The sequence below is a fragment of the Daktulosphaira vitifoliae genome, unplaced genomic scaffold (assembly GCF_025091365.1).
Source record: "Daktulosphaira vitifoliae isolate Bord-2020 unplaced genomic scaffold, ASM2509136v1 Scaffold_3, whole genome shotgun sequence".
Taxonomy (NCBI): Eukaryota; Metazoa; Arthropoda; class Insecta; order Hemiptera; family Phylloxeridae; genus Daktulosphaira; species Daktulosphaira vitifoliae.
In genome coordinates, this window is record NW_026099574.1 from 28,198,914 (window position 1) to 28,343,092 (window position 144,179).

A 144,179-nucleotide genomic window follows, 5' to 3' on the forward strand; every position below is an offset into this window, starting at 1 on the left:
ACGAACATGTACAGTTCATAAATTCATTTAGCAATACCATCAATCAATAATAATGATTATTTGATGATTGTCATTGTTATTAGTAAAATTTAGCCGATAACTAATCGTTAAGAAAAAAACTGAATAATAAATATATTTTCAATTTAAAACTTTACACGCATTAGAAATATAAAAGAATCGTTTGATACCTTCCGTCTGTGAATAACATGTTTATGATTAATGGAAAAAATAATCAAAGAAATATATTTATTGAAAGAATAAGTAAATGTGAGTAACTTTTAATAAGTATATCTGTAAGCTTAAATTAACGAACTCCTAATTTCATTATTACTTTGAAAATTTTGAAAACAAATTTTTCTTTTCGAAAAAGGAACTTTGACTATGCTATTTTATTAAGTAAAATAACTATAAAATTTTCATTGTTTAAAAAGTTTTATAAAGAAAAAAAGTTTATAAAGATGCTACTATGTTCAATTTGAAAACTATGGAGCTACAAATGACAGAGTGATTAGTAAAAATATACTTTTTAAATGCTAAGAATGGTTGATTTTACTGAAGGATAGATCAATTTCAGTTGGACAATAACATATACATTGCAATACCATCAAAAACTTTAATTCATTTTAGTAACATACACGCAAGTGTCATATTTTTATTTATTATTAAAAATAACTACAAAGATCATAAATAAGAAATATTTACTGGGTAATTAAAATTAATTAATAATCATAAATATAAAAACTTTAGATGTTAGATGAAAATTTTCGAAAAACAGGATAAAAGTATTTATGGTAAGTATTAAAAAAATATGTAAGAGTATTGAAAAAATGAAAATAAAACAAAATAATCCTGTTTGCAATTGGTTTTATATACGATTTATAACTTAAAAAAAAAAATAAAAAGAAGAATTATAACCACTAATCATTGTTATATATATAATTAGAATAAATGTTTATTTTGCCGAACTGTAATAATGTGTGAGACATAGTGAGCAGGCTTGAAAGAATGATTGACATTTCACCATCAAAATTAAGGTTTCAAAATATCAGACTTAAGATTATAAATAATCAATATGCTCAAAATCTATCGTAGAGAATAGCCAATTATAAAATAAACTTTTAATTCAGTCGGAAATAAATGTTTCTGTAAATAAACTGTAGTATAAGATGGATTACAATATATCAGGTATTATAATTTCATTCATTAACTATGATTTTTTAAAATAAATATTTAAAAATTCATTTGTACATTTAAAATCATCAAAATATTACTATAATTATATGAGGTAAGAAAATTTAATATATATTAGGCAGGTAAGTAAAATTTTTAATAACTATGAACTGCTGAAAACATTTAATTTGATTAATTGAATTTCAATCCAATAAAAAACACGTTCGATGTGTCGCTCTTAAATAAACTAATGAATTTATAAGAATAAATTATACATAAAATTGTTTATACTTTTCAACGAAACGATGATAAATGAGAGAAAAAACGAACATAGAGAAGAATACATCTAGGGATAGTTTTATTTGGTTTTTAAGTAAGTGTTCTAAAAATATACAATGTTGATATTCTCAGAATTGGCCTTTCAAAGAACATAATAAGTAAAGTTCTGTATTGTAAGAAAGTAAAATTTCTCGACTAAAACGACGATATTTTCAAACGATAGAGCTTGTTCAAGGTAAGAAAACACTTAAAAATAAATAAATATCGGTAAAATGTTAAGGTTACAATATTTTTTATTATTTTAACAATTTTTCAAAGTAAATCATTTAGCCAATGGACAGAATGAATTACTTAGGGTAAGTTATTTGATTAAAACTTATTTTAAGGAGAAGGGATAATTTATTTAGAATTTAAGGGAGGAATACATATTAACTTTACAAGAATTTTAACAGACCAAAGAAATTATCGCAATGGGATTTTACAGCATACACAATAGACCACCAATTATTTTTTATTATCAGAAATTGATCTTTATATCATAAAACTGCTAATAATTGTTAAAATTAATGAAAATTTTTTTCTTGGAATCTACAAAATTATGGTAAGTAATTTTTCGAATATTAATAACTATTTTATAAGAGATGCGCAAGGAAAAATAATTTTTTAAATGGATTGTGAAATTAAATATGAATAAAATTTGAAAATCTTCAGAAAAAAATAACTTTAATTTTGGGTTATACGGAAATATATTGCATCCAAAACTCTTTGAAAATTGATGATGTTGAAAACTCGTTTCATTCTGAGAATTGTGATTCTACTTAATTTACAAGGTACATCATATTTAAATAATTTCTATTTAGGGTAACAGTGACACAAAATGACAATTGTTTAACCAAATATGATTATGCACGTGCCATATTAACTGTGTAATTTATGGAATTCCAACGTCCACCATGAACGATGACTATTTAGTAACATAAAGAATATTTATATTTCATAAGAAATTTTGATCTACAATAATTTTGTTAAGATTAAAACTGACTGTACTTTTAGGTTTTTAGTAGACACGTTCTTATAAAATTCCTCGGTTCAATAAATTAAAAATTTAGTACTACAATTTCGAAGAAATGTATAATTGACCACTATCTATAAAGTAATATTAGCCATAAAAGTTTATCTGAGTTCAAATTTAAAGTAAGTTTTCATATAACTAATTAAAAGACTTTTAAAAAAAGTCTAAAAGATAAGCCAGTATCTTACAAAAGTTTTTGGAAGACAATAAGAGCCAACCTCCACGTGGTGTCTTCTGGATAACGCTAATAGGCTCTTTTAAAATAATTCATCAATTAAACTTGTATATTTGACTAATTTTTATAGACTTTTATTATGTGAATCAAATATACATTGCAAGTATCGTGGAATACGATTATTAATAATACTCCATGTGTTCCATTTAATACAAGAAATTGTGTACATGGTATATGGTTACTCCACAAAAATATTCAACAGCAATATTGAACAATAATCATGGAGATATGTGATGTTGATAATCATAATTTTATATTTTAAAATTTTACTAAATAATTTAATAATAAATATATTTTCTTATCAAAATATGAAATGAATACGGAATATACAGAGTGTTCAGTAAATAAGGAAACGAATTTCTATTGTACTCATTGTTTGTAACAATTCAACTGTTTCCTAACTTACTGAACACCTTGTATAGGTGTTCTTTAAGTATGAAAACGGGTTTCTATTGTTCTCATTGTTTTTAGCAATTTACTTGTTTCCTTACTTACCTGTAAATGTTTTAATCAATAAATTTATGCCCGAGTATTGAAAATGTCGCAAATAAGTATAGAATAGAAATGTAAATTAACTTATAAAATAACCCCAAATGGTTATTATAAAGGGTATTTTATTTACACAATGGTAAAATAAATACATTGTGTTACACGCGCATCAACTACCGCGTAAATATTATTATGATGGACAGTGACGAATGACGGTCAGGGCACGTGACTCGTAAATAACACAGCTGTTAAGACATCATAATATTGTACTTTCATGGGCTCTGTGGATTTATTACCAATGATTTATTCACTCCTATACAATTTCCATTTGATATCCAACCGTTACTGGATTTAGATTAATCTAGAAGCCATGATCTTAACATCAACAATAAGAAATTATCCGATCAATTTCTAATTCCCAGTATTTTCAAATTATCTAAAAATAGACAGATAGGCATGCATAAATTTAGGAAATAACTGGTATTTGCAACAACCGTATTGCTCAGGTACAGAATACATCATTTGTGAACACGTTTTGCTGGATTCATATACAAAACCAACACCAGATGCACCCTAATGGTAACCCAATAAAATGTTATAAACGTTACGTAGAAGTGATAGTCTCTAAAAGGTATGAAATAAATAAAATACAAAATAAAAGTGGAGAGAAGGATACCTGACGTGTCGACTGCACCCCTACTGTCGCATCCGAAGGGAAGTGTATCGGTGAATCAATTTGATCTACGCTAAAAGGTGCGCACATAAATTTTACTTATTGGTTTCCCACAATGGTCTACGCACGTCCCTCGGCGTAACCGTATTCATATATATCGGTATAAAAAAATTGCATACATATACAAACGAGCCTCATCACACGTGCATTGTTAGCAATTGACGAACTGGATGAGCGTTTCAATAGCCTCCGGCACATACATGTCATTTAGCGCCGTGTCGAATAATAAACAGTGCATTACATTTTCGACGTGCGGAGACAATAAAAACAAAAATAAAAAACTAAATGAAATATCGCATAAGAACGGCGTCTCGGATGACCTTAATATGTGTAGTTTTGAAAACCTCCATATTATAATAAATGAAATATTCTTCTGAATTCAAACAATAAATTATTGTGTTCGGGTTTGACTTATGAATTTTATTCTATGGTTTCAAGAGAATATTCTAAACTGTCGGTTGATAAAGTCTCATAAAATAAATAAATATATTATAGTTCACGGGGGCACAAACATAAAATAACTTCGTTAATATTGACCTATACGCAATAAAGAAAATGTATGTCATAACTTTTACAGGGTGTCCAATAATTTTCATATACGTTGACATGGGATATATTATATTAACTTGTTAAATGTTACATTACATACCATTTATTGTTCAACTGAACGGACAGAAAACTAGTAATATTAGCTTTCTATACATAATGTAATAGTGTATTAACATACTAAAAAACTATAAGTTAAAGTTATTAAACTTTGTTTTTTTCTAAGAGCATTATGGTTTTGTCTTAATAATACAAAAATCAAACAAATTAAGCAATTTTTACGCAGACATTTCATAGTAGTAACAATATTCAAGAAGATTGCTCAAATCGTAAACATGTATAATTTTTGAAGTGTTTCTCATAAAATTAATAATAACATTCAACAGATATTGTCACAGGAACTAAATATTACCTGAAACTATACCGGTTTGTTTTTAGATAAAACGTGCGCTATGGTCTCCAATATACATAGATTAATGTGCAATAGAGTTTCGAAGATAAGGGAGGGATCAAAACTCCATATTACCAACAAATTATATATATATATATACATATATAAAGTGTTCAATAAGTAAGGAACAGGTAAGTTGTTACAAACAATGAGTACAATAGAAACCCGGCTCCTTACTTACTAAACATTCTGTATATAATTACAATAAAATTTGGAGAAAGTATAACATCTAAATAGTTAATAAATATGGAAGTTATAATATTTATTCAAAATAGGTATAAATGAATCAAAAACTCGAGCTTTCTAACGTCAAAGTTTTTATAAAAAGTTGCATAAACACCTTACAACAATCGTGCATGACCTATAAAGTCAATAACTCGTGAATAGTTATTGTAACAAAATGGTCAGTCTTAATCAAATAACATGTTAATAGACAGCAGGTGTTCAGTAAACGTCGTGAGCGAAAGCTTACCAATTGCAATTCTAAAATACATTAAACAGAATACAATGATTAATAAATGTCTATTACGTGTATTATTGAACATGTTAAGCGAGTTGTACTTTTTTTCATAATAGGTATAAAGTAATTATTTATCGTATTTTTTTTTTAAAGGTTTCTTTTTACACGATTCTTTGTAATAAGATAATCAAGGAGACTCGGAGTGCTTAGCCAAAATAGATAAAAATTATTTATTAACAAATAATTATTATTAAAATTTTTACTTTAAAATATTATGTAACCACATTTGAATGCATAACGACCAAATTTATCAATATTAAGTGTTTCAAATCCTGAACATAAATTATTATCTAATAGATTATTTAATTTATTTAAATTACGTTTATATTCAATTTTAAAATGATCACAATTAGTGGCATGAATATACCAATGCACACGATGGTTACGAATACCATCGATGTGTTGTCATTATATTGTGATTTAAGCATTTTATTTAATTCAACGCAACGTTTTTATCCAGTTTTGATGGTTATCCAAACTCATCGTGTCCTATATTACTTTAATACATTATCTGTGATACACCTTTAAAATTTTGCCCATATGAACGTTCAATGTAATTTCATATTTCTGTTAACCCACTTCTGTTTCACAAATTCTGAAACAAAAAACACTTTTCCTGATTCTTTTTACTGTTATTTATAAATATTAACATTTATTCATTTTGAAACTCAATTTGTATTACAGGAAAACAAATTTATAATAATATTTGAAGTCAATTATTAATGTTTTATGAATTATTTTTCTGTAGATCCAAAATCTCATGGTGATCATCAACAAGAACAACAAAAAACATGACTTCAGCTGTCAGCTGTAACACTACTACCTTTAATGTAATTAAAATATGATCTCTTAGAATGCTATAAATTATACAGACATTTTTAATTGGATTTATAATTTGAGTATATAGCCAGAGGCGATCATACATAATTCCTTAAACTCTCTTATAACTGTTGAAATTAAAATAATCACTCAACATTTAAGTTCCAACGTTTTATCATTACTTAAATTATTTAGACCAAAAGTGATTTATGTAGTCACAGCGTTAATTATATAACTCAATCAATAGATTGAGATTGGGCAAAAAAGAAATATTTTTTTATTGAATTTGTTCTATTAATTCAAATAAAAGTATACGGGATTTAATTAAAAATTAATTAATGAATATAACGAGTATTATTTTTTTTAATACTAAAAGTACTCGTGAAAGGAAATGCAAACTTTTTTTTTTTAATTGTTTACATTTATATTAAGTCTAATGTATAATAATTGTTTCAAATATACTAAACATCAACACGTTTTGAATTATTTTAACACTTGTAAATTACAACTAGATAGCACTGTTACATGTAAAACATAAATATTCAATAAATTGGGATTAACCTTATTTAGAAAATAGACTATCGAATAGTTTAAAAAAATATTCCAATAGGCTACCGATTGGTTTTAAAAAATATTCGATTAGTTCTATCTAAAATTTTTATTAAGTACACTTAATTATAATAAGAAGATAATTAACGACTACTTAAAATAAATTATTATACAATTAATAATAGTAAAAATTAGTGATCGGCATTAAAATAAGGTTTAAATTTTGTACTTTTTAAATTGAAGATAGTATTTATTATCAAATTAAAAATTTTTCGGCGTTTCTTTAAATATTTCTAAATTTGCATAACTCATTTAGTTTAGGTTAGAGGTATTTTAAGTAATTTTCTATTCTAGTAAATCATTTTTCTACATTGATGAAAAAAAAAATGTACTGAAGAAAACCAGTTTTCCAGAATTAAATAAATCTTATTTGTGTTCATATTGTATAAAAATAATGAATGTAAAAATATCACGTGGTAAATAACATAAAAATGGTCAAAAAATTATATATTAGCTGTTAAATTAAATAAAATTTAATAATTTTTATTAGTTTTTATGAGACAAAATTTTTATTAAGCAATACAATCATAGAAATTAAAAAAATAAATTTTTCTTTATATTATTGTCAAGATTAGATAAACCTTGTTTTAAGTTAATTTGAATGGTACAGTTAGAAAATTATATTTGGTTAGAGAAATATTCCTACCAATACTATAGTAATTAAAAAAACATGTATTGTTTTGAACAGTACATTCTTGAAACTTAATTTTTGTATCAATGTTAAGTAATTATTGAAAGCCATTATTTCGAATATGGAGATATTTAATAAAAATAATTATTCGCAAGTAGTACGTCGTTAGTATGTATTACACTCAATTAAATAGCGTATTTGAAATGTTATTTAGAAAAAACACAGTTATTATGAGAATTATTTCTTAACGTATTTCATGTAAAATTGAAACGATTAGGTACTTATTTACTCGCATATCTAATTGGATATTCATTATCTTTACAATATAGAAAGACGCTTTTCTTTGTACTGCGAGTGTCAATCGCCCGTTGATAGCTAACATCCGATACAAGTACTGTATATCGAAATGATGTTTAGCATAAAAATACTACGGGAGCCACATTAACAGACTACGTTGTACACAATTTAAGTCTTAAGCTATTGATAAGAGATTCAATCGAGCGCGTAATGACCGTTGTGGTGTAGAAAAACACGATAAGTAAATTTTCAAGTTAGTTTTCATATCTATTTTATTATAACGTTCTAAATCGTGTAACTTATGCAGTTTAAGTACAGCTAACCGTAAGCTCACTGGCGTCGTTTGGCGTTCATTACAATAACTCGTATAGATAACGCGTTATAATACATAAAGCTAAGCAGAGTGGTTTGTGTGTATATGTTGTCGTTTTTTCTTTATTATTTTTATTAGCCGCCGTCCAGTGAGGAATAGTTATGTGTGTTGGTGTGCTGCGTTTGATTTGTTTATGACGAACAAGTCGACCGGGTCTGATCCGAAGATAAATATACCTGTACACAACATAAAATGTACAGTTGATAATATTATAAATTTTGAGTCTGAGCCAGCCGGCGAAACCAGTCAAGAGCTTGGTTTTTTTTTCTCGTTTTGTACTATACACACATAACATGCTGTCACCAATATGACTGACAACACAACAGCTCGTCTTCTGTGACTACGAATCTAAATAAGTTTCCAGACTATGGTATATTAACGTGATCCAGCGGTTATCACTAAAAATGCGTTGAACTGAAAAATCACATTCAATTGATTTCCTATTTTTATATTCGTTCATTATTGATTTTATTTCACATGGAAAATGATAACAATGTTCACTTTCAGCGATTTGATTATTTTGTAGCTGCTTTTGATTACAAGTTCGTGTTGTCGCGTTAGTCGTCATTGTTTAGTCTACAGTTATTAACATTTGGATCTTGTGTATACAACGAAAATACAACCCAGATATCGATTATGAATCTGAGAGGATTTAGTTAACAGGTCAGTCGGCCATCATCGGTACATCGAGTTATACATTTTTTCTTATGACGTGTACATAAAAAAAAAAGATTTCCAACAATGGAATAGTTGAGATGTTTGCATGATGTACGGGATATTGCGATGTCTGAATTTCGATTATGATTCACGAGGGCAAAAAAAAAAGTAAACCTTACATACATAAATAAAGTGTAGAATCAAATGCGCAACTGCAGGTAGGTATCAGAGGTTACATTTGCCTTTCAACGAAAAGGGAAAACATGCTAAGACCCAAACTAGAAGTAGAAATATCATTATTGCATTATTCTTTGAATAGACTGTAGCGATGACGGACATCCTACAATAATAGTCATATCCTGGCCTATGTAATAACAAACCGGTCGATCCTCTAGGGGTTCGCATATGACGTCTACTCGACAAATCTATGATTTGTTACTGTGCAAAACGTTTCACTCGAGCAAAACCGCCTTTTTACGACACCAATGTTAAGTTTCTCGATAGTGTTGCCTCAAAAGATCTAACCTATCCGACACTCCTCTCCTTCTACCATAAGTTTTAAAGTTTATTAGATATGTCACTAAAGTCATTGAGAATCGTGTGAAAAGTCAGTAGTTTAAATAGTGTGTAAGCCAATCAACCATAATAAACTATTTATGTAAAATAAAATAATAACTGATATACATTTTTAATCAAAAGTTTTTTATTATGAAATGAGCTATAATTATTTTTAACTGAACAATTCTTTTGTTTTCCTAAACAAATTGCTTAGTAATTTATAGAAAAACTTTCTTTACAAAAATATTGATAGAACATATTTGACATAAAATATTTTTATGTGTGATAAAAATCAATCCATTTCCTATACACATTTTATTTAGACATTTATACGGTCATGGCTGACTCAAGATACTTTACCACTGCGAGCAAGCTTAAAATGTCGGCCTTAATCTAAGCCGCTCCTTCGCTTGTGAATTTCAAACATCGGTACAGTTTGGAAATAAATTGAAGTGGATTAACTCATTGTATTTTTTAAGTGAATTAAGTGACACAAATATCATTCAGTGAATCTATTAGATCACCTAGTTATTTTTATAATTATTTTTCAATATATCCTCTTATGAAATTAGACGACATTTCTTTAAAAAAAATATATTTATATTACAAGAAGAAAAGTATTTTTTTTAAACGTTTAGATAAAATTTCGCCTATGATTTACTGATGATCTAAAACATAGTTGATTTAAAAATTATTTTGATTGTTGTCACCTAATTAAAACAATTAATTCCTCCTTAAATGTTTACTCTTGGAACAGTAGAAAAATGTATTAAGTATGAGAAGACAAATGATATCACACACATGAAAAATAAATTCGCATTTATGTTAGTAAAAACGATAAAATCATAGATTAAAAGAATCTTTTAATTTTAATTAGTTAATGGATACTTTGCTGAAGGACCAAACATTTTTTTTAGATAAATTATTTATTTTTGAGGCATTTGAAAATAAATAATTGAGCGGTCGCCATGCGTTAAGCCTGTACATGTTTTTTCGTCACTTATGTCATATATAATTAACTGTTCGTAAGTATGTAGCTCTATTAGTATTTATATTTATGTATTTATTATTTTCACGACTGTGACGAATTATATTTAGTTTAATAGTATAAAAATGATCGTTTTACAACTAGATAAACATATTTGTTTATAATTTAATAGTTTGAAAATAATTTTTACCAAATAATATTGCAGTGACAAGAGGACAACTGACTACTCTAATTGAAGTTTATTTATTCATTGTTTATATGTGTTTTAACACTTATTCCAATATTTCCAACTTAAAAATTAATTGCGTGATTTAAATTTAAAAACAATATTGTTAAAAGTGATATTGTGCCACTCCCAGACACGCTGTTGTGTTTAAAAGGAAAGCAGTGGCATATGCCATTTAGTGAATGAACGTATACTATGTATAAATTCGCTAACCCTTTACTAAGTTTGTTGCTATTTTTAAAAAAACATTACTCTAGACACAAGACCATTCAGAAGGCGCAAGGTCCATAAAGACTGAACTTTTTTTTCTTATATAATAATAATTATATTATTTTAAATAGTGATTTCACTATTGAAAGTTTAACAGCTACAAATAAAATAATATTAATTAAATGTCTGCACTATTTTATAAAGATAGGATTATACATTAATAAGCTGATATCACCAAACTTTTTATTTTTAAAATAGCATTTCTTTAAGTTTTGTACCATAATATTTATTATGAAAGCTATATAAAATTGATTTCAATTATGCCCCATTCAGCTTAAAAATGAACTGACACTAATAATTATGGATAGCACAATAAACCTAGACATCAGAATAAAACAGTTATAAGAACATATATGTTCTATTAACCGTTGCACTTTGATTTCTATTTATCTATTATAGTAGTTATTGACAAAATATAATACCACCCAAGATCCTTTTAAAATTTAAAGACACGTGTACCACCTTTATAAATTGTTCTATATTATTAAACCTCAAAATTTAAAACTAGTGAAAACTATCTAAGTATTTGATTAGAAAAGTAACAATTAAATATTTTATAGTTGTTGACTTTTAACGAGCAACGCTCGGACTAAAGTCATAAATGATAAAAATAATTTTTTAATTATTTAACTATATCATTATTAATAAAATAAATAAAGTGTTTATATATATATATATATAATAAATTAAATTGTATTTATGAATCTATAGTATTTGAGAAATTTTTATTAAGATAAATAATTGTGTATGTTTGCCAAAACTAAAATTATTTATTATTCAATAATCATCTTAAATAATTATAAAAAATTATTTAATATAACTAACAATTAAACAAAACAGTCTATTGTATAACAAGTCACCTCGTTCTAAGATTAAAAATAAATATATCAAGAACATTTCATATAATGAATATAATATTTTTTTATTTTTTCTAATTTAATAGTCTCGTTAATTGAGCTGATTGAAAAATGTTTTGAATGAAAAGAATATTTGTTTCTCAAATAACTAAATATTTATTAAAAAACAAATATATTTAAATTTCTATCAACTTAAATATTCGTTTATAAATATAAATATGTATATTAATATAATGTATTTATCGAATACAGACAAAATTCATGAAACCATACTTTATAAACGTAGTACCTGACAAGTGTCACATATTACTTAAAAGTAAAATACCAAATAAGAATAAAATGAATGTATATTTAAAAAATCATTGCTGCTTATAAAATATTGGCAATTTATCTCACCTGTATAATTCTCAAATATAATATTTTATTTTACAACTAATAAACAACTATAATAATACATAAATTATTTATAGTAGTAGTAGTAGTCGGTAAACATGTTCTTTTTTAACTATTAAACGATTTTATTGCCCCAATAAAATATTTTACGGACTTACAATTACATTGGTTATGTTTTAACATAACTGCATATATTGAAGATACTTAGTTTTACCTCATAGAGATAATTAGATTAAGACTTATTTATAAATAAGTCTTAATTAAATAATTATAATTACATTTTAATATTATAATAAATAATTAAAAATATTCTTGACAACTTTTTTAAATTTTTATAAATTTTATTTTGCCCATATTTTATATTTTTTAACATAATAGGAGCCAGAAACATCTTATCAGTTTATAATTTATATAATAATAACCTTATTTTATTTCAAACAATCAATCTCATATTTTCTCTATAGGTGTTTAATTTTTAAAGAAAAATGTGCAATTAAAAAAATTAGTTAAGCACAGAAATATGTTTAAAATCAAAAATTCAAAAGCCATAGTGATTATTCAGCTGAAAAAAAAATTGGATTCTTCAAACAGGAACGATGAAACGTTCAGCTGTATTTAATATCCTTGATAAGATATTATAAAATCAAAACGCCCTTCTTGCACATACCATGTTGCCTTATCGCTCTGTCGCCTTAATTGTAATATCAAAACAGATCATTTTCTTAATCATTGCAGACATACTTCCACGAATCGTAGTAAAATTGAACCTATTATTACAGAAATAATATTAATTTAAATACCGTAGACATTTTCTATTCTATTATTTTTAGTTATCGACAAATGTAAGTTCAAATGAACAATTTTATAACTTGTCGAAAAAAAAATTGAGTCTCCAACACCAAAGCATAGATAAAATGTAATCTATGATTTTCTATATATTCTAAATATATGTGTATTAATACTTGTGTGTATTTAATATATATAACTAAAATCCAGATGGTTTTCAATACTATTAAATAAAACAACACTTATATTTTCTCTAAATGTTTTATAAAATTATCAATAATTTTTTAATTTTATTTGAGTAAAATCAATTTTAATAGCATAGTTATACTTGCCCAAGATACTTTGACAATCGCTGCTAGAGTAATAATAATTACTACTAAAGTTTACACGTATTAATTGCTATGAAATGCAATCCTATTATATATAATGACACTGAAAAATTTTCTTTGGGTGAATGTGTTGTTTTAAAATAAAATTAAAATAATAAACATAAATTTCATAAATAATGCACTTTGTTTATGAATAAATTTTAATATTCTGGTAATGAATGACTTCTATATTTTTTGTGTTTCATGTACTAGTTTGTTTATCATTGTTACAAATTATTTTTTTGCTTTAATTAAACTAATATTATTTATTTATACTAATAAATTTAATAATGAAAGTATCTAAGGTACCCAAAAATGTTAAATATCATATAATACTCAAATTTTATTGATATGTTAAACTTTGGTGTAAATACGATTAGGAAGATGATTTTGAATGTATTCAAACATTTTCATATGATTTCCTAAATATAACGACTGTATGAAATAATTTTTTTATCAAATTTTGTATTCATTAATGCGTTGTATATGTAATTGCTCCTACAAATTTGTACTATCTTGGTCAATCAAATATTTATTAATTTAGAAATAAATTTTATGTTTTTAAAAAATATATTAAATAAAGCACTAACTGAAGAGATTTTTCAATGGTGAGAGAGAAGAGAGAATTTTTACACAAAAAATAGTAAAAAAAACGTGGTTATTTTATTTTTTATTGAGTCAATCTCAATATTTGCTAAATTCAATTAAGCATTAAAAGTTATCACTATAGTAGATGGTTTTGGTTAAAAAACGTTAAGCATGAATTCATGAAAAATATTGATACAGATCAGACACACATTTAAAGTTTAACTTGGTAAATGTCTTAATCATTACATGAGATTTAATTTATTAATTGTACTTTTTCTAAAAATCATTGAAAAAGTACGAATGATTGTTTTTTCATTAAAATCGATGAAATTACAGTGTAATAGGCAACGTATCGAATAGAAAAACTACACTGTATATAAAAACAATGAAAGTTGAATCAAGAAAAGCTAAATTATTTATGCTACAAATTCTTAAACCAATGACAACACTTGAGTATTTTTATACATGATTGTGTTATTGTACTTAGTTGCCCATTAATAATCATTGCTGTGTTGGCGGCGGATTGTATGTTTAGCTGTTGACAATAATACTTTATGTAGATTCTCAGTTCTTCATATTATACGTTATGCCTGTATCATATTTACAGCGTTGATGGTGATTATTTTTCTGCAATACACAAGCACAACCGATACACATGGACGAATGGTAAAAAACTGTGGACTGCTCGAGTGTATATACTTGTATGTGTGTAAAATATTATAAACGTCATTTTATTGAATGTGTACTGCTCGTGTAAACTGTCCCAAGCGTTAACTTGTCAAATGTCTCGACGACGTTTTATATGATTTTAACGAAAAAATTTCACGTGTTAATGTTCACCAAGTGCTATATGTGAATGATATTCTATACTCGTGTGTGTATTGTAATAGAAGGGTATAAGTGTCGTCGAGACCGGTTCAATGACACTCCATTGCCATACATTATAATATACGCCGTCAGAATTAAAGTCTGGCGTACGCGTAGGGAGATATATCAACTTGGAACACGTTAAATTTTATTGATCCGGTCCATATTTAACGATATACACGGGCACCTCCTCCTGTTTACGAAATTTCCCTATCGTCATTATTTTCTGTCTATATCTGCTCGTTTGGTCGTATTGTCTGTCTGCATCGAGGTACGATAAACACTCAAGAAAGTCCAAAGGGTGCGATTAGATAAACTATTCAAAACCGTTTCCAGGTTGTAGCTGAAAAAAAAAATTGGATTTTCTTAACCGCGTGCAAACGATATGCACGAAAAATGAGTATTTTTAATGAATTACACGCTTTGTATAGTTAAATTTGACAGTTAATCAGCTTAAATATTGAATGCGATGCATTTCTATAAATAATATTATCATATTTATTTAATTAAGTAAGCTATATTATATTTGTTGAAACAAATTTTGTATAAAACTAAGTTAAACAATAAAAATAAATACCCGTCGTCAAAGATTAGCAACCTAAGATTTAAATTCTTATAATAACATTTCAATTCTAAGGTACTATCCTTTTACGAATAATATTTGAAATGCAAAGTCTAGTGCACGAGTGTATTATTTGTCAACACTCATAGAGATTTAAATCCGCTGTTGATCAAACTCCAATTCCGAGGCAGACAGTTTATGGTCCCTGTCGGTAATTTCGCTGCAGCAGTACACATAATTATTTAAGTAAATTATGCGCAGTATTCGTTTTAAACATGAGGTCTATGTAAGAATAACTATGTAGTGGCCGCAGTTTTGGCACTGAGTCATAGAGATAACTGAAATTGAAACGTCTTGTTGTATAAAGTGCTTTGTTTGCGTGTGTACATAAGTATATATTTATGTCAGTGTGATAGGAAAAAGGAGCAAGGGCCGGTTCGATGTTTTTCGTGAATTGCCGTCGTATTCGGATTAATAGTCTCTGAAAACATAACTAAGACGTCCTTTAAAGTTCTCGTGGATGGCGAGGAAAAACGGTTACAAATGTCATGAATAGATTTCAAAGCTGGGAAAACTCAAGTTTACTTATTGCCAACCGTTTAACAACTTAGCGCACAGAGTTACCCGAACTAATGCGACCGAAGTGACTTTTTACTTTTCAAATTTAATACTCTTAGATCATCGTTGTTTTTGTATTAAATAAAAATAATTTTTGTGTTCAAAATATGCTTGAATGTCAAATGTTTTTTTTTTAATCATATGGATACTTGGTCGTATAAAGTCATGAAATAAAAGGTTTTCGTACGACTTATATTTTATTTGAAAAAATATTACAAACTATAACAATTTATTTATTTTTGTATTCTAATTATTTTTTTTCTCTATAATGTTTAAAATTATGAAAAAATTAATGTCAACAATTACTCTGAAACAAAACTCACGAGGAACTTTAAGTAGCCTTAACCTCAACGTATAAATTAATGACTTATTTGTTTTTACATGTTATTCGAAAAATAAATAATTAACACATCACGAGTAATGTGTAAAATAATATTTTGACACATTTTTTAGTCTATTTATGGTCAGATATCATATTTAAATCCAGTCTATGGCAGTGCTCATGTTGACCGGTTGATCAAAAAGCAAGTTCAGACGAAAATGAAAGGTGGCATTTGTAAATGACTCTTTTTATCCAAAATTATGACGCGATGACCTTAAAAAATGTCTCTAATTAACTGAAACCGGTCAATTGAAAATGTCCATATTTCCACATTTTGCACAAAGGCGACTGAATAGGTCGATGTTGTCTTGCTTGGGATGTACGTATGTAAATTATATTAAAATTAGAGTTTTGTAGTTGAAAGAATTAGAGTAACTAACTATCGTGATGAAAAAAAACTCGTAATTATTAAACTATGTACAAACAAAAGGTATTTTTATACTTGTACTTTGCTTTGTATTACAGTGTTGTAGGATACTCGTCACCCCAGATGAATTTCTTTTGCATTAGACAATAAAAGCTCGAACCGTTGCAAGTCCGGAACTGTAGTTACGACTGTAGATCGTAGATATGAAATGTTTAAGTCGTCCTATGCTTAATGTGCCATTCAGAACAAGTTGGTATATAGAAAATTATTTCGGTCCCAAACACACTTTATCGGCGTGTCCATCGTTTGAACTCATACGCGGGGCGGAGGATTTATAGTTCTTTTGTTTGGCGTAATGTTCGAGATATTTTTTCACAAAATCGATCGTAACTCAGGTACCCCTTTAGCATCGTTGTGTAATTTCAATGCCGATATTTTTGTTGCCCCGGCGCATCGCTACAACAACAGCAATAATACTACTCTTCAGACTCTGCCCGGGACTCCCTTCAAACGAGGGCGTCGTCGTTCGAATTTATTGCCATATCCGTTAAAAGGTGTTGTTATACCAGGCGGCCGAATTGATAGCCATAGACGTGGACGGACAAAAACAACTATTTAATAACATAAAATGGCTGTTTAGTACAATGCACGTTGGGCGGCGGTTGGTAATGATAATTTTAATTATACCTTGCGGTACCGCTATGTCTACAGTCCGTCCTACAGTGGTCAGTGTTTATAGAGTGACGAACATCGGTAAATCACGAAGGCGTACCGCCGAATTGTCGACTGCCTGTAGGTTGATAAACAGCGAACTCGCACGTGCTCATGCAGCTCTTAATGTATTTCTACCATTTTGCCGAGCTTAAATCAAATTAGTTTATTGCAAGTTCAAAGGCTACAAACTATTAAAAGATATTCGGTTATTTGCCTGTCTATGTAATGCAAGCCAAGCATTTTGGACATTGTGTTAAGAGGCGGCGACACATATCAAACCACTCTATTTACCATATCAAACATTTGACTGCCTGGTATTTGCTTTTGAAATTATTATTACACTTATTATTGATGAAAGCCACTCAAAGTTTCCAGGCTCACTTTTTACCTGATACATCCTGAACACTGTCACGTTGCCAGGCTGTCTATGTAAATGTATTTTAAATCTCTTTGGTTGTCACGAATTTGGAACCGACAATGGCTTGAGGATTTCCCCAACAGTGTGATTTAATACCCATACTTATTTAATTGCGTTTTTTTTCTGCGTTGATCCGATGATATAAAACGGGAAACTAATAAATTATATACAGAGGTTGTATTTAACAAACGAATCGTACATTTAATCATTTTAGAAGCATCGCGATGTTAATGATGACTGAGCAAATAAATGTATATAAATAAACGTTTGTCTGACAGTCACTTCGTAGTTAAATTTCATCAATTCGAACGGCAAATTTGGATTACAAACTAATCATTGAATAACTTGAATACCTCAAACGAATTATAAATGACCACTCGTTGGTCAAAATAACTAATTGGTAACGAATAAATAAAAAAAATTAAATGTATTAACAAATATTAACTAATTTTTTCAATGTACTGGTAAATTTTTAAGTCTAGTAAGGATTAGTTACAAATCGGTATTTTTTAATTTACTATTTTTATCTAGGGATTGAGTTTCATTTTTATTTCAATAATCAAGTCTTTTCATATATTTTACTTCATGTAAAAACATTTTAGAATCATTCTAGAAAAAAAAAAAAAGTCATTTTTCAAAATTGACTAAATAATACCTAGTTTTATTATTAAAAAACTAAAACTAATATCACTATTTTACTTTTATTCATAAATTTGTATACATCTGTGAAGAGATGGACAATACATGAAATTCTTAGTTGGGTTAGGAATATTTTTACTGAAAATATGTCAAATCAGTACTGTTATTATATTTATAAGTACATGCATAATTTTTTATGTGTCCAATATGTCTTTATACGTTTGGGTCACTTAATTTTTAAGCTCTCGTTGCATTACTGCTATGAATCGACTACGGCATAATAGCAGTTTACAAATCTATATTTACCAACTTTAATTTTTTAGAGCTAAGTCTGATGACAGATGTTTTATTGAAGTTATAACACTCGGAGCCTACCTACGCGCATCGCATTAATCACATGTTTCTGAAATATTAATTTATGTTTAATTTAAAAAAATCCACATATTCAATATTTTTTTAACGTTAGTGTGTGCAGGTAATAATTATCTGTCTGTTGATACTTCACAAAAAGAACCTGTTTGAATTGTTTGCTCGCCGTTTTTTTTACAATAAAACGTTGTGGCTGTATCGACCTTGTAATACTAGAACGAAAACTTACAATGGTTAGTAGGTATTATAAAAGGGTTCTCGAAATTAGAAATAAAACCCTGGGGAGCTGCTTGTTCATTTTACGGACGTGGAGTTTAAGTTTCGACAAAACGTCTTGCACCGCAACGACTGCCGTTCAGTCCGGTGCTTTCTGAAGCCTCTCACTCTCATCCCCTCCCGCCACTACTCGTTCATCTTAAAAGATATATCTGTCTCAAAGTCGTCGTCGTTGCTAACGCAAAAAGGGTTTTTGTCGAGCGGATGACGAGATAAAATCGCATTTGGCGGGCGATAAATCTGTATTATTCGTCCGTTGCGGATCGGCCAATCTCGCGGTAGTGTTGTGTGTACACTGTGCAGGCAAACGAGTTAATCCGCGGGACGCTTTGAAGTGTCCGACGTCTGGAATCCGCAAAACTTCACCCGAGCCATATCACCTCGTCCCCAGAAAAGTTGACCCCAATAAATAATTCTCCGGGTGACGTGCCTCCACCGTAAAAGTCTACCGCACAAGGTAGCCACGTCATTACGATTATTATATTATGATACACTTATACTGACCGTCCTCTATCTGCACAAGTTAAACGCCGCCGTGTCCCACGTCTTCCCCCCGACATTTTCGGGCAGATAACACCGCGCGTATACGATACACGTCAGGGCACGCCGCCGCCGTCTATGATAAATGGTTCGACGGGTACAACCGCGTTTTCATTACCAGACTTTGTCATGCAAATCCCAACGCTAGTCGTTCCCTCTGGCCATGTCTTGTGTATTCACCGCGACTGTCCGCAGCAGACAATTGTAATTTTCACGCGCCACCTTATAACCTTTTACTCACAAATTATTATTTAAAGACACTCGGTGTGTATGTGTAACAGTGTTTCCCTTCCGACGATAGTCGTGTAACATTTCTGAGTGTATATGTTTGTGAGCATCATTATATTTGGGGGGGGGGGAAACCGTTATACCTAAGTGAGCGACGGCGCGGGATAACCTGTGGCGATCATTCATTAAATACTCATACGCCGCCGTTACGATTAATATTATTGTTGTTGGTAAAAAATTACCATTCGCACAATACTGCGACGCGACTCGTTTGATGAATAATATTATTTTTATTGTAATCCGACGGTTTATTATAGTTTAATTATAACGCACGGGGAGTTACCGCTTCTCGAGTGGTCGGTGCGCCCAAAGGGATGACTCCGTTTTTTGTTCTTCTCAGACATAAATCCATCGTGTAATCTTTTCCTCGTGGCACATAATAAGTACATCGTGTGGAACGGCATCGCGCCACCACACCCCTCGTCGAAATTAGTTAGCCGTCTTTACTCACGAGTCGCCAACTGGTATTTCTGAGCATCGTTTTGTTTTTGATAAATACAATTAAAAAACGTAGACAACGAATTCTCATCGTAGACCGACTGTACTCGATTCTGTACTGGCCTCTATTTTATAAATGTCTCCGCCAACCGGTTCTCTTTAGATTTGTATTGTTTTCAACTCGGCTTTCCACAGTCCTTTGATGCAGTGACTTGGTCGGGCGAAACGCTATAACTGTCAACGGTAATATTTTATTTTCATCTCAACGACACTCAAACAAACATGAGTAGATTGATAACTATCTACACACATTACTGTCAAAAACTGAAAAATTATCAAACAATATCGAAGATTGTTAATCAATATTTTTGGGGGGTAATTCTAGCGGTGTATATAAAGTAAATATCCAGGGGTTCTAAAATCGTGTAAACCTAATCTACCTCGAGGGCTCCAAACCCACACTCTAAAATTCACCATTTATAACTGAATTAATAGTTATGGTTGATCGATGGCATAATATTGAAATATTTTAATACGATTTTATTTGCTTCTGAAGTAGTATAATGTTCAACGTAATGTAAGAATAAAAAATATTGATACAGAAAAAAAAGAATAGTAATTTTTTATGAATTTAAGTGCTTTGTTGAAACTTTAGGTATTAAAATCAGGAAGGTACTAGAGTCAGAAAGTTCTAAAATCTAATTTTAGGTTGTGAACCAACCCCTAGCAACCCCAGTAGTTGCGTCACTTTTTAAAAAATGTTACATACTATATCTGTTCCGTCGCTTTTCTCGAATATTTCTGTTTTAACTACTCAATAGAAATTTCTCACACAATATAAACATTAAATTAGAGTATCAGCTTTGTACCATCAAAAATTGTTATTCGTGTTACTGGAGATTCAATTAGTAATTTTGTTTCATGTAAATGCTTGTCAAAATATTATTACATAATTTATTTTTTAGATATTTTTTTATTTAGTTTACTGTGACCCATTAGACAGAGTATCTGAGATCTCACTGATAAGTCTTGTAACTTTTTATCCAAAATTCATTTCGTAGAAATAATTTTTTTAAATAATCATTATCTTCTTAGACTACGTTTAAAACGTATTTTTCATTATTAATCACTAATTAGGAAAAATACATTTTTTTTTAAATTTAAAGAAAGCAATTTTAGTCTTTTTTTTATAAAAAGCTTCCATGGATCGATAGCAATTTTAGAATAAGTACTCATAGAGTTATAAGCATTAATGCATACAGGCAGTGTGCATGTATACCAGGTGATGTAAAATTACCTTTTTCATTATTTAGAGTCATATTATATATATATAATACGCATTTTATAAAAAAATATCAGGACATTTTTAATTGAATAACAACTAGATCGATAATTTGAGAAACAACAATAAGTCAAAAAATATTATTTTACAAAAAATTATTTTAAAATCTAGTGCAAACAGAATAATATAATAAATTCGATTTATTAATTCTTTACATTTTATTAATAATAATAAATCACAAATTACATGCTCCCCAATCGACTGCAATATTTGTTTTCAAAATGTATTGGAAAATGTTACAAAGTTTAAGTTTGTTGAAATTATTTTGACTGTTATAGTCAAAATAATTTAGTGTATGTGTTATACATACACTTTAAAAAATCTTGGCTACTTCATCGACTCAAATTAATTACACAATTAAATCACCAACCTTAATGGTACCAAACTCACTTTTGCTCATTTTTCTAAAAAGATGAAAAACTGTCTTGAATATGATAAATTTTCTGCAATAAATTGAAGTTTTTAAACGTTATATTTGAATTTTGAGTGGTCGGATTTGACTCCATTTTGCAGTAAATTATGTATTTACAACTTTCTAACAAAAAATTATAAAAATATATGTATCCCTTTCGTTAGCAATTTAATTAATGAAGTCAGTAAAGTAAGCAAAGGTTGGTTTTACAATAATTAAACAAAAAATACACACTTGCCTTCTTTATACATTTGAAAATTTTTAAATAGTAAAATATAAATTATAAGCACAATACATATCTAAATGTTTTATCAATTAATAACTCATGAAATTAAAAATAATATATTAATGATTTTGTTTGATATTACGTTAGATACGCTTTTTAATTTGTTTGTGTAAATTTTATTTTCCTGTTATCTTAATATTAGATTGTTTTTTTATAAAATACTATTTTATCGTTTTGTGTAGTAAAATATTATTAGCTATAAAGCTAATAAAAGTTATAAGCGTTGTCAGTTAGATCTGAGACTCGCTGTATTTTAGAAGTGAATACCTAATAACTTTGAATCATCGAGAACTTGACTCTTGGCGTGTAAGTTCTACGTGTACACGACACCAGTTAAATAATTTAATATTCAACTACTTCTTACGCTCATATGTCATTGATACTGTACAGCTCCGTAAGTTCTGTACTACATCTCGTTAGGTTACTAGGTATTGACCATTTCTTATCCACGTGGTCACAAACAAGTAGTCGATTTGTTACTGTATAAGATTGGTTATTTAAAATTTTGTGCAAATAATCGTTTGCATCAATTACATTATCATTAGCACTGATTGTTTAACGTATCTACAAAAGATGTTGTTTTATTTTGTCTGTGCCAACAACAATGTGTGTGTGTGTGTAGGACGAACGCGGATTTTTCAAATAACGTTCATTAACCGGATGTGCGAAGATTAGTTATACTCGGTAAGAATTATTGGATTATCGGTTGCGTGATTGAACACAAGTGTTCTGGATTTGCCGGTAATTAACGTATAGAGGAACTGACAAAACAACGGCGCGTATGACAGATAGACGGTAATAGGTTTGTTCGGTGCCCGTCTGTCAAAATAGTTTCCAAACTCTGCGCCCGCGGATTAAACTCGCACTTACACGCAGTGCACTCTTCGCGAGTGAGCGTTTCTTCCCTCTGTTTATTACATGTCTACATAAACGCATTTGTAACGGTGGTGTGTGTAAGTACACAGCGCTGTTGTGTAGAAACGACACAGGAGCCATAGATGACGACTACTAGAAGCCAAAAGAAAACTGATATATATATTATTATGTACGCCGCGAGGATGAGGCGAGTAGGCTATTCCGATGAAATATCATTTTTCTTTCTCTTCGGCGGCGGCGGTGCTCGAAACGATTGATCGGCCTTTGGAATTATAGCTAATCATTCTTTCTTTTCGAGTTTTTATTACAAGGGGACGAAACAAATGTCATTCATCTTTCAACTTAATCCATTATATACGTCGCTGGCTAGCACCAGTAGAATCTTTATGGCCAAAACACAGACCAATTTTTTCTATTAGTTTATATATTATTGAATAACTCAGCATCGACGTTATCTTACACTCCTCCACAACGATACATATCGTTGCGGAAATCCTATAAACTTTTACAAAGTATTAACCGACAGTCTATTCTTCTCTTTTTTTTTTGTTTACTACAAAACGGACATTGTCCGAGACGTTTACTAGTAGGGTACTGTTCAAGAAACTCATAGTATAAAACTTATTCTCCGGTACGTGGCAAAAAAATATTCAAATTTTTATTTAGCATGTGTAGCACATGTTAGATAGTATTTTTAGTAATTTAAAAAATCGTTGAGTTTGTAACTTTTTGCGTCACTATTTAAAAATACCCCAGGCAAAAAAAAGTAGGTAAACACTGCGAGCTCTAACGTCGACGTTTATAGAAAATTTTGACAAATACAAGTATTCCCTAAATTCTTAACACGGCTAAATTTTTTCAAATGTTTTCTGACTTAATTTTTTTCTATGAATATGGTAGTTAACATTTTTGTTACAACCAAAAATTATAGCATTAAAAAAAATTTCAAGTGCTGCTAAGCGCAAAGTTAAAAATCAAAATACTAGAAGTTGATGTATTTAAAATATTTGTATCTTAAAATTGCTTTTGTTATTACGTTTTTTATAATTGAAAATCTTTTACTTTTGTTGAACTATTTCAAACGATTTAAATTATTTTTATTGACCTATTTAAAATGATTCATGAACTTCGTCATTTATTTTCCACTAGAGCTGAAAAAGCAAAAATTAACAGACATTGATTTTTTACTGATATACAATAATAAAATTAATGTTTAAAAAAAAAAAAACAATATTATTTTATTTTACATAAATTGGTTTTTTGATGTATTCGTTGTTATTAGGAGACCAGAGTGGTAAGCAGTAGTACGCAGGTGACATATTTAAATTCAATTCACCGTTGGCGCTACTACTTAGCATTCTAATCTCTAGACGACACGTTCAAACAAGGAATCTTCATGAAAACTTCTACACCTGTAATGTAAAGAATTCTGCAAAAAAAAAAAAATTATTATTATAAAACTTTTACATGATAAAAGAAGAAAAGAAAAAGATTAGAAATCGTGAACAAGTCAATAGGCAAATTTTATGAGCTATAGTTTTTTGTTCAAGAACGAACAATTAAAAAGAGCTGTTCTTCGATTAAACTTCTTACAAACACTGCGACGGAGTAGTAAAATATCGTCAATAGAACTCACAAAAACTAAAAAAGATGATCATAGTTAGTAGTATTGTTTACAGATGTATACGTGGTAGTTTGACAAAATAATTCGTACCTAAAGCTTTTGTTTTAACAAGTGTATAAGCGTACAGCTGAAACCAATAGAAGTTTCGGTTGATTAATGTACTAGTAATATATTATAATCGATTCATTTTTATTACAGCTACACATTTGTTTAATAAATTGTCTATTGTTTTAACTTAAAAAAATCCAAATATTGAAATCCTGTTATACCTAATGAAGTAAAATGGATAACTGAACAAAATTATAAGCGATTAAAAAGTTACGACATTTTAATTAGCTATTATTAATATTATAAATTTTTATTCTACTATTATAAAATATTCACAATTAATTATTCAAACTAGAGTTGAGCAAAAAATCCGGATTGATCTGTATCCGGATTTCTAATTCATATTATTAATACGCATTAGAAAAATACCGCCATTTCGAGTAATCCGGACACGGATTGAGTCTGTCTATCCGGACACAGATTGAAAACGTTAATCCGTAACATAATAATTTTATAATACAAAGTTAATAATTAGTACTCGAATCTGTAATTAATTTATTAATATTAAATTTAGTTCATATTGTATATTTTATATAAACAAATAATTTTGACAGATTCTTTAGCAATCGTAACCAAAATTAACAGATTCAATCCGTAATTCGTATTGATAAAAAATGTGATCAGTTCTAATTCAAATTCATAATAAGGAATCAGAAAGCTACTTACTGGATGTGTTTGTTAACTATTAATATCTGCGGCGTTTCACTATTTTACTCACATTTATGAACAGTTCATCTGAACTACATTAGCATCTAAAAATGTATGTATACGTTTGTAGGTACAACGCAATATGAAAATACAAGTATTTATGTATAAAGATGCTTTTGAAACATTTTTTTCTCACGTGTTGAAATTGCATAGAGAAAAATACTTATTCGTCATAACTTTTTTAGAACGCTAATCACAGGAATAATAGAAAAAGAGGACATTTTTGAACTAGAAGATTGTCCATAAATTTTATTTTTCTCATGTTTGTACGTTTTCAACCAAACATTTTTTCCTTTCGATAATATACTTATGCAATGTTATTTATCTAATAAAAATAAATAGTGAGTATTTTTCTGTTTGTACGCCAATATACTAGAAACTTCTTTAGAATTTATAAACAAAAATTTTCAAAGAAGTCATTTCAATTATACAATAAAAGTTTAATGACACTGTGTATTGAAAACTTAAACTAAAAATATAATAATTAAACACATTTATTTATTGATTTCATCGATTTAGTTTTCTATTTCAAATTCGTCTTCAATCTTAATAGTCAAAATGACTAATTATGGTAATAGACGATGAATTCAACTGAAAAGATTACAATGATACTCGCCAAGAGAAAGGGTAAATATACTTCACACACGTTACGTTCAATATCATTTAAACTGATTTTTAATGTAAATTATAACTTAGCGTTTTATAAGTAATACTTTATTTGACTATTAATCCTTAATTATTGCATTAACATTCAAATTTATTTCTTGTATACAATATTAATATACATGGATCTAAACGGAACTTGTTTGGTGGTTTCTCCTACACGATTTGACGAAATCGTTCGGCAACAAGCTCATAAACCAATATGTAAACTAGCCTCTAGTGTATTTAGATACAGGCTGCGAATATAAATAATTAATTTTCGTTGTTAAAGCAATACGAATAAATAAGCACTGGGATTTTCAATGTTATTCAGCGCAAATGAATTTTTGCATTTAAATAAATTAATTTGTGGGTTTAGTAAGTGACTTTGACGTCATCCCTGAACAATACACGGATCCTTTGTGTTTAACGTATTGCCAATATAATCTTATGTGCAGTCATGAAATCCCGCTGAACTGACTTACTGTCTTGGTAAACTGCTATGAAACATTACATAAACATCACACACGGAAATCGAGAAATCGTTAAAAATTACTTCTCGTTGAACATTACCACCCGTGTAGGGTTTATTTTTTTTAAACAAACGTTTGTACGGCAGATTAGGAGCACCGCAGGGATTGACGGAAATTTGTGACGGCCAACGCAATGACCATTTGTGTATTGTCACGGGCAAACACAAGGGCCGTCGAGCCATCAGCCATGTCTTGAGTATTGATATTTGGGTGATAGAACGCATTCATAACACCAACTGTACTACACCTCGAACTCATCGTCAGCTGCCTACAATAGACCAGAGTTTGCAGGTTCCTTTTGTCTGCTCAAAGGGTCTTTCCGAAACGTCCGACCGACTTACAGCACCAGCACCCCGCGAACACCGAGTACTATATGCATTGCACATGATAACCGTGTACCACACAGTAGTCCTGTACGTTGGAATTTTCATGTACTCTCACATTATGAGTAGAGTACCATACACGAAGAATGGGATTTATAATCAAAACCAACTCTCTATCATTAATCATATCCTTTCTGCACGACCAGTACCAGTAACCTTATGTGTTGTCACTGTAACCTCACAATAGCAATCTCTTGACAACAACTATTAAAATACGTACACCATTTAATGTGTTGTATATTTACTTTAAACTCGAGTTAACCGAACAGTAGTTTTCCACCGATTTACTAGTGTAATTTTTACAAATTGCAGTATCGAGTGAAAGGATTAATAATTATTAGTCAGCACGCAGAGTTTAAATATTTATATGTAAAACGCAATTTGATTGCCGTATGAACAAATGGAAACTGGAAATCTTTCATTTTACTTTTTCTATTTAAAAGTAATATTTTCCGTGGCCATAGAATTGAATCGATTTTTTCGATTTCCATCTTGGTAATTTTAATATTAATAATCGAATAATTTTTTATGCGATATAATTAGAATATATTAAAAAAGACTACGTGTTAAAGTCGAAAATGCAGTGGTGTCAGTTACTCATAAATTATTGTTTTGTGAATTTTAAACACTAATGAGTATAGTAAAAAATCATTTTTATTACAATAATGATATTGTTACAATAAATAATATATTTTTATATTTAAGGTTCACTGTTTTATTTAGATTTTGGTTTGAATCTTACTTTTATGTAAAATTTGGAATGGGTCATTCGATCGTTAATTGATAACGAAAAAGTTTATAAATAAAGCTTTTGGTTAATTTCAAATATTAATATCGTCAGATGTTTTACAAAAGTAAAATTATGTGTGAATAGATTAAATACTTGTATCCTATTCAACAACTATTTTTATTATTTTACTCCCATAACAATAATATTTTCCTCTAAGACAAAATAATATTTTTATTTTTAAGACAATTACTTCATAGGTTTGTTCCAAATCATATTCAGTTTTCAATATTTTATTGAAACAAAAATCTGGAACTCTGTCATGCTTAAAGAATTTGTTGTTCCTTACCTGTTTTTTTATTCTAAAAATATAGCCGTGAGCAGCTTTTGATTACTGGTTGTTTGTACAATTGAAATGTTTTTTGAAGCGGTAAAAAAATACCCATAAATTATATTTGTCATCGATTTTGTTATTAACACGACACATGTAATTCAAAAAATAGCTTAGGATAGTGACTAATTCTTTATATTTTAACTTTAATTCTTGAAACAATTAGGTGCCATTTTTACTAACAGTTTTATAAAAAAAAAATTTTAATTAGGGCCCTTATAGAAAAATAATTTAGGGGGAGTATAATAACAAATAACGATTAAAAATTTATACTTTATTATGAATTTGATAAATTATTTAAATTATATTATCATTATATAAAGTCAATGATAGGGATAATGGTGACTATATGTCGACAGTAAAAAAAGGCGAAAATTATTCAAAATTATTATAATATACTGTAACAACATTTACGAAATTCACCTTTTCTAAAGTTTTATCATTAATAGAATTAGGACATACGGAGATAATTGTACAAACATTTCATATATATATATATATATAATATATAATATTAATATATGTAATTTCAACAGTTAATTTAAAGTATTATAGTATGTAATTTAAATAATACATTAAAAAATAGATCGTTATTAAAAAATGAAAAATCAAAATTAATAATGTACTGTGCAAAAAAATTAAAACCTGAGAAAATGTTCTGGAGGCCTGTCAAATAACTTTCATGTATAAAACATTATATAAGTCTGGTGTAGCACCAATTGACCAAAATATATGGGCAAGATACGTGCCCAACCTTTTGATTTTTAGAAAACTGTAAAAAGTTCATTTTTGTAATTATTAACACGTGTTATTTAAATGTACATTAACCTACGTCATTAATTTCAAGAATTAAAACAAAAAATTGTAAAAATATTAAGTATGGAACTTCATTTAAATTTAAATGTTTTTTAAAAGGTTGAAATAGAAACTTGACTCAAATTTTATTTTAGCTAGCCGTTAAACTGCCATTCAAGTTATAAGCGCAATTAAATTACAGAATCATAATAAAAAATTTTTATCTATTAGATTTGATACTATGTTCATTTTAATTAGAGTTATTAGCAAATTATTTTGATAATGTTACAGCACTAACTGACGTTAGAGTTCTTTGACTTATCCAAAATGTACATTAAATACATGATGTTGATCAATACGTTTTGTATCTTTAGCCTCACTAAAGCTCAAAAATTAAATCCATGATTATTTATATCCTGTTTTATCAGACCAGAAAGTCGGTATCCAATATTGAGCTGATATCACCTTATCTCAGACACGTCAAAATTATGAATGACAAACATTCATAATGACCACTTTAAATGTCAAACATTATGACTATATTTTATACTAGTAATATTTTTAATATATTAAATTGTTACTTATGGATATGTTTCTAAGAAAAATTAAGATAAAAATAGATAAAATATAATTATACTTTATTTATTTTTATTTCTTTATTTTACACGTGATAACTACTTGACAAGATACCTCATTATGTAAAAATGTGTCATTGATTAGGTGCTTTACATTCTATTCTAAATGTACTTAAAATAACAATTGACCTGTTTCCTAACTCTGATCACTCTGTATATAATGCGATAGAAAACAAAATAATTTAAATGAAAGTATGCACTCGAATTTATTAATTAAATAAAATTTACATCGTGGTAATTTTATGTACACAAATATTTTATAAAGAAAAAAATTAGTTCAGTCATGTATATTGAGAACATGTGATATTTATTATTTAAAATATTAATTATGATACAGCAGGGTATATGTAAAAAATAAATCACTTAATTTTTCGATAAAATAATAACTTTATCTTGAAATATGTTCTCAAGTTCACATCGATACTAAAAATATGCATTGTGATTTTCATTGCAAAAATATTAATTTTTTTCAAAGCTTTCAAGGAAATGTTAAGATTTTACTGTTCTAGAGTAATTATTTTTACAAAAAAAAAAGAAAAAACTTCTAAAATGTGTCTCATATTGCTGTCCGAGACGATGTACACCTTTTTCCTTCCTCTATTGACGTTTCCGAAATTAAATTTAGAAAGCCTTATTTTTTTAAACATTTTATAATTTAAAAATAATTTTTCCAACATAAAATAAATAAGTATAATTTTATAAACAACATTTAAGTGAACTTTTTAGATGAAAAAAAATCATTTGCAACATAAGAGTAACATAAGAATACCTTTTACTAAATAAGTTATTTAAAATAAAAATACACCGCAATGGCAATAAATGTTTTAATTTAAGACCACTTATTTACACATTCATAATAAGAGCATGGCCACTAAAATTAAGATATCACTTAACTGATTCGTTTACAGAATTGTTTATTATTTTTATCGAAATTAATAGCGTCGATGATTTTTTTTTATCTTCATTCGTTATCATTTCATTCGATCGCAGTCAATTAATAATCTTTTTAAACGAAATAAAACGTGCGTATTATACGCACCTTTTATTGTATATTATATACATATTGAATGTAATTTTTTAGTAATGTTGTAACATTTTTATCAAAGTTTAATTATTGACATATTGTCTGCCTATCATGACCATTTCCAGGGTTCATAGTTTCTTCGGTTCGATCCTTTTTACTCGGAGTCGCACCCTCGTCTACGCACCGCATATACATTTATACACGGCGGGTTGCCGGCTATTAAGGTGCGTAATAGTCTCTCGGCCGCGATCCGTGTAGCGCAAACACATCGATTCACTGGGATCCGCCGCCGCCGTGTGAAACTCCCAAACGAGAACGTCATGTCGGCATGTTATTTCACTGCCTAATAACACTAAACTCGTGCACACGGGTGTTGTTCTTGTTTACACGATTCACACATATACTTTGCGCGTTGCAGTGCTGAACGCCCTAGCAAAAAAACCTAGTCTAGCAATTGATCAAAACATTCGGTTCAAACGGACGAAAGGCCTTCCATCGGCAAAACCCATTGGCGGCGATCAGTGCGACTCTGCACTAGACCGTGCCAAAGGCGAAAATATCAATCGGAAGGAGATTGGTTTTCACTCTGTACGTTTGTTTCGTGATTTGACTACTTGCGTGTGTGTTTGTTTCTGTTTGTGGTAACAAATACAAGAGAGTATTCTTGGCCGATTAAGTAAGTTTAAAAGAGCGTGACGGCGAAAGCGCTCGCACTGGCCATAGCCCGTCTGAATTTAGCGTGCCCTTTTGTAATATTCAACCAAACATCCGGTCGACGACAAATCACCGGAAAACATCACCCGGAACTGTTTTTGTGGTTTTCTGTTGTTGTCCAACGCATTGGATACTTAAGCGCTACTGTAACATAATTTTGTACTTGTTTTTACTGTAAAAAATATTGTCAAGTTGTAACTATTCACGTCAAGTAAAGTACACAAATGTCTAATAAAAAATCGTCAAGTGTTTAAAACATAACGCAAAATGACTAAACATTTCATCAACTTCGCTAATATGCGCACCAATATTTCACTAAATTTTACTTTGTTTTTAGTATTAATGAGAGACTTCCATTTGTTTTTAACAACACGTGTTTTATAAATGACGAATTGCAATTTACAAAAATTTTTTTTTTTAAGTTTACTAATTTCTACTATTATTTCATTAATTGTTATTTACGATATTCAATTTTTTGTTATAAATTCATAACCTTCAACAGTATACTAAGAATAATGAAATTATTACCAAAAAATAGCACTATTTTATATGATCTAACAACACATGGTGATAAATTTTATCCAATTAATATATTCTTATGGAATTTTTACGATTTTAAGATAAGTGACTAGTTGTTCAACTAGTTGATACGAAAATTAGGTATTCTATGATAGTTGTTGGGTTTTTTATTATCGATTCAACTAAAGACTATTTTGGGTATTAGATTTATAGATAAAGTGATCTACAAAAGTTAGGAATTCATAAATACTGATTTTTTTTGCTTTCAACAGAATTAAATTTATACACTCCTAACAATACTGCTAAATGTCAACGTTCTTTTGTCAACGTTTAAAATGTGCCATGGATATTATTCTTTATAATATTGAAAATATAGAATTATTTATTTTTAAATAAGCACTTAAATATATGAATATTATATTAAAAGTAATTACCTTCGTGAACATTTTAAATGAGTTATAAATAACTCATTTTATAAAAAAAAACACTTAACTCAACCTTGATATAATTGTTTATACATTATTTACATAGTTATCAGTGGTGAATTTAGTGAAGCAGTACAGGAGGTATGCATCCTTTACTTGAACTATTTTCGCCTACTAAAAATAAAATAAAATAAAACGGTAAAATTTTCAAAAAAATTGAATTTTACTCATAAAAACATTTGTGCTCCCCTTGAAAATGTCTAAATTAGTTTTTGATAGTTATACATATATCTAATGTTACAATATATACATTTTTTTAAGTGTATTTGAACATAGTAATTAATTAAGTATTAATCTATCTTTAGGAATAATTTTTTCATACAATATTATCTACATTTACAAAAATAAATTAAATTTTAATCTATAAATTTTTAAGAAAAAAATTATTATTTAACGAAAAAATGGAGGGTAATATGTTTAATAAATCACTCTGTATATATATTTGCATATAAATATTTAATGTCAGTATTGATAAAATTTATTTACAGATAAACAATTTTTTATATTTTTGTATCAAATTGGTTGGTAAATAATTTACGAACCAATTTAAAGGTTTAACATTTTAACAATTGTTGTTAAAACGCAGGTACTATCAATTAAAATTGCTAAATGACAAGCTGATTGAAAATGTAATCTTAATCAATAATTACTGAGTATTTGTCTCAGTCTACATCGTCAAACATTTAAAAATGTTTAAACAAATAAATATTGTTTTCAGGTTACTAAATGTTTTATGCTTTATTTTAAAAATACAAATTTATCGAACCGTTACATGTAATTAATTATAACAGTGAATATTCAAGGCTATTTAAAAGAATAGGAACAGTGTCGTATTTACAGGGAGTACCACGTGGGGTGGTCCGGTCTGGTAGGGTTGACCGATTACAAAAGTAACATTCTGCATTGGATTGCTTTTTTAAGTAATTTTTTAAAAAGATGTTTATTTTTAATTCTACCATTGTTGAAGAAACATAATAACTGTTAATTAATGTCACAATTAGTCTTCGAATGACAAAATAAAGTAATTTTAATTGCAAAAAAATAAATGTTACAATTTTCTTCAACTCTGAATCAATTGTAGCATACATAAATTGTACTCTTTATATGTTAAATGAAACATTACATAATTCATCTAAGAGCATTAATTCACTCAGTCAAAGAGAAAACAAAAATGAAAAAAAAATATTTATTTTTGTTCATCAAAATGAATTTTTCCTGATTTATTGATTAACGAGACACGATAAAGTCAAACTGATAACAAGAGATGGTGACCATAACTGTGAAACATATGACACACACGACCGGTTTTTAATATTTATCACGAAACGTAATATTCAGCTTGTTACAATTAACCCGTGTCACTTCTGCCCCGGTCCCCCTACTACTGTCATCATAACAATTTTTTTTTCATAAGTTAATTTCTACTTATTGTTTATACTGCTAAGCGTAAAAGAGAACATTGTCCAGTTGGTAGGCAATAAAGTTATTCTGTAACCCTTCTACGCATTGCGGTAGAAACAATGAAACCTATTTTCCGTTAAATTGATACAATAATAATTAAAACAATATTATATTTATAATAAAAAATTGACGTCAATTATCTCATGTGGTAATAACATCTGATTTAATATTGAAGTTCAGTATTAAATCCACCATGCTTAATCATGTTCCATCCACGTTTTATAACATGGAACGTTACAATTTGTATTTTATTTCAGTAACCTAAACATTTATAGAACCCTTAATGCATATTACTGTATATCTCATTATAAAATTCCATATATTTTTTCAATATTGTGTTTATTTTTTGTGATATTTTATAACTTTGTGATTAGTTGAGTGGTTTATAAACTGAACATTCGTATATGAGCGCCACCGCCTAATGAAATTAATTCATACGATTTTATTCGAGTTTTCATTAAAGTGTGCATATCTTCTGGAACAAATATACTTTCAACTTTTAATATATTTAATATACTATTTGCACTATCATGAAATATTTTGTATTGTATAACCCATACTTGCAATATATCATTAAATTTTATTTCTGGTGCTAGTTGATTTTCAGATTGCGTTTAATGAATAACAGGGGTGGTGTGTAGTGCTAATGGTCGCTGATAACTTAAAATTGATAAAACAATTTGATAAACAGCAATTGTATTTGTTGTCATACTTTCTATTTCATGATTTAAAGAAAAATCACTTCATGTTACTTCGTTATTAAACTATCTCGAATGTAGATTTTGACCGTAAGACGGTTGGTATGACTGTAGTTAACTCCAACTCCTAAAGTTTTTCTTTCTAAGTGCAGTAATTTTCAAAAAGACGTATTTTAGTTTTACTCAACTTTTTTTTTTCATCCAATTGTCTAAAAAACAAGTATGAACATGCTAACGTTATATTTGTCAACTAATTTGAAACAATATAATTCATATGCCAATTACACGCGTTCAAATTGTATATGCCATACTAAAGTAAGTAAAACACATAACTTGTTAAATAATTAATAAAATAACTATTTTAATTGAACTATTATAAATTATGCAAGAAACAAATATTTTTGTTTCTAGCTTTAAAATACATTAATAGTTTTGTTTTATAAATTACAATCACTTGATTTTTAGACAAATAAAAACAATCTATATTATATTTTCATTTATTGTTTAAATTTACTTATTAGAATTATATAAAAATTATATGTCCAAATGTTATACATTTATATCTACATTTATAATTTAATTTATTTCTATTCCATCAATATAGGTAAAATATATTTTTAATTTTTATTTGTTAAAACTTGTACATCAATTTCACTTTTAATCCTATTAGTTACAAGAAAAGAGATTTCAAAATAAGATAATAAATCAAATTAGCCTTTTCATAACATCATACAATTCAGTTAATTTTATATTAATGAAGTACACTGGTATATTTGAAATTTAAATGAATTTTGATTACCACTGCAGTGGTAATCAAAATTCAATTTAAATGATAAAGTAATATTAGCTACAGGTATATTTTAACCATGCCTAGTAATTATTGTCACTGCTCACACCTACACCAATCAGCTGCAATAATTTCAAAATTATGATTAGTAACACATTTTTTCTTTGTGCACATTAACTCCTATTAATAAAATAATTAATAATTAATTGATTAAGAGGGGACACCTATAAAAATAATAATTACAACAATAATTAAAAATGATTGTAATTTGCTGTTGAAGATATCAGAATTCAACAATTGTTTTACCAATAATTTAAGAAAGTTAAAATTAGATCTTTTAAATAATTTTTTATAGTAAAAAATATAAAGTGAAATGAACTTTTTCAAACTTTTCATTATGTTAAGGAACTTAAAATGGCTTATTGTTGTTATTATGATTTTTTCTCTACCAGACATAGAGCAATGGATTACAAATTCATCTATAAAAATTTTCCCTGTTTTGGACAAGTACTACTAATGATATTTAGAAAATATTCCTAATAGAAACATATTAAAATTATTTTAATTTATCAAATATTTAACAAAGAATAATGGAAGGAGCCTCTTACAAGCTTCTTGATAATAATATTAACTACCAGCACTTATACATACTTATTATACATAATTTCATTTTGTATAGAAAAATTAAAATTTTTTAAGTAAGATTAATATTTAAGTTATAAAAATGTACCTTCCTATATAGTGCTAAATTTGGTTTTAACATCAAAATGAGAATGTTAAATTAAATTTTTAATTAGAACTTTAGAATTTTTAAATAGATTTTAAATAGATTTTTAAATAGAATTTTTAAATTTTAGAATTAGAATTTTTAAATAGAACAATAATTTTAATATTTGTAATATAAAAAATAACTATTATGTATCAAATAATTAAAAAATTTTTGTGAGTTCACAATATCTTCTACTGATAAATATTATTTGACATAATTGGTTCTAATTTTTCTTATAATTGATGATTTAATTTTTTTTTTTTTAATTATATTATTAATTTAAAAAAAAAATGAGTTGCAATTACCTATATTATAATTTAATTAAGAAACCTATATACTTACTTTTATACCAAAAAATTAAACACAAGAAATTATGTTGCTTAATAGTATTTAATTTGTTAAACTCAATTAGTTCAGTAATATCATTATTTTTAATTGAGTAAAATACTATTAAATGTTAACTGACTGAAAAAAAGTACATGGTTTTAGCAGACTTTTCATTAAGTTTTTACTTTTGGATCAAAAGGTTAATTTTCTGAAATATTTTGCACATATTCTATAGTTTTAAAATCCTAAACAAATATCATGACATAAGGAATAAATAATTGTTATTTTATAAATTTTCATTTAATTAGTATTTGTGATGCTACATTTATGATTGTAACTGTATATTTACACTTTGTTATTCAGTATTTTGCATAATAATGTAATTAATCATCAGTTTTTATATTGAAACATAACATTTTTTTTAGTGCATTTAAAATATCATTAGTTAAAAAATAAATATGTAAAATTGATTGAAATATCTTTTATTAAAAATATACTAATGAGTCTACAAGGTGCAGAGGTTGCTTATTTTTAAGTATAAATTATTTTAAGGACTAACAATTTTTTTTAGATAGATTATATATTTAGAAATTAAATGTTTATAATCTTAAATGTATAATATGTTAATATAGAATTAGTTATTAGCTTTTGAATTATACTTTTGCATACAAAGTGAAGTAATCTAATTGATAACTGTTATAACTTCTGATCCTATAATCATTTTGCTGAATTTTTTTTTTTAATAATTATTGTCTTCTAGAATATGATTATATCACATATTTTATTATTTATCACTAACCAAAAAAGAAACTTAAATAAAAAATTTTTTTTTGACAATTTTAAAAACAATATGTGTTATAAATATACTTTAGTAAGAACTTCATCTACCTTCATTCATTATATACATATATATTGTTTAAATACTTGGAATTCAATGGGTATTTATTTACATTGTTATTTTACTATCAAATTTTTTTGTAACAACTAAAAATTGGCTATTTTGAAATTTAAAATAAATATATATTTTTTTAATTTTATTAGTGATAAATAAAAAAATTGTAATAAACATATGATAGCAATAATTATTAAAAAAAAAAATTGTTCCCATAAAATTATTGGTTCTATAGTTATAAGAGTTGTTTATTAGACCTGGTTCACCTGTATATATTAACTTTAATTACCTTTAAAATAGTAAAGAAAAAATAAATGTAGTATAAATCTTTGAAATTCAGTACTTATTGGGTTTTTTTTTTTAAATAATTTATTAGAGATCTTTGTCATAATAATAAATTTTTTCATCATTCAACTCCTTTTATTAATTATATTATTATTAATTATATAACTAATATTGATATGTTTCTAGATAAAATATCTATCCAAATTAGTTAAAATAAATTATTATTCTATGTATCTCCTCAAGTTCACTGATTGACTTGATTTCTATATAAATTTTTGTTTTTAAATCTTGTCACACCCTTAGTATTGGTAGAATCGACATATTATCGTGTGATATGCCTTATTTAAGTTCCGTAGAAAATATCACAAAAACATAATTTTAGTAGTGGATTTTTGATTCTCATTGATTTTTAAAACTTTATTTTTAGATTTTATTAGTCTATTAAATGTACAAGAAGAAGTACCTATAAGTAGAGTGGTCTTTATTTTACCTACTCATGATACAGGAACCCCAAAATACTATATTGACGGGAATGTATTGACATATAAAGACCAGTGATAGCAGGTATGGACTGACAAGGTGAGTAAACGGCTATCAAAGTGTTTTTCCTCTAAAATTACTGAAATTAAGCTTTATATTGCCAGAAAGGTTTATTATTTATCATTAATAAAAAATAAAATAATTATCAATCATTTAATTTTTTTTCTTATTATTGATTAATAATGAAAAATATGCTTTGAACGTAGTTTAAAAAAACAATAATTATTAAAAAAAATGTTTTTAATAAAATGATAATTCGATTAAAAGTTATTAAATTTTTTATATAATTGTAACTCACTTTATTTAACTAATTAGCAAAAAGATAATGCTCTTTAAATTCATAAATTGTCTTTCCAAAATATTTCATGCTCGGGACTTTGACGGCTCTTGTAGACACATTCAAATTTACCGCTTATTACAAAATACAATTAAATGACCTGTCCTGTCGAAAAGATTCGCATAATTATGTATCAGAAAATGAGAGAATCAGCCAAATGCATACGTTGCCTACCGTCTCCATGTAGAGATGCACACCGATTACAAACACGAGGAATAATTCCTTATTAATGAGAAATTGACATTAAGTGACATATTACATCGATAGTATTAAAAACTAGATATATTTTATTAAATTCTAGTATTTTAATTAAAATTATATTTGAATATAATTATAATTTTAGAGAAAAGTAATAATTTTTCATTTGACTATAATAATGTTAAGTTAAATAAACTTAAAATTAATACATTTCTTAAAAAATATGTGATTTTTAGCAATTCCAATTTATTTTATTAATTTCCTTTTTTTTAATTATCTCGTAGCATTTTGTCACTCGATGGAGAACATCTTTATGAATTATAAAAAAATGTCATAAGCCATTATTTGTAATTCATTAGCTTTTGTATGTAGGATGGTTTAATTAATCAAATAACCTATTATACTAGCGATGTTAAAAGCATTTATTTTTTATGTCTGTAATAAGAAAAACATTTTTTTTAGTTTTTTTCAAAATTTCAAAATAGTCTTTTTTTTTTAGCACTTTTCTTATAAAAAATTTTAATGGATTGATAATAATTTTAGGTAAGTACTCATTGAGTCACAAGCATTTGAATACACAGAATAGGTATGTGCAGATAGGTCCAGCTCGTATTGGTGTATGTGCGTTACATACCCACTTTATGTATTAAAATGCTATAACGGATGAACGATCCATCGGATAAAAAAAATTGTAAGTACAACAGTGTTTGTAATTTTTTTTCTGTCGTATTAACAACTTAAAAATAGTGATTGCCATTTAAGAAAATACAAGTTAAGATTTATTATCATTAAAGAGATAAAACTATTTAACTACATATTATTGTAGTTTTTTTAACCAAATAGTTTTTATCTTTACAAAATTTAAAAACTCTGAAAAAAATGAATTGATCACTCTGTAAATTAAAATAGTCTGCTTCTTCCGGAATTTAATTGTAACGAGGGGACTATATTTCAAGATAACATCGCAGGTCATGTACTCCTTAACATTTTATCGACTGTCAAATGTGATGTTGTATGTTTAATGGTGTATAATTAAGGTGTCTATTAAATATTATATTAAATTTTTCAAAAAAGATTTTATGTTAGATTTCACTATGACTTTCGTGTAATGTTGCTCGTTTACTACTTAGTAATCCACTGAAAATTAAACTAATCAGAGCAGCTATGCTATGTAACATGCTTTGCATGGTGTGTTTATAAACACAATTTTTGATTTTCATTATCTCCTGTCAAACTATGTTATAATTTTATCTTGTATTTTAACGTTTATCAACATATTTTTATTAGAGTAATAACTGTTGTTCTGTCGAGATACTTATGTTTTGCTAATAATCTACACATTATAAGGTTAAGTTACTGCGGTTCATACTCATAAATCGTTTTCTTTACAGTTGTCAAGTAGTGTTATTTTAGAAATCTTAGTTTTCCCAGTTAGTGACATCAGTAAGAACAAGCGCTTTCTTGCTCCCTATAGTTTTTGTTTAATACGGTCTATTGATGTTGTAAAGGTGCGTTTGCCTCAGGACAGAAATTTCAATAAAATTAATAAGGTAATCTTTGCTAAAATAATTATAAAATAAGAATTTGATAAATAAACGGATTTCATATTATTTAAAGACAATAGTAATAATATTAAACCAAATATAAGTTATAGATAAATGTTTTTGTAATTCGTTTATAATTTTAATAAAACTATGTTTCTGTATCAACAATGAATAATTCTTATAATAGCAATACTCGCTATGGTGAACATTAAATAATTTAAGAAGTTTTATTGGGTTATTATAACTTTAGATTTAGATGATTATGAATAATTATACCCTATATTGGTTGCATATCACAATTTCAAAATAATATCTGCTACACATAACTAAACTTAATAATGTAGAATAATCAAATTAATTAAACGTTTACAAAAATCTTCATAAATATTCTATGTATTCTTACTTAATAAATCATTAACTTAACAAAATTAAAATATATATATATATATATATATATATGAATATATAGGTATTGTAATACTGAATAAATATAGTAACATTGTCATTTTAAAAATTCTTTGTAGTCAAAATTTATTGTTGACTTCATTACTTTGCATTAAACTTTGGTGTTTAGATATATGTGTAATTATAATTTTATTTATGGGGTTATAAGCAGGATATTTCTCGTTGATGTAAAGATATTTTTGGGTAATGTTACTAGATTCTATAAATTGTTTTTTATTTGAATTATTTTATTTTTATAAAAGAATTTAAACAGATTATAAAAAAAAGAGGAGGATAGTTTTAATGTTTTCGTTCAATATTGTATTGAGATGTCGTTCTATAAAATATTTCTTTATTTTTTAAAAGTATCTACTTATTAATGATATTTTAAAAGTTCAATTCATTTAAAATTATTTCAATAATAATCATGAATTTAAATTAAAGAAACATACAAATATTTTTGACTGAAAATAGTCATCAGAAGAAGACGGCCGAGAGAAAGAATTTTTTTATTGTAGCAATTGACTAAAATAACACCCGTTTGCTTACTGCTATATATATAGTGTTATGTTATTTTGAATTTGTGTAGCATTAAAATACAATCATTTCATTTCTTATCTTTGATTCATCTATCAAAATACGTATTCCATCAAATTATCGTTAACACATTGAAAGATGGACTCTTATTGATGAAATATTGAATTTTATAAAGTTATTTTTGATTTTTTGACACCGTATTCGTTGTTTAAATTTGTCACAACCAAAAGATTAGACTTCCTGCCTGCGTCACATTCTTAATACAAGTTTTCATTATATTTAGCTCATAGAACACTTATCAAAAATGATTTAGACATCAGTCAAAATATAAATAAAGCAGTGATGTACGTGAAAACGTATGGCCCTTAACTGCTATTTATAAAGACATATCATTTAAAGGTTAATATTTATAGTAATTTGAGAGAGTATGTTCTTAAACAAAATATATAGTAAATGACCACAATCTAAAAAGCCTTGTGAAATATTTTAAATTAAGTTTTTAATTATTTGCTTAAAAATATTTAATAAAATGTTTTTCTGTATTCGTGCTACAGATGTTAAGTTAAGCATTGCATGGAAATTTTTTTAGAAATTATATCACTAACTACAGCCTACTGTAATTTTTTTATATAATTTATAAAATAGTTACAGCTATTATAATAGCTGTAACTATTATATAATGAATATAATAGTATTCATAGTTACAACTGGAGGCTGAGAAAGGAAAAATTTTTCTCTCTTTATAAAGATTTAATAATCTCCAAAACAGTAATAAAAAAATACAGTATGATTATATGAATAATATTTTCTAGTCAAAGTAGGTAATAATATATAATTGTGAAAAAGGTATTGGCTCAATTCCGTCTTAGTTTTTTTTTATCGTGACAATTATTTTTAACAGAAAAGTGCTTTTATTCTAAACCTATGTTTTCCCTCAGTTTTCCAAGGGAACTCGTATATTTAGTTCGGACTGCTGTGAGTAATACATTTAAATATATTAAAAACATAATTAGATATACAAATTATTATTATATTTTTACAATGCATATGTGTTGACAACATTTAGGGGGATTAGCTTCTAAAAATTTAAATAGCCCCTGAATTGAAATTTTATCTCTATTGTTAAATACAGCAATAGAGTATTAGTAAGTAATAAGCTGACATATAGTAATTTGTAAGATCTCGTAATCCGTCTATGACAATTTGGTCTAGAAAAATACTATCTTGTATGTTTAACATGAATATAGGCTTACCAATGAAAATTACGAAGAACTAGTTTGTACTACTTACAAAAAATGTTTTATATTGATAATATTAAATATTCCATTACGAATATATCGATGTTTTGACCACCCCTATTTATTGTGTACAACTGGCAGGACTAGGTGAACCATCTAGTGGTTCAAATTAGGCGAATCTTTTCCGAAAATATAATTATCATAACCGATTTAACATGATTCATTTGAATAGAATGCGAGATGATTTTTACCAAACCATCCGGCCTGTCATTGAAATATACGTTTTCTATGGTTTTGCAGTGTCCCCTTGTGTTCTTGTAGTTGTATTGTTGTGGTACGCTTAGTTTTCCAAATTTATCGATTATTGTTATTATCATTTATTATTATTTTTTTAATTATCGTTCCACCGTATCCCCGCACAGTTCGTCAATAAATCTTAACGGACCAAAAATAATAATACAATCTGTATAGTTTCTCGGTCGGTGTGATTCGAGGCGTCATTCGAATGTAATAATATCTTGTGTCTATGCGTTCTCATATATACGCGTATGTGCGCTAAGGATATAGTGTGATCGTATACAATAATAACATAATACAACAATCTCGAGAGTTGCAGTAAATTATAATGAGCGGCTGTGTAGTTCTGTCGAGCAGAAATGGGAATTCGTCGTTTCGGCGGCTGTCGATGGGCGCGGCTGGCGGCGATGGTGGTGGTGCCCGTTTGATTTATAATATTCGGTGAGTTTTTGACGATTCTTGTCGGCAACGGTGGTCGTGGTGGCAAGAAGAGAGCGCACCATGTAGATTTTGAAAGAGACCCAAGGCCCGCGTAACTCAGTCAGTTTTTGACAGATTTATAACCGGACCCGGCGGGGATAGAGGACCATAAACGCCGCTCTCGTACACTCATACTCTGCACGCGCATACACATACATGTATAATACAAATGAAACGTAAGGGGGGCGTACGGCGGCAATAACACGGCAACGGGAGATAGACAGGGATGTGTGCTGAGAATGATGAGATGGGCCGAAGAAAAGACTGGCGAAACACGATGGTGACGGAGAGAGAGAAGAAAGTCATCGCCACCACCGAGGGTAACGGAATTGATTGTGGAATTGTCGGGTGGTGGCGGCGGGGTAATAAGGATTTTGGGACGAGATGTTTCTGTTCGATATCATTCTAAAGAAATACACGTATGTGTTTTTTTTTTATTACTTTTGTCTTTTCTCCGCATTTGTACCCGCGGTACACACAGGTTCGATTTTATTTTACACAGCTGTATTTATATGTTCAAGCAAAATGTTATTACTCATTAGGTAATATTTTTTTTGTAATGGGAAATATTAAATGTCAAAATATTCGTTTCCGCAGATATTGAAAATAAATAAATAAAATGCGCGTTTGATTTAACTGATGAGCATGCAAATTTAGCGATACCATTGTCTTTATATGTTAATTATATGCATTTATTTGATTTCAACTATCTATTATTATAATAGTAGTATACTACTACTATATTATTATAATATAGTAGTATAATAATACTTATTATTATAGTCCTATAATTATTTTCTTTAAACCACATTACAAATTTTATGTTGGCATAGTTTTGTTTTCAATCGGGTCAGCGACAATTTTATATGACAGTACAAAAACTTTGTATTAATTTTTGATTTTACTTGTTTCATATTTATTAATGTTAATAAAAATTATCTGGTTGTATATATTTATGTCATTAATATAACAATAATTTGTCCCTGGACATTATTAAGGTTACTACAAGTTACCATATAAAAGTGAATGTTTTGCTTTTAATTTATTAGTTTTTAATAAGTATTATTAAAATATTGATTATGTGTTGAATATTTATGTATAAAGAATGATTATTTTTCTTGTGAGAATAATTATTTGTTAACAGGCAAAATCAAATGGAATACTTCCTGAGGTGTACATAATTATATCATGAACTGCATAGGACTAGGCCGTTGATTGATGTATTCATTAACACATCTTGTCCACGAGATTACCTTGGATTTTGAAATCTTGTTTTTTACAAAATTGTTATTTTTTAATTAAATCGATCGCGCATTTGATTATAACGTGTAAATTATAAACTTGCCTAACACTTAAATGTTATTAAAATAAACAAATTTACGCATGACAGAAAATAACACTTCGCAATTAAATATTAGTGATATTTTAGGCATTAGACAGCATATATTTTTTTTTACATGAATATTTCAGTTGTTTTAATTATTCAAATTGTATAGTGACTTATTGCGGAAGCAGGCATTGTTAATATTAAAACGAACGTGTTTGATTCTTTGTAGTTAAAATTAGTCATAACATATCAAATTTTGATAATTTACAGTTTTTTTTTAAACAACCTACGATTTTTCTAAATAAAAATCACTTGATAAAAATATACTTTGTTAAATATTGAACATTTATAATATTAATTTATAATAATACGCATTGTTCTAAATCGTCAAGATGATATATTGTTGTACGACAATAATAAATTCTCTTTAAAAAACAGCCCATATTTATTGAAAGAATAATTTTTAAATTATCGTCAATTTGTTCATAAATATGTTACAATATTAAGTCAATATATTAATAGGACCTTGCAAAATTATGGTTTTAAGCAAAAAAGATATATGTGTTCTAAATTATACAACAATCCATAAGAGCTTAAATACATTCATAAAAAAAAATACTTGGGATAATTTTGTTAGGGCATATTGAAAGAGTTTCAAAATGTGTAAAATATTTATGTTCCTAGTTTTTATGTTCTTTTGTATTATTAAAATTTTACGTTTTACTAGTTTGAACTAATATTTTTATAAAATAAAACCGTTTCCATGAATGTGATAGTATAAAAATAGTTTGGATGTTTTAAAAAAACCAATAGTTCATTGTTGAGTTTTTAGGTAAAATGGCCCATAGAAATGAAAAATCACAGTACTATAAATAGCTTATTCTTAGTTACGATGAAATAAATTTTTTTGTATCTACTACATAATTAAAAAATCGAATAATTCGACAAGTCAGAATCAACGACTTTATACATCATTAATTAGATGTTTAATCATGAAATGTGTTTTTTTTCATATTTTTTTACTGGTTATAAAATTGTATTTTAAAGTACTCGATTAAAAATCTTCATGTTTATTAGATCAATTTCATAAGCAAACAAAATAATTTTGAATAATATTACATTGAATCACAAAACCATTAAAATAATTTAGTACAGATAAGAATAGACAGAGAAAAAAAGTAACTTTTAAAGTGCCTAGACAATTTTTTTTTCAGCGTTTAATCAAGATGTTTTGAAATAGAATAAAAATATTCATTGCGAGTGTCTGCAACGTATCTAGTTTACAGACTGGACTCGTAAAACCTAGACCTCCAATAAAGTTAATTGAAAAATAACTTGTCAGCTAGCACAAGTTGGTTTCTATTTTTTATGACCGCTCTTTTATAATCTCTTTTAATAAAACGTTATTAGACATTTTACGGTCGCAGTTGATTAATTCAAGTGGGAGCACTTTTCTCTCGTGTACATTTATATTATTATAATGGTGTCAATTAAATTTAAATTTGATACTTGGCCAATAAATCAACAGAATCGAAACAGGATGTGTGTTTGTGTATTTATATTGAAAATCTTTGACCTTGGATAGCTTGAACGTATCTTCTCATAAATTACAATCCGAAAAGTAAAAAATTCATAATATAAATAAAAACCGTTTACTGACAGCTCAAACGTGTCCTTCATCGCGTCACGTTGACACTTAATATCGTCGGACATCGAAATCACATTAGCTATTTTCTGCATTTAACCCAACTGCTTATTATAATTTTGATTTAAATGCAGTATTATTAATGTAGCATAATTAATATGTTATCTATGGCATATAAATAAAGTAAAGGAGTCTTAATACAATGAGGCAGTCCCAAAATCAGAATACTGAAAGTATGTTACGACACCGTTGGGTATGCGGAGGTGCGGTATACCTGTGCTCGAGTTTACATTTCTTATAAAAAAAAAACAGTTAAAAATCCACAGGATGTAAGAGCAAAAAACGATCTATCCAAACAATAGATATGAGGGATCGCTGCAACAGTCTTCAACGTGGCGTCACGTTGACATTTATCGTTACTCGTACACTATTATGTTTAATGTGGAGCATAGTGAATTTGTCCTTGGACATTGACATGTTATGCGACCTTTACATAATATTATTAGGTAAGGGCGCGGGTGGACTAGTATCACGTTGAAAATTACAATAAACCATTACCGATAAGTATCGACCTAGGAAGACTATTAGTTACATCTCATACACACTTGACACGTCATGGCACGTTGTGTTTGAGATTTCAAATTAATCATGAAGGCCGCGATTACATATTCGTTTTATGGGTTTCAACAGAATAATTAGGAATATCCACAATTCATTAAATGCTAAACATATTTTTCATTTTTATTACACTTTTTGTAACTAATTAAATAATGTAAATAATTAGGGCCCAAATTAAATTTAGGTATATAATTATAGCGATTTAATGGACATTATTAATATAAACTGTGTATCAACAATGTGAATGCCGTTAATGAAAATAAAAATATATTTGTTTCAATATGCCTGTTTATAATGTAAATAATTATTTTTAATTTCAGTCATGATTTTTATATTAAAATTAATTCGACTGTGAGCATTTGAACGTGATAGATCAGAAAATGTTTTTCTAAAATAAAATTTCAGTGATAAAAATAATTTTTATCCGCAAAACCTTTTTTAGTTTTGTAAATAAATATTTTTTCATACCAAAGAAAAAAAGTAATTTAAATTTAGATCTTTAACAAACTTTTTCATACAACACATACATTAAATTATAATTAAAATACAATTTCTTGTATTAAAATTTAATTTAATTTATATAAAACTTTTGATTATCTTGAATTTTTACGTAACAATGAACTTATAGCTGTAAACAGAATTCGAGGGCTAATTAAATCTAAACTAATACTTTTCAATTTTTTAAAAATGTATAGATATAATTAAGGTCTTATTTCGACAAAAAACTTTCAATAAAATTTGGTACAACATGATAATTTTAATATCAAAATATTATTTCTTATTATTTTATTTATTTTAATTTTTTAGTTACTTATTTTTATTAATGATTTGCTTTCTATTTTTGGTAATGACACTGAGATTTTAATATATGCTGATTATAAAAATATATGTAGTAAAGTCCACTCTTTTATTGTGATTGTAAATTTGTATAGACTAATTGAAATAAATATATTGAATGGAGTACGCTCGATTTTCTTCCTTTTTACTTTGATGAATGTCACATTATATCTTTTGTTCATAATAATACTTAAATAATTTATAATTATCATATTTCAAAAAGAGTGTCCCTTCAGTATTCAGACTTAGGTAATCATTTTAGTTTCAATTTGATATTTACTTTTTATGTTAATTTTACTATTCATAAAGGTTTAAAAATGCTTGGTTTTATAAATAGATACATAGTACAATTTAAGAATAAAAATTGCATAAAATATGTATATTGCTCTTCGGTTTGTTCTCACTTAGAGTTTGGTTCTTCTATTTGGTTTCCTAAGTACACAATCTATAATTCGAAACTTGAGAATGTTAAACATACATTTTTAAAAATATTCGTTTTTAAGATGAAACTATCAATTTCCAAGGGATTTTTTTACATTAGTGGCGGACTCAATTGACCTTGATACATGTGAAATCAAGTGTAAATTAGCAGATATTATGTTCATTTACGACCTTATAAATTGTAATATTGATTGCCCTGAACTACTATTCTTGGTTTGATTTCTTACCTGAGTTCATTTTACTAGATCTCAATCTTTATTTTATGTCCCTAATTTTAAAACTAATTTAGTAGCTGGATCCTTTTTCCCTAACACAAGCCAATACAGTTTTGTATGTATTATGATTTTTTTGATACCTCTTGTAATCGTTTTAGAAATAATATTTTGTCAACCCTTGATCGACTTACAATTCTTAATTTTCGTGTTTATTTAATTTTTTTTCGTTTTTTATGTAAAGCTTATTTATTATGGATTATTTTTAATGGATATTATTTACTAATAGTCATATTATTTGGTGATTTGTATATCTTTTTCTTTTTTTTTTTGTAATGTTAATTGTTGTCATGAATAATGTTTATAAAAAGGGCGAGTGCCTACTTATGTTGTATAAATAAATAAATCAATTAACATGTATTAGCCACTCGATAAATAATTGTTATGTTAAAATATTATTGTATGGTATTTTTTAGTTTAATATTTAACTTACATTATTAATAAAGTTATTAATTGCATTAATTCATTCCTTTACCAAGTTGACAAGGAGTCAACTTAAATTTGTAAATGGCTACATTTCTATTAAATATCTATGAAGTAATAAAAAAAAGCTAGTAATAAAAAATAGTTAGCTAAATTATAAAATAAAAAATGATCTTATAATGTAAATGACTGATCGAAATAACTTACCCATTTTTGCTGAAGTTATTACTATTTTAAAATATAGACAATAGATGAGATACGAGTTATTTATATCATTATGCATTGCTCTGCCGCGTTCATCCTTCACTAAATATTTTAAAACAGTAATAACATCCTAAATGATGGTTTAATGTTGTTATTGATCCGTCATTTTCTTAATAAGATCATTTTCAATTTTTAAGCTAGTTAAATATGTATGTAGCCATTTAATAAATTAAGTTGAAACCCTTATAAGGTAAAATGGGTGAATTAAAATAGTAATTATTATATTACATAATTCAATAAATACCATTTTAAGAGAAATGAAATGGTTAATGTTTTAACAGAATCGCTATATAAATCAATATACTATAAATCCATAATTTAAAATTTTTCTTCAAAATAAATTCATTTAATAACACTGGAGAGTTGTTTATATTGCACATTTAATAAAAATATTAGTATTTTGTTTACAAAATACTAATATAAAATATAAATCTTGTATAATTTTTTTTATACCACTGGACCATTTTTCAAGAGGTTAATTGTCCGTTTTATATAATTATATAAAATGGACAATTAACCTCTAATTATAATTAGAGTTAATTAAATCTTAAATTTATTTTCTTGAATCTTCTACTTTTTTATAATTATAAACTATTTAAAACTCATTTGAGTGTGTGGATGACTGAATTGTATTTTACAATAGTAGGCTACTAGAGAAAATGATGTTTTTGCCAAAAATTTACTAAAAAAAATTTATTTATCTTTCGAATCATATTTCGTAAATATCGGCTTCATAAAATATGGAACTGCAACAAAAACTGAATTGTAAAAAGAGGTAAAGTGCCAACCTTCCTTTCAAAAAAGTTTGCCTATTAAAATAGAGGTCTTCTTATTTATATCAGCAACATTGCTCCTTCTTTCTTATTGCTTAACACTTGTTCATTTTTTGAATAAGGCATAAAATATATTTTGCCACAATTTCCATTGAAACCCGTTAAGAGATTTGAATCTTTTTTTTTTCGAGTTTTCTCCTTCCCATCTCCCCTACACGTACTTTCTAATTAGTATTTCGTTCAAAACTGTCAAGTATTAAGTCATACAAACAAAAGAAGCAATGTTGCTCATGCAACTAGGATTGAAGGAACATTATAATGTTGTTATTATCAGTGAGTGAATTATTAAAGGACTTTATTGAGGTTTTTAATTTAGTTTACTTTAATTCATAATGATTTTGGTCCATAAGAGAACTAAAAATCTTAGCTTTTTCCAAAAATTAAAAAAAAATTGTTTATTATTACACGAAAATATTTTTAGGGCAATGTGAAAAATACTTTTAGTCACGTGATAATGTTGTTTTTCAAGTCGCCCTTATGGTTCTGTTCTAAATTTTTAAACATATATGTGACACTTTTTTTAACACATTTTTATTCACTTTTCATTTTATATTATAAAAGGAAAATTNAAAAAAAAAATTGTTTATTATTACACGAAAATATTTTTAGGGCAATGTGAAAAATACTTTTAGTCACATGATAATGTTGTTTTTCAAGTCGCCCTTATGGTTCCGTTCTAAATTTTTAAACATATATGTGACACTTTTTTTAACACATTTTTATTCACTTTTCATTTTATATTATAAAAGGAAAATTTTTTGTTTTTTATATAACAAGGAGCGTTGTATTAATTTTTATCACTATCCATATCAGTTGCAAAAGAATTAAAAAATGAAAAATATTAAATTAGCTACTCGAACTGTCTTTTTTATTAATTTGTTTAATGTTGGAAGATCCACTAGTAAACTACATTTTACAAATCAACTGCTATACATTTTATTCCCTTTTTAAAATCCCTGCGTTTCAAAATAGGCATGAACTCGAGTGCGTTCAATTCTAATTATACTTAATCGTCTAATTATCTAATGTAATCTTTCCATTTAGAACTGTGTGTTGTAATGTTCTTAACCGTCAGCACTACGTTAAATGTATACGTTTCCCCGTTTATTTACAACGACCTTGTAGGAATAATGGCCAGTGTTTTTCCTTCTATTTATTGCCTCTATGCGAAGAAATGAGTGAAATTTATGGTACACCCGAATATGTACGACATATAAATCGTCGATGTTGTACGGTAAATCGTTTTGATATAAAAACAATACATGTCGTCGTCGCCACCGCCGTATGTGGTTATCGTAGCCCAATCTTAATTTCCCAATAATAGTCCGAGTAATATACTTGAAATAATACAAGCAAATAACCGATGGAAACACAAGTCGACCGTGTAATTATTATTTTCCGGATATTTTTTAAGTAGCCGGGTCGTCAAAATATGTAATAAAAATCACTATTATTTTTCATAGGACTTTGATCGTTTAGAACACCGTTGATAATAATGTGTTTTATTATAGTTAAATAAATTATACTTGAACAGGTGTCGACAAATTTTTTTCTTTTGGTATAAACAAAAAAAACTTCCTGTGCACTCTTATGATACTAGTGTCGTTTTTTTTTTTTTAAATAAATCATTAACGTAATTTTCGCAAATGTATTAAAACGATATCGGTGTTATTTAGCCGTCGGTGACGCATTGGTAACACGCAGGAGCCGCGTGACGAGTAATATCAGTCAAAAAAGTCATCCTGAGCGATACTGGGCGGTGAGCGGGCGGGGATGAATTATGTGAGCAAAGCCCACGGTGGGCGTCGACCGCAGCCGCCCAGACCACGCCTGAGCCGCCGGTGACGTCACCGTCGTGGTCGGTCGGCCGCGGTCGGTGGCGCTACACGTTATCGTTGCCGCCGCCGTCGACGAGCGTGCCGACGCTGCTGTTGCCGCCGCCGCCGCCACCACCGTCGCGTTGTTGACACCCGTCAGTCAGTGATGGCCGTGCCCGTGTCCGTGGTTTTCGTGCTCTACGAGGGTTTCGTCTAACTCACTTGCTTCTGTTTATTTTTTTTTCTTTATAATTTTCTAGTTGTTTTTTTATTTTAACCGATCGCAGTTCGATACGTTCTAATTGTTATATTCTTACACGGAAAATATATTTAACATAACACTGCGACTGTTTAGAATTTTTTTTTGTTTTTGCGCGGACTCTGACTTGCCGTTTGCATATATTTTGCAGATTTAAAAAAAACACGATGACCAGTCAACGTGATTTTCCGTGATAAATTTGTATGTCAGTTAACTATAAGAAAATATTTCTACATTGTTGTTTTTGTATAGTTTAACGTGCGTCTTGTGCGTTTACCGTTAAAACACGCCGGAAGCGGACAGACCTTAGACAACATGACCCGGAGGAAGCAACATTGCCCCAAAAGAATGAAATGTGAGTTTTTTTAATAAAATAAAATTTTTACATGCTTAAAAATAAAAAGCTGTCAGGGTCTCCTCTTCCTATGAGTTTTTTTTAGTATTTATAATGTTAGCGGAGGACATTAGTCTGCCACCTCGTAATTGTTACACTACATTTAAATTTTAAGTAGAGCTTTTCTGTTATTTAAATAAAATTTTTTATTGATTTATTGGTTTTTACCGTTTTTCAATTCGTTAGAATGAAATAGTATAATTTATCTTCCATTCGTTCGAGACGAACAAATATATTAAAAAAATTATGTCCCGTGTTTATTAGTATATCATAAATCATAGTATTTTTTAGATCACATTTTTAAACCATATGTTTGTCTAGGCGATTTAACGTACGAATTTCGTCTCGCAGGTGCGAAAAATGTATTGCCGCGATAATTCAATTCATATCGCCGTTTTCTATCCTAAAAAACACTAATAGTCATGTAATATCGTACAGGAATCACACGCATGTATTCCGAGTGCTGTAGATCCAAAAAATTAATTCAATCCGTTACGCGTATTGGACACGTGATCCGCAGTTACGACTGTTGGGTGTCTTTTACCGAATGTAGTCACCTGTTACATATTTGCCCGGTCTGCGTTACATTGTTTAGCGTCTTGTCTGTTTCCCTGTTGGGGGTGAAAGCCTTGGAAATAAATGTCGTTTACCGGTAAGAAAAAAAATCATTTGAAGCGGAATAATAAAACGCGTAGGATCTGCACTGGCCGCCTCGGTGCAGGTTAAACGCGATGACTTGCAAGGGAGACACTCGCATAATATGGTCCACAGTCGTTATTAATGACCTTTGCCCGTCGAATCAACATCACCTATACGGTAGAAATCAACGCATTTCGGCGTCTTTTGATCTGTTTCATATACTGACTTAAAATATATAACAACACCTAATGGTCGCCTTTTACTCTTGGGAATCTGTTTTTTTGTTAAAATCGTCGTCACCTAATAGTCTTGCGCTTTTTTCGAATCTATTAATAAGTTTTAGTGACTACCATATAAATAATTTCGGTGGTTTCTAGACCTGTTGATGGTATAGGCGGCAGTGCTTTGTCGGCGTGTTTTGCCGGCTGCGAAGGCCTGTAGTCGGCGTGTTTTGCCGGCTGCGAAGGCCTGTAGTCGGCGTGTGGTGAGCGGTGTGCAGGGAAAAATCGCCGAGCGAGGGAGTCGTTGCCGCCGCCGCATCCTTGTCACTGATAAATGAAACGGGCGCACGCCGCCGTTGGCGCAATGTGTGTGTGTATACATATAATCGACGAGTGGCATGATTATCATAGCTTTTTGGACGCCCTAATCAACAAGTGTAAATCGTTTTTGGTAGTTTTATTTGGCATTTGGCTCCCGCCAAAAATGTCTGTTTGATTTTTACGGATAACTATTTGCCGGCGTTTTACGGCAAAACGATCACGTGATAAAACATTTTATTTTTTATTTTCGTACCATGACAAGAAACTGAGGCCAAAGGGAAAATTTTCTGAACGTTATTTTTACGATTATGCGTCTGCCAATAATCACATGACTCGTGATCTAATTTCTTTATTGATAAATTTATAAAATAATAATAAAAATTTTCACTTTTATTGTTTGTTTAAAAATTTGGCAGTTTCTCTCTTATAATGGCTTTCATTAAAAACGATGTAGTGAAAAAAAAATCAATACACTGTATTTTTCGTACATCTTGTCAATTATTATCAATTTTGTTGGGGGTTTACTAAATGAACGTCGTCTATGCGATACTACAATCGTGATTATAGTTTTGTCTATTATTGTTGTCAAGAATAAGTCTAACGATGGATGGTGTGTTATTGGTGCCCGTTTGTAGGGTATGCCGTTTCATCGTCATCGAGATGACAACGAGAGAGACGGAACGGTAGAGATGTGTTTATGACAGTTTAGACAAAAAGCAACGTCGACGTTGATTGACAGCGATTTATATAAAATAAGAAAGCGCCACCACTCGCTCTGTACATAAACTCGGTTGATGGTGCAGTTCGTCGTGGGTATAGTCGTAGCTCGCGCCCGGTTTTCCTCCTCTACTATTTGATTGATGTGCGCTTTACCTTTATGTACACGTGTGCGTGTGTGTGAGTATACCTGTAACACATACACACAAAGATTAGATAACTGAGACAGACATACAACAGATAGTCCGGAGTGCACTATTGTAGAGAGAGTGTCACACGCGGGGACGTCTCTTTTTAGAGACGTGTAATGATTTTGACATGTCTATACAAGGAAGGGGACGCGCCGGCGTTTGTGAGCTCCCCTCGGTACAACTTCACTGCGCTCTCATCCCACTGATCACGAAACAAATGACGATTAGATGAGTTTACATTTATTTAAACATACCTAGCCTTTTTACAATTTTACTTTTAAATAACATTGTTGAGAATACTAATTTTTTAAACCTAAATGTAACATGCACCTTTATATAACATTATGATCAGTCATAGAAGTATAATAAAAATTGGTCACTTGTGGCTAATTATTTAAAAATAAAATTATAAAAAAAAATATATTAATTTAAAACTAAAAAGTATCTAACTCGAAAATTTGTTTAGTTTTTATATAAATTAATATTTTTAATATAAATTTAATTTTGAAGTCATAGAAGTGCGGACAACATCTACTAGAGTTATAATTGTTATTATTATAGGATTATTTTTAAATATACTGTCTATGATATTGGATTAAAAATAAAAAATATTATTAGTGTCGTTGACGGATTTCCAATGTAAAAATGTCCGCACATAAGCAAGTGTTGCTTAAGAGTGTGTACATCTAAAGGTAATTTGTGTCAATCATAAATATATTTATTTTTGTCAAAATAATAAATTACATTGATTTAAGATTTTTCGGGTGATTACTGATAAACATATTAAAGATAGTTCAATATCATTCGATCTTGTATTCCAACTTGTACGTGCATTTTCACAATTAATTAATCATTTTTGATTATGGTATTTCCTATAAATTCTAACACCACGGTAAGAAACGAAAGTAACATCAATAGTAATTATTTTAATAGCGAGTATAAATAATCACGTATTAGTCGATTATCAATTATTTCATGTGCATTTCATACGATTATTGTCATTAAATTTTCTCGAAAGCATAGAAGTATATTCCTACGGAATTTTTTTAATTTTGTTGATCCATAATAATAATCTATTTGCGTTTGATTCTATTCAATAAGTTTTAAGGCACTTTCGGATCGGTTTACCGTTGGGATTTTTGGTCAACACCACCAGCGAATCCTCTTTGTCGCTTCAGTAGCAAGACCGGAGGGATGGTGGCGACGATTTGCCAGTGTGCGGCATTCCATTCACTACTGCGGCGGGCGTACTACGGCCGTATATCCTCCTCTGCTGCTCTCTTCCTCTCTATTTTCATTCACGTGATAGTTTCATTCAAAAATGTTCGCCCCCTCGAGTCGACTAATGTACATGTACTCATATCGATGGATAAATGTGTACTCGTGTTTTCGGGTGTGTTTGTATTTTATCATGTACACGAACTGTGTTGGTGACCCGAACAAGTGCACTTAAGTACGAGTAGCGGAGTAATGTCTAATTTAATGGCGAACAAGAATTAAAAAGTGTCTATTAATAGTATTTTTACTGCGTGCCTTGTGATTAAATTATATTACTGAATCAATGTTTATATTCTTCAAGTACTGGAGTGTAATTATTTTTGGCGACATTACGATCTAACTTTCTATTTAATTGAATGATATCCTTTCAATGTGATTAAAATAACTCAACCTATGCCTTTCCATCCGAAAATTGGTTATTAATTAATTTTATTTTAAGAGAAGAGAGGTAAAAATAGTACTATTGGCTTTACTGAAGTCACAAAAGTTATAGCAGGCTTACTCGAATAATAAAAAAAATTTGATATTTATACAATTTATAGTGTCGCTCAAATATTTGTTAGTCGTAATTTTATAACAATTTACTGACGTTGAATTTTGACACAGCGCTGCACCGAGTACGTTACCACTCCAACTGTGTTTTTAATAATAATATATGTGTGACTCATATAACCGACTGTGTGTAGCGAACCGAACAAAAATTATTATCATTGGACTTAAAAGAAAAAAGAAATGTTTGGGGAAGACACGTTTTCCTGCATGTGTGTATATTTGCTTGCCACATCAATTCTCGGGTGACTTCTATAAATCATTCACACATTACACGAAAAAACCCGTATTGCAAAAGGACAAAAAGTAATAATTTATGTACATGAAAAAATCTGTACATTATGTCATATTTTCCGTAACTATAATTTTCTAGTTATTTTGTGGTTATCTGTACATCCAAGTATTTAAAAAATTATTTCTCTTACTTTTATTTTTGTTCAAGTGCTCTAAAAATAATTGTGATGATAATCGATTAACTGTTCGGTTGGTTGTATTTTTTTTTTTTAAATATTAAATGATTCGCCCAAATGTTTCTCATTCGCAGGTGTTAAAAATCTAACGGCCAAATACGTTAATCAAACAACGTATAACATCATATTGATAACGTTAATAAAATATATCACACACCGAACTGGTAATAAATTTTTTGAGTGCTCGATTTTTATGAAGGTGAGGGTTTTTTTCGTGTATCGCCTGTTCGTTTTGACGGTGACAGATGTTTGTCCCTGAAAGCAGATCCATTATATAAATAATAATGTGATCTGCGGTATGTACCCAGTCCTATACGTTCATCATTGTAATAATGAACGGTTAGACAAAGGATGTGAAAAAAATTAGAAAAACAAGGCAAATTTTACTTTTTGAATTTAACAGCACAAAGAACCGCTCAAATTATGTTTCTCAGCCCATTAATTTAATAGTTCCTCGTAGTGTACCAAAATTACTATGTGCACGGTTGTCTTGGCTTATTATGACTTAGCAGTCTGATGCTATCGATGGATGTGTAATAATTTTGTCAGTTTAAAATTACTTAGTGTTAGGCGGATATCATAAATCATCCATCGACAACTCGCGATAACTGTTATGGAAGATAGAAGATATTGTTGCAACAGTATGTATGCATACACGTTTTAAGTTCTTTTTCATCAAAAATAGTTTCTGTTCACACTGAGGTCGTTCTCGGTTACATTAATACCATAACGGTGGTCCTATTTTTTTACTTCATGGGGAAAGGAATTACAGCAAATATTACTTAATAACATTGTATGTAATATACCTATAGAAAAAATTGGGAGTTGGCAGTAACTTCAATATTGGTTTCTTCCGACGTACTCTGTGTGTTTGATCATTTTTAAAAACTTAGGGGTTTATTCCCTTCCTCGACGACCTTTACGATAATTACCCAAGAATGATGATAGGTCTTTCGAATGGTCTATATAAGTGGATACTAAGACTGAAACTTCATGGTATTCAATGTTATATTTATATTCAATGCAAGCAAAACCAATTGCTCAGTACTTGATCGTTATCATTATTATTAATACACGAAGTGTTAGGTAAACGAAATTTTTTTCCTCTGTTGAAAAATATTGTACCGTATACTTATCGGTTAGGTTTTATTGCTTTAAATAATAGACTATTGGGGCGCCATCCATGATTTTTTCTTCTATATAAGGATTTCCGCGTACTATGTAACTACCTCGTAATTTTTACTGTAAAACCTACGATTAAAGGATTCTATTTGAAGTAAAAAAAAATATTATAGTTTGGATCAAATATTAATGATTTGGTTAATTTGAAAAAAATCATTTTTTATAATAATCGACAGGTTTGGTATATACTAAGTAAAAACTTGCGGATTTTTATCATTATCCATCTAATTTAATATTGCATAGTCAACCCACTGGCTTAATCGTTGCACAACTCAGCAGTATTTATAAATACATGTATATGTCTATTTTGTATCTGAGCAAACAAAGCGTCGTAAAAATAAATCACTAAGCTAAGGCGGTTTGACGTGACCATGGCGGCAGACATTTCCAATAATTTTAAACGGTTCTCTCATATGCACATTAATATATTAATCAGAGTTACCATTTGCATATCGACTCTGGCTCACTAGTGTATTATTAAATCTGTGTTTTACAGGATTCGTAAGGTAAATTACCGTAGAAGTTATTGAAATATCGAGTTGTTGGTCAGACGATTACTACTTTAGTTGAAGTAAATCTCAGATGTTCTTATTTGGAGTTTTAACCATTTTGATCTGAGAATCATTGACGAGCCCTTGAACAATGCCGTTGAACAAAACGGATTCTGTGACGAACGACTGAAATTTTAAGGAAATGTAAAAAATAACCACCCGAAACTCTAAAACTGGTTGGGTTAGGCTGTTTTGTACAGTCGGATATGTTAATTTATTGACAGACCAAGAGTATAACAAATAAAAAAAAAATACACTCTTAAAAACGCTGTTTGTTTACTCCTCTTGTATGTATTACACGTGATGTGTCCAAAGAAATATCTTGTCTGTTCCTGTCTTGGCCCTGACGAAATTAATGGACATGAAAAACACACGTTTTATTAGGGTACCCTGAGTTTCGGTGGAAAAAAATTATACTTATATCTCAAAAGGACAATAAAAACACATACGTGTCCTGTACCGGCCTTGCAATTCTATGGGGTGATTTATTAGACAACACCATACTAGGGCCACCGTTATACAGGACGCGGATGCTCCATTATATCTATTATTATTGTCTTGCAATCATATCTGGACATTCTAAAGATTGATAGTTTTTTTTTTGACCGAATTCCTCTGCGGTGGTCTTTTACAGACGTTAGGTAATAGTTGACAAAAACGACAAAGTATCACTGGATGATACAATTTTTTGTATACTTTTTAACGGTGTTTTTCCTTTTTACCTAATCTATTAAAAATTTTGTTCTTCATACCTAATAGATTTGTAGTAACAATATGATGCTAGTTTTTTCTGTTATGTGATGGCGTTTGTGCAATGATATAAGCAAATCACGTGAATACAATTTTTTTTAACAAAAATAGTGTTCTATATGTCTATTGATATAATAGTCATTATTACGAATTATTTGTTTAATAACCATGAAAAATGAATACTATACAAATTAGTATTGCAATTTTACCCTAAGGCAATGATAGTACAGTACTTGCTGCTACTTATGCACTAAGGATTATGCATAGGGTCAGAGAAAGGTATTTTATACCTTTATATTATAAATGTGTTTCAAAGTGGCTTGACCCAAATGATAGACCTGGATGGATGTTTCTCCAGAGAATAACTAGTGACATTCACTCCTTTTACTAAGTATGTCGAATGATAGCCGTTCAATGTTGAGTATTTTCTCCCTATCCCGTCACGCTTTCCATCCCTTATTTTTTGATCACCTTGCAAGTTGGACATGAATTTTTGTATAATTTTGTTTTTGTCTTTACTTTATGATATGGAAATATTTTGAGTTGTGCGTATTATTATTTTAAAGGATTAAATGTGTGGGGAAAACTTGACGTTACATTGTTGTTTTTTCCACAAATATGTTTTTATGTTACTTGTTGGTGGTGCTGTGGTTTGAAGAGACAAAAACCAGTTATCGTTGAACAGACGATTGGTAGTAGAAAATTGAGTAAAAAAATCATCTCATATATTTTTAATTTTGAAATTAAATCTGTTACGAACGTTTCATGTGGAAAACTTGACATCAACCGTCACTCCTTGTCACGTCAGATCTTACCCGTGTACGTTTACCACCGACTTCATATATATTTACAAAATTTGAGTTGGGGATTGGGTTACTGTCGTGTGTGTGTGTTACCTTAAAAGAAGGAATACACACTAATAAATAATCTTTGCGACAAAGATATTGAATTATTTAGTGACGATTCAGTGATTTCCGTCATTTCGCGTTATTATTTTATCTATTAAAAAAAATAAATTATTATTATCTTGCCTATGCAAAAAAAAAAAAGAAAACAAATATTAGTGTGCCGCCTTTATGCATTTGTGTTACCTACAGCAGTGTGGTGTTTTACTTGGGAATAGTTTTCAGTTGTGTTTGCGTACTGAAATGTATATGTGTTCGAACGACAATAAATAATGATTTACAGCTATAGGAGCAGCAGGACAGTAGCAGACCAAAAAATAAAGTCAAAAAAGACCTTCGGATTCCAAAACACTGCGGGAATTCTTAATGCGCGTTCATGTATCCGGAATGGTCGTCACGGATTACACAATTATTCATCGTGTGATGGATTCCCGCGACGTTGTCTAGTGTGCTGTGCGATTATCATTCATGTAATAATTTTTGTATCAAATGACAGTAAATCCTATAACCTCCTAGAAGTTGTCCTAGAGTATTATAAAAATAAATCGACGCGCTCCCGTCGTGTGTTCACAAGGTTTGTTTGTCCGCCAAAAATCATGAACTCAAACGATGGGAACATGAATGACGAATATTAATTATGACATACTATTTTAATAAATCTAATGAGCCTCTCCCCTGCCTTATGGCTAACAAGGAAACCCGAGTGGCAATAATGTATTCGACAAACTAATCCATTGGCCACTGCGTCTTCTCGTTCGGTGGTATTCATTAAATAGATTTTAAAATTAAAGAAAAAACAAAAGCGTGTGTGTTTTTCGATTTGTGGAGTGCATACAACGCTGTCTTTTAGTACAATTTATGCAGTGTGTTCTCGACGAAACAAAAAAATTTGAATACCACTGGATCGGTGGACGGGGCTCGTGACATGTGTGGGACTTGACACATTGATGCATGGCGATGTATGTGTATGTAAGTGTGTGATGGGTAGAAGACCGCTGAAGAGTTTATCTGTGTTTGTCTCGACTGATAGATTTATTAGTCCGGTCTGTTTGGCGTCTTTTAATACAAGTCGAGGGTATTATAAAACGTGTATAGTTTCATTATACACATAGGCATGTCTACACCAAGTGCGTACTGTTTCTTTATAGAAATAGTTAATATTTTTAGGTTAACATCTCTACTATTGCCGCCCTCAAAGTTATTTTTTAAGCAGTTATGCTGGACAAATTTTGACAGAATGCTAAACTATTTTTACTAGGTGAACTTCGTGCTTCAAGGATTCAGTTGTTGTTGTTGTTTTTGCAGGTCATTTTAATATATGACAGGGGCGAACGTCGAGGAGATTATTTGCCATATGTGCTATAGTGTTTCGTCATGTAGGAGAAAAAAATATCCCCTCACCGAGGGCGTTGTGAAATAGTGGCGATCATTTTCACGGTTCATAAATCTCCATTAGGCTGCCGACCGTCTCTTGTCTCCTACTGAGCTGTGCGCACAGAATGAACGGGTTATGTTGTTTAATTGTATTGAACAAAAAATAACCAGTCGTTAAAAACTTATAACTGCTTTGTGACATGAGTTTGACGTGTGCATAACAGGTATCTTGGAGACTCACACCGTCTGACAGATTGTCAACCATTGTTATGGTATGTTGTAGTTGATTTTTTTTCTATCCCTCTTTGTGTTCTGTATAAATATTAAATATACACATCGGACGCAATACGTCTAATTTTCTGCCTGGTGAAATTTGAATGCTCATAAACTAGCCGGAGGCCAACAACTCATCAGTGGGGAGAGTGTGCAATAGTCAACTGTACTCTATTTTTTTTGTAAGCAAATTACATGTGCTGCATCATCACGTGACCCTGTCGGACAAATTATAGGTCAACGCGACAGTGTTAGCGTATACTTTTGATGTAATATTTTCGTTTAGATTTATTGGAGTGCTGTGTTTTGATTAAAACTTAAAAAACTACCAAGTTTTTCGAACGATTATTGTGATAATAATATTGTTATTATTATTGTATTTTCTCAGCGTAGACACTGACGAGAGTGACTAAATGTGTGCACACAGCCGAGACATTAATCCGGGTCCCGTTTCTTTAATAACGCAATAAATCACATCCACATGTATATAACTTCTCCACCGTCTCTCTGTCTTTCATCTCTCCCGGATTTAAATTTAATAATGATACCAGAGTTGCGCGGACCGCACGTACTCATTTTATTTTTGGAGTTTTTATTGCCTGACTTGATCCGTCAACACTAGTGAGCGCTCGTATTCCTCTGCTCCCGGTCCTCATCATCTCTCGGAAAATCGGTCGTCTTGACGGTAAAAATGTCAAAATTAAAATCGCACATTTCTGGCTGTACATCAAAGTCAAACATCGTCATCGTCGCAGTAATCGTCTCGTTGGCTTTTGATTTGCGTAAATATCGAGCCGGGTGCACACACTCAATTGACCGAAACAATATTATAATAATATACCGATACGGATTAATCAATCATCGTGTCAGGATTTTCGAAAAATAATATAACCTCAAGTATTAAATATCTATTGGCAATCAATTGACGTTTAATCAGCGTAGGCAGGTGGAACGACTTTTTTGAGGATACTGTTGAAAAGTCACGGAAAACGTGGTAATTTCAATAATTCATGGTGTGACTCACAGAAAACGCGGCTTATGACTCAAATAAAACAACGTTATCGACGAGATCGATATGACTGTTGCTTTTTCTCTTAATTATCCACGCAAATGGCTGTTGACGCATTAATTGAAACCTACGATTTCAAAACGTTTTGCACGGTATATAAATTTTGCCTTTATTTGGAATGTTATATTAATTTTCCGTTAATATTAAATAAATCTGAAGGTTTCCTTTATCGTCTTTATTTGGATTTGATGGTTTTGTGTAACGGTTTGGTTTTTGATGTTTTCCTAGATGTGTTTTCATATAATTTACCTTCAGGCGAATTATGTGTACATGCTGCTATGTATATCGTGGGATACATACGTGTGTCGCCTATAAGAAAGCCCGGGCGAGAGGGAGATGGAAATGAACCACAAGGAGCACATTCGTCGTTGTCGATAGGCCTTGGAGCATATTCTTTGATCACGAATACCTCTGCCATACTGGGTGAGTGCCGCCGCCGCCACAGAAGCATATCGTTACTGAGGTATCTCGTTATGGTTCTGAGTAATTGATTTGAAGTCTTTGTATATGTTATGAAGAGTATAAGTAAAATGTCAGTTTGCCTGAGGCTAAGAATTTGCTTTCGCTACCCTCGTGTGTATTTTTTCCATTTTAACCTTTGTTTTGTATTTGGGTTGCAGTAAGCATAATTATCTCAGAAAACCAACTAAAGTATTAAAGCTTGTACTGATCCCCTTTGAAATAACCTAAACATGATCATTATAGCATTTAACCTTGACCACGTTTTGTACAGGAAAACAATTGATACTAGAAAAATATCGTTTTTTTTTGTTATTTCAAAAATATCAATAAAAAACACATAGGAATATTAACCGTTTAGCGAAAAATTGATGTGGATGGTTATCTGGAGAAACAATAGCGGCGGCCACACGTGTGTTCGTGTTTAGGAAAAACACCACGTGAAGGAGTAACTTGTAAAAGTTATTAATGGCGAGCAACGCACACTTAAATACAACGAGGTACGCGTATTTATCGATAGCCTACGCTGGATTTGAACTCTGTTGTGAAGGGATCGATTACCACCGCCAAGTTTCTGGACAGTGATGACGAGGAGAATGGTTTGTAGGGGAGACATTGATGAGCCTGAGTCACTGAGTGATTGAAATACGGTCATGGTATGCATGCAACGTCGGCGGCGGCGGCGGTAGTGGCGGCGTGTAAACGAACGAGGAGTGATTGATGGGTGCCATTATCAGCTGACACGTTCCAGACATCACCCTGTCGGACAACTAATCCTACCCAGGTCCCTTTGTTGCCGTACTCAAATAAGTCTAGTTTGAATGCTCTATCGCTATTTATTCCTATCCATTTTACACAAACCGTTGCGCTTAGTTTCGCGATACTACTGTACGTTTTATGTTGGCCACGATAATTTATGATTTTTTTACAACTTATTATTTTTAATTGTTGTCGATGGTCGTCAAAAAAGTTGTTTTTATTTTAATGTTTTGTTGGTTGATTACCATGTATAATAAGAGTACATGTTATAAATATAAACAATAGTGTATTTGTTGTGTCTTACCATTACTAATGTGAAACAGCTAAAGCGCTGCGAATATGTTGGAGATTAGACAATTCCTTCAGTGTATCTATTATAATATATTATATACTATAGTTGTTTTATTGAAATCGGTTGTTTTGTTAAAAGAAAGTTTATAGAATAGAAAACGTATAACGCAAAGTGCAATAGTATTAAGAAAACCAGTCGCAGTTGTCAGTCATAAATCGAATATTCATTTCACAGTCCAATTTTGTTCTGACCAATCTACTACCCACTGAATAATCATTAGACGAACATTGGATTGTAAATTTATTACGGTCGTTTCGTCAAAAAAAAAAAACCAGGATGTATTAACTAACGCGCTTGCTCACACCGAACGTTTTTATTATAATACGTATTTTTTTTTTCTGTTGCTAGTATATGACACACTTAAAATTTATTATAAGTTTGCATGAGTTGTAAATAAAATATCTTGTCCATCATACAACGGCGGCGCGATCCCCACTGTAACAACCGGTTACACTTCCTTCGACCTCGGTCCGGTTTTTTTTATATTTGAAATATGATAGTGATTGATCCGTTGTACGTTTTTTATTTATATATTTGAATTCAAGACGGAAACTGTCAACTTATTATTATTATTTCTTCTTTTAAATGAAAACCGGTTGGATTAGCAATAATAATAATAAAAATAATATTAAACGCCCAGCGAAGGTATATCTTTCTGCGGTTTTGAGACCCGCGTGTCCGGCTTATACGATTTTGTGTGCAAGATGAACATTTTTTTTTTTTTTATCTCAAAAGCTCTTTTCGGTCAGTGATGGTTGTGTCGGAGCTTGTGATAACGATGGCGGTGAGTGGGAAAGACGGGGGTCGGATTCGTTGACGTGTGGCAAACACGTAAATCATTGGGACCGTCAGCTCAATGCGCGCTCAGGTAGTCGTGGCTGCGGTAGATCATGTGGCTGAGTTCATGCTATGTTTTGTTTTTCTCGCCGCCTATTTTCAGTCATCCTCCCCTTTCTCCGTCGTCTATACTTTGCGCGTCTATGGGATTTGCGGCAGGACCAAAGTTTTATGCGCATTGTGTGCGCTGGTAGGTAAATGGGTTAGGGGAAAAGGGATATGAGAGGTGAGAGACGACGTCCGTCCGTCGTTTCTTTCTCTACCGTCTACCCGCACTACATTACCCTGGCGTTGTTTATGTGACGTGCCCAATACATCACCGGTTGACACACGTCAACAATATATCACTCGGCCAACCGTACAAACGCCAGGGTATGGTAGCCCTCTCGCCCCTTAGCGAATTCCCATTTGCATACAACCTCGGCTATACCGAAAAGAACTTTGTACATTTATATACATGTATACATTTACCTCGTCCGTTTGATGTATATTTATATATGTACACGGGGTTTAGTGGATTTATGACTTCCGCGCACTCTGAACGGTGTATAAAAATTAGCCTGGCGTATAATGCGCGCCGGCCGCCACCGCTACTGTCGACATTAAATCATAATCCTAGTGTATATATTATTATCGTACGATATCGGCCAGGACAAATCGACCGGTCAAAATATTTGCTTTTTGATTCCGGACGGGCGTTCAATCAATTATGACTAAATGAAATATCTGTGTACACAGACGCCACGCATAAGCTCTTGATTTCCCACGAGGCGAAACGGCTACGACGGACACGTGTAAATCACTTGAACGTCACGGACCCATAGAATTGAAATCCGATGGTCCTTGTGGATTTATGTCCGACGAGTCAATTGTAACCGCCGCCGTTAGATGTGGACGATAACCAATCTGTTGTGGCCCGATCGAATATTGCACAGAAACGGAGTTTATGTGTGTGCGAGAAACTGATTTTAACGCCTTGGGGGGGAGGTTCGCGTGTACAAGTGTAAGGATTTCGTGGAAAGTGCGGGGCAAAGGATGAATCTACACAAATCAAATCCACCGACGGCTGCCGTTGTTATGAACTTTTGATAGATAACGCCGGCCGCCGCCGGTGTATATCACGAGAAGCCTTGTAGTATTTGATAACTTGTTCCGTTGCCAACACGCCAAATTTGTTGTACCTTTCCCTCCCCGTCGCCGCCATTGGCCGGAGGGTATACCGCGGTAGTAAACAACACGTCCAAGATAAATATTAACGCTATAAATCTAAACGGCGAGCGCATGGAAAAGATATGACGCCATGGAGTTTTTGACGTGGATGAAAAACTCCTTCGTATATACCTACTACCACCTACCCCTACTTTATTACTTCTGAATTCGAGGTGCGCTCTGATTCACCGACCCCAGCTACGGTGGCTGCTCTCACATAAACATATATAGAAAACTGTGCATAAATATCGACAGGTTTCCAAAGACCGAGACGATTGACTGATGGCTCCCCTAACCCGTCAGGTTTTTACCCTCTCGTATGTCGCGAGGCCGAGAGGGAAGACCCTTTGACTTATGACTGGAAAACGTGCGTAATGGGAAAAATTGTTATATATGGATGATATTGGCTCAGTTTTTTTATTTTCTCATGGTTCATATATAAAATTCGCACTTTAGCTCGACAACGAGCGAACGGTAGGAAATACACGCGGAGAAAACCGTCGGTTGTTACAATATACATGATATGTTATCGTGTACATTATTTTTATTGTATTCCTTTGGAGGATTTTGAATTTTTAACTATAGTCTGTACTTTTTAACTGATTTTAAGTTATTTTTAGTTGTTATCGTTGATAAATTGTGTGACATACGGATTTTCAAAATAATATATATATTTTTTTATGCAACTTTTTATATTACTTATAGCAACTCAAAGACAACAGACCCTGCGGGCGATACGCTTTCGGGTATCCCTGGAATCAATCAATTGACCGCCGTGTACTGCTCTGTACCCGTACTCCATCAATATGTCAATTAAATTTAATTTGTACCGACTCGGCGCAGCCCATCCATCGATCAGAGTGACAACACACAGAACTGGCATTGCGTCACAATTTAAGAACTTATCTGTGATGCTACTCCGTTTTTTTTATTTTTTTATCATATGTCTATTACTCATTGATGTTTCGTGTGTGTACTCGAACAATAATAATGTAATAAAACACCGTATGTGACCAGCTCGGCTTGTACCTTTCTCATAATGTTTGTGAGTATCGTATGTGCTTGTTACCCGCACGTACAGACGGCGCCTGTTCCGCGGTTCATTAACGATTTCACAAGATTATTAAAACACAATTCCAAAGAAACCAGTTGGCTCGGTTGTTGTGGTATGCTTGACTATCCATCAATCTCTCTGGAAACTCGTTTTCGGTTTAAATGGGTAAAATATATACAGTTAATATTGTCACCTAACGTTGACGCGCCCACGTCTCGGTTGTTAAGTGGATTTTGCTTTTATTCCGCTCATGTTACGCCGTACGCGTATGTGTGTGCGTTTTATTTATTTGTCCGTTCTGTAGATTTCTCCAATGTAATAAATATTATTAGATCCGATCGCCACGACGCCCATTGATGTGCACTAAATGCACCACACACACCTTTCTTTCTAATTTGAACGATCGAGTCCAACGGCTCTCCATATAGTTGATTAGCACCAACACGTGACGTACCCAAATATAATAACCTCTGTCATTGAATACATCATAAAATGATAACCGCCCCGTCAATCAGCCGTCATTTTATTGTGTGTTGTTTAGATGCGTGTAGTTCTTATATTTCCACTGTTTTCAGTGGGCTGCTTAAGAAAACTACTGTACAGTTAACTGTTGGATGACTTCCAAAATGTGGAGAACGTTTTCATAGTCAAATCACTGAAAAGCACATCGATATTGAACCGATTAAGGTTAAGTGTCGCCTATGCGTCATTTTTTCAACGACTTGGTCACCTATCAAATATGTAATGCATATAAAACAGTTATGAGACACGATAATTAAACAATTATATAAAACAAATACGAATCGTTGAAAATGTTTTAAATCTACTCAAGTTTTATATGATATTAAATTTTTGTTATTGATTTTTATTTTTGAAATGATTCGGATGTATTCAAAACAATTAACGTGAATTAGCTACTTCTCAAAAAGTGTTATTCGGCGCAAAAAAAAAAAAATTGGTTAATAATACTAAATCGCGTAAGACGTTGGGGAAAGGTTTAATTTGTTTTTATTAATCTTTTGAAAATCGCTTAAAGGTTACTACACAAACTGTGCACGTTCACTTTGCCTGGCTGGGGATTTAAAATTCACAAACGCGTACTATTTTTGTCGGTTGTATTTAGTTTAAAAGCTTGATCGGTTGTGGATGAAGAAAGAAGGAGTATTTTTTGATAAAATTGCCATTGTACGACGTTTTTGGATCTTAATGGGTGCGAATAAAACCGTATTTTATGGGAAGACGACCAAGATCGGAATGGTTTTAAAAAGGGACGGTCACATTGAACGGCTGGGCAAAAGGCATTTTACAGCTTATTCAATAACTCTTCGTTTCTAATATGTTTGTCGTGGCCGCGTCCTTCTCCTTCTCCGAGTGTACTCCGTCTGTCCGAGATCTCGGAAAGTTTACGTTATCCAGTGCCGTTTCGCACAATGACATTATGCTGCTATTCACATTGGCCCTTCGTACCTATTGTCCCCCACACCTCCGTTAATGTTCCGGCAGCATGTCTGTAACCATCTCGTAAAAATGCCTTTGCCCAGAAAAGGCAATATCAATAAAACGTAATGGAGGAGAGACACGGAGTGTCGTAAGCACGTCGGTAGCGTTAATTCGGAAACGACGACGACGACCCGGCCCCGGTGGCACATTAAACTAATTCAGCTCCGATCGGTTTGCCGCGAGCGTGTAATAATGTAAAGGTCGTCTCGACTCGGAAACGGTCTTTCGGTAATTGCCTATGAAAACGGTCGCGTCTGATACAGAATCCAAATGGGCCAATTACACGCACACCCACACCTATACTTATTTAGTCCTACTGGGTTTTATTATCATTAACTAGTGACTGCATTCTTTTGTGTCTGTAAAATTCGTTTTCCGTCGGTTTTTTTTTTTTACTCTTATCAATTAAAGAACGGAAAATTATGACCTCAGTAAACAACTATAATAGTGTTGATGATATTTATATATACAGCACACGTATGAATCCCGGTCGTCAATGAGGCGAACGACTACTGTAGGTCGCGGGGGTCTAAGACACTGGAGGTTTTGTCGCCGATATTGATTATATCGCTTCCTGCCGCCGCCCCCGTGTTGTCGTTTCCTGTGTTGTTTATAGCGTTTGACTGACAACTGACAAATAACGTCACTCGGGGCTATATAAATGCGTGTTAAAGCGTGTGTACATATTCTTAAACTCGGAAAGCAGTTGCGCGCAATTCGAGTTTCCGTCAGTCACTGTTTACATTAGTGTGCATGTGAAAAGAAAAAAAAAAGAAATCAATGGGACGCTTTGTGCGAAAAGATGGCAATTGCTTTTGATATGAATTCTCCAGCAAAGCTTTTAAGAAAAAAAGTTTTTTGATTCATTTCATTTTTGGCGAATACGTTTTGATATTTTTCGTGATTTTTCATTCGGTTCCGTTAAATGTTGGCGATTATTCGACAGTGTGTGTCTATAGCTTTTGTGCACAGATTGCACGCGACACTATCGTTTTATAGTTACAATAAATAAGTGTAGTAATAATAAGGAGGTTTACCGCTTTTCGTTTTGGCGATAAGATTTCCAACACATAAAACCGAGAACAAATCCCTTTGCCCGGGCACAGTATAAGAACACTGTAGTAACAGATTAACATTTTTCCCTCTCCGGTTTAAGTTTTTATAGGTTTTCCCCTGTGCGTCACCACCGCGCCATCGTTCAGCGTGCATCTCCGTGTGTCGACAAAATAACTCTCGCGTTACCCCTCCTCCCGGCAAATCGACCATTTGGTATATAGTGAAATAGTGGCTCGAAGTGAGTCGACGGAGTGGGGGAGGGGAGAGAGGGCAATAATCGAAAAGCTACAGGCGGTGGAGGAGAACCGCGCGTTGCCCATAAATCTGATGCACGTCCCGTATAGCTGACTGTTTCTCCGCTTTCCCCGCACCTTATGAGCGGCCGGTTTGACATAAATCAGTCAAAAGTCTTGGTCGGGACGGGCGGTGCACATTTTATATGCGTGCGTATATATATATAGGTACACGAAAAGACCTTGAGTAGGCGGCGGCCGGGATTGTCCTGTGACTGCTATAACGGGTGAGATATGGTCCCCGAGGGTGGGCCGCTGCCATATAATTCACCCGGTTTTCTCTTTGTCACGCATCCCTCCACGATGTCGTTCTCCCATCTGCGAGATGGTCCATTGTCGACGGCAGTGGCGGCGGCGTCTCTCGTCGTCCAATTCACTGTCGCATTTTCCTCACTGAACGCTTTTCCATCAATTTTTTAATTTTATTTTCTACTCCTAACGCAGCCGAATACTTTTTCATTTTCTTTGTCCAGTTTAATTTAAAATAAATTTACGATAATAGAAAATGTATTTCCCAGTGTATAAATGTTACGAAATATTCTACAGAAATATTACACATCATGGTGGTGTGATATCTGAAAAAACCTTTTGCTAAATTTTTTCACAACGTTGTTGTTGTTGTTGTTAAGCTCGTGGCCGGCAAGAGTTGCTCTGCGAAAAATGTCGCGTCATCATTGAGTTGACATTTGACGCGCTTTGTCCAACTCCACGATAAGTGACATCTTGATAGACAGCGCAGCCCGGGGCTTCCGTCAACTTACTACTGTCTTCCTCTTCCTGCCTTACTATCGTATTAACAAGCTTTTGTTGTTAAAAGATAACACGTATAGTATATAATAATAATACATAGTGGGCAACGATGTCCGTGTTGACGTCGTGTGACGTGTGTATGAATTTAGATGTAATAATATCAGTCTTCATTTAGAATTGATATATATATATATATGTGTGTGTGTTTGTGTGTGTGTATGTCTTATGACATTTAATCGATAATTTAATTACGGTTACCAGTACTAATGTGTTTCTTTTGGTTTTTTGTTTCAGGTGAGTACCATTTTCCTGTACGTGTAACTGGGCGTAAATCGACCTGAAAAAGACGAATTGAGTTTTCAAAACTCACTACAATCCCCAAGACGGTCGTTCATTACGGCCGAGTGCCAAGACTTGTCAAAAGCTTTGTATCGTCCATCTGTACTTTCGTTATACGTGCCATTGTATGTGTGTCATATTGTGCATATTAGCCTCTTGTTGAAAACAAATTGAGGACGCTAACGTCGAAGCTTGGACTTTAAAGGACACATACCGTAGTATCCCGCGTTGTTAGGACAATTCATCAGTCTTTTGCGCCTCTTACCTTTAATGAAATATGCCAACGGGTTTATGTGCGCTCGTATGTATATGTATAAATCCCTTTTGACGTCAACTCTCGGTCCGTCCGGTATAATGACGAACTTTCGGTCGGCTAATTGATAGGGTCTCGTTTGTTATTTGCCACTGCTGTTACACTTCTGAGTAAATGTATGTGTGTGTGTTCACCTACCCGTTTTCTCTAGGTTTGTTGCCGGCATTTAGTCGCATTCCGTGGTCCTTAACATGACATATTATAAAACGCAATTAATTCAAAACTGTCGTCCACCGGACCGTCACCGCCGCCTTCAAATTGAACGACGTTGACAAAAGGCCCGGGTACCCCTAATTATGTTATACTTCCCCTCGTTTCAGTATCTTCACTCCGTTACCGTCTTGTCCCTAAACTCCATACACACACACACACAAGTAATGGAAAATGTTGTTGTCACGCGACCCGTCAAACTTTCTAGAATTAACTACTTCCGACCATGAAATCGATTAGTTCAAATGCGTTCTGACGGTGTTATATATGGTGAAAACCATCGCCGCCGCCGTCGCAGCCATGAATTCGTCTATGAGTTCGTGTGAGTTAAGTGACGATAGGGTAAGCTGAGGGACGGAAGGATGGGCAATAATATTAATAAATTTTAGGAGTACGCTGCCATTGCCGTCGATAAGAGTTGCGCTTAATTGAAGCGGGTGGTGTTCGGGGTACTACGGGCGGCAACGAGGAGAAGGCTAAAGAGTTATGGCTGAGTTTGTCATTCACGGCTGGCCAAACTGCTACGCTCTGAGGTGGAGGTAGTAGTGGTGGTGTCGAGCAATGGTCGTATATCTCAGCCGAAATGGCCTCGGGTACCATTAGAGCTTCTATATACCTTCGACGGGTGAAAACTTTTGGACTTGCACCCTCAGCTGTACACGTCGTGTGTTGCACATAAAACGTAAATGGTTATGGCCCGTGGTGGGGAATGGAGCGCGAGGGGAGCAAGGGGTACGACTATGTGCACGATATATAGACGGACATTATGTCAAGACGAACAGATGTATTAAATAAATATCCCACTCCACTTGCCTTGTGTCGATCGCCGTGAATCAGTCCTCCACGAAAATTGCGGGGGTCCCTCTTATGTTTTACTCTCCACTCTTTAGCAGCCATCATAGTGTGTTCTACGGATTGGTTAGCAGCATAAATCAGTTGCCAGATAAGAGTCGTTATGCGCGTAGTCTTTACTGTCTTGGAAGAGTAGAACGTCTATTGAGATGTAGTTCAGGAAAAATGTCGAAGGAAATTACAAGGCAAGCAAAGAAAGAAAGGAGGGTGAAGTAAACTATAGTTGCAAAAATACTACTAAGTATTATTGGTTGCAAAAATATATGGTCATTGCTTTTTTCGAATACCTCACATATCGACTGTCTTTTGTCTAACGAGTATTCTTTTTTGATAATATTTTTCAGAATATAAATTTATGTAGCGTACAGTAAGGTTAAAAATTCGTTATAAAATCAAATTTGTTATTCAATTTAAACATTTTTTGTCAACAAAATTTTTTAGAATCGTTTTTATAGTAATAATTGTTTCTAAATAGTCAAATAAAAATGACAATTTATTATACCATTATTGAATAATATTAAATTATTTTCCGGCATTTTATTCATTCTGTGTAGTCGAGTCACGATTATTCAGGCTTCGTTGTTTTTCTGGTTTAGGTAGATAGTATGTGTTAATTGTAAAAAAAATACATTTATAAAAAAAACAGGATGTCCAACCAGATTTTGACATCTTTAATAACTTTTGATCCAGTAAATATTTTGCATTACTCTTTTTTTTCAATTTAAAAATTTGTTTAATTTAATATATTTATAATGCATCCTCCGACCCCAATATATAACCATCACTGTATCTATTAAAATGCTTGTTACTCAATAAGAACTTATTTTAAAATCGATGTTGACCTATCAAAATATTTTGTAAGAAATTGCTGTATTAAAATTTAAACAAAATTGAAACATAAAAATTATTATTAGTATTTTTTTTTTGTTTTATTATTAAAAAAGAAATAGTAATAAATATATTTTTAACGTAGTCAAAGTTGTAAACAAATAACACTAAATGTCCATTGAATCAAAAGTTATATTAAAAATATTAAAACCGGAAGAGACACCTTAATATATAGGATGTTCAGTAAGTAAGTAAGTAAACTTGTTTCTATTGTTCTCATTGCTTGTGACAATTAACCTGTTTCCTTACTTACTGAACTCCCTGTATGTATATAAACACGTTTGCTTAAAAATATATCGACAACATTAGCACCGTTGATATTTAAATTCAAGCAATAACTCTACTGACTGACAATACCGGTTGTTGTTGTACATAAATCACTTAACGGCTCTTGACCATCGTACCACTTGAAGCCGTCGTTTGCCTGTTTATTGTGTTAGTATTTAGAATGTATGTGTGTTTTTTACTGTGTAAATTATGCATTGTATAACGAAACTTGGTGCGATAGTCGTCGCTGGCACCAAGCATTGAATAGTATTGTTTTTTTACCCGTGTCAATGCAATGCCCCAGTTAATCGTTGTAGTAACTGTCGTTGTACGAAAAGTTATGCAGATTGAAAAAGGCTCCTCGGGAACCTTTAGAGTTGCTATGTTGATTATTCATATTAATTTACTCGCCATTTTATATTTTTACTGTGTAGACCATATGGTTAATCCGTGGACACGGCTGAGTCATTGTAATGATCTTTGTATGCCGTCGTTATTTCTGTGGTTATCGTTCTCTTTTCGGACTAACATCTTCAATTCGATTTTAATAATCTCATTTACAATTATATTAAAAAGTACAAAAGGAAAGACGAGTAAAAAACTGGACTGAAGTGATTGTTTTTTCTTATAATACATGCCAGAGTCGATGCGTAAACAGGGTATTTTTTTCTCGAGTTGTTTTTTATTTTAACCTACGTTTTTTACGACTGACAAATAGCACCTCGCTGCTTCGGGGCTCGTGTGTTCCGTCATTCACGACACACTTGACTGACACTGATCCACGACGCGTGTTATTATAACGCTGCTGTCTGACGGACAGACTGACGCAGACAACAAGACACTGCCGAGTGAGGTTATACAGCTTATACATATATAGTAATAACATTTTATTATGTACTTAGTTACTGTAGTCGACCGACTAGCTTTAGGGAAAACCGATTACGTGCAACGTCGTTTTCGGTTACCTTTTGAAAAAAAAAAATTATGTTCGATAAAAAGCAAATCGAGAAGACGAAAAGTCCTATTTCGTAGTCGTTGTAGTATTCTATACCTTATTATGACCTCCTATGATATTGTGACCTTCGTTACATGCGCGTGAGGCTGAACAGTGCGAAGTGTTCTGTGAGTTGCTTTAGTCACGTGTAAGCCAATAATCTAACTACCGGTCGACGAGTATAAAAAACAAATTATAATGGGATGACGGCCTATATTAGTAAATACAACACGCCGTTGTTTAATGTATGATGTCTAGTATGTGTGCGGTCTTCTGAATATCGAAAAGAAACGGGTAGAATATATCACTTCGGCTTTTACACGGGCAGCTATATCGATTAGCCGATTGACCGGAAACAATAAGACGTATACGCATACTGCTTATAAAGTTAATGCATGTGATAATCTACGGCGGGATTTTTTTCATTAGACCGGAAAATACGTGCTCTCCTAGCAAAGCTTTTAAACAATACGTGGCTATGTTGCCTGTTAGGTTCTGCAAACAACTAGTAAAAAAAAAAAAACCTAGAGTTTAAACTCATTAATCGATTAAAGTATTAATTGTTCTATATAACGAACTTGATGTTCGTTATTTACACTAATAAATATTATCTGCAAACTCGACTTAAACTTGTCAAATGTTTGTCAGTGAATAAAACGGTAAATTGATTAATTTTTATGTGATACGTGAAGGATGTGTATAATCTTTAAAGTACGATTTTAAGATCACGAGAAATCTGTGACGTGTAATAATTTCACTTAAAATCAAAATTGTTTCAATCATATTAACTATAAGGAAAGTGAACGTTGTTCTTTCAATGTTGATACATTATACGTGTAGAATCTTTTATCGATATTAATTTCATATAAAATTCAATTATAATTTCAATATGATTATCGTATGAACAATAGTCTGTTATCTCATATTTGTTTTCGTCTTAAAAATTTGCATTGTGACGACCAATATAATTGAAAAGGCAAAAAGCGATTTCGTTCTGGATTTGACATGAAAGGCCGGACGGCAGCTCCGGTGGCGAACTGCGCCGTTGTCGTCGCTACAATCATTGTTAACCCTTTTCTTTCCCAATGCTTGCCACGACCGTCTCGTTGCTATTGGAATATCAATCAACCCCTCCCTGCTCAACCAAAAAGCCACGGATCACTGTTGCCACCACCACCACCGAGAGTTGGCCGTCAATCATATTTCACACTCGGCTCACCACTGGCGACCACACAAACAAAGCATCTCCACCAGATCTTAATTAATCTGGTGCGGACACAGTGACGGCAGCCGTCTTTTCTCTCGTCAAAACGTGGCCGGTACATGTCATTTGCAGCGCCAAACTAGTCGAAACGACGTCAGTCATAAGGAAAGTCATTGGAAAGATCACGTTCACCCTAAGCATTGAAACTTTTGATGGATTATTCGCGTCAAGTCCAAAATTTAGCTTCCTATTCAAGTCGATTAAACCACACCCCTTGAAAAAATAAAAGTAAACGCTGATAAAAATAAAAACGATTGTCCTGTTTATTATGCTAAAGGACAAAATAGTCGGGTTTGTTTTTTTATTTAGCAGCTCTACAAAATGTGCCTTGGGGAGAAACATAGTTGCTGAAAGAGTAATAATTTTCTCGACCACGCCACGCCAAATGAGGTGTTTAAATGCAATGCTTGTTGCGACGACGGGGAACGTTTGCACGCTGACGTCGTAGGCTTTCTTTGGAGCTCATGCATAACAAGTAGTGGTGCGGTTAGGTTATCTGAGGCTTTTACACAATATACAGTAAAATATAAAATATATTAACACCCCCTCAGCGGACGACCATAATAATAAAACTAGAATAACGGCAGTCGTCCGAATTCGACTGTAGAAACTTATTTTGGGTATAAATGTAATAGTCTCTCACCCCGTTATTGCATTTGTATAATTCACGTCCGGTCGATTTCTGTGTAAGTAGTTTTTCAGGCGGCAAAATAAATGCAAAAAAGAAATGTCAAACGTCATGGACCTACGGTTTGTGATGCGGTGAGTGAGTGGGGGTGGGTTGGGTTTTTACTGTTGTCACTCGGATTGGCAAAAGGTTTCTCAACGCGCGCGTCACCGTTGCATATTCAATGAGCGTCTCCTCGATTTCCGAAGGGCCTCAAAAAACCCAATAATGCCATAGCCGAGTTGACGCGTGTCCGTCCGTCCAAAAGAGTGCTACTGTGCCGTTATAATATATGAAAACATGCGAACTACCGCCGTGGTGACAAGCGAACGAGATTAGAAACATTTGGAAGTAGAACTCGTTAAAAAAAAAAGAGAGAAAAACGGAAAATGGTGTAAAATATAAAATGCGTTGCTGTCGTTTGTATTGTCCGTCCTGTTTTCTGTACAACTACCCTTACATACGTATTGCTTTACACTAGAGCTCATGATTACATCAGCAGCGCACTCGGACTCACCGCAAATACAGTGAATAGATGTGTAAACCGGGAAAGACGACAGCAATTCTCTCTCCTTCTATCTCTGCCGGCTCACTAAAAAGCCGAGGCTGTCACGTTTTTGATAGGGTCCCATAAGTCTTGAAGACCGGTAGTTTCGTCCAGAGTGAAGGATGTCCGTTGTCGGTTTGGGTACGCGAGCGAGGGGTGGTGGTTTGGCGTGCGAAGATATTATGACTGCGGACGTTGATTGAAGGCCGAGCATCGCAGTAAATAAACGCGGCAGACGTCGAGCACCAGTCCATCTGTAACGCTCATTGCTCGTCGTACATCAACGCCACATCGTCGCCCCTCCCCCTCCCTTAGCCCCTCGTATTCGGCTCAATCATATCGCTTTACTCGCCCGTGTTTACTAGTAAAGAAAACCTCCCGTGCACATTTATATAAATCGTTATTTTCATTTTGTCACCGTCCGCACACGTGCATTATTATTCGTTATCGATCAACTCTATTCACACAAATTCTTCTCTTTCCAATCTTCTGTATTCGATGAGTATGTGTTACAGACATTTGGCATCCATCTAACGTATTTATATATTTATTTTTCTTGGCCTTCGTTTTCCCCATAGACGAGGTTGTGATATTCTTTTGTATTTGTTTCTTGAAATACGGACAGCTGTCCATGTTACGGACACGAGCTTTGAAGAGTAGACGTGTGCGTTTTATGCGAAAGGGGGTCGGACGAGAGAAGAAATAAGAAAAAGTAGAGAAGAAAGCCGCATGACAAGACTGTCACTCATTGTGTGTGTCGCCGTTGTCAGGCCGACGGGCAATCCGCGTTTTTCCAATTTTCCAGAGGACGACGTCCATAAGCAATTTCCTCGACGACGACGACGACGACGTTTTCTGCTGCCGCCGGTGATCTGTCGGTGACGTGTACAGGTCGCTGCTGGCACGCCGAAGCTTCAATGTCACTTGCAACTTCTATTAGTAGAGAGATGGACGAAGGAAGAGAACACCGGCGCGCGGAAAATATAAAAACAACCCTGTCAACCGTTGCGTAGTTCTACAAAGATGACCGACACACATAATGTATAATTCTATCTATATTTATACATAGCCGCCAGTCACACTGAAACCATTTCTCAAAATGAAAACGTTTCCTCAGAAATGCTCGTGTTGTATTGATTTTCTAATTTTTTTCAGGAACATGAATCGTTCCCATTCCAGTGATCGTTTTATCGTGATATTAAGTCAATAGGAAAGGTTTTCTATTTTTTGGGAAATAGGTTTTTAATTGAAAAAAAAAACAATATCGATTTTCTTAAATTTTACTGTCCTATTTATTTATTAATAAATTACCCGAATATTCTAGTTATCTGCGGTTAAATTTTTGTATTTCAACGGGTGGAAACAGTCGAAGACTATCTTTAAAGTTTCCACCCCTTTAATAGCTGATTCAGCAAAAAAATAAATTAGTCTACAGCATCATCGATGAACACATTTTGGGAAACGTTCGGCCCCAGAGGAGACATTCTGCCAAACTTATCGGACAGATGTGTGTATATTTGCAGTTTTATCATGCAATAATAACTGCGCGTGTACATATTTTTGGCGTGACGTCGAGGACGTGTAGTATACGATTATTTTATTACTCCTTTGAACCTTAAAATACTTTTGAAATGTGCCAAATACGATGCCGATCGGGCTTACACGCGCCAATCGTAAGCGAATTATTTATTAGATACTTCATAAAAGAATCATCGTCACTACTAGCCAAAATAATTTAGTTTGTCTGCCATCTATTGGGTTTCAAAATAACATTTTATTAAGTGAATATTCTCACCGGATTCGTTTGAGTGCAATTATTGTACTCTAACGGATTCAGCAAATAAATTATTTATTTTATACTCTTTTATAACAAATTGTTTTTTTTCGTTGTTGCAAATGAATTATGGATCAACAGAAAACGTAATTACCTTACACTGTTGTACCAGCGCAGTAAGAGAGCAGCACTAGAAGAGTGATGTACGGCAATTTTGTCTCGTCTCCCCTGGTGGTTGATCGACAGCGTCCATCGTGTTGTTGTCAGGGCGTCCCGCAAAAAAGTATGGCATACCCGTCCCCGGCAATTATTTTTTTGCCTCATTTTTTTTAGTCCGACATAAATCGCAGCAGGAAGTTTCGCTGTAGTATTTTGTTAACAAGAAAATATATTGATGCGTTGGCAGTACAATAACAATAATAGCAGCAACAATGTAAATAAAATTAAGCGTATACGAGATTCCGGTAGCAGCTCGTCATCATCATCAACACCGCGCGACGGTCGTGTCATCGAGAGTTTGTTGTTTTGTTGTGGCGGCTGGGTTGGCGTTTTGGGGTTTCTTGACAAATTAGCCGACAACCGTCCGCCCGACCGCGTGCCATAATGCACCCGGAGTTCGGGATGAGCGGGCGGTGGTGGCTTGTGAAGCACCGAGACGGTTAAACGGTGCGCGGTCGGAGGGTATCGGAGGCACGCGACCGCAGTGTCTACTTGTAATAACAAATAACAATACTTTTTACAGCACACTCGAGAATGTTAAGATGTTTTTACTTTCAGTTAAAATAAATCTGCTATAAAAAAATTAAAACTTATTCTGAAAGTTTCTGTCCGGCGACTACGCGTTCGACCGAATGTAAACTTTTCTTTGGTTTTTGTTCATAAACGTGTGTGTATGCCATGAAAATATTTTAGTGGAATTATAATATTTTGTTACCAATGTTTGTACGTTGTCGTTCTTTTGGAAAAATCTGCGAAATTGTAAAAAATAATAATAAGTTTTTCAATGGTGATTGGTTGCCATTATGATGGTCTGTTTTATTATACAGAGAGCATGCGTCGACGACAGAAGAAAACATCTGCACGATGATAAATGTCGACAGCCATTACATTATTGTGTGTACGATGTCCGTGTAAACCTATACGTATAATAATAATTCAACAAACACATGTCAATCGTGTCACTGCGATACCATTGATAGTAATTAATTTTCCGTGTGTGCATATGACGCGTTCACATTTTTTTGTTCTAGTCTCCTCGTGTTCTTCGGCCTAAATTCTGACGACAGTCACCATCCTAGCAAATTTTGCTAAGAATATTCGTTTCAGGTAACAATTTTATCATACGGCTCAATAAGACTTTTGTTAGAGTTAAATTATTTTAGAGTTTAACAAGCGTAATTATTTATGATTTACGATGGTGTTTAAGTTTTTTGTCCATTGGTGTTTACTTATGACCTGTTGTGGTGTCAGTGTAAAATAAAAACAGATTTTAATTAATAATTGTCGGATTCGTTTGAATAAAGTATTGGGGTTTTAATCATGACCCATAAAACGAGAGAATTAAAAAAAATAAACTTGATCCCACATGTCTATATGTGTATACATGTCAACCTCTTGATTTATTGAAGCAACCGCTATCGACTATGGTTAATTAAAAAAGAGCGGCAGATGTCGCATTTTATGTGCGTGTGTGTGCCCATTACACTGTGTGTACAGTACACTAAATGTTTTATTTCTACACTTAATAAACGCGGTCTGTTGGGCTTCGGATTGCTCGAGTCTGATGACCTCCGGTATTATTACCACCGACACAATACATCAGAAGGTAACTCGCACCGTAAAGTTTACACGGTATGAGTAATCAAATAAAATGGCGTTCGAGTCCTCTTAGGTGCGATATATTTTTTTGTTCTATCTACATGGCCGCCACTCTGTATACATATTATGGATTGTTTGATTTTAATACGTATAGGTTTAGGATTAGGCACGGGAGCTGAGCGTTAAGAGAGAGACACGTAAAAGATTTATTGCATCTAACGATTTTTCGACCGCCGCCATGTGCATCATTGTCGTCGATCCCCATGTATTATAGCCAGTTATAATGTGTATACACGCGCCGCGATGGATTTTGCACGGATCTGACTGCGCAGGAGGGGTGACAGCTGATCTTTTATTGCCTCAGCTTTTCTGTCGAACGTCGCGAGGTGGGGCGGCCGGGTGAGGGCGGCGGTGCACGTAGCGCGTTTATTTATGTGATATTATATGGATGTAATTTTTTTTTGTTCCAAAAGACATAAATCAGTCAGAGGATATTTTCGACGGCGACTGCCGATCGACGTACGGGCACAAAACTGCACAAACGGCGGCAGTCCGTCAACCCCCGACGGCCATTAACATTATTAATTACATAAATAACGTTCACCCCATGCAACTACACTCGCACGCACAACAATCTTTTGATGTCAACCCGACAGAAAGCACATAAATTACGGAATTTTTGTTCGTCCCTCTCCCCCTGCAGTGCATTCGTCAGTCAATATGCACTGGGTCTGCACATACATCGCCGCCACCGGTAAATGTTGTCGCACACTACCATTTCAAACGGTGCCATTATTTTTTGTCATACGTTAAACATTTTTTTTTTTTTTAATCAAAGTGCCTATTCTTACACTTACTTATAATGGCACTAATGAATGCCGGCTAGATTTAAGTACACGGCGGAGATCGTAAACATGGTCGCGCACAGTGTACTAGTGGCTCTCCTACACTATAAGTTATCGGAAAAGGAAAGTACCGTATAAATTTGAGAATATTGATTTATGCGTTATGAGTTCCCGCATACGCATTTCATCTGTGTCGTGTTGTTATTGGCTCCAAACTCGTTGACGGCTCTTATTCAGCTCTTGCGGGAAGAGGAACTGAATCGGTATGCCCAAGAATTTCGTCTGTGTTCTCTGTTTCTCTATTATCAATTTATTACATTAACTGCTGCACGCGAACAGATCCGAAAATGTCATGCGGGCAGATAGCCCATAAATAAAACGTCGTTTACTAATTCCGTCCTCGTACGATAACACCGACGATAGTGACGATTTTTGGCTTGTCAATGAGTTTTAGGTGGTAATAAATACATATTTTGTGTGCAGTCCACTTCGATGGCCGTCACGTACGACTTGTGCAAAACCCGTTGCACGAATACATTTGTACGTACGGCCGGCGACAGTTATTACTTCTGTGTAATCGTTTAATTGACTAATTTGTTGGGTGAAAACCGAGTGATGTGTAATGGTGTGCGCCATTTCGGCGTGTTCGCAGGCGGTCAGACGAATTCGTTTGGCTATGAAATGACCACAGCACCACCGCCTATAGAGTTATTTTTGTATCGCTTGGCTCTTACGGCGTATTAGTTTATATGTGCAAAATGTATTCTCTGCATGTTTGTTGTCTATTCAAAGCACTGCGAGCACTGGTGCCGGGGATTGGACGGTGACTGCCGTCCATTGGGCGTGGCCGTGGACGACGGATGTGTTGTTACCTCTACACTTGTCTCGGCCGATGTCGTCGTGTACCGGTAATGAGGTACGCATAACTCGGTCCAGCGGTTAATACGACTTATTGTCTCTTTTTTGGATTTAATCGATTCTCCTCCCTCGACTCGCTCTCATCATGACTTCTCGCTGTTATCGCTGATAGGCCAATGTTTTTTACTCGACCGCTGATAAACCGGTTTTGACGTTGGAGCTTAAGTAAAGTTTCCTGTACGCGGTAGCGCTTAGTGTTTGTTTAGTTATTTTTGCGTTGATCATTTTGACGACTCTGTGAGAGAGATACACTTGAGCCTATGGAGCACAACAGGCCGAGGTGAAAATCTAAAACGCTGTAGGTGAGATTTTTGACGGGGGCAGCTCTTTTGTTGTATCAAAAGAAACACGATGTCGACCGGTCGGAAGCGAGCGAAAAGGCGAGAGATAAATTATGAGTAGATTTTTTTAATAATACGCGTTATATTATTATCACCGTCGTCGGACGACCTCTGATTGACAAAGAACCGGCCGAATTCCACCGGTGTGCCAGTCAATAGCCGCCAAAACGATAATAAAATATCCTTCTCCTACTCTTTTGTCAACCAGTTGTTGGCACGTCCTCCGCCCCCGCCTCCATAAATCATCGACACCTCTCGATAAATCCGACAACACCCGTCGGCGGACAATGGCTGCCTCATCTCGTGGAATTGCACAATATGTTCGCCAGTTGATCCGATCGCCCATCATCATTTATTATATTCTTCTATAGCGCTGGCATAAAATATGGCGAGTTGAGATCGTCCTGGTCGTTTTTTTTTTTTTTTTTTAATCGATCGCCGNGTCGTTTTTTTTTTTTTTTATTAATCGATCGCCGCCGTCAGCTAACATATATCGTGTGCAAATGGTCGTCTCAATATCGCCAATACGTTGTACGCCGAAGACGACGTTTGATTAATAATTTCGGCAGTTCAAGTCGTGTGTTCATTAATAGTAGTTATTGATTTGTTGATGTCGTCGGCGTTCGAAATTAATAATCGAAAATACCGATGTTGTGGTGTCGTGCGCTTGCTGACAATACACGTGTGTTCTATGCAAATCCGACATTTGCATACAAACGTTTTGTCGTGTGCGCCAATAGTTTCGTCATGTGTTGGTGTAAGAGATATCTGAATTACTTTTTAACGGATGACGATTTAAATTTGTGTAAAAAGTCGACGCACAATTGCCAAGCAATCGTGTTGCTGTGTAGTGAACGTTGTGGAATAGGGTCAAGTCTTTTTGTGGTCGTGCGGCGTGTTTGTTTTTTTACACAGCCCTCAAATGGCGTGATCATTACCCGAATTAATTTGCCGCCGTTGACGGATTGTCGTCGAGGCAAAGGGGTGACGGCCGTGCGACAAACGACTGTTAAACACAAGCTACTAACCCCTTCTACATGTGTGCGAGAGGGACACACTACGCGGGCAACGCTGCCGGCGGCAACTTAATGTTTAATGACATCACGTTAATTGGTGCGGTTACCACCACCACCGAGCGTTGTCAATTAATTTACGAGTCTGTTTGCTTTGCGTTGCCTAATTTAAGTTGCCGAGACGACATTATATCATTTTATAATACCGCTCGGTACATTGTGCACGGAACGGAAATGTCGTTTTAAAAGTTTGCTTTATTTTTATCGAAAACCGTTTTTTATTTATTATTTCTATGGAGTTTTGCTAAATCGATTTTGAATTTACTCTGTTACTCGTATCGTTTTCTCGATCATTTGCCGACTTCATTTTACTCTAGAAAACATGAACGCCTAGTTAACAGTGGCGCTGAAAATAATAATAATAATAATAATAATAGTCACACGAGGACGGGTAAATAAAAAACCGTCACGACCGTGTTTATGGTCATTTCACTGGTATATTCTTAACTACGCCAGAATACAATAGACGATAAATCAGACCAATTAAACACATAGTTTCGTTATTTTTCTCAGCATACCTATAGTTCTTATGGCGTGTAGCGATAGTTTGTGTTAGTGGAGGTGACGAGGAGGCCGAGGTAAAAAGTAACCGAGATAACTGCAACGCCGCCGCGTGCCTTATTGGATGACTCGGGTGGGTCCGTTGTTATTCTACTTCACCGCCCGCCAACTTTTTTTTACATAACTACACACACACACAACTATCGGCGGTAACGAAATTTTCACAATGATCACGACGGCATTCCGCCGATCAAACGCTGCACAAAGACCGGGTGGTGGAACGGTTTTAAGTTTTCATAAATAACCCATTCGCAGTCGCTTTATCGGCCGACCAATCTGCGAGGCGTTAAGACAATGGGCTTTGGGTCGTGACGACTTTGGACAGGTTTGAGTGTTCCGCACCTCGTCTCTGCCGTGTACGTTTTTATTGTTTTTATATCGCGCGCCCTTTATCTCCGCCGTTCGATCTTGAGGGTTGTCGGCCCGGAAAATTCGCGACCCCCATTGTCCTCGCGCGGGGCACTCCAACTCCTGGCTAATACGAAATACACAAATATAATAATGAATTCTGCGTGGCCTGTCTTACTGTGCACATTTTGCAAAAGTTTTGTTCTCTTTTCCTTTTTACGTCGTCCACGTTTTTCGAAATAAAATGCGTTTATCAAAAAGACGAACGTCTGCCGAGATAATAATAAACTCTGTCGTCGTTTTTTATTCGTCCCCGTTCTTCTATTTTCATCGTCTTTTGTTTCGCTTAAGACAATAGAGACGTTTGCTCCGGTTATTTCTGCTTGTAGCAGAAACACGACTAGTGTTAGTGTAATGCGACCAGTGGTAATAGTGCAAATGCAGCAACCATATAGTGTACACAATGAGAGTATTATGTGTAGTATTTTCTTCGAGTATTTTTTCTCTCTCGTGTACACGCGCGTGTAAAATGTGTTAAGGAACTTTTCCTCTATCTCTTCACGTCGGACCGCCGACACTCGATTCCAGTTAAAATCATTGACAGCCAGCCCGTGTACAGAGCCGGCAAATAAGTACAAACGACCCGTCATCGAGTTCGCTGTTTGACGACGCATAGTTAATCTAAACGTCGCGACTTGACGGCACAGCCCATTATTTCAAATTAGACGGATCTTAACGGCTATAAACGTGTGCACGTGTTGTGTAGCCGACGACGTTGCGTGTAATGTTTGCCTGTTGGATCGCAATTTGCGTGTGTCTCATGAAAATCGTAGTTGATGCAAACATTTTTTTTTTTTTAAATTAGTTTAGCTTTTGATTTTGTGTTTTGTTACTGTGAATAGTCGTGTGTCTGCGCGCGTTATGATCTCAAAGAATACGCGAGTTGATCGATTATAATGTTGTGGTTTTTTTTTCCGATAGGGGAAGGTGGTGAGGGAGAAGAACCGCCAGCGGGATACCAAGAAGACGACGGCGGTTGCCCAGAAGACGACGAGGACGAAGAAGAAGAAGAGGAAGAAGGCGTATCCGGTGGCTCTTCGGGTTCACCGCCAAGATCTCCCGTTCCTTCAAACACGGACGTCGAACAGGATGCTGCCAACTTACCTTTAAGGTCAGTATTTAATCAGTACATATTGTGTCCTCTAAATGCGCTAAGTTTTTTTGAGATTTATTATTTATCCACGTAATGATACAAATAATGAGAACAACATTTTTAATAAAATAACAATCAGTCGCTCCGTGCCCCACAACACTTCTGTGATATTTTTTAAACAAAGAAATCAACACTGATACCAAAAAAGTCAATGTCCACGGCTGTTAGAGCTTTAAGATCAATAAAAATATGCTTTGGCACGTAAGACTCTCGAGAGAGCTTATTTCGCGTTATTTGTTTTGTGCGGCTCTGAATTGGCGTGTGTTTTCCATGTTGTAAACGTGCGACAACAACATCCACAAACCGAACTCCCTCTTCGCAAAGGTTTTATCGAAATGGACTTTCGGCCCTCCACATGAGCATAAATATACACGTGACATGTCATTAAAAAAAGTGCGTTCCTCCCTGAATGACGACGCTGCCAGTTCTGTAATGTAGTGTCACAGCCGCCGTAGTGTAATGTTCTCCTTATCCTTTGTCTACGTAACAGTATGAAGGGGGAGGTCGGTGGTTTAGTTGGTTTTGCTGTTTTCCTACGGTCGTTCATTTGAATTTTCATTTAGTCTCTCTCTTTCCCTCGGCTCTTACCCAGCGCTCAAGAGTTTTGGACGACATGCCAACGGCGGACGGGTGGAACTTCGACTGATTTACGATAATGGCTCGGGTGCCGCCTTTCTTCTACGGAGGATAATTTCTTTTTTTCGCCTACGCCGAGCCAAAGGAAGTTACAGCGATGAGGACGGGTCGGTTAAGGGGAGAGGGACGGAAAAAAAAACTGTTATGACCTCCCCGCTGGGAACGTCAACTTTGTACTTCGGATTCGATAATTTTTAAAATATATCGCCCGTCGCTCTCTATTCTCTTGGCCCGCCGCGTGTATAATATACGTATACGAACGCACGTTGCCTCACTGCCACGATAACATCGCCGTCATTTCCCTTACCCTCTCCATCTCGGCAGTGGCAAAAAGATACACCTTGTCAACTTGCATTCGTGACGGCATTATATTACAATTATTCCGGTTGCGCCGCCGACGGAAACGACACTGCGAACTCCATAAATTGGTTTTAATGCGGCGGCACTCGACTGAGTTTGTTTTTGCGCTTCGAGGAAAAGTCTTGCCAATATGAAATATTGTTCATTAATCTGTCTTGTTAGCCGGAAATTATTGCCGTCGGAGGATCGAGTTCCGGAGACTGTGCCGAGTTTTTCCGTACTCTGCGCCCGAAAAAACGTCAGGACGCCGCCGTCGCCCTTATATCAAATTCTGAATAATATAATATCTTCTTCTAAATGTGTGTGTGTGTGTGTGTGTGTGTGTGTGTACTGTGTAATATGCGTTATTTTCTACAGTCCATCACCGCCACAATCCAGTCGGGCACCGTGCCAAATTATGGCCGAAGTTTCGCGATAAAACCGTATTTTTAACTCGTGTGATATCGGTCGGGTGGATGGTAATTATTGTCCATTAATTAAGAATGAAAAAAATAATAGAGTCACAGTGGCGGCTGAGATAGCGCTTATTGAATTTGTGTTGCTGGCAGATATTATTAAGAAAAAAATACTGCGATCAATTAAAAGCACTGTATTTATTTAAAATTATTAATTCTAAACTATAAGTACGAGACGGGTATTTTTAACTGTAACGTCTAATTTAATGCTATCAGTAATATGTATATATATATATATATATATATTTCTATAGCGTTGCGCAGACGGATACAGCTCGTACTGGTGTATAGTTTACTGTATACTACACGTATACTCAATTTAATATTTTTTTAACGCTAAAAATACAAAAAAAAAAAAACCAGTAACGAAGAATAAAAACGTTTTGATCTTAGACACATTTCTTCTCAGTGTCGGCCTTATAAAGGAAAGCTCTAGTGCAAAGTAGAGAAGACCTCACGGTAATTAAAAATATTGTAACTACTATAACCGATAAGAACAGAAAAAAGGAGCTATGTTTGACTAAACAGTCTCAGAAAATTCCTGAAACTTACTTATGGCAAGTTAGTTGATTTATATCAGCAAAAGCCACAAAGAACCAAAGCAACTCGAGTACACCCAAAGAAAAACCTCAATCAATTTTGATAGAGAAATTTTATCAAGGGTTTATGATAATGTTTTATTAATACGAACAAAATAATTATTCTTATAAATAATTATTGTTCAAGACAAGAAAAAAAATTATCATATTGATAAATATATCATAGATTCAATAGTAATGATATATTTATCAAATTGAACGATGAATTTATTATATAGATCGAGGTTTTTCTCTGGGTGTATAAGAATACTATACCTTTGATTCACGTTCCCTACACCTTGATATTGCTACAAACTACAAAAGATTAATTTATTTTCAAAAGTATCTTAAATTTAACATATAAAAACAATTACTACTAAAACAAAGGCTACTAAATAAAAGTATTTGTAATCTCAAACAAAATTAATATAAAACCAATCATACTTAATTAATACACAATTAAAATACATCTTTGAAAATGTATTTAAACATAAAATGCCACCAAATAAGCGCCGGACTTTTATTATTTTTCTTTCTCATATGCTTATAACTTAATTAAAATTATAAACAAAATTTCTTTTACAAATTTCAGTCGTTTGAAAATATTTATATATTAAATAAAAAGATTAATAAATAATCAAAAAATATAAATCGGCAATTCAAGATTTGTATTATGTTGTATATTTTTTATTAAGTCATGTTACAATTTAAAGTGCATTACATATTTACTAAAAATATTAAAATATTTGTAATGTATTTATTATTACACTTAAGTATTTGTCATAAAGTTGTTATCGACCCTTCAAAATTTATGTAAAAAAAACTAAAAATAACTTAAAATTTTAAAGAAAAAAAAATTATTTTTTTTATTTATTTTTCTTATTTGTGACAAATAACAGCAATTTTACTTTTAACCTAATCAAAAACTGTAAAAATTATTTGAAAAAAAAATAACGCAGAATATTTGCTGAATAAGTTAATAATGAATCATAATTTGGTGAATAATGACACTTGTATATATAATTTAAGTATTTTTTTGATCTGATATTTTTTATTATATTTTACTTATTTATTATTATTTTTTTTTTTACAGAGAGACCAGCAGTCCTTCTAAAATGAGCAGAGGATCTCCTAGAAGTGAATCAAGTCTGCCTCCCTTTGAAGTGCCATTGATAGCCACTGTATCTCCTGGTCGTTCTCCGCCTGTATCTACCGATATTTTAGACTTCAGTACTAAGAGACCTGTCAGTCCTGTATCTCCTCCATCAGCTATGAATCTAAGTGGTAGTAATGATGATACGCCAATTGATCTTACTATAAGAAGTAAAAAAATGCGACTAGACCACTCAACTTCATCTTCACCATCTAATAATGATATATACGCACGGATGAGCCGACCATGGGCACAATATACATCACCAGTGATGCGGCCAACATCAAGGACTGATATGGTCACACCACCTAGTGATTCACCAATGCATTTGTGGAATGGAAGTGGAAAGCATACTGGTGGTAAGTTATCTTACGGCTCGTTTCCATCAGCGACTAGTGACGCAACAAAAGCTTTGGAGAAGATGTGTGAGCTAAGTAAGCTTCAGGATGAAACGCCGCGATCAGTGTTGACGCCTAGCTCTGGGCGACACAGTGCGTGGCAATCGCACTGGCTCAATAAAGGTGCAGATCAGACTAAAGATGTGCTTAAATGCGTGTGGTGCAAGATGAGTTTTCCTACATTACAAGCTATGTCTGCACATATGGCAGAAACAAAACATGGAACTGCTGCTGCCCAAAGCTTACAACCTCCGCCACCGCCACCACCTGCACCAGTATCTTCATCTGCGTCGTCTTCCGGACACAAAAACGATCTCAACATGCTTATGAAAGAAACTATGCCATTACCTAGAAAACTTGTTCGTGGACAAGATGTTTGGTTGGGAAAAGGCGCCGAACAAACCCGACAGATACTCAAATGCATGTGGTGTGGTCAGAGCTTCAGATCATTGCAAGAAATGACCACGCATATGCAACAAACTCAGCACTACACTAACATTATTTCTCAAGAGCAAATCATATCGTGGAAATCTGCTGACGAAAATAAGTCATCTACAGGTGGTGGCTCAGCTTCATCTTCTGCTACTAGTTCATCACTTTCTGGCTCGGCCAGCTCGTCAGCTAATCACGTTAGTGCTGTGCTTACGTGTAAAGTTTGCGACCAGGCATTTAATTCTCTCAAAGAGTTAAGTGTACACATGGTGAAAAATTCACATTATAAGGAACATATGATGCGTTCAATTACTGAGGGTAGTAATAGACGACGTCAAACCAGAGAGAAACGTAAAAAATCGTTGCCAGTTCGTAAATTGCTAGAATTAGAGCGAGCTCAACATGAAGTAAAGAACGGCGATGGAGGATATGTGTCACCGGGTGCTAGTTTTAAACCATTGAACGATATAAATCATCGACTTGGTCGTATAATATGTGAGAAATGCGGGGAAAAAGTAGACGTCGCTGGATTTATGGAACATTTACGGGTGTGTGTGACTATGACACCAGATCAAAAGAACCTTTTAAAGACTGCACTGATGTCACAAAATGCTCTGTCTCCAGAATTAGCTAGGAATGAGAAAAGACCAAAGAAAGAAGATAGATCTCATCAAGGGCCTGCTGTGGCTGACCTGTCGGTTAATAAACCGGCTACCTCTAGTGGTAGTACTTCTTCACCATCAGTTTTAAACGCTATCGAGAAACTTATTGAGAAGAGTTTCGACTCGCGATTAAGATATGGCACGGCAGCGTCTGGAACTTCCATTGGCGAAAGTATTTTGAAACGGCTAGGCATCGATGAGAGTGTTGATGCTACCAAACCGATTATGGACATGCAGGCCATGAACCTGTTGAGAAATTATCAGTCGATGAGTCGACATGAGCGAAGTGGTAGTGAGTCAAGTTCTATGTCTCCCGAGTTGGCAGCTATGCGTAGTGATTCCACCACTCCCGATAGGAAGTCATCTTATGATCCGGACTACCAGCGCATGCGCTCAGTAACGCCTAAATCAGTAGCCGATCGGCAGTCGCCATCTGCAAAGTCTATGACAGCTAAAAGTGACACAGCTGATGTGAAAAGTGAAGCAGCTGACGAAGAGTTTGATGTTAAAAAGGAATACGTCGATGAGGACGAACTCAAAAGTCCTGTAGATGTTAGAGTAAGTGTAGAATCAGCCGAAGCTGTATCTAATGAAGAAATAAATGGTAAAAATTTAAGTAGAGGTGCAACTCCTACCAACGTTAAAAGTCCTTCTAGTCCAGTCGGTAGTGATAAATCAGATAGACCGAAAAAATCAAGTAGTTCAACTAGTCTGGGTGCACTATCCTCAATGTTTGAGAGTCTTACTAATGGACCTTCAGCAGTTACAAATGGTGGATCTAGTGAAGGAGGTGGAGGTGGTAAAACAAGCAGTCATCCGTTAGCTGCTTTACAGAAATTGTGTGACAAAACAGAAAATCATCATCAACACCATCATCGACCAAGTAGCCGTTCGTCTTCTAACGCATCTGCTACTAATGGTGGTGGACCGGCGCAATCTATGTCTCCACCGGCCTCTAATGCTGCTGGTACTACTCCTGGAGCAATTCTAGCGTTTAGCTGGGCCTGTAACGACGCCGTCATGACTGCGGATTCTATTATGAAGTGTGCATTTTGTGACACTCCTTTTATCTCAAAGGGGGCTTACAGGCACCACTTGTCCAAAGTACATTTTGTAAAAGAAGGCATTACCCCAGAACCAATCATGTTGAAACAACCACAAACTGTTGGGAATTCTTCATCTGGCGGACAACAGCATCAATCAGGTAATGGATCATCATCATCGGTTTCTTCACCTTCGTCGTCTGCTCAAAAATCACCTAACCATCACAATAACAATAACCATCATAATAACAATAACAACAATATTTCACATGCTTCGACGTCTGGATCAGGAGTGGCGGGATCCAAAAGTCCTGAAAAGACAGCCATCAATAGCTACGATGAAAGTCCCCACTCAAAATTCCTCAAATACACCGAACTGGCCAAACAACTATCGAGTAAATACGTCTAGTCATAGTCTCTCAATTATATTACTAATTAATTACTTCGTTGTCATTAATCTCATTCCCTCCTTTTTTCTAATTTTATCTATTTTATCTTGCTGTCTAAAACTATTGTATATGATAGCATACGTTTTTCAAACTTTTTCTTTCGGTCTCTCGATAACTATTTTCCTGTAAATGTGTATACAACTTTATAAAAAATATTTGATATAAGTCTATTATTTAAATGGATAATTTTGAGGAAATCTATTTGTTTATAGCTATTATAATGAATGTGTAAAAAGATTTTTAGCCGTATTGATGAGACTTTTAATTATAAATAGTATATTTATCTTCTACGATTTAAAAAAGAAACCACTCGAATTCTTTGTTAACTCTAAGTATTATTATATTTACCAAAATTGAAAACGAAAAGTACTCGAAACATGTATACGCGTTAGTAAAGTATAATAAATTAACTAGTTTATTTATTTAAAATTTTAACACGATAATGACATTTTAATAATAATTATAAATTCATAATTATAAAAAAAAAAAAATTATATAAAGTATGATTTTCCATGTTGTAGATAAGCTAGCGATATAACATTGTACAACATTATGTATACCTAAAGATACATGAATATTTATTATAATTTCTACAGACACACATACGATAATTGATTGTATACGATTCTGTTTACTACTATGATTATAGTAATTATTTTCATGAAATTTTTCTGCTCATATAATTTACAAGTTTCCGTACATACATACATTTTATATAAATTATTCCATATATTTTCATGTGTGCTAAAAATCTGACTTAAAAGGCTGTCAATGTCAACTATGTATAACGATTAATGCTTAAGATTTATAAGTAGAGTTAATTAATATCAATCGACAACATTAGGCTAAGGTCATTTTAAACAAATATGTTAATAATTGTAATGCTAATGTGCATTATTTTTATCCCGTTTAAATAATTGTTACAATTTCGCGTAGAGTGTATTCAAGTTCGTATTTTGTTTGACTTGCGGAAAAAAAAATCCATTCCAATTTTTAACTATGTAAACGCAATACAACGTATTGTTATTTGATAATATACAATATTCTTGTTCCTATATTAGTATGTAAAAAATTTAACACATAAGATACGATAATAATATTATACGATTTGATTAATTCTAATCTGCGCTCAATATACATGCGTATACGTGCCTCCCCTAAATTTTTTCTTGTATTTTTAATTTTTAGTTATTAAATAAGCCAGTAAGCAAAATAGTTACCATTTAAATAATAAATTTTATTTTTGTTCTGTTGGTTATTTAATTTAAGGGGTATGTTTCAGTTTGTTTTATTCAATAGTTCTTATTGAGGGCGATAATCACAATTATTTACTTTGCATTAAGTTTGGCATGTTTATTATTATTTTAGTATAATGATCAATCGGTGCCATTAAATTCACGTATGATACATGAACACTTAATAATTTCAGTAACTCAAAACGAAAATGTTTTCTTTATTAATTATACTAAAAAAGTTTACAATGCGGGGTAGTCAGTATTTTTTACTATCGTACTGATTGCTTTAATTAATACTGAAAACAATTTCTATTTATGACTTCTATTAAAAAAATAAAGATGTCATGCCAGTTAATTATGCAATTGAAAAAAATGTCACATTTATGTATACGGTTAAAATATGTGTAATTGATTAATATATTTATAATATACATTTATATGTTTTATTATTGTAAAATGTTTTGTTTACAACGTGTTACTATTACTATATATTATAATATTTTTTTGTTTTACTTTAAGTTTTATCTATAAAATCTGCAAATCTGTTGTACATATATATATTAAAATAGAATTAAATAGTAATATACACACATACAAATACGATGTACTGTAATATAAATGTACTTATTTATTTATTTATAATGAAGTAGGCAATATTTGTTTTAATTTTAACAAATAATAAAAGACAATTTTCATTCAAATCATTTTTGTACATATTTTTTAAATTCCTTTTTCCATTATATGATATTGACATTTAAGTATTACTTAACCAAAATATCTGGAAGAAAATATTCTGTTGCAATGAGACACTATGATTTGATTTAAATTAATTATGGACTGATGCAGCTGATAACTATGCCAACAGTCTTGTGTGGTTGTTACTTGTCACTTAGATATAAATTATATTTGTGTTTATATTGCTCACAAAGAAATACTATTATTTATTATATATATAAGTTCTTTAATGCGTGGTTTTGATACAGCAGTTCAATACAGATGTTGAAAGCATTTTGAAAGGTTATTGTTAAAGACAAAGCCTTGTTGAATAAATTATTTAAAAAATGAAAAATAGTGTAAAACATACTGAATACGATATTGTTGATTTTAATGGACGTTTATACACCACTGTCATCAACCGAAGTGAAAAATGATTTGAAATTAACATTAGAAGAGTTGTCAGTAATTGATAGTAAAAACTGCCTATTGATTTACAAGGTGCTCAAAGAAATAAATTATTGACTAGTAATTCTTATTCTATAGACAAAAGTTCATAATACATAGCAAATAGTAATTTCGGTTGATAATATTCAATTATTTACCATTTTAACGTAGTCGTTCACTTATAACGTGTGGATATTAATTTACTGAACCACTAATAAAACACATTTTAGTTCGACATCATAGTTTTTTTTTAGCTTACTCTTTAGAAAAAGAATTTGTTAAGTTTTTTTAGACAGTTACTCATTTTACCTAAATACCTGTTAGTGTAATTTGTTTTTGTTTAAATTAGTTCTAATTTTAGAGCTTTTATTTATAAGACATTTTTAATACCTATTCTATATTAATATTTTATGACCCAATTCGGCTGCTTCATTACAGCATCATTGTTTTGTATGTAACATGACTACAATCATTTCGTATTATGCCTAATTGCGTAATTACTGGAGGTGCTTCAACATCCCCCGCCTCTAGTGCCTTCCTTAAATTTTAATATCTATACTCTCTACTAAATATTTTTATTTATAAAAATTTATTATCAGTACTTTTTTTTTTTTTTTATATAATTCTTTTTATTTTGAACTACGTTATATTATACTACTTTTTTTAGCAAATGAAATAAATATTTTAAGTATACTGGGACATTTCTATATAATGCCTCCAATAAACCACAATCATTAGTTTGGTTATACAGTCATATATACACTACTATCATTTATATAGCCATTATACATTATATCAATATACAGCTCTTTATCTTAATGTGGTTGCAGGTTGTGGGATTGGAACACCTCACAGCACTTTCAACATTACACAAATTTAGTACCCTTTGAATTTTTGCTCTAGTTGAAACACTAATACTAGAAACATTACAGCTTTTTACTTAGTCTTCAAGCCTATGAAATGATATTGAGTCTTACTAAATGAAAGAATTTTCTATGTTACTTGGATTTTCTATTAGCATTATCAATATTTTATACACATAGTGTCATCTAAATTTCACACATTCTGCTTTATTCATCTTAATTGATATAAATCAAACGTTGTATTTAGAATGAACATACTGCTCTAGTAAATATCCAAATCATTTGTTGGCTTTGTATCATAATCTCCAAGCAAATGAGTACTCATGTCATTTTATTCAATTGTTAATGATAGCATTCATCTCATTAAGCCAATAATTTATTATTATCATACAAGTTAAAGATTTTAATGTTTTTTGGAATTACGTTAATTAAAACAAATTATTAACCATAGAAATTATTAAATTTAGAAAATATATTTTTATTCATTCTATTTAAATTTGCCATTACATATTATTTTATTATATATAATTATAAATTTTTCATTATATATTATTAATATTACTATTATATTTATGAAAAATAAGAATAAGTCTACAAATTTCTGTTGTTTAGTCCTAAAATACCAACATCGACTGTAATATTTTATTGAAGTATTATACCATACTAGTCATAAACCTGTCATAAAACACGAACCCAACAAAGCGCTGCCAAAAGTTAAGGTTAAATAAACAATTATTCATCAGATCTGACGCGTCCGTGTGCTTATTCACTTTATGTGCACATTATATTTATTTTTGTCGTTTTAAATATAATATGTAGACAAGAAATTTTATAAAATAAATTAACATAATATTATTTTGTGCATTAATGTATTTAATTCATGACCATTACATTAATGAAGGTCAGCTGAGTATAAAAAACTTGGTTTTTTTAAAATGGCTCACGAGTGTTTTGATAAGTATTTAATTTTAGTGCTAGTTTCATAACTTTTCATTAGTTTGTATAATTTTTAGAAAAAAATATGGAAGTTTTGGTTCCTTATTTTGTTTTTGAAAATTTCATATACCTATCAATTAACTAATTAAACTGAAAAAAATTGACTGTACACTGCTTTATTTTTCTTTGGAGAGTACCTAAGTTTTATGACTTAAAATTACACCTAAAGAGTATTTCAACACTATAAATTTCAATTGTGTCTTATCATAGTTTTAATATCAATATTATATTTAAAAATAATGTTTTGGAGATGAATAAATATTTGTAATGTCATTTAGGTTACTTGTTTTCAACGTTTTTTAATAAAATTTTTCAGTCATATATTTTATACTATATATATAATATATATTATATAAAATTGGTAATAAACAGTTTTAACTGTTGTTTCCTTAAATAATTAAATATATACATACTATGACAATAAACTTTTATAATGCTTTAAATGTTTGCATATATTTTATTTATATATCTACATATTCTACAATTAATAGTTTATGCTCGAAGAATTGAAAAAAATCATTTTGATATTAAGCCTATTGTTTATTTTATACAAACTACAATTATAAATCTAGATCTAATATTTTTTAATTAAAAATTAGTTTTAAAAAAATATTATTTTCGACAATTGTAATTTATATATTTAGTTTTATGATTTTAAACTTTGAAGATTAATGAATAAGATTAATTATTTGAAATTTCACTTGGTTGGAATTAAGTTAAAGTATACAATTGGGATATCATTCCTTAAAATTTTGAACTTGCTCTAATTCATATTTTGGTTAAAATATTAATTGCGCTTGAAAACTAAATTATAGTTGTTATTGTAAAAATATATTATTAAAATATAAAAATATATTTTTAATTTTGAAATAGAAAAATGTCGACACCCTGTATTTTACTAGAATGGCACACCGTCGCCCTATTTAATCTGTTTAATTACTTAAGGTCTTGGTACTTAAACTAAGTACTAAGACTTCAAGTACTTCTATACTTGTAAACTCCAATGTTTTAGTTTATTCATTTTAGATTATAGTAAATAGAACTTTGTTAGTGTACTTTTTTTAAGAGTCTGTTTGCGCCTTCAACAATTGTAATTTTCAAAGAGACCACAGTGGTAATGAACGATTTTGATTAGAAACACATGAGAGCTATGCCACAAGGGAATTTTGATGTGGGCTGAAATTCATCGAGTGGATAGGGTAAAGGGATTCAACTCACTGCCACAGTAAAGAAGAAACTTGCGTTTTAGAACCCTTAAAGAAGAAATGTTCGCAAGGAAATGAGAGAAAAGGTCTCACTATCAACTAATACTACCAACACTCTAAAACTACCACACTAAATTGCATATCAGCCAAAATCCTATTCACCCGCCGCTCGCTAGGTCCAGTGGGCGTCGCAAAACTATAAACTTACAAAGCTCTTCACTTTGATCTAAAAACATTGTCCTGCTGTCGCACGGGCGACCCGCGTAAATCCGTCCGTTTTCTTCGACAAATCTTAAACCTCCTCTTTTCTTTTCGACATCCCCCCCTCTATAAATATAGTCGTTGGCCGTGCCACAATGTTCTCTAAGACGACATTTGGAATGGCCGAGTGGATAGGGTTGGGCGCAGTTGTAAGGAAAACGAAGAGCTGGATTACGAACTATCCGAGTGTAGTTTGTGCTGGACGTGCCAAATTTCTGCTGTCGTATCTGATCGGAACCGAAACACAATGTGCTTCACCACTCGTTCTGCCTTCATCGTCGAGACTTAGCTCTTTCTACCTATAAATTGTCTATCGTCGGATCTCGCGGTTAATTTATTTGATTCCTTCCCCTACTTCAGTTGTCTTTTTGTGCCATTCACACCATCTACTATTTCATGCCATCGTCTATATTTGAAAAGATCCAGTGACAATAGCCTCTTTCGAATTTAGTAAGCTGAATAAATCAAAAAAAATCAAATCAAAAAAAATCTTTTTTTACTATTATTTCAATTTAATTGACGTATTTTTATCAGAATGGCTGGATGGTTAAAGTTTAATTGTTAAGAAATAAATTATGACTATCTTGAAATATTTAAATTTGGTTGCTAGTTCTAAATGATTTCATTTCAAGACTATTGTTGCATCTTTTTACTGATTTTCATTTTAATCAGGACACATATTTGCAGAGTAATTAATATACTAAATTAACAATTTTAGTAGTCCTATGAATAGGGTTTTTTTTTTGTATCTCCTAAAAAGTAACAATAATGCATTTAGTTCCCTTTTTCTTGTCAGGTACACATTTAACGTATACAATGATGCATATCAAATTTTTATAAAAAAATATTTGTTTAATTTTGAATTTTTTCTTATTTGATTTTTAATGTAAAACTATATAATAGAGTACCCTTTTATAAATTTATATAATCTTCAACTTTTTCTCTTTAAAATCATTTAATGGAAAATTACTTAAACGTCAACTTTTTTTTTTTTGCTTAAACGATTATAATTGGATATTTCAGTTTTTCACATGGTTTCAGTATATTATGAATCGAAAAAAAAAGTAATTTTTTAGGTTAGTATGAAAATGATACGTCAACAATGTCCCAATGAAAAGCGTGTGAAAAATTTTGTTGTTAAAAAATCAACCTGTGACAGGAAGTTCACAATCGGTTACGGTCAAGAATATTATTAACCTTCAAAATTGTTACCAAATTAACGCGGTGTAAATACATATATTGTTTGACTTTTTTATAACATAAAAATACTATTCGTTTTGTGCAATTTAAATCCAAGGAAAAAGTAATCGAACGCCGATCCGATTATTTATTTAACACCTATTTTTGGTATTATATTCTTACTGTAATAACGTCAATTCTAAAGGAAAAAAATTCAGAGAAGATAAAGCCGCCTCCGTTATAATAAAAAAAAGCAGCGGCAAAAGAAGTTAAATTTTTGTACTCATTAATTTTCTCGTTGTAGTAGGATTTTTGTAGTTGTAATTTATTTAATTATATTTTTTTGTTGTGCTTCTAAACTTTTACTTTAATTAAGGACACGACTTAGTTTAACAGATGCGGAGTACTTGCTGTGGAGTGGAGAGATGTTAATCAGTGCGGCGGCTGTGTCAGGCGCGGGCAAGTTTTAAATCACTCAACGTCCACTCATTAAACCAGTTCTTGCTTTAAGTAAAAAAGTATTTATAAACAACATATAAACTCATATACTGAGTAAAACAGAATAAATTAAACGAAAACTTCAAGATAGTCAAGACAGTGAGACCAATTATAGAGGAAAATTTTTTCATCGTGACATTTCGGGTGCAGTAAATTTAGAGCTACTTTAAGCTTTTCCTACTATCTGTTTCTTTTTTTATTTCGGTACTGCCGCGCACCACAATCGCGTAACTTAATAAGCGAAAACCCATTTGTACTAAGGAAAGCCATCATTACACACTAAATTATGTTTTAATCTTGTAAGTGACGTACAACAATCTAGTTCTGTACACTTCAGTAATGAATAAGTTTTCGCTTTGTATTCTGGAAATTGCGTGTGTTCGCCGTCTGGAAAACAGAATGAGTTTGTTTTTTGCTATTTTTATTAATAAATATACATAAACATTATTTTTTGCCCCTACCACGTTAATACTGTCAACGTCACCGTAAAGAAATTAGGTGTGCATCACCCAGCAGCGGTTTTTGACAGGTCGAAAAACAACAAAGTGTCACTGCAACGTCTCAGTCTTCGTTCTTTGTATCAGTAAGAATATTTTCCTGGCCTTTCCTCGTCCTTCCTCTAACCTCATAGTTTTCCACTCGTTAGACTTCTTTGAAGCGCTCTTGAACTTAACCAATTTATATTTATATATATATACAACATAACATGTGTATAATATACATGTAAAAGCTCATTTTGAAGAATTAAAATATTATGTTTCCTTTGATTTGTAAACAATTCGTGTTCTCTTTTGTACGAATAATATACTTTTTTACTTAGAAATTATACTAATGTGTTGTAGTGAATTCAATACAGAAATTAGGTATTTTTTTACAATTTTACGTAGATAAATTCATATATTTATATATAATTTCATAGAATCCTGTGAAATAGCTACAATCGCCCCAAATTTTTATTTTTTTTTAATATCAATTATATAATTCGAATGTTTTATTGAATTTAAGAAAAGTGATGAGACTTTTTTTTAACCATATTTAAGGGTCTAAATTCAGGATTTTTAAATAATTTAAAAAAAGAGCAATTTTAGATTATGATTTTTTTTATATGATTTGAACAAAGAAAAATGTGTAATATTCAAGACATTTGAGCTCATTGAAGCATATTTTTGAAGTAGAAAAAAGATAATGTAAATAGAATGACAATAAATTAATTTATTATTAATGTGAGCAAAATTCATTTAGATGTTATAATAATAGAACAGTCTTACCATAAATTTTAAAGTAACAAAAAAATGATATATCGGTTTTTGCAATGTTATTACGACGATTTAATCATCATTTGTTATTGTGCTTATTTCATGAGGCAATAATTAGTTTAAAATAGATTTCAATAAATAAGAAAATGAATAAATCAATTTTATTTTATAAAATGCAAACAAAATTAAATATTAAATGTGTTTGATTTAAACATTTGTGATCCATCAAAAACAACTTTATTATTTTTGAAAAAAAGTACAATTTGAGGACTTTACATTATTACATTTTTATTTTATAATAAAAAGTATACTTACAAGAAAGATATAAGATTTTATTGATTTTAAATTTCAACTATGCTCACGTTATTTTATTTATTTAGAATAGAGCAAATAGAGTTAAGAATTATTTTGTAATTCTAAAAAGATAGGGAAATATCAATTTAAATAGAAAATTAAAAATGTATATTACTTAATAATTAATTACTTACATTATTTCACAAATTATGTAAAAATATTACTAATAGAAGTTACTTACTATAGTTTAACTATTAGTAAGGCAGATGAATAAAAATAGTACTAATAATATCTAAAGTGAAAAAATTATTATTTTTTAATTAAAAGTTTTTTTTAGAGGTTTTTTTTTTAATATTGTTATATTTATAAAAGTTTCTATTTATTTAACTATTTAGTTTTGGAAATTTAATACAAATATGTATAAAAATATTAATATAAGCTTCAAATAAATAAAAGTTTTATTGGATCTTATTTTTTTTAAATATTTTTATTTGTGATATTCATTTTGCATTAATTTTTATTTATCTAAAATAAATTCGTACTATATAATGAAATTGTATATTAAAATGTATATAATATTATTGCTTAGAATTGTTCATACTATTAATTTTAATCACACTAACTTAAAAAATTATTATCTACAATCAGTTATTGAAATATTCTAAAAGATAAAATACACATTTAATTAAACACAAACATAGGTATAGAATAAATATTATGTCAACTATTAGTTTACTTTTGAAATTTTAAGTAAACATTCTGTTTTTTTTATTGTATTCTTAAAAAAAGTTATGGTTTTTTTATGAAAAACTCAATTTGTATTTTTATTAAACAGCGGGTAACTAATACGTAACACTGCCTAGATTATATAGCCAGTTTTAAAAATAGTGTTTCAGTAATTTCATTTTTCTTTTAATGAAAAGAAAAATTGTACGTTTTGTTACAAATTTGATAAACTGACTTTAAGTGTACTTGATAGTTCACGCGACTAAACACTTTAAAACTATAACCCAACGGACTGTATCTTATTATAACAGATATATTGAACTCGTTGCATTACTAACTTGACTTATTCTATAGGTTTACTTAAAACTAGTAATGGTTCAGTATTTTTTTTAAAAAAATGGATCTTTGTCAACTAGTTTAATATTTTATTCCCTTATAAGTTGACTAAAATTAATTACAGGCCTGAAGCCAACTGTTTCATAATTATTTGCTAATGATGATTAATTTTTACTATCTACTGGATTTTGAGGTTCTTTTAGCTTGAGATTCAAACCCAACACAATCTAATTTAATACAAAATTTGATTAAAATAATATTGTCTCAATTTTTTATTTATTTTATTTTATGAGCAAGTGATACATTTGTGATTTGAAATCATTTTTTTTAACTTTCATAGAATAAACTGGTTCACGAATTTATGGAAATTAAAATAAATCTGACAATTTCGAGTTTCAAACCAAAAATATAGTTATTTGGTTTTTCTTTTAAACTGAATTTTATTCAATTTAAGATTTTATTCAAAATTTAACATACCAATGTTTTAATAAAGTATTTATAATATTATTAGTTTATATTTAGTATTGTTCGTGTGGTCATATCTAAAAATATTAAACTAATTATAATATTATTCAGGATTTATTTACATTATTTAAATATTTGTGTGGTGTTCTGCGCCCTATTGTGTAAATATGATATTTTTGTTTAGTTTATTGATGTTACCGAATTTAAAACCTGACTAAGGCTTAGGGTGTATCCCAAGATTTGGTAAAGTGGTTAAAGACCTTTATCGTACAACGATGCCCATAAAGAGCAGCTGGCGAAGGTGACGTCATTTATTGTGAACAACTTTTGCAAAAGTGAGCACCGCGTGACGGTTGTAAAGCAGTTGCACGATGATGTCTTGTTCGAACATTGCCAATTTACTGTATTTTCCTCACACTCCCCTTCCATTATTTTTTCAAATATATAACTTCGAAATTATTCCATACTCCCAACATCTCCACTTATTCGCGTAGCAAATACTCGTTGTCCTTTCAACCATACCCTTGTTTATTTTCAACTTATTAAAATTGAATGTCAGACGTTGAAAAAATATTGAAATTCGGGGGAAAAGTAGATAACAAAACATCGTAGCTTTTGAACAGTTTAAAATCAAGGCCTATTTATTGACAATAAATATTCTGAAAACAATTCGTCTGGTAGCTTACATATTGAGAAGCAATCATTGATCAAAAAATAGGTCGAAACACTGCGTGATAAATAAACATAACGAACGTTAAAAGGAATATGTTTGATATCTCCTGATACCGTAAATTATAATTTTGAAAGAATCGACAAAATGTACACACGCGGAAGTTGTAATTTATTATTTTTTTGAAACAACAACCTTTGTCGACGTCATCAAAGCTGATACGTTTTGTCGAAAATAACGCTCTCCGTTCGGTGTGTTTTAAATACTGCTTGTTTAAATTTTTATAATCATAAACATAAATTATAATTATAATTTATTGCGTTGCTCCTGACAAATCCATAGTGTGCCATACGCGTTGTGGTATGCACACAACGGTGTAAACTAGTCCGGTTGTGTATAATATAATAATATTTTGTACTATTATAGTTTAAAAAACGTTATTTGAGCATATATTAGCATTAAAATCTTCATCGAATTGACTACTGCAATCATAAGTCCGGATTTAGTATTGCCGGCGTGTAATCAACAGGAGGAGAGGGTTGTCCGGCACTGTCCGGATAATAATCCTGCGTTTTAATATATTTTATAGGTAGTCAATTTACACTGCAGACATGCCCGTTGCTAGAGTACCATCACTATCACAATAAACACACCGAGACAGTCGACAAAAAAAAAATCATAAAACTTCCGTTTGTCACACAGGAGTTAACTACGACGACCTTGTCTCTCCCAGCAACGCTTATAAGTTATTGGGCACCCGGCGTCCGGCCGAGTGACAATCATTTACATGAGAAAATCGTTTGGGTTTTTTTGTCGTTATTATGTTTGTCCGTTTAATGAACTTTTCCGAGCATTCTCGTTCTATTATCTGTCCAGTTATTTATCGTATGAGTGTATTCGTTTATTTTATTATTATTCTCTTTATACTTTTATACCACTACAACGGTTCGCGCTTCTTTCTGCCGCCGCGATGATTTAATGACGCGACTGACAAGGTCCGTCTCCCGCAGCCATCACAAGCCATTGGAATAATACACATAATATATGTACGCTGAGCCGTCTCTTTCGACGATAATTCATATTATACATATTTTTGTATCGTTCTCATGCGATTACTGTTTAGATTTGGACAAAAAAAAATACATCTGATTGCTCGTATATCAAATGAGCTGTAGAGTTCATTTCGATAGTCATTCGTAAGTCATCCCACTGCAGCGTTGGATTTGGTTTTTATTATTATTAAATTTTTCGATTCGACAGTCGTCTCTCTTGCATCCATTAGAATGAGATTTCCAATGTTTACGACTCCAGACAATAAAATAATTTAATAATGTGAAATTCAACGAGTTTAATGTTATTGCAGCGTTTTTGTCCGCGTAGGATGAAATCACTTTTAGGCGATTATCGTTTATCATTTTATATTGTTTTTTTTTTTTTTTTTAGTACAATAGTTTGCAAGCATTTTCTACATTTACTGAATTTTTTTTATAAAACTTTCCAACATAGCTTAATTAATTATTTCTACATTTTATTCGCTATTTGTTAGCCGTCACAAGAAGTTCATATGGTATAATAAAAATTAATTATTAGGTGTGCTGAAATTATTTATATCAACAGTCATACTTTTCTACAGCTGCTAAATTTAATTTTGTGTCAAAAAATATTTTCTTACTATAAATTATGTCTACTCCATAAAAAAAATAATTTTTTTAAATTATTGAATAATTAAGCTGAAAAATGAGTAACTTTGCCTAGAACTTCTTGAATTTCAAAGTAATTATTATATTATATTATTATTAATAAATAACAAAATAGTAATAACAATATAAAATAATAAAAATATTAGCTAAATCTCAATAATATATTCATTACTTAAAGTTTTGTTATTTAAGTAAGCTTTAAGCTGTTGAATACAATAAAATATTAATTTGTTCCATATTGAATAAATAATGTTCTTTGTGTGTTATTGAATATATACAAAAGAACTTAAATAATTAATGTAAAAATACAAGTCATACTTTACAAAAAAAGCATCAAAATAAATCTATAACAGATTTTATACACTATGTCTATCATTGACACAATTGTAAGTACATTTTTGAGGAAGATAAATTAATTATAATAAGTAATAAACAGTAATTATAATTTTTGAGTTAGCCGTTTAACTGAGGGGTATAATTTCTTTGTTCTCCTAGTTGCGCCAGTTTTGCTCAAAAAAGATGGAAATTTTTGGTTTTCTAATCGCATAATGAAGATTATATAAAAATAATAATTATATTAATTTTAATTAATCTTAAATTATTGTTTATTGGGATTATTTTAAGATCGGCCGTAATAATACATTAAATGTTATAAAATCCATAGAGTGTACCACTATTGAATTAATTTAATGTGTTATTATAAATCATAGTATACATTATATTTAACATATACAGTGGTCGGGTTTTATTAAAATTATAAACGTCGTTTTATTCCCCAAAAAAACAATAGTTGTAAATCAAAATCGGAGTTTAACGGAATGGACGTCCATTATTACTATCTTTAAGTTATTTCATTATGTCCTCCTGACCCGTCATATAAACCCCTTAAATCATAATCGAGACTACAATGAGCTTAATACTATAGTGGCAGTATTTTTAGGGTAATTCGCCCTTCCTTGACTATCGCAGGTTTACATATCATATTGTCGAATAATCTGTTGAAGGGTCAGTCGCATTGTCAGTGTAATAACCAGTGTGGTGGTCACTGTTGTTTTGAACTACTTAAAATTATAGTAAAATACATTTTTCTGTTAAGTAATTTAATTAAAAAAAATTTCGAAATCAAATTAACATTTAACAACGTAAATATATTTTAATGCGAACAAGTGCTTTCAACAATATAAAGATTGCTCCTGAGATAAAAATTATAAATTTACATTCAGTATAGTCACAGTGAAACAGTCGTTATTGTTCCGATGATGGACTCAGAAATGGGATCAATGAAATTAATACATCAATTGTGAAAGACATTAAAAATTATGTATTATTGTCGTATAAAAAAGTTGTATAGCAAAATATTTTTATATTAGTAATATGCAATTTCTCAAACCCCCTAGTGCATTATGTGAAACTGAGCTTCAATTGTACAGATCTAATATTTTATTCTACGCTATTTTTAATTGATCGTGTAACTCTTTTTGCATTGGTAATTATCTTGATGATGCATTTTAAAGAGTTATTGCTTTAAGTCATATCGATGGAACTGATCTTTAAAGGGAAATGAAACTAATNCAGCAAAATATTTTTATATTAGTAATATGCAATTTCTCAAACCCCCTAGTGCATTATGTGAAACTGAACATCAATTGTACAAATCTAATGCTATACAAATTTATTCTATGCTATTTTTAATTGATCGTGTAACTCTTTTTGCATTGGCAATTATCTTGATGATGCATTTTAAAGAGTTATTGCTTTAAGTCATATCGATGGAACTGATCTTTAAAGGGAAATGAAACTAATCACGAAGAAGTCATAATTCCAAAGTAGTACAACTTCTATTCGAAGGTGTAGCAGTTAAGTACACGTTTTATTTTTTTAAACGATTTAGAAAAACAAACGTCGATATTCTATGATATATGTGTCAGAATAAAAACATGAAAGGTAATTTATTGCAGCTCTTGAAAGTGTTTGTCCTTCAGCCGTGACGACAGTCGTAGTCGGAAGATATGCGATACTACTCGATAAGCCTCTCCCATACAGTACAGGTCGACTAGATCCCATTTGAGTTTTTATTGGGGCATTTCCTGTCTTTGATTAATGTTGTTTATAATAAGGCAGTGGTCACATTTTGGATAAGTGAATGCATTTATCAGGGGTGAAAAATGTTTAAATACCAGATTCTTAACATGTATATAAAATCGACACACAGTTTTAAATAGAAACACTTATTGAAAACTAGTAATTTGCGATTATATTACTGGAGTGTGTGTTAAGGCAAATTATTTAATTAATAGCTTCTATCAATTAAAGTTTTTCTTGCATCCGTTTTGTTAATTAACCGATAAAAAAAGTCGACTGTTTTTGTTTTGGTTAAGTAATTGAATGTGAAGAGTTAAAAAACATTTTGACCATGTGAACTCAACGGAAGAGAAAATAAAAACAAATCGTCTTCATTTGTACGTTTATCAGACGACGACGGTGGCGTAAAAAGATTACGCGGTGTACTATATATTCATAAGCATATAGAGTTCAAGTGTGCAGTTTATTAAAAAAGGGGTCGGAAGGAATTCGTCGTCATCGTTTCTGTACAATATGTCGACGTGATTATATGACTGATGAAAGGTAAACGGCAATAGCGCACAGTAGCAACAAGCGTCAGCTAATGGTCGAATCATTAGTCAAAGCGGTGAACCGCAGCAACGCGGCCGCCCGAGGCGAAAACACCCTTTTCTCAAAGATACCCGTCGCTTAGCTCTCCCTTCGGAACATCGTGTTCTTGTATTACGTGTAAATATATATAACATGTCATCTAATATCTTGTATGTATATATTATACAGCTAATTATTTGGGATAGAAGGGTGCAAGTCGTGCTCACAAAAAAGAAAATGATTCACTGGCAGGACTACCCACTTGAACTTGCAAATCCTGTTTAAACCCTAATTACACATAGTTTGTTACTAAAAAATAACAATGATGCTCTAAACAATGGCTTAGCCAACAAAATCATACGAATGAGATGATTACTGTGGGTTCAAAATGTCACCTTTAAAAAATATTTAAAGCGGTGAAGTCTCCTCCTCAGATTTATCACGATCAATAAAGAATTTTACTAATTTTAGTCATTGATTTTGCACATTTTTTTACGATTGTGATACTATAAATATCACTAACCAACTATCAATACGGTTGTTGAGTTCCATTCTATGGAAATAGCTAGCGTTTTAAACTCTATTGCTATTAAGTGATTCAAAATAATATCACACTGACTTGATATTTTATTCGGAAGGAGGCGTGAAACCGTCAAGTTAAAATCAACCTCTGATCATTTAATATTCAACTGCATTGTCCGAGGGTAAGCATAAGATATGAATCCAGCTTGGGTTATAAATCTCAAGGGACAGTTTGTAGCGTACGGGAATAAAGTTTTTTTTATTGCCGTGCATTTTATTTGTCCGTCCGGTAGTCTGAGTTGGCCACATAAAAACTATCTAATTAAATTCAACATCATAAAAAGTGAGATAATGGCTGTCGACCTTACGAAGGAGTTTCGGTATTTTTGCTTGCATTATAATTATGTTTGTGTTTGGTTTGAGAGTGACGGCGTGTACACGGTAAACGGCTTACAAAGGTCGAAATATAAAACGAACGCAATGTATTCGCCAGCAAAGGGATACACATAGTACGCCATATAGGCGGAGAACGACGTTGTTGGCTTCAGATGAATAGAGGACGCGAGGAATGAAGTTAACGGTGGCAGTAGTTTTTAATTAGGGAAAGGCGGAATACACTCTGCTCACACGCATACAGCCGAGGCGTCCGGCTCACGGCTTGCTGGCAAAACGACATTTATCATAATGATGTAATGTAAGGATTCTGTTTTGGACCCGTTATCTGCGTCCATAAATCGTGAAGGCCCCAAAACGGTTGAATAACAATAGCGGCGGTGGACATGCAGCGGACCCCCGAGGAACGACCCGCCACCGTCGCCGTCGACCTAATAAGATTTACTGATTATTCATGATTTACTCTCTAGCGCATTTTGTAGACTTTTTAGCTTTTGTACGCACACACGCTTTATTATAATCCGCATGAACGTTTCTTGGACCAAAGCCCCGGCCGGACACAGACCTTTTTTACATGTTCATTTTTCCCTTACCTAATAAAGTTCTGACCAACTGATATGCGACATCACCTTTTGTGCGATACGCGTGTGTTGGACACGGTAACGGTGCCAAGAATCCGTCTGATTTTCCTATAATAGATGAATTTCAGTACCATCCGTGCGGTATTATGTTTGGATATGATTTGTTATTTTAATGTTTTTTGTTGGTAAACTATAAATCAATTTTTTTTTTTTTACTCTTTCGTTCAAGTTTGGCAAAAAATGCTTCCCGACAAAAATTGTTTTGTCGACAATGGAAATTGGCAAATGGACTAATACTTTGAGTTATTAAATTTTTGTGTAATAATAAAAAAGTGTCATGAAAAAATTGTTTATGTTTTTGAAAATTGAAATTTCGGTTATCATTTCGTTGTTAGGTGTTTATCAATTATCTTGGTCACCTAGAACTTCCGAGATGTCGAACATTACTAAAATATTTCGTTACTTGCTAAAATTGTATAACACTTTATATTGTTCAATAACTTCAGACGCGAATATTGAATGCTATGCGCATATTTTCCCATGACAACTATTAAACGGATCGTCGATTTTTTTCCTTTTTAGTTTAGATTTCTGATCACGGCCGTCCACTAAATACCTGAATTACGTATTCAATTAAGAGAAGAGAACTTAGTGAAGAAATGAAAAAAATAAACAGATGTCCATAAAAATTCTTCCTTTTCGTTAATTAAACGACTCGCGCCGAAGAAATCGAACTATTATAGCTCCACGCAAGTAATATATTATTCGTTGGGTACAATAACCGTCAACTTCTTGTCTACTAAAACTCACTCTATTGGAAAATGTAATTATGAAAAAACAGTTGCCGAGCTACGTTTTATTATTCTAAATAGCGTCGATTTATATTTAATTAACCGTCGCTTTGAAAATCGATGCCGATAATAGTTGACATTCGTTTAAGAAGCACCGTTTTCTTGTGCCATACTAGTTTTCTTAGTCAACAGACGTGCCCCGATGAAGATTACACAAATGATGATTAACATAATTTTTTTTTTCAAATGAAAATGTCGAACAAATTTTACGTTACATTTCGTGTTAACCTGTGCACGCAAACGCTGAAATTTAATTTCTATGATATACACAATCATAATTTGACAATGGTTTCGTAAATTATGTTATTGTTATGACCGCAGCAAAGAATAGAACGACTAGAATATCGAAAATTGATTTAAAGGAGGACAAGGGTCGTGCTGACAAAGTGAATTGGCCGTTGTGTGTTAGTGAAATGTGAATTTACAAATTTCAGGATACGTCATGTCCACTCGATGACCAAATACCAATACAATATTTTGTACACTTGAGTTCACCCTTTTGCTGATTTGGATTTTCCTGTCCGATGGATAACCGCGTACATAATCTTCATTTGTAAGTCTGTGATGATACTAATAACTGTAAAACTACTTCAATCCGTTGTCCCAAGTAAATTTCATTCTTTAGACATCCAGATAATTAAGTAGAGTAAAATTAATTGAAAGTAACGTAATTAGAATTTTGTAATAAAAGTTATGATAAATTATCATGTACCAATAGTTTGTTTTGTTAGATTCGGAGAGTTACACATTAGAAGGAATATTTTTGTGTTAGTTATTAGTGAAAAATGAATGAAATCACAGTACCTTAGCGGTTTACAGACGGACTTTGGTGGAAATAAAACATTTTATTGCCTATTACTTTAATATGTTCCTCAAACAAACACGCCACAAAATATTATTATAGAGCACACAATTAACACTTAAACACGCCATGCCGTAAATAATATGCGTAGCGACTAACGATTCATTCTCGCAACTGTGACGAAACGGTCAAGTACAATTTTGTACTCGTAAAAAATCCTTTGAAGCCATGACTATTCGAAGGAGGATTTCTAAAATTTTTAGCTAATTAAAACTTAGTATATAATTTTATAAAACGATGAAATGTGATACAATCGTATCACATACGTTTGTAACTGGAGTAAAAGGCAAGAATTAATTAAGTAAAGGTGTTAATGACATTCACATATTTGAATTCATTATTGTAAAACTGTAAATAACTTATGAGTTGTCAATCAAAGATTTTCTATTAATTATTGAATTTTATAATATAAAGTTATCGAATTATATTATAATTCGATAACTCAGCAAAACATATTACTTTACTAGTACAAACATCTAATACAATTATTACTAGAAACATTTTCCCTCCGATAGATATAAATCTAAATTAAGAGTGACGCCTCAAAAAAGTTGATTAATCTGTATTTATAATAAATTCTTGGCAGCTTTTGTAATAGAGCGGTCTCATAGTGTTTTGATCGCCAAGGATAAGATATAAGTAAACAATATTATATTAATGAATGCACACACTTACAGACTGTATGCTCGAATACGAAAAAGAAAAGTTGACAGTTCAATAAAATAATTTATTGATAGGAAACTTAAAAAAAGATACTTGAATATTTGGAGTGTAAATCATAATTTTATAGTTCATCTTAGAAAGATGACCCACCACCGCTGTCCTCTTAAAAAAATCGTGGGCGAATTTATAAGCGTCCAAATACGCATATAATGTAGAACATTCCAATGTAATTTAATCACCACAGAAAACTTGAATAAATTACTTCCTTTGTGATTGTGATTAAAGTTTTTTTTATTTGGTTATCAACATAAATTTATTTATTTTTTATTGTTTCTATTTTTGTCGAATCCTAAAATCAAACATAAATTATATGTGATAATTGAACTTTTAGTTTTTAAATTTGATTTATTATTAAGACAGAATTATTGTAATATTTGAATAATCCAAACTGACAAATTAACAATAATGATTTAAAAATCTCCTTCATCTTAATAATCATAGCTATGCTTAAAGTAGAGCAAAAAAGTCAGTGAGTACTTCTTATAAAAATTTGAAAATACATACATGAATTTTTTCAAAGAGTTCCACTATTATTATATACATTAGACATTTTTTATAAGTCAGTATTGAGCCATTCTAATCCATCCACAACTCGTATTATAATTAATGACTATAAAAGTGTTGCCTTTTTTTAATATACCATTAGCTTATAAGATGAGCAAAAATTTAACTGTATTCATTTCAATTACCATACAAACTTGATTTTCATGTATATAAATGTAAAAGTCCTATTTAACTTAATTATTCAATAAATAATATATCACCGAAAGATAATTTATATAGGCAATCATGTGAATAAGTTAACTACCGTTTAAAAATTGTTATCATTATTTTGTTCTAAACAATTTAATGTTTTTTTTAGTAAGTTAATGGAGGAATAAGATTTTTAAAACCTGTTATGTTTGTTTCATACAAGCTTTTTATTCGGTAATATTAAACGATGGTAATTTAATACGGACAAAAATTTGATACTTGGCTTCCTTAGGAACTGACGAATAATGCGTCTTTTGTGAAACTAAACTAGATGCAATACAAATGTAAATATTTGTATTTTCTTAAATGACTGGCCTTAGTTAAAGAAAAATCTATTCAAAGCTATACTAATAATAGTATTAATCAGACTAGACTTAACGAAAATTCGTTAATAAGTATGAATACTTGGTCATGTTTTAAAATAACCAGCTTAGGTAATAATATTAATTATTTCTATAAACGGATGTTTAAAAATAATAGCGATAATAAAAGCTAATTGTCGAGTTATAATGATGATATATATTGAAAGCTATAAAAAATCTTTATTACTAAACGGTTGTTACATGATGAGAGAGACGCTAAAAAGTTTATTTATATAAATCATAAAAAATACAAAACTAAATAAAACCGGACAGCTATTCGTCTCCGGGGTTTCATATGGTACAGTCAAAATTTATGATGTTCGCTCCCTTTAGAGTTCTCACCCTATGCAGCCGAAACAGAATCGAAAATTTAGCAACCATCGAAAAAACGGCGGCGAGAAGAGTCATAAAATCAGTTTAATAAATCAAACGCCGTTACCGGTTCCTTGTCATTTCACAATGGAGCGAAATGTTATCGCTCTCCATTTACGTGCCCGTTTGTTTTGTGGGCATAAAAAATGTGCGTATTGAGTAAGTGTGCGTGAGAGAGGGGGTACAAGAAACACATAGGTCCACGATGTGTAACATAAATATAAAACGGATCAAGTTGAGCGAAACCGCATACGCCTAATACTCGTGATATTGTTATACTTACAATATACCTAACTGCACGTCTGCGTTGTATATATTATTGTGTACACAGTTCTTACACACACAGTACTGGTATACAAAGCGTGTATAAATTATGCTCGGGGTGTTAGGTTCAATAGAACATTAATGTCATTGCCACCGGAAAATGTTTCAACTGCAGCGATGTTAGATAGGTTATAAAGGGAATTGAAGATGGCCAGTCGGCCTTTTGAAGCCGTTGCAGATACTGCTCGACAATCGTCTGGGCCGCTGCATTTGTGTCGAATCAAAGGTCAAAACATACAACAATGGCGGCCGTGTCATATAGAATGCAGTCGCAAATCTTCCACATACCACTGGTGGTGGTATTTAGTAGCTATATTTAAATAAATAATCAAAAAACAACATACTCCATCTATTTATTGTACCTCTGAGCATCATTCCGTCTAAACTGCTAATACTTTTTAAAAATTTCATTTGAACCCGGACACGGGCGTATTACCACGTATATTTTTTCGTTGCGTATCCAACTATATATTATACACTTGCGTGTGTGTGTGTGTGTAAAATTGTACATGTTTGTAAGATAAAAGAAATAAAATGTGTCAGTGTGGTGCGCGGGCACCTCTTTGCTCGTGCCGGACTCATAAATATTGCACTGTATCTTTGCCACCGGTGCGGTGTATGTTTTTGCTCATAATACGACGTTTCCCTGTCGTCTTCTTAGAGACATTTTAATGCCGCGTATGTAAATTATTTCGCGTTCAACTAAGCCTCGTTTCACGACTGCAACAGTGGCGAATAAATAAATAAAAACAATAGACTAGTTTGGATATGGCCATGCGGTGTTGGTACGAACAATGTCTTCTCGATGGCACACGCCGTTCCTCGAGACATTGAAGAACGGTTTTTGTAAATCAAATCGTATACAAAAATAAAACATTTTTTGACCTCCGATGACTACAACGTGTATTGAACTGCCTATTCCGCCGCGTAAAAAAAAGACCGAACGATCCTGTGCGGTAATAAACTTCGAACGATTATTCGATATGACTTAAGTAGACAAGCTTGTAAGGTCGAAACCAGTTTTAATCGAGAACGATTAAACGGTTTTTAATCGGCAGTCGATGGATTTCCAAGTGAAATACGGGAAATGGAACGAAGAACCTTATGCGAAACACAATCCGGCGGTGCCTCAGTCTTTACACGACTAAATAAAAATTATTTTTACAATATGTTGTCGGGGTTCGAGTATTTTACTGCCGTTGTAATGCATACAAACGGATATAATATTGGACAAATAATAATAAAATGTATAATGTTCGGCTGGAAAGCTACCGAAAACTGCGGGTAATAAATATGAGAATTTTATGTAGAAATAAACTTCGAGTGTTGTGAACGGCGCTCCAGTCAAATCCGTTGTATTACTATAATAGTCACCTGTCAAAGTGTGTATATGCAAATCAATGCCACCTCGAAGTAAATTTAATAGAAAAACAAGTGTCGTAAAAAGGACCTATAAAAATATTGTAACGAAATGACTTTAACGCGTTTTGTGACCAAAACGGCAGCAGCTGCGGCCGACTATTATCTGTGTCCGCTGCGATGTCACATGGTGCGCGTCGAGTGTTTAGTCGTGTACGCGGCTTTGTCATACGCAGGCACTTTACACTTCACCCACCCGGCGCTTTTTACGGATGCGTCTCGGAAGTTTCCATTCGATACATACGCCTCGAGTTATCATATTAGTCGAATGCCGTCTTTTACCTGTTGCCGGTCGACTCAGACCTATGCCCGTCTCCTTACACGTGTAATTGATCACTGCGGCACGTCCTTTTACAGACAATCGTCACCGTCGTTTTTCCAGGTTGGGCGAATAACATGAAATGCGTTACGCATGCGGCTCTTATTATATGATCCGTGAATACAATATATCCACCGGCTGATGATCGTGCATCACGTTCCACTGTCGAGCTCATACGCGCAATGCTTCAGTGGTTGCTAAAGTGAGGGTGTAACGATGCAACGTAAGCTGAGCGAGATAACCGAGTGTCGACTTCATTTGAGTGCAGCAAATCAAAATTAATTTTTATAAGCCAACGAGTAAAGTCGGTATTGTTTACTCATTTGCTAAACACGAGTTATCGAACTGAATCATCAATATGTGTTGTACATTTAAAAAATGTAGGTTAACTCGTTTCCTCATAATTAACATTGTTGATTGAAACAAAGATCTTGTGTCGCCTAACTTGTATGGAGGTGTTTTGGCATCTCTGAATATTATGACAATCCTGTCAAGGCTAGTGTCGTCAGCTGCATTTAATTGTTAGATCAACTCTTTTTTTTTTTTATTCTTCCTACGATATTTTATAATTTTATTTTCCGACCGATTGATTTAGAATGTAATGCATGTTTTGCAACTGGATGTGGGTGTCACATTCGAATGATATTATTAATATTAAACACAACTGAAATCGATGTTGGAATGTATGGAAATCAACAACAATAAATAATACTTCTTATTCGGATCTATTCGATCCGTTCTGTTAGAAAATTATGAAATTTTTTACTATGGTATTATTTGTCACTGCAGAGGCACTGGCAATGTCTTAATGAATTTTACTAACTATTTCAAGTATGTCAAGTAATGCTTCTTGTTATTTTTACTAATTTTTTGCTCTTCGAGACTTGGATGTCGTCAGTATTTGTTAAAAATTTAACTAAATTTAAATAAACAATTCAAATTTATTTGCGTCATTTATTATTCTAGTCTAATTAATTAATGAAAGAAGAGTTAGATACCAACTAGAATAAAAACATTATTCGTATTTTTTTTTATTAGAAATTTTATATTTATTACAATTGAATTCATATGACTATCAATATTTATAATGCCATACGTCCCATAAAAGTTGGTTTTTTTTATCAATAAGAGCATTTGATATAATTATTAACTATAATTAATTAATAAAATAATATTGAATATATTCGATATTCTTTTAATAAAACATCATCTGTGAGGTCAAGACATCAATAAAATATGGACCGTAACATTTAAATATGTAGTATTAAGATGTACACGGACGTTTTAAAAGAATTCAAAGTATGAAAATAAATTCTGTAAATTTCTATTTGAATCATAATACGGACTAATTTATTGCTCGTAAAGACAATTGAAATACCGGTTGTAATTACAGTGAGTATTTCACATCGTAAACAATACTTTTTCATGATTCTGAGGAATTACAAGTAGATTGCAGACAAAGATTAAAATGTTCTTTTTAGTTTCGTTTTTATTCTCACCCAAAAACTTATGCAAAAGAATAAATCATTTTTATCACTATTCACGATTACCAAAAATATATTGATTCTGATCTAATTTGCCTAATTTCTATTTTAGAATTCAGTAGCATAACTTTATAATATAATTTTTATTCGAATCGAATTAATCAACTAACTTTTGAAAAACCTTTATAATTTTTAAGTATTTGGTAAAAATAAAAATTGAAAACACGGAGAGCACTTAAATTTCATTAGAAAACATTTTACCTTTTAAGAGGGTTTTTAGGAAAATATCACGCTATTCGTATAGGTTTTCCTTTACTGATAACAATATAGTCACATAATTACCAGTTGTCAGATGTGTATGTATGGTAAGTTAGATTTGTAAATTTGATACCAATTCTGTAGGTTATTTTTTTTTTGTTATTTATTGATGATTTATACCTTTTATACAAGGAGAGTTTGAATTCAGGGTTTTCAAGTATTTTTAGCATTAAAAATCAATGGCGGTATCTTGTGGGCAGGCATATCGAGCTGTGATTTATATAGCGCCGTCAACGTCATCTACGTCGATGGCGATTCATCTCATATTGTATTTACCAGTCATTTCTCGAATGGTACCACCCGTTGCTGCCATTAAATATCAACTGTAATATTAACATACAAGTGGAAGCATGTCGTTTGAAACAATGAGAAATTTTATATTTAAAACGAGTTGTTGAATAAATCATTGGATTTCGAATGCTATTTAAATTTGATCAATATCAAGAAGTCTTAACAAGGTTTTTAGCGCGTGTCTATAAAATGAATAATTTTGTATAGTCATTTGAGAAATTTTATGTTAAAATTTTATCAGATATTATTTAAAAAGGTAAAGCGGTTATACTTGTTATTTTTTTCCAATCAAAGTTTTGCTGAAACATTTACACTGGTTTAGAAGTTGAGCTACTTGTGTTTTTTAATAACCTTTCGATTTCTACATAAAAAATACTCTATTTAAAACTGCGTGAATGATATTAAACACAATATCTATAAAATGACCATCTAATATGTCAGTGGATAATTTGGAGGTCGCATTAACGAATACATGTTTTTATGAAGTAATTTAAATAGTGAAAATTTGATCATCGTGGTTCGATGAATGCTGATCATTAATTATTCAGCTTAACGATTGATTTTCTCGATATTTTGTGATTGTCAGCCACCTAATTACGGTTAATATTTAAAAAATGAAAAAAAAAAGGTATGCGTATTATTATTTCAAACTTGTTTTCTTGTGGAATCACTATGTTATTGTATTTGTTAAAAATATATTCATTATTCATTACACAAATTACTAAGTTTTGGCTTACTCTACGTCAAAATAATAAAAACAGATTGAATACTTAGGACGTTACGCGACATAGAAAAGAAATGTATTCAAGTTTGAGTAGCGTGTGCAATAATATTGTATTATATTTATATTGTATTATATTATATTGTAATATTTTACTCGATACTATTAATTAATCCGTTTTTAGATAGTTATGTAACGTTATTATGTAATTATTTAAATTCGTTTAAAATTAAAATCTTATGCGATAAAAATATGATATATGTAATTTTTTAACACATAAACAATTGTACGTGGTCATTGTACAGATCACATATATATTACGGTGCACAGGAAATGACCTGGTAATATATCGAAGAAAATATTATCTATCAATGCATAACAAATACATTTAACGTCAAGAGTATATTCGCTGCAGTGAGTAAAGTATGTTTTGTGTATTGTTTGTATTCTGAGACCGTCAAAATCATTGGCTACCATTTTTTAGACATCAACATTCAATCACTCAGGTGATCCATGGCGGCCGTGACAGAGAGCGTTCTCTTTACCTGCACGCGGGGCGTCCATTTATCCAATTTATTTGTGTATGTTGTTTATGAATTACTCGTACAAGTGTACTCATTGGGATATGGCTTCTTCTATTCATTTACCACTCCTAAACGATGGAGCACGTCCCTAAAGAAATGAAAAAATCATTGCTTACATTATGGGCTTTGACCAATGACGGATAACGTATCAAACGTGCGTAGTTCATGTGTAGCAGAGTGTGTAGACAAAAGTAATACTGTTGTCTGAAGCTTTAGTATTATATTTTGATCACGAGCTAGTCGTTTTTAAAGCGAAACTCCAAAAAGGATGAATGAATTGAATCATATATCTTTTTTTTTATCATAAAGATTCTATTCCAGTGGAGCAATAAAAGTTAATCTGGCAAATATTCTAAAAACTTTTACTGATAGATGACGTAACAGTGTCTATGAAAATTTAATTCAATATTAACATAAAAACACAATAAGTCATCGAACTTGGAAGTCTCAGAACATTAATTACATTAAATATTATTAAACTGTCAACTACGTACTTCCTTTTACACTGTTGATTTAATATATTCCAATTTAGCCTACAATAAATTATTACGTGTTGCTAGTTGTTACTATTATTTTCCAAAAATCCTAGATATCCTAACACAACAGGACACCAATCATGTTAATGTACCTTAGATTAAAAGGTAGTGGAAAAAACTGTAAAGATTTATGCACGAATGTCAGACTTTACAGGAGTGTACTACAAGTTTTTGTTGATTTATTGAGTATATTTTATCGCATCGTGTAAACTTTGCATAAACTCTCGGGCAAATCGAGCTGTGTAATACGTGCAGAGGGTGAAAATAATAATATTATATTAGTCATGTGTCCACTTGCTTAGGTTGTTACTTTATATCATAATTTGAAATTTCAACGGTCGTATTTAATGTTCATTTTACGCGTTCCAAACAGAAATGTATTCGTCACCAGAACTGTTATAGGTCATTTCAAGTTTTTTTTATATGCGCAGCTAAACGTAGTCGTTTTAATTGAATCGACACAGATTGCGGTCTGATTTACACGGACTTATTAATAAATCTACGAAATAATATTTCACGGTTTTTTATGTCTGGTGCGACGAGGTGGACTAGTAGACAATGTCCGCTTTATACTTTACAGGCAGAGTATGGAGCGGACATTGTCTACCTTTCAAGAATTTCACTTTTTAAAAAAACAGCTACTGTTTTCGCGTAACACGGTCGCCTTCAGCGAGTCATAAAAACAGTCAAATGTAATCTTCGGAATGAATTACAGGAACAACTGCGTTCATAATAAATTATTATTATTAATATGAAATGACGACTTCGCGTTTGTCGTTTCCCTTAGCTGCACTTGCAAATCACTACGTTAGACGATTGGGCTACAGTGTTGTCTCGTGTGATAACGGCAGCAAAGAATCATTAGATGTTACGACCGTTAATGGTAATGGCGATCGTGTAATGATAATTTTGTGAAAATCGCTGGGCTTTAGAAGCGCGAGGCTGCACAGTCGAGTACTTGACGGCGGCGGTGGAAAAAATGACAGTGTAGTGTTGCGGGGGGGGGATATAAAGTTGAAAAACACTGGTAGTCGGGGTGCAGTACGGCAGACTCATTCGCAGGCTTTCTGCCCGGAACCATAACGATGGTGCACCGACTTTAATAAAAGTGATTAAAAAATATTTATGAAACCGTATATCACCTTTCTGGAAAGCTCTCGGGCACTCACGGCGCGGTACCCAGGGCAATTATCATAAAGATATATGTGCGATTAAAATTACAGTTCTCTCATACAGCAGCAGCAGCAGCAACAACAACGAACAGATATACGTATATAGTATTGACGCGTTCGAAAGGGATTATAATAATTTGCGTGGGGGGAGACGAGGCGGTGGTAAAGATGGTGTGTGGGACGCAATATGCGCTTGCAAGATAACCGGCTTTTATGGCGTACTGTTTTTTGGCACCGGCCACCACTGCCGTTGCGACCACAGTGCACGAGGCGCCCCTCTGAGGGAGGACGGCAGAGGAGATTTTCATGATTTACGAAACTGCTGTCCGGCCTTCTTTTGTAATTAGCCGCCGTACACCACCGGCAGCAACCCTTCCACTATTCCTCGCATCGCAACCCCTCTCGTTCTCCTACTCTTGTATTCTTTCTCCGCTGCATTAGCCTGTATCTATACACGTGGGTGCTCCGGCCGTCTCTATTCTAAATGACCCACGTTGCCCTTTAATATCTAATGCTTTTATAATACAATATGTTGTTTCCTAAGTTTCCTGGTAAACAATTAGTCCATAAATTCCCTTCATTTAGTTCGCCTTCCAATTTCTTCGACACTGGTCACACACCTTTGCCACGACCGACCGCTTGAATCTGCCGAATCACCAACATTTACGGACCAATATAATATTACTTTGAGGATATCTTATTAGTGCTTACGTTAGCACATAAATAAAGACAATAGAATTAATCGAACGACATGTTAAAAGCATAGCTAAGCTTCTCTTATATTCGTACGAATAAGTCAATTGCTACCATTTTTATGTATAATTTCTAGAAAATTTTATGAAAGTTACTCTTAAATTCTCTACTAGTAAATGTACACTATTCAAGGGGGATGATAGTAAATTATTTTATTTTTCTTAAAAACATCATTAAATAATATACATGAATTGTTTTATGCGAATAATTCATTTTTTGTAGGACCTCTTTAATTGAAATATGAAAAGTTTTTAGATTACAAGTTCACTAATTAAATCAAATGTAATGTACAAATATTAGTAAGACACTTGTCATATCAAATATATGTTTATAATATTTTTTGTCTTGGATTCATTTGAGTCGAAATTTAGATTACTGTAGTATTTATTTTATGTGGAGTTATTTATAAAACACGTTTTTGTATATATAAAAAAATTATAAATTTAAATTTCAACCTTTAATGTCAATCTTCTTAAGTTTATTAATTTAGTGTTTCGACTTTATTTAAGGCGTACCGTACTATTTAATAGTATTGTGACAACCCACTAAACCATATTAAACTTTATCAAGGTAGGTGTGTATATTTGTTAAAAATTGGTGACACAGCAATTTCACACATAGTCGTGGGTAGGATGAAGATTTTTTGATTAACTAAATATAGAATTTTAAAAAAATAAATAGGCTTATATTAGGTATTCTTATACTTGTTTTGTTTATGAGTGATGCTAAACAATGTAATACTGCAAAATCAGTCAATTATGAAAAAAAATTAAATGTGTCATTCAGTGAAAATTCTGTTCAACTTTATCGACGTTTCACTATTATAATATCGAAATGACAGACTTTATCGATGTTTGTTGATTGTTATTAATTGTCTACTATTGAATTACTCGCGTCAATGCGAAATTCAACACATGTCCTAAACTGTACAACATGAAATATCGAATATGATGGAAATTTTTTTTTAACAATGTGTTGTCGCCATCAGTTTGATTGCATTGTGCTCTACCGGTACGACAACACCAAAGTATCGGTTACACGGCACTGCTCTATATAAAGTCTCCGGGTACGAACATTACATATCCCGTAGAGGTTATTTGAAATTATTAATCACAATAAACATTATACTATGATATTTTTTTAGCGATTTTGATGATGGCAATAAGTGGTCGATTCAACGAACCTGAAATACGACTATTACAGTACACTAGTCGTCTGTGAAATTGTTATCTGATTGAGATATTACAACGTTTTTTCTCTTGCGTTTGTCGCTTAAAAGCTATTACGATTTAAAAGACAGTGTATTCGTGTATTGTAATTCGTTCCGATAATTTATTAGTGACAGCGACCGGTGTTGTGTGTGTTGCATAACTGTATTCAAAAAACTGACATTTTTATTGCCATACCGAAAAAATCCACGAATATTGTGATCTATTTAAGAAGATACCAGATAAAGATGTTAATTTTCAAACAATAAGAAGAAAAAAAGAATTATGGTCTTGTAGTCTTAAATATAATTTGATATAAATTATGTTTTAAAATTGTATGGTTAAAGCACATTAAAAAATCACAATGGGAACCTTTTCAGTAATTATGATCAACTTGGATGGTTTATGTAATTGCAATGGAACAGTGTGTGCTTCAGCATGTGAAATGTGTTAAAACTAATATATTTTTCGTGGTCAATATGTTTTAAAAATTTTTTTTTTCTTTTTAAACGGATGCGTTAGAGAACACAACGTTAGCTCTTGTAGTAGACAATGTTCAGAGTACACGTGAATAGTCAAGCCATTTTATAGTCTGCGGGTTATTTCAAATTAAAATAACAGCCATTTATTATAATTCATTATAGTGTTCACGAATCTTCACTATCTTTGGCGCCCCTATTTAGATTACCTAGCAATGAATGCCAAAATAAAAATTATCGCCGTACACACAGATACATTAACATTTACAGCGAATTTGTGATCTTAACATATCTTTATGATCTGAATAAAGGTCGCCACGAAAAGATTCTCGCAGAAAAGTAAAAAGTTAAGTTGATGTCCATTCAATACTTTGTTAGTCCTCGGCGCAAATAACAGAAAATTTATATACATTAAATTTTTTTTTTTTTTATTTAAATATTATATTTCATTAGTTATTTTATTCTCAAGTTATTGCTTTGAAAACTTCGGATAGGGCAAAGACTCCTACGAGATAGAATAATGTTATAAAAATGTTTTTGTAACATTATTTTTTAATATATTAATTTTCAAGGTATTGATTTTTTTATCTTATCTAATGAATTAATGTATAATTTTAGTGGACGGTATTTTAATTTAAAATGCGATTCACTGTTTATTATTATGCTTTCGCGGTAGGTGTAAAAGTATGTTATAGTAAATAGGCGTATTGATTTAGTGGCATTCTTCATAGGCGTTTGATGTCATTGACAGTGGTGACAATGGACGTCGAATGGATAATTTTCGGAATACTTGAAATGGCTTGATTGACGACTCGCTGTTTACAAATTATACGTTTTTTATTTTATTTTTGTTTTAATGGCCGTTTGGACGTTAATAAATGCTACGCCGTTTGCCGTTGAAAAATAATCATCGTCAACAAGACAGATATAAACGTGCAGGCGCTTTTTGACTGTTCTCGAGTGACTTAATCTGTCATCTGGACAATTAATGTCATCGCTTACTCTGTGGTTTGTCGAGTAACTAGTGATTGACATGAAATATTAGTCGAGCGAAGAAATTTTTTGACGTACGTCCAACACTGTTACGAATCCCCACCAGAATTTCATTTGTAATTCGATATCGCCACGGCCTATTTTCAGCTGAAAGTCAATATTATACGAATTTCACTGAACCAAACGGTTAAGTCTCTGCGAGGGAAAACCATTTCCAATGTTTTTTTTTTTTTTTTTTTTGTATTTCGTTGGTTTTAATCAAGTCTTTTAAAGCGAGTCGAGTCACTGATGTCTTATTCACTGTTTGATAGAGAGAATGATAACGAATATTCTGTTTGTAAACTCGTCTCACACGAAAATCACCGCCGTTTGTGTTGTCGGTTTGAAGCGGTGGACGATGAGAGGGCTGCCTACCGGTCGTAGTAAATCATTTAGACGCACAATTAATTGTTCGGTATTATTATTATTATTATTATTATTATTATCATAGTATTACTAGCGTTTATATGTATGTGAGCGTATTTTATCACTGTTCACAATCGAACAATCTGAGACTAGCACAAGGCTAGTACGATTCCAAATCCATCAAAAGTGGTATTTCTATAGCCGTTGGGATGTATACTCGCGACGGACGGGGTAAAGAATAATTTATAGATCCACTATATTTATGGAGTAATAGACGTGGCAATGGTAGCCGAAGACGAAGGGGTATTATAGACATGAGGGGAACATGGCGGCCATCTAGGTTGGGCCACGGAATTCCAAAAGTCTGATAAATCATCAACGGATGTGACAACCTGGCGGCCGAGAGGAGTATCTTTATGATTCCGTCCAAGCGCTGACGGTTTCCAATTAACTGGAAGCACCTGAAATATGACTTGGAATAGCTATCACACGGACATATGTGTATTTTTATAATAACACGGAGAATACGAGAGCCGCTTATTCTGAGAAAAAAAAAATGTAAAGTAATAATTATTGTCCTACTGTATAAATAAATATAAGACACGACGAGGTGCTTTATTATAATATAAAAACATTGTCGTCTTGTCATGTGATCTAAAACATCAAGAAATATTTAAAAAAAAAAAAAAAACAACGGTAGTGGACAACAAGAACACTAATACAGAACCATCGAGATGAAAATCATACTGCGTTTCATTTACAGCACTAAGAACACGCATAGAAAATAATATATCATTTTATTAGTTCATTAACTTATGCTCAAGGACATAACTCGAAAAAAGGAATATTAAAATTATTACACGATTATTTGCATTATATCTATAACTACATAGTATATTCTGTTTAATTAACATTATACGTCGTGGATCATTTACTTCTTTATTTTTTATCGACTATTTTATTAACTTGTTTACTAAGAAACTTTTTTGACAAACCCAATTAAATTTGTCCGTTTTAAATTATTTACCATTATTAATATTTTTAAGAATCGATCAAAAGATATCTTTATCTGTTTATAAATAAACGACACGTGTCCCTAAAAGAACCATAATTTTACTTATCATCTTAGAAAGTTCAATTGATAAGTATATTTTTAAATTTTCATTATTGATTTTTTTTTAATGTGCAAAATCAGACGAGAATTTAAATATTATTTTTATCCGTTTAATTATTAACATAACATTTGATATTTGTGATTATTGNAAATTACTAACATAACATTTGATATTTGTGATTATTGCAGTAGTACCAGTAAAATTTATGCACTCCAATATCATTACGAATGAAGATGGTCTAATTATTTTGTGTCAGAAGAAAATCAATGATGATTAAAAAAAAAAAAATTAAAGAATTTGAATTATTTTAGATTATTGTTATGAATATTAATCTAGTCAACTTGTGTAGGTTTAGATTCGTGTAGATGAAAATAATTAAGCTCTTTACGTTTTACAAAATAACTGTGGCAATGAAATGATTCTCCTAATTAAACATTTTAGAAAAATGTAATGAAAATTATAAATATTCAACAACTTTTCACTCCAACTATTTTCCTCACTGTCATATATGAACCAGCGAATAAGTTATAATGTGCTTATAGATGAGGGTTTTTATTGCGTACATATGATAATAATTTCCGATTGATTCTGATTATGTATCATAGGCTATTGAGCAACGGCTGCTTTATGGGCTCACGTGACAATGCTGGGAGTTATTAACGACCGGGTCGTAAACATTGAAATTGCGATTTTATTTAACTTTAATTGAGGTTGTAGTTTCGATGGAGCGGACAAATAATATAATAATAACGGTAAAGTGTATACATATAAATACATAAAATGAAAAACAACACGTATCAGCCGAAAAACGATCACAGAGACGTGAGACTGTTTGATTTATCTGCCACTGGTATCATTAATATGATATTGTTATGTCCGTTTCACATATTTTATACACCTATACTACATGAAACTCGTTTAAAAGATGGATCATTAATATGAGAAGTGCGCATGAAAAAAAATATGTTTTTGAAATTTATCTGTTATTTGCACTGGGATATATGCAATTCATGTTACCCCTAGTACTATAGGTGACACTGTTATTTTGACAATACGTTTATGTGATAGTGCACAGGGACATTCATTAAAAACCGAGCAGTCATTGAACACGTTTAACCGGATCAAAGTACACCGCAGTCGTGCCCAATCTGCTTTTGGAATCGCGTTGGAGAATATTGTTTATTATCTTGACGGGGTAGAAGCGCATGTTTTAGAGAATACATTTACCTATCTACGATTACAGTAAGTATTGTAAACGACTATACATCAGAAAACACTATACGGTTGAGCGACGAAGACACTGTGTGCTTTAAATTGTACATAAACCAGTTAAATAGTTAATAAATTCCATTGCCGTCACATACATTTTGCTGCTATGTTACTTAATAGATATTGTAAAACTTAAGCAATAACTAATAGGTCCGGCAATGTCACGAGGTATCATTAAGTGACCAGTAGATTGTTGTGTGTGATTTACAGGGTAGTTGGGTACTCTTATCATTTACTGTGACTTTACTGTACATTTATTTATTTTAATGGTAATTTTCTAAAGTGATGTTGTATCGCTTTAATAAATTTCTTGGATTCCAATCTCAAACGATTTCCAATACCGTGGCGAGGGTTACGCATACGTTTGCAAAAGGGTGTTAAAAAGTATAAAGATGAAAACAAAAAATGCTTTCCGCCTTTGTTGTTTAATAGGTTTACGAATAACTCGTCTGCATCTCTCGCCCTCGACACTTTTACTTTGCTGTCTTCGCCGACAGATATACAACGTCTTTTTCGTATTTGACTATTGTACACGAATCGCGTTTCAATTCAACTGTTGAAGAAAGTTCAATTTGTACAACGTACATGTGATGACACGTTCGAGCGGAATAGTCTAATGACGTTTCTTTGGAATCCTCGCGGAGGAGGGTTAAATATATATTATATAAATGATCGCGTAATGACGAATTTCTTCTAGCGATTTCGGCGGCCGCAATGTCTCATTACGTTTTGTCACATAACACAACGCGTTTAATACATTTCCATTTTTCACTCGGCGGGAAGAATAAGAATAAAAGAAAAAAACGCTTCAGTAATCCACGGGGCCCTTGACGGCGCATACTGGCAGACAGTAATAACTGATAGGTTCTGCCGCAAAACTTCCAAGATGTTTTTTTTGCCCTTCGCATCACCTCCGCCTGACTGAATCTTTCTCTTTTCCTCCGCCAGCCATTATTTTTGCACGCACACACACGTTTGCCGATGATGACAAAGACGAATATTACTGGAACAAAAAAAAAACTACTCGGCCAAGTCTCATTTCGGAAACTCGTTGACAAATTATTAAACGACAGCGGAACCCGTCGCGAGCTGTCGGTTTGACTGAACATGAGTTTGTAATCTTCGAAAAAATATTACACTTACACTCGGCGCTGTTAGATGTATGATGAAGAATTGGTAGGTAAGAGGAAAAATAACAGCGTACAGTATTGGAAACGCGCCGACAACATATTAATGTTGTTATTTATTAATAATGCTTTTGTACTTTTTAATATTATGTTTTTCGGCCGTACTGTCTCGTATAGTAGTCCGTTCGTTTCAATCGGAATTTTAATCTATTTTATTTATGCAAACCGCGCGTTCTGATAAAGACATATAGTGCACACTAATCATATCAAAAGCTGATGTAATTTTTACAAATAGGTACCGAATTCATTTAGGATAGAATTAGATGAAAATAATTTTACGGCGTGTATGTTTTATACAAAATCAGGTTGCACTATTTAACAAGGGAAAATAATATCTGTGTAAATCTTACGTTTTTAAAGACTTATTTTATAAGTAAACAAGAGAGACAAACTATCACTTTTTCTTAATGAATTTTTTCAAGTACAAAACTCTTGTGTTTTATGACACACGTTGGAGATCAATTATTTTATTTTTGTAACGTTATTGCAAGAAAAAAATGTTTATAAATTAAGATTTATTGAGATTAAGCCGAGGACAGAATAACTCACTGTATTATCATACAGTGGCCCTTTGGATCCAAAATTCGTAGATCAATAATTGGCTATGATTAAAGTATTAAATTTCCAAGGTCTTTTTTTATTACTTCCTACTAAAAACTGTTAAATTTCGATATTCGTTGTTAAGTAGAAATAATAATGATCAATACATTTACGGGGGTTTTAATACTACTTAAGAAGTTATTAGTTGACACGAGACACGAATCTAAATTTTGTATAATTTGTTCATTTTGATTGAATCTGATATGAAATACCATTAAAATGTTGAATAAGTCTCGCAAAAACTTCTTGGAAGTTATAGGGGTAAAGTCGTCAAAATCATTTCTGCAATGAAGGTTTTTTCATAATATCGGCTTTTAAAAATACACTTGCTCGGCCGAGATAAGACGGATAAAACTGCGCTCGTGTCTGCTGCACGGGAGTTTGTGGCGGTGATGGTTATCATAACAGTCGGCAACAAGCCACGATGGTTCACTATGATTGCAATGTGCTCTCTCGTGTACAAAGCGAATACCGTAACGAACGTCGGGATTACGTTATTATCATTATGCGGGCAGACCGCGGTGACAATAGTAATTATTATTGTTGTAATATCCATTATCTTAGCGGTCGTGGTTGGCGATGGCTGCAGAAGAAGCACAGGTTGTTCTGGAGGAGAGTCGTCAGTCTATTGGCCGTTCACGACCTTCGTACCAATAGCTGCCCCGCCGCAACAAGCCACTGCCGCCTCCGCACAGCACACCAGCGTAACGTGTTATCATGTATCTACGCTATATTTAATACCATCGGCTATTAGGCGTCCGAGAGGTTCGTTGGGTGCAGTCGGCTTTACCAGTAGCGACTTTGCATGCACACGATCGTTGAGGTTGTGGTGGTGTTGTTGTGGGAGGGGGGGGGGTGGTGGTGAGGCAGGGCTATAATAATAACATTTATAAATAGGCACGCACGACGAACAATGCGAAGTACGGAATATCCGTGTGCGTTTGTAGAAGATAGGTAAACGGCCTAAGAGAAATATAAAATGTAGAACGTGGCAGTGACGTTTGAAAAGAGGTGAGAGGTCGCGGCCGATGACGACGGCTGCTGTCGTTGCGTGGCCTGCACCGCAGACCAGAAGGAGTCGCGCGCGCTTAAGCGATCCCGCGGTAAGGTCTGTGCACTGCCACACGGTGTTCCTCCTGCGTGTGTGCACTTGCTGCCCGTCGGTTCGCATTGTTACGGTTAATGGCGGTTGGTTCTCATTACACATACGCACTGAGGACAATGGTCGCCGGACATGCAGCGTGAAGCTACCTGTTGGACGGTCCGTGTATCTGATAGAATGTACCGCGCATACTTGCCATCGTGACTAACAAATCAAAAAGCTTTTTACATTATTATTATTATTATTATTATTTTCTAGTTTATGCATCTGTCCTTTACTTTTATTGTCTATTCCATTGTCTTGAACGTGGCTCGATGCGTGCAATACAAGACTTCCCATACGACATTAGCCCCATCAATCGTGCTACGATCAATTTCAAACCGTTGCCAATTAATACCTTCAATTATCTATAAGAATCTTATCAAATAAATGTCTATGTAAACTTATATTCCACTGTAATAACGCAATGAGAGTGGTGTGCATAGTTTTTTTCGTAACGTATGAACATAATGACTGTCGTAAGAAAAATTCTCAGTTGAAATTCCAAACCGCCGTATTTTTTTTAGTTTTATCGTATAATGTGTTATAAATTTGTTTAGTAAGAATATTAATTTAATATGGGGTATTTGATTTTTAGGCTGTAAATTTTAACGAGACGTGGAAACACAGGCGCAAATGGGTCAATCTTCGAGGATTTAACCCTCGAATTCTGTCAGATCGCCAAAAATAATAATAATTAAATGTTTTGTCAATGAGAAATATTATTAAAAAAGAATAAATTGAACCTGGAACAAATTTTATTCAAATTGCAACTAGGTGTTAAAATTTTCTGTTAAATAATAATGATTTATAGCACATTTTAGATATTCTATTCTCCTGTTATCATATAAAGTATTTATGTAAATCGAGAGACGTGTCATGTGGTGGTATACAATCAATAACAATATAATTTCTCTTTAATTTGTGCATTGGTGTGTTGCGTGTCATCTAAGTGTAAAAGTATGCTCAGCATGACCAAATAGAGGGTGCACAGCATTGACTGTATAGACATACAGTAATGTGTGTTTGTGNATAAATTTGTTTAGTAAGAATATTAATTTAATATGGGGTATTTGATTTTTAGGCTGTAAATTTTAACGAGACGTGGAAACACAGGCGCAAATGGGTCAATCTTCGAGGATTTAACCCTCGAATTCTGTCAGATCGCTAAAAATAATAATAATTAAATGTTTTGTCAATGAGAAATATTATTAAAAAAGAATAAATTGAACCTGGAACAAATTTTATTCAAATTGCAACTAGGTGTTAAAATTTTCTGTTAAATAATAATGATTTATAGCACATTTTAGATATTTTATTCTCCTGTTATCATTATAAAGTATTTATGTAAATCGAGAGACGTGTCATGTGGTGGTATACAATCAATAACAATATAGTTTCTCTTTAATTTGTGCATTGGTGTGTTGCGTGTCATCTAAGTGTAAAAGTATGCTCAGCATGACCAAATAGAGGGTGCACAGCATTGACTGTATAGACATACAGTAATGTGTGTTTGTGACAGTCTGTTTAACTTGTTGTGTATCAGTGATATCAGGATCGGTGTCACAGTCAATCTACAACGAACGGGTTGCAGTTATTTTCCCAATCATGATCATGACATCTTTATCAATGTCCAGCAATCGTCTCTGGTAGCAGAAAGGTTCGCGCAAAAAGTTATTTCCAATAATATTTAAATATTGCACAATGTACTTGGCACTCGTTCAAGTCATTTGACAGCCTTTCTTAACAGTTTACCTTATGCGCATTGATCTTTAGCTAGCGATTAACAGCCGTCGTATTCTTTTCTATATTATATAATATTATTTTTAAATGCTTCTGCGCTGCGTCTTGGCTTCGTCTCCGTACGGTGACTACCGTAGGACAGGAGCCGTTTCTTTAAGAACAATACTCGGTTATATATCTAGAAATTCCCATTGAACTGTATTATAATAAACATCAGTGTTTTCTGAGAAGTTTTATAGCATTGTAGTACGGACGACCCGGACATCATTATACTAACAGATAAAATATCATACGCATACGTGTGTAAATAGCGTAAACCACAACGTAACTAGTAAGTATTGTTTTACTTTTTAAAGTCATTTTTAATATTATATATTTTTCAGAATCTGTAAAAACTTATACGATTAGATAATTTCTATCAGACGAGAGTGGTTGTTTTCATTATCAGATGAGATATTTCGTACTGATAACTGACACTGGTTTTTGACATTTTCGCGTTTATTTTAGATTTTCCAAGTCATCCGTCGTAAATGTTTGATTAATGCTTTTGAGTTCAAATAATTTACAGTTAAATTTACTCAAAGTACCGTTATAAAATGTTACGGGTTCTTTAAAAATTATTGCATTTATCATTTCGTTCGAAATAAAAAATTTTCATTCAATACCGTCAACTATGTAATCGCGGGCGAACCAAAACTTATTTTTCCTAATAAACAATCTATTAATATTGTTCTCCTTTAAACAAACTTAACGTAAAAACTTTTCTTTTTTCAAGTCGGCATCTACAAAGCAGCCGAAACAATAGTTGTATCGTAGTCCACTAATAATATGGTAAAATATTAACGAGGTCCTGACAGATTTATGACGTACGCGCACATGTTCATAAGACATTTACGATAGTAGAGATGGACATGGACAATATAGACGAGGCGCATCCTTTACGATTCATAAGCTATACATAATAAATTCGACCGGGCCTTTACAAATAATGTTATGTGTGCCTGACAGTAAGCTCGGATCGAGAAGATACCGAGTGAGGGTTAACTGTATTTAAGGAGTTCTAGTAGTCCCTCGCCACATCCCGTCCGAGTTTATCTCGACTGTGCTAACAAGCAGCTTGTATACTATTCAGTTTCAGCCTAATGTCGGACCGTCTACTCGCGTCAACGTCTAACCAATATCAACCAAATAATTGACAAAAATACAATGCAATATGTCAGTGTCGCGTAGAGACAGTCATTGATTCGACATCTCTAAGGGTTTATTCTTGTTTATTAAAAATTATAACGTATTTAGTTTAGATAACACGAAAACGATTACCATATCTGCAACGACTTTTTGGTCATTAATTATCGTGTCTTTACTGCGCATTACATAATTATAGTCATGTAATAATAATAATTGGAATAATTAAGAAAAAACTTAAAGATGAGTAAATGGGATGTACGTTTTACGCGAGGCAGACAATAAAACTGTCTGTGAGATGCGTCGGCAACTGTTGGGATCCATTACGATGGATCCGAACCGGTTGTGTTTTTTGAACGTTATTTTTTATTTCAAACTTTTCTATATTTTATCCGCCTGAAACGACGTTGTTCGATTTATGACGACAGGTTCAGCTCGCGCTAATCCCAAGTGATAATATTGTGTTATTCTAAATGAAAAAAAAAAAGATTGAAGAAAATAAATAAGAAGGAACATTGACGTTTATGAGTACATTTGTCGTATTGTTAGTTGACTGTGGCGCGTCGAAACTGACGTAACACATCGTATCATTACTAAACATACATTTTACACATTAAAATAATGTGTGTGTGTGTGTGTGTGTCAATCTTGTTGGGAGGTAAGAGATAGCAGGATCTTATAAAAGTACATCATGTTGCCGTTTTCATTCGAATGACATGCGACAGTAACTGAATTCTCAAAATCTACGTTAATACAGAAACCATCAAAATGGTTATTTCTTTTATTTTTTTTTTATATATAAATGGACACGACACGTACAGAAAAATTTAGTTGACGAAGATTCTGCGAAAAAAAAACGATGATTAAACTCAATTGGTATGCGATCACTGCCTTGAATGGTTTGTCATTATATTAATCGACTGTGAACGACAGAGTGTTTTTATGGAGTTTTAAAACTACTATTAAACAGCGTTTGAGTTATTTAGAAAAATTAATTTAATAGAAATTTAATGTAATTATTATAATACTAAATGTTGTAAGTATAATACTAATATAACACTATTATGTTCTAAATTTTTGCAAAACAATTCTTTAATCCTAAGGAGAAATTAATTAAAATCGAGATGAATTACTAGTATTTTGTTTGTTTTTAGTGGTATCTTTAGGTTACAATTCTGTATTGTATCTAAGAGCTAACTAATAATTTGTATAAATTTATTTTTGAATGATTTAAATAACTTTTGAAGAAATTAACATTATTGATTTTTTCAGAAGAATAAATAAAACAAAATAATTTTATTTAAAAAATCGTAATAATAATTATTGTAATTAGCAAATCGTAGATTTAATTTGTTGATCGCACGTATAAAAGCGAGTTTACTCGCTTGTAGTGTTATTCAATTGAAAACAGATATTTGTATAATTTTCTTCTTATGTTATATAAAAATGTTGTATTAATACGACTCCAAACATACAATGAATATTTGGTGAAGTGTAGAAAACGGTATGTAGTGGAAAAGAAATAAAAATAAACTAACACAAGATATTACATACTCGGATCTAGCAAGAACATTTATAGCCCTTGCGTTTATTTTTTATTGCAGCCTGCAGTAAGACTCTGTCATCAAATGAAATAAATTATAAAAGATTGATGGTTCAATTAGGCATACGCTCGTATATTTTTATTCGTATTATATGCTTTTATATGACAATTATAAAAATGACTGTGACTACATGTTTTTGTGTGACAAATTTATTTTCTGTTGAAGTCATCAAACAAAGTGGACACGTTGGATTTGAATATTCCTAGTGTATATTCAAAAAACACAGCAAGCGGCAACTTGCCATGTTCGTACAAGTTATGCCAAACACCATTGAAGATTAATAATAAACGTTCAGCCATTAGACAAGAGACAATCAAACCAGTACCAGGTTAATAACTGCGACTGATGGACGGCAATACATATTTTTGTTTTATAGTCTTAACAATATTTACACAGACATATTTTTGCACGCAATTTTACATAACTCTCTCGAGCAATCGAATCGCTTAAACAGGTTTCATTCGATTTAATGGGTCCAGTATTGGATATAGTTAGAATAGAATGTATTTTATGAGAAATTAAAATCTTTGTTACTATTGGAGTCAGTAAAATAAATAGCAGTGTTTAAATAATGCAATGTAGATTTCTGAAGTGGAGATTTATCATCATCGTCGATGCTTTGTCGAAGAAAGTGTGTGCTAAATGGACCGACTTAAACCGTCAACAGATTATTTCGATGATTATGAAAGTAAAAATATTATAACAGTTTATAGGTGAAAACTTCGATGTCACACTTGGCACGAATGCCAACATGAATAGCAAACATCAGTTCAATATGGTATTGCATTACTTTGTTATGAAAAATATACATATTTTATAGGTGTTTTGTTAAAGAGTGTTTTAGAAAGTAAAAACTGAACAAAGTTTAATTTTTAATTGAAAGCTATTGTTTCGGGTTCAATCTTACTTTCAAGGATAGCCTAAAATTGGTGCAAATAAATAAGTAAATATCATCATTAATAAAATTATTGGTTTCAAAATCATAAAAATGTATTAATTATTTTTGCTTTTTATTTCTCTAGTCTTGAGAAAATCGTCTTATTTTACTGTATCTTCTAATGATCTTATTAATCGTGTATATGATTAGTCTAGGTAAACTATTCAAATGATTTACTTTGATGATCATTTAGTAGTCTATTTATTATTAATTAATAATATTATTCGTTTATAACACTATGCATAGTGAACTCGGTACATATTTCCTATAGATCAAACCTCGAGAAATAGCAAAGTTACATATTACTTCTAACACTCGACATTTGTTAACATTAAAATTTAATTTCTCTATAATTAATGTTAATATTATTAATCATACCCTGTGAAAATATGAAATAATTGATAAACTTGTGGAGTACTATATACTTTCATGAGATATTTAAAAATATCGTTTTTCTTTTTTAATTAAGTACAGCCGGAAGTCACTTTCTAGTATTTTTGTTAAAAATGATTTTTCAATTCATTTGATTTATAATTCGTCTCAGGAAGTGGCGTCGTGTCCGAAACTTATTTATCTCTGGACGACCATCGACGCTGTTTGTAATTCATTATGTTGATTTCGACTGAATACAATCCGGTTGACATTTTACCAGCACACTTGTGTTGAAAGTCATTCTAATATGGCTTACATTATCTGCATAAATATTTTATTGGTTTTATTCATTTCTGAATGTATGAATATAATTGACACGAGACATATTTAAATATTATTATGTTCAATTAAATGCAAATATCAAGGCCAAGCAAATGAAATAACACATCTCTCATATTAAATTATTGTTTCTTCATTATGGTTATAAATTAATCTTTCACGTAAAATTATATTTATATCTACATAAAATAAATCGTGTCCTAGAAAATGTCAAAACTATAAACGTATTTTTAACTATTACTGAATATGTTTTTGCTTTATCGTGGAAAATTATTAATCATTGAAATGCGATGTAACAAAAATAATTTCAGAATAACTATTGAGATACTTTAGAAAATAATTCTTATGTTATATCCTCTTGTAAAAATGTCAAATGTATTTGAAAACGTTAAAACTGAAATTTTGAAAAAATATTTGAAGCTACTAAATAATTTCTATTTATTGAAAAAATATATATAATGATTAGATGTTTTACCTCAATTAACTTGCAAACAAGAATATTATAATTTATTACTATAATAATAATAATAATTATTATTATTATATTATTCAATATTAGAATGTTTTTGTTTTATAATTTTTCACGATAAATGTAAATAATTCATTATTTTCATATCAATGTCTTATTACTATTCAGTTGTTGACTTAAACCAGTATAATTACCATTTAATTTAGTTGTTTGGTAATTAATTAAATATAAATAAATAATTATAATTAAATAATTAAATACAAAGAAATATTTAATAAATTAAGGTAATTTAGTAATTAAAGTAATATAGCTGTTTGACTTGCTCATCAGAGTTTTAGATTTATAGGAAGTATTTTAAAATTCTTAATTTTGTAGATACTTTTATTAGTTAATATTTAAATGAACTCATATATTTCATAAATTTAAGTATTTTGTCCTATAAAATAGTTCTCAAGCCTAATTAATTTTTACTAAATGTTTTTTTCTAAATGTATAATTAAAATAGAAACAATAACTTAATAATAAAATAAAGATTTAATCTTTTTAGGCAGCTGAATTTTTCTTTAAATTAATCGGATGGATCATTTGTAAAAAATATAATTCGTTACGAAATGTTGAATCTTCTACTTTTTTACTTAAAATAAACTGGAATTATTGCATAAACAATCAAATTTTAGTAGGTTAAAAAGAAAAAAAAAAGTATAACTGTCAATGGACACCTTTTGTTATTGATTAATTATATAATATATTGACTTCTCTGGATGTTTTTCTGAGAACTTATAGAATATTTTATCTCTATAAATTATACTTTAAATTCATTTGCAATGATTAACTTTTAAAATAGTTGAATAATTAATTTTTGCATATTTTGAGATTACAATTTATTTACTCAGGTTATCTACAATTTGGCCACCGAGTACAATGCACTAAAAATCATGCGACATATGCTTTAAAAAAATGAAAAATATACAATTCGTTAAACGCATCTAACCAATGACTCTATTGTATTACTGTCGATCTATCCAAAAACGCATTATTATTTTTTATTAATATAACATAGTGTGTACAGTTGAAATACACATTGGTCCATAAATGCTTTGTATTTGATTATTTTTTTAATATTACACCGACAGATAATTTTGTGTGAGCTATGTTAATAATCCGGTCAATCGTGGGGTAAATTATAGCCAGGGAGGTATATTTTGTAATATTTTATATCACTTCAGTGCATACAACGTATAGAGAAACATAGAACCTCAATGTGCCGTGGGCGTGCGGAGTGTACGCGTCGTACACGTCCGTAAAGGAATACAAAAATCCACGATAAATCAATCAGACATGATCGAGTCGCGAGCGCGGTGTGGTATTTTTTATTTATTTATATTTTTTATTTAACGAAGATAGCAATTATACACTCACACAAACACATGGACAAGTAGAAGAGGCATGCAGAATAGATGTGTGACTGTGATACGGGCGCGTACCGTTTGAGTGATGGTTACATGCCCGACCGTCGGGTCACGATAATAATATAACTTCTCCGAGCGTTCAACATGTCTGCATGTGTAAAGAAATGGGAGGAGAGGTGGGTATATAATACAATATGTATATCGTATCATACCCGGACGGTACGGAGGAGAAACAAAAAAATGCCAACCGTAATCTAAGCTATAAATACCAATTAACACGTTTACATTATGTACCAGGTGGCGTGCTTAGGTGGAAATGTAAATAAAATTTATGTAATATCTTCAAGTTCAGTTTTTTTTTTTTTTTACTTTTATTATGACCCATTAACGACTTTTGTCGTTAATATAGCAGCAGTCGAGGTGTACATTTGGCTGTCGATCCAATGGTAATTTACGGTGAATAAAAGTATTCCGGAGTGGGTCGTAGTGAACATTATTAGACGGAGTAAATGGAAAAAAAAACATCAATTAATGTTCGAATGACAAGGACAACGGCAATTAGTTTACCACGATATCATTATCTAGTTTTAACCATGAAATGCATAAGTAACATCGCTAAATAACTTGGACTGACACTCACGCACAAACTTTTGCAGTATCTACTTTATATCATTTGACAGATTTGTAGTTTTTTCTGGCCAAGAAGTTTCTTTGCAAATCATTTAGATTACAAAATTCCAATATTAATAATTGTGGCGCACTGTTTAAGCTCCCGAGACACATTCTTCATGTTAAATAAGTACGGGAGAGAGGTCTAAAATGAGATAAATCAAATATCTTGAAAACGAAAGGGGTTACTTTTTGTATTAATGGTAATAATACTACAAACTAAAAAATAACTCATTTTAGTATATTAAAGTTAAATTGATTACAATTCGTCTAAAACTATGTTTTAAATGTTTGGTTTGGAATAACCATTTTTAACGAAGGGTAGTATTTTATTGATCATCGTTAAATATTAATTTTTTGTGGTTATTATTACTATATCTATTAATTTTTGAACAATAAACGTTGTGTATTATTAGTGAAATAATATAATCAATTGAGTGCTTTTAAATGTCAGAACGTTTGGTTCACGTCAAAGTATTATGATCAAAATTTCACATCATTGTTTTGTATTTTATATTTAAAAGCTAAAACAGTCCTATTAAAATTCCACAATATGGTTTACAATGTCAAGGAATACGTTGACAACTTAATGATATCGACTGCTTTGTTTATTCATTATAGAGAATGTCAACTAAATATATTTTGCAGAGATTATCTGAATTTAGTACGTGGCTTGTTTTAAATAAAAGAAAATATCGTGACCTTAAAAAAATTATGTCAGCTTGATTAGATATTGTAAATAATAAATAAACATAGACTACTTAATAAGTTAAAATTTTATTCAGTTTTTTTTAAAATACAATTTAAAAAATATACCAAAAATGGACGTACACATAAATATTTATTAGTTTTTTAATGTTTAATTAAATATATCAGGTTGCAATTTTACATAATTTATTTATGACATAGTTTTAATTTTTTCGTTATGTTTACATGTACACGTACTATCTGTACTAATTAAAAAATTTAATGAACATTATATCTTAAACATCATCTAAAAGCACAAATTAAAAAGAGACAGAGAATTAAAGTCCTAGTTATCAAGATTTAGGGGATTTTGATCCTTTCGTTTGCAAATTGTACAATTATAAAGCATAAATGACATTGAAGGCATAGAAACATCTTATAAAATTTGTACTTGAGACCTCGCAATGTCTTTATACGTCTGGGCTTGATCATCTATGTAAACTATCTTAAATAGTTTTTGTAATGATAATCTAATATACTTATAATAAGGGTTGGTTTTTAAACTGTATTTATTATTGAATAACAATAATTAAATTACTACTTATGAGTAAATCTACAAAGAAAAATGCTTCATAATAAAATACAACTTTTAATGGTGTTATTACTAATTATTACCTTTAGTATTAAATATAAATTTAATAATTCTTTATCATATAATGTATAAATATTAGTTAAGTAATAGTTATTTTTGTCCAAAGAGATAAAATTTTCAAGTTTTTTTTTGTTCTATTAATTTAATTGTTCAACAAAATATAGGTCCATTATTAAGGTCAATAACTATTATAATTTGAAAAAATCAACGTAACTAATTTATAAATCAACACAATACATAAAATATAGTATAAATGAAAATGTCATTCTTAATATACCTCACTCCATTTCATTACTATGTATTTTTAAATTATACGATAAGCTCTCGGACATTGCTTAATTTCATTATTTTCTTTGTAATTTTCATATTTATATATAATTTGCTCAACCCTATTTTGTTTTAGTATGTATTTTTTCGACGATGTTGGTCTATAACGCGTAAGTCTACCTATCGTTCGAATAACAGTGTTTTCTGTTTCTTGTTGCATATTTTTTTACATTGTTTAAAAACTTCCAAATATTTGCATTATGAGTTGCCAACAATTTTCTTAGTTTTGAATGAAACCCTTCCACGACATCATTTATCATTTTTCTGTTATTTAGGTGGTATAGCTAGTCTACCATGACGAGCTCGCTTTCTTCGAATGTATGTAACTTTGATATAATTAACAAACTCATCAAGTTCTTCTTTGATTTCGTCCATCAAATCATTGTATGTTTCAATAAATGAAATCAAATGTTGTTTGCCAATTCTATCAGTTCTAATAAATTATTTCTTATACTTGGCTCACTGTAGTATTGGCCTCTTAGTCCTCGATGGACAATTTGTCGTCCTAATGATTGCCCAGAATGAAACGAGCATCCTGTTACTTCGATATCATTAAAAGTGTTTCTGAAAACATTAATAATAACAGACTCGAAATCACTCACTGCATTTGTTGATTTAATATTACATTTAATGCAATTCAGCATTTTTTAATACGCGATAAATTATATTGTATGCAAGTTCAGTTTTACGAGCTGCCAAATTATACACTAATGGTAAAACGTTGCCCATTTAAATACAATGAACTGTATACAGCTGTATGAACTGTTTGAGTATATGATTCTAAAAGTTCAATCGGAAAATATGGTACTCACTTTTACAAGTAATCTGATATTTTCGTTTGTGGCAAATAATATTAGATGGATCATTATTTCCTTTAACGTACACTACAAATGACTCATTTCGTTTTGTCAAATTATAAGAAATTTTAATTACAACCTCTGTCAGCGTATTAGATATTGGAAGTCGCGATCTACTATGTTGTCTATTAACAGTACGTCTTATGTAGTTTCTCTCTGGTATATTTACCGACGTTTCTTCATTGTTAACACCCTCCATATCTTGTCTTATTATTTATGCAGCAGCCAAATTTGGATTATTGTTAGCCAATGTTCTAATACGACCAACTATTTCCCTCGCCTCAATGTCAGTGTCATTTAGCGGATATTGAGAAGTTCTAAAACATTTAAGTATCTATAGATTCATATAATCCGTATTTGTTATATATTTTACATTCTTAATACATTGAGCATTGCTTGATTGCCGTTTTTTACATCAGCAACATCTTTTGTTGTTTTCCTCATCAAATGAATGATGATAGCACTCACTGTAAATCAATATTCTTTTTTTCTTTTCATTTTTTCTAGACATAATTAACCTTTAATCAATTGAAATGTTAGAAACGTAAATAAATAGAAAAACAATGTGTCATTACAAAAAACGTATAGAGTGTATTATTTGTAGCGAATTCTGTTTATACGTTCACCACGATTCGTTATATAAAGTATAGTATATTATTTGTAGTCAAGTAATAAAAATGTTATTCAATACTGAACTTATAATCTAACAAGTCAACATTTTTTTGGACGTAAATTGTCATTTGACTTTTGATTGTAATAAGGTTTGGATATTAGTTTTTGACAATAGAGTATTTGGATATGATAGATTATGCCTATTTTTCTGAAACCAAATGTTTAAATCATGTCACTGTATTGGTGAGTATTAATTTGAAAATTGACCAAAATTATATAAAAATAATAAAATAAAACTATGCTTAATACTTGTTCACAATATTCGCCAAAAATTTCGAAGGAATGTCAACGATCAGACTGCAGTAATACTATTGGTAGTTTTAACAATCGTTATTTTGATATATTTATGTGTTAATAAAATAAAAGCAGCACGTGCTGACCATAATACCATTAATGTGATTGGAGAAATAAAACATTGAAGTTCAACTATTACAACTAAAATAAATAAAAACATTGGACAAATTATATATTTCTTTTTGCGTTTAGCTACAAAACGTTTGAACTTTTTTTGAAGTTACAGTACAATTTGTTTTAGTATAACTATCTAAAAATTTTAATTATACCAATATAATATTTATTTGTGATAGCTTACAGAGGTTTTTTAAATAAGAGGAAATTAAACCAAATCACTTTTTGATAGTTTTTTACTTAAAAAGTAGTTATGACACATCCATGGATACCGTAATCCTCCAGTCTATCCATTTTTACTAAAAAACATAATTTCTTATAGTTAAAAGGACGATATATATGGGCTCAAAATTAAACGGTTAAACATTAAATAATCTAATTAAATGTTTTATTAATATCAATGAACATTTTACTTTGATATTTGTTTTCTAATTATGATCACTAACAAAGGATTGGAATGTTTAAGACAGAAATAGTATTACTTAATTTTTAATTACAGTCACAGAGTGCGATGAAAAATGAACAGACTTATTTGTACATGGTTGTAATCTAAAAAAATAATAACATGGTTTAATTGGAATTTGTGTGTGCGACAGTGAAGTGAGTTCACACACAATGTTGGATATGACAAATGTAACGCGATGAAGTGGTTTCTATAAATTTGTCATCTCTTTGCATTCACAACCACTTTTTTGAATCGCAGTTGATGACAACCCTGTCAGCATCAACGTGGGCACCTAGTGTTTTCTATCGACATGCCGACAATGTGATTTTATTTCGTTGATTCATTTACAATCAATCCATTCTACAACCATGCTTTTTTCTATATAAATAAATGCCCATGTGTTTCATGGACACTCTGTTTCCAAGCACGTACATTGTGTTCTATAGTAATTATAATTTTATTAGGTGTCTAATATATTTATAGCCTCAAATACAGATGAGTAGCAATCAATACTGATGAACGAAACTTCGCAGGCTAGTATAAATTCACGATGACTATCATGTTACAACGCATATGACATTGGGCTTTCAAATTAATAAGTATTATAATGTAATACAGGTTTAATGGCGATGATTTTATCATGACGGATTTATGTGAAACAGCCGTCATTTGATTTGAAATGCCTTCTAACTGCAGTCGAGTGCATCGCCACTACAGTTACTAAAATTAATACTCATATGTGGTAGGTATATACTTTATTGTCTAAATTGCTGATATATCTATGATACACCTTAAGTATTACTTTAAAAAACTTGAGCGAATAAACATAGTCAGTTAATGACTTGGAGACCTTTAAGACTTCATATACTTAATTATAAAACACCAGCTTGGTTTAATAAACCAGTAATACTTTAAATCTCAAATAAAAGGTAAGCCTAAGCACAATTTATAAACTTTTAAGTAACTAAATCTTATGTATCAAAATATAATTAGCACAAAAATGTAAAACACATAGGGTATTTTATTAGTTGAATCGCCTAATTTTTTTTTATAATAGAATTCTATCTTAAGAAAAATCAATAGACTAAAAAATCGATTTTAAATTTCAACGTTTAAAATGCTACAGATCACTCTGAATAAAATAATTATATATACATATCTATATATTAAAAAACCAAACAAAACTAAAAAAAATCGGGAACATTTTCATTTTGACTGATATCTCAGACCTAATCAACAACAACTATTGAAACAATTTTCATTTTGTTGACATTAATAATAAATAATTATTGCCCTTTTAGACTAAGTTTAAAGTGTGTTTTATTTAAATTATTAATAAAAAATTAACACTAATAAAAATAAGTAAATGATTTTTTTTTTCATTTTAAAGTAGTCGTTTCTTATTCATTTTCTTGCAAAAAGTTTTGTTGGTATGTAGTCAGATTGGGTGCA

General features: G+C 31.7%; 1 protein-coding gene across 6 annotated transcripts; it reads left to right on the forward strand.

The window, feature by feature from the left end:
- Positions 1-34,872: 34,872 nt before the first annotated feature.
- On the forward strand, positions 34,873-94,541 carry LOC126902425 (protein tiptop-like). 6 transcript variants are annotated; one of them, XM_050679679.1, is made up of 5 exons: positions 34,873-35,071; positions 38,244-38,395; positions 39,435-39,582; positions 86,321-86,510; positions 89,675-94,540. In XM_050679679.1, the coding sequence occupies exons 3-5, from the start codon at positions 39,555-39,557 to the stop codon at positions 92,676-92,678; spliced, it is 3,222 nt and encodes a 1,073-aa protein (XP_050535636.1). In that variant the 5' UTR covers positions 34,873-35,071; positions 38,244-38,395; positions 39,435-39,554; the 3' UTR covers positions 92,679-94,540. The 6 variants fall into 6 exon arrangements, with proteins under 6 accessions (XP_050535636.1, XP_050535639.1, XP_050535634.1 ...); XM_050679682.1 differs by lacking the exon at positions 39,435-39,582 and having other exon boundaries at positions 34,874-35,071; positions 89,675-94,541; XM_050679677.1 differs by lacking the exons at positions 34,873-35,071; positions 38,244-38,395 and adding an exon at positions 71,615-71,960 and having other exon boundaries at positions 39,442-39,582.
- Positions 94,542-144,179: the final 49,638 nt, after the last annotated feature.

Coding starts and splice junctions, on each gene's coding strand:
- LOC126902425 (XM_050679676.1), top strand. CDS start 52,483: ATGACCCGGAGGAAGCAACATTGCCCCAAAAGAATGAAAT. Junction 52,523..86,320: donor TTGCCCCAAAAGAATGAAAT/GTGAGTTTTTTT, acceptor TTTTTCCGATAG/GGGAAGGTGGTGAGGGAGAA. Junction 86,511..89,674: donor GCTGCCAACTTACCTTTAAG/GTCAGTATTTAA, acceptor TTTTTTTTACAG/AGAGACCAGCAGTCCTTCTA.